The 144,179-nt window shown below is 36.8% G+C and overlaps 4 protein-coding genes and 2 long non-coding RNA genes across 13 annotated transcripts; 3 read left to right on the top strand and 3 right to left on the bottom strand.

Annotated features, from left to right (window-relative positions):
• Positions 1–8,548: 8,548 nt before the first annotated feature.
• aldh1l1 (aldehyde dehydrogenase 1 family, member L1) lies at positions 8,549–31,717 on the top strand. 5 transcript variants are annotated; one of them, XM_088636755.1, is made up of 24 exons: positions 8,549–8,646; positions 9,275–9,296; positions 11,590–11,739; positions 12,702–12,936; positions 13,078–13,243; positions 14,077–14,178; positions 15,146–15,235; positions 16,091–16,228; positions 17,742–17,867; positions 18,451–18,542; positions 18,696–18,843; positions 19,432–19,551; positions 20,130–20,257; positions 20,797–20,947; positions 21,832–21,902; positions 22,912–23,017; positions 24,589–24,676; positions 25,490–25,583; positions 26,223–26,322; positions 27,020–27,118; positions 27,365–27,530; positions 28,101–28,206; positions 28,910–29,109; positions 30,361–31,717. In XM_088636755.1, the coding sequence occupies exons 3-24, from the start codon at positions 11,613–11,615 to the stop codon at positions 30,414–30,416; spliced, it is 2,709 nt and encodes a 902-aa protein (XP_088492881.1). In that variant the 5' UTR covers positions 8,549–8,646; positions 9,275–9,296; positions 11,590–11,612; the 3' UTR covers positions 30,417–31,717. The 5 variants fall into 5 exon arrangements, with proteins under 5 accessions (XP_088492881.1, XP_088492880.1, XP_088492883.1 ...); XM_088636754.1 differs by lacking the exon at positions 8,549–8,646 and having other exon boundaries at positions 9,160–9,296; XM_088636757.1 differs by lacking the exon at positions 8,549–8,646 and having other exon boundaries at positions 9,266–9,285.
• LOC148662060 (uncharacterized) lies at positions 13,408–35,121 on the bottom strand. The gene is made up of 4 exons (XR_015939660.1): positions 34,840–35,121; positions 21,917–21,968; positions 15,097–15,277; positions 13,408–14,144 (listed from the first exon to the last, which is right to left on the bottom strand). It is a non-coding gene; the product is annotated as an uncharacterized LOC148662060 (long non-coding RNA).
• A 26-nt stretch (positions 35,122–35,147) lies between these two features.
• slc41a3 (solute carrier family 41 member 3) lies at positions 35,148–57,284 on the top strand. 2 transcript variants are annotated; one of them, XM_088636759.1, is made up of 10 exons: positions 35,148–35,453; positions 44,232–44,339; positions 45,410–45,481; positions 46,617–46,761; positions 47,504–47,650; positions 50,028–50,172; positions 50,618–50,697; positions 52,292–52,426; positions 52,636–52,784; positions 55,651–57,284. In XM_088636759.1, the coding sequence occupies exons 1-10, from the start codon at positions 35,148–35,150 to the stop codon at positions 55,834–55,836; spliced, it is 1,473 nt and encodes a 490-aa protein (XP_088492885.1). In that variant the 3' UTR covers positions 55,837–57,284. The 2 variants fall into 2 exon arrangements, with proteins under 2 accessions (XP_088492885.1, XP_088492886.1); XM_088636760.1 differs by lacking the exon at positions 35,148–35,453 and adding an exon at positions 39,260–40,012.
• Positions 57,285–57,648: 364 nt separating this feature from the next.
• On the top strand, positions 57,649–68,594 carry LOC148662062 (uncharacterized). Of its 2 annotated transcripts, none has more exons than XR_015939662.1 (3): positions 57,649–59,609; positions 60,185–66,125; positions 66,266–68,594. It is a non-coding gene; the product is annotated as an uncharacterized LOC148662062 (long non-coding RNA). The 2 variants fall into 2 exon arrangements; XR_015939661.1 differs by having other exon boundaries at positions 60,185–60,302; positions 65,963–68,594.
• On the bottom strand, positions 61,628–103,712 carry chst13 (carbohydrate (chondroitin 4) sulfotransferase 13). Its single transcript, XM_088636761.1, has 3 exons — positions 103,193–103,712; positions 72,692–72,774; positions 61,628–65,899 (listed from the first exon to the last, which is right to left on the bottom strand). Exons 1-3 carry the CDS (start codon positions 103,290–103,292, stop codon positions 65,054–65,056), a joined length of 1,029 nt encoding a protein of 342 aa, XP_088492887.1. The 5' UTR covers positions 103,293–103,712; the 3' UTR covers positions 61,628–65,053.
• Positions 103,713–126,045: 22,333 nt separating this feature from the next.
• On the bottom strand, positions 126,046–143,737 carry txnrd3 (thioredoxin reductase 3). Of its 2 annotated transcripts, none has more exons than XM_088636762.1 (16): positions 143,411–143,737; positions 141,626–141,686; positions 139,846–139,955; positions 137,433–137,537; positions 135,748–135,820; positions 135,336–135,455; positions 134,367–134,509; positions 134,010–134,125; positions 132,411–132,636; positions 132,104–132,196; positions 131,728–131,804; positions 130,124–130,280; positions 129,534–129,641; positions 128,533–128,628; positions 127,617–127,751; positions 126,046–127,158 (listed from the first exon to the last, which is right to left on the bottom strand). In XM_088636762.1, the coding sequence occupies exons 1-16, from the start codon at positions 143,525–143,527 to the stop codon at positions 127,090–127,092; spliced, it is 1,806 nt and encodes a 601-aa protein (XP_088492888.1). In that variant the 5' UTR covers positions 143,528–143,737; the 3' UTR covers positions 126,046–127,089. The 2 variants fall into 2 exon arrangements, with proteins under 2 accessions (XP_088492888.1, XP_088492889.1); XM_088636763.1 differs by lacking the exon at positions 143,411–143,737 and adding an exon at positions 142,101–142,154.
• Between the last annotated feature and the right edge of the window lie 442 nt (positions 143,738–144,179).

Consider the following 144,179-nt stretch of genomic DNA (forward strand, 5'->3'; position numbering starts at 1 on the left):
ATATACAGTACTTATGACAGTGCTGAGAATTCTTGTTCATTTTTTGTGTTCTGTCATTCACAATTCTGCACTACATCTGCAGTAGAGAACGTGTATTCACATAGCCTTAGTGTACATTGATAGCATGACATCAGCACGCAAATTGGAAACAAGCAGTCCTCTGAGATGTTCCCAGGTGGTAAAACGCATACTTATTAGGACTGTTTATCAAAAATCTACATTAGCTTTTTTCTATTATATAGAGTGGGGTGCTTACTGTCAACTCTTCTTTAAAGACTGTCTTAAAGATCTATTAAATTTTGATCATGTACTGTAGTTATTGCTTTAGCTCATTCTTTGCTTCAAAGAAGAGAAGAGAGGAGAATGATAATAGTAATTTAGCAGCCTTCCTTAAAATATAGAACATTATCTTTTAGTCTGATGGATTGCTCAGATGTTGTTTTTCAGCCTCTTTTACAAATGCCTTTAAAATGTAAAATATTTAATGACAGCTGGACTATTTTATGTTATCTTCTTTAGGCAAAAAAAAGATTTTTATATCAGACCCTATTTTTTTTATTGTAAATCTCTGCATCTCTTTAATTAGTTTACAGTTAATCCACAATTATTATATTGTGAAAACAATATGAATAATAAATTGTATGTGTTCCAATACAATAACGTGTTCCGAACACTGTATTATGCATGTGTTTGGTTATATATCTATATATTAATGAAAAATGTGGATGCACAGATTCTTATGAATTACTTAAAATGTCCATATTTATCTCTGTTCCATTTACAGGGATGCTTATAACATACAGTTTAAAAAGGACAAGGATAGAGAAGGAAAAAGACAAAAAGTAAACTCAGCCAGAACTCTACAAAAAAAGTATTTTTTTAAATAAAGTGTGAAGCATTCACCTCCATACATCCTTTTTAACCTACTGGAAAGGGTTAAATCTACAGTACCAATCCACAGCTGCAAACCCAGCACAAAACCAGGCAGAAGAGATAACAGTGCAACACAGTTTTACATTATATCCACAAGCAATTGAGACAAAGAAAATAATCACAAAATATACGATGTATGGTGATCTAAACTGATCTTCATCAGGCTATAATGTGCAATGGTGACCACTTAATAAATAAATGCGTATTTTTAGAATTGTGTTGGAGATCAGTTACTGTACCATTGTTGCTCATTTTGGCTTTACTGGACTTCATATTCTTCTGAAATACTTTGGAGAAAAGTGCAACTACCTTTAACCTGGGAACAGGCAATGTGTAATCAAAAAGATGTCACAGGTTTTTCCAAGGAGAAGCATATTAAATATAGATACTCAATTTCCATCACACGAGCCAAAGAAAAAAAAGTCTTAGAATACTTCCAGATAAAACCCAGTGACCCTGGCAGCAATTTCACCAGTGTTGGGTTTCCTCACATTCAAGTTCCTGGTTACAGCTGAAAAAGGAGAAGGGAGGGGCTAGTTGGAGCTCCGCCCTGTGGCCTGAGCTGTGATTGACAGCCCGGTTGACTGGACTGTAAGCAATGCTGTCCAACAGCAGCAGTTTGTCTTTGAAACCAGGGATAGTGACAGCTTTGGCAACATCCACTTTTTTTTTTCCACTAGACCTAGAGATATTCCAACCCAGTGGAGACAGCTGCCACTTGACCGAAGTACATTATATTTCAAAACAGCAAGTGATCTACTGACATTTGTGTCGTGATATGGAATGATATGTTTGGGAGGTTCTTGTTCAGATGTGACAGTTCCACGTGACAGTCATTGGGGAAATATAAAAAAGATCACAAACAAAAGGCAGCCACTGAGTCTATCTAGATCATTTGGTTGCTGGTTGGTCCTTTCAGAATCTTTCTTAAAGTTGTTTGGGTATGGGTTTTGACAACAGGGATGGGTTTCTTGTTCCACATTCACTCGATCCACTGGGTCTCATAGTTTTCTTCCCAGTTCATATATTAATTGCATACTTCAACTACCTAATTCAATATTATGGCATGCTGTAAGTTTTAGTCAGTTCCCAATTTAAGGGTTCAGTTTAAATGTGCACAAACCCTGTCCCTGAGACTCTAATGCTAAGTAAACGACTGAGGTTTTCCTGGAATAATGAAAACAATCTTTTTGCAAATATGTTCCAAGACTCTGTGGTTCTCACTTAAACAGCGTTATTACAGTATATCCTAAACACTACATGAAATGATGCCTATTTGTACTTTTTACTCACAAAAGAGATTTTAAAATATAGGATTTTTAAGTGTAACATTCTGAAGAATTCTATATTTTGTCTTCACAGATGCTGAAGTACTTTATATTTTTTGACTTCGTCAAATAATCCTATCTTAATGTGCCCTGAAACATTTTTATTGATCAATTCCTTTTCAATATATTTTTTCAGTTGAATTTGCATCACATAATAAAATATTGCCGAGTATATACTGTACAAAAAACATACCATAAGTATACATTTGTCTGGGTACAGATCCTTCTTTAATAAGGTGTAAATGGGGTGATGAAAAAGATTACAGTATCTGGTGTATCTCAGCCAATATGTATAAGATTGAATGGTCCAGTGCATGTTAGTTTGATTGCATCAATTTAAATGAATAACCTCACCCTTCTAAAAAGACATAACTGGTCCTAATTTCGACAGTAAGAATAAGAAATCATGCAAATTATCTGAGGAAAGCTCCATACTGTAAATCTCAAAAAATTTTGTTATAGGGCATAGAAAAATAAATATTAAAAAAACGACCTTTCCTTAAGGCTTATTGTTGCTGTTATACAGTATGTGCTAAATTATTAACCATGCTCTTCTACACTGGGCAGTACTTTAGATGTCTAATATTAAGATATTAAGAGGCTATGAAATAAATAGGAATATTTTATATAGGTAATCTATCTTATCAGAAAATCATCTGTATGGGAGAAATTTTAAAATACTGTCTTTGACCATTATTCCATCATTAACTTTGCAAATTGTGCAAGACTTCCAACAATGTGCATTCTACACCCTCACCCATGTTTTACTGTCCCAAGGTGCTCTTATTCAGTACATCTTTTAATTTATGATTGTATGAATACGTTACCACAATGGACAGGTCCTGGTCAGGGTGTAGTTCTAACTCAGGTCTGTTCTTCTGCAATAGTCTCCAGGTTGCTGGAGCTCTTTATTAGTATTAAACATCATTTACAGTATATAATGGATATATGGATGATTGTGCTTTACTAGTGTTTAAAAAACGTAGGGAAGACTTTTGTGATCTTGCTGCAGTTATTATAATGGTCTATGAAATGTAACTTTTAGTGATGTTTGTCGTCTGTCATTCTGCAGATCATCTTGTACCGGCAGCTATCACAGCAGAGGACCCAGATAACAAAAGCACAAATGAATAAAACAAATATTGTGAACAAAAGAGGTGAGCTCCAGTCCAAGAGTGTCATCCAGCTGTGTCTCAGAGGAACACAGTGTTTCAGCTTTGACATTATCTTACATACAAATCTTTGTACGTTTTAAAGGCACTTGATTTTAATTGGTACTTGTCTCTGTTGGATCTGTTGAATTCCTGTAATTGAAGTAGTGCCTATGGTTGAATTTGTTCATGCTTTTCAGGTATTTCAGTACATCAGTATTATAATACTTGAAACTCTTTTGTTCAAGACATAAAAATCATCTGCACTGTGATTGCAATTCATGGATATGTGTTTTGAACAAGGCTCTGTGTTTACTGTGAAGTGCGATTTTAAAACTCTTTGCTTCAAAGAGGAAAAAATACTTGTGAAAGTATTGTAAAAATAAAACTGTTTAGTCTAGATATGCATACATAAAGTGATTTAGGATTCGCTTTTAAGTCTATTTCGACATACTCTAGATGATAGGGGTCCATTCTGCACAAGAATTGTTTTGTTTTTTTTACAGTTTTACAGTTTTAAAATTAAGAAAAAAAGTTATCAAAAGTTTTTATCAGTATTGAGTACTTTTTAGTACTGTGGTACAGCCGTGTGGTAGCAGTCGGTATAACAGTTGGTACTGTATATGCTGTAAATAGGGAGGCTTTACAGCTCCAGGATAATGATGGCTAATTACGGAGTTCTAGTTTTTTATCACAGCATAATGAATTCTTATTGAATAGTGGGAGTGTTATACAGTATAATAAGGTTAAAGTGGAGGTTAATTTCACACTGAAAAGTAAATAGCAAGACAAAAAACACAATGCCTGTGTAACCTTAATTGGTGGACGAATGTTATATACTATAATTTGTATAATTATAGTTATCTACAAAGTTTCAGTATACAGTATATTTATTATTAGTTTGATGGAAACATACAGTTGAAATGCTGTACATTTTTATGCAGTATTCTGTATAATTTTGGTAAGATTTTAGCTATCTGTTAATAACTGTACTGTAAACATTCTATAACATTAATATTATTATTAATATTATTATCCCTGTTTCAGGAGTAAAAATCAGTGACCAATTTATCAAGTAAAAGATAATAGGCTGTTGTTAAATTAATAATTTAATCAATATTAAATTTTTAATATCAATGTGTGAATAGTTACATTGTACATAGACATTAAACACTATACAGAACAAATGTATTAACCATTTATGACTATTTTATTCAAATCAAAAAATGTTTTTGAATAAGACATATTTGCACTTTCCTTCTCAGATGTAGTATACTAAGTAAATTGAACAAACTGTCCTTCACTTTCAGAATTTCGTTTCTTAAAATTTTAGAACTCCTAATACATTTTGTAAGGTAAATAATCCCATTGTAATAAAAATTAATGGTAGTAGTATGATTAGTGGCCTCATTAACTGAGATGTAGATAGTTATTTTTGTTCAAAGGAATTTAACTCTCAACTAGTTGAACTAAAACAGTGCAGTATCTGAATCTGTTCTTGGGAGACTTGATGTCATCATTATTGCATAAGATATATTACTGGCGCCCCCTATCTCATTCAGCACTGAGAACGTTATGTTTTAATTGATTGGCCATCTCGGCATACTGAACAAATGCTTTATCAATTTAAATTAATTTACACTCATAATAATTTTTATTGATGAACATCTTTCTTATCTTAATAATGTATTGAGGTTATCAGTGCCATCTTACAATTTAAGGTGGAGTAATTTATCAAAGTGTACCTTACAAAATCAACTACGGATTTTGGGTGCAAGTCATTTTTGTTATTTAATTTAATATTTTAAACTAGTTTGTTTAAATGTTGTTGTTATTACTTCTAGAATCATTACTATGCAATTAATTAGAACCACAAATGTTAATCTCACTCCTTCCAATTTTACCAGTCTGGGGTATTGTTAATGGACTCTTCAAAGTATTTACTTTACTCTGTATAAAGTCTAAATACAGTACTGTAGATCATAAGCATTATGTCATTTGAAAGAGGGCAGGGGAGTGTTCATGGGGCATAAAGATTGTTTATCATCAGCATACTGCATTCTCAGCTGAAATTACAGTAGATAACTGTGACTTTCTCCCACTGGTCAAGGATGCATAATTAATTAGTGGTTTCAAATGCAATCATTTTTTAAAGAAAACACCCATATCAAATACAAACCGAGTTCAGTCATTTAGTGAATTATGGTGATACAAATAATCAGTGCTAATGTAGAATATATATTTTTTATATTTCCTTGTTTTCTCTTAAGAAGGAAAATGTTTTATGCAGGGGCCATGTCAATTTCTGCTATTAACTGCTCTTCTCTAGAGATTGTCCTTTAACTGGGTAAACAGCACAGTTAGACTATAGCAATATGAGATCAAATGGCCTCACAGTAAATCATTAATTGAACTTAAAACTCACTCTGTTCTATGTGAGACCGGCAGGAACAGGTTCTTGCCTGAATTATTCAAGTTAAAAACTAATAGTTTATGCCCTGCAAAAGGCTAGATCAAACATTGTTTTTTATATGATTTTAAAATTAAATATACATCTCATAATCTAATAGTATGAAAACAAAAGGCTCATGAATTCTAATGTACACCAAAGATTTTGAATAAAAGGAATGTTCCTCAAGAGGAATATACCTCAATGAGTACGGTCCATGAAAAAAAAAAACTTATAGCACAGATGTGAAAGCATTGACATCTTAAATGATCAATTGGTAAAGACATGGAACAATTTTGTTTTAATTAATTTGGTCATTAATTGGCTCGATTAAGTCAAGAACGGTCAGCTGTGGTCTTTGAGAGCGAAAGGATGTTGGTTTTTCAACTTATGTTTTAGCTGCTTAATTTAACACATCACCTGCTTAAGCGGTCAAAACGAAATTGTTCCAGGTGTTAAGAAACTGATGGTTTACACTGCATACAATGCTGACTCTTTGGAACTAGGATTCAGTGCTCCTGTTTTAAACTATTTTGTAAAGAAATTAAGGATCCGGCTACTATTTTTTGCAAGCATTTACAGTACTTTTATTTTTTTTGTGAGTTTATAAAATCTCCGGTGCCCTTGGATGTTGGGCATCGCCCTTAAAACACTCTATAAAACACTGATACAAATCATTTAATGGACCTGTATTATATATCTGTCTTTCTGCTATATTACTTTATAGCTAACTGTAAAAGAATAAAACAATTCAATGTTAGTATGACTTTGCAAATGGCAGCTCTGTCCTCCGAAAACCCCATCACAATTGATATTTTTTTATTCCAGACAGATTCAATACCATAGGCACACCTACACAAGACTCTGAACCACTCTTTTGATTGGTCTGATAATCACTGAAGATACCGGTTAAAGTTTGTTTCTTTTGGCTAGGGACACAATAGTGAAAGTCCAATCAATGAAAGATAATGCAATCTTGAGTTATTTTATGCTTGGATATGAAAGCTTTTTTTAAAACTTGTTATATCTTCTGTAGTCTTATAAAAACTAACGATAAAGCCTATAGTAATAATAAATTGTTGTATCAGTTTTATAATTAAATTATTTTTAGATTTTCTTAATGTTCTTTACATACAGAACTTATCTTACAGTATTTGGTGTTTCTTCATTGTTGAATATAATGCTCCATGTGTTGTTTCTATAGGCGTATCTGCTTTTGTGCACACTGACATGACAATCAGCAATTCCCCAGATACTGTACATCCAAAATATAGAAACCAAGTTCCAAAAGGAAATATAGTATATTTGTCATGTATGGATAAGGTTTGGAGCAATATGTGATACATGCTTCCATCCTCTAATAGTATTGTAACATTTAGAGTTAAGAAATCTTTTCAGAATCGATTTTCACTTGAACAATTGTTTATAGTGCCATTTAACATTGGACCCACAAGCATATATTTAGTTTAAAAAAAACTGAAAATTATAGAAAAGATGAGACAACAAAAATAATATAAAACTGAATTTTAATAGTGGGGAAGACATTTTCTTCCTGTGTTGCATGCATTAAACCATATTTCCAAGACCTTCCTTTTTTATAACAACAGTATTTCATCCTCCCCAGGTCATTAATTTAACAGGCATGTAACCTTGTACTGGAGTTTACAGCTTCAGACGAACTCTGTGAATGTCACAGCATAAAAATGAAAGAAAGGAAGGTAAAATAGAGAGTGGGAAAATATCTACCTCAAATAAGTGCTTTTCATTTGCCTTTTCCAGAGCTAATTCTTCCAAATAGCAGCAAAACTGTTTCCTCACAAAACTAAGGAACAGTATATAAGATCACCCTCTATTTGCAATAAATGTTAAAAATTGCCTTTTTCAAAAACCTTTTTCAAACCAAATTAAACAGCAACTGTACGTATTTGTGAGACATAACTTCTAATTTACAGATTTTTTTTTCACATGGCAGAAACAATTTGTGTATGTAGAGTAGCTTGTGGGGGATACCGTAGCACAATCTATATTTTTGGCAAAATAATTCATCTCATGGTGGAAATCCCACAATATGTTGTGATGACTTTTGCTATTAAATTGCAGTTTAAGGAGACCCACTAATGAAAAGATAATATATGTTCTTACTGGGTCTCTCATACTTCAAAGTCTGTTTTAATGTACATTTATGTTCTATATATTTTTTTGTACATTAACTGAGGTGTTAAGGGATATTCTTTATATCATCAGCCCTTGTTTGGCTACTACAGTATAATTCCATATGCTGTAAAGAGGCAGAAGCTTTATACTAAATAAACACAAATGACCTGAAAGAGCAGAGCAAAATATCTCTGGAAAGTTCAAGCTTTACAGACTTGATTTCTTTCCTTAACGGAAGCCTGTACTTGTTCAATCCAATCATTTTCTCTTGACCTTTCTCACTTTTTACAATGCTATTTAAAATGCATTTGAAAATTGTCTGTCACAGAGCCTGCTCTCCCTGTAAAAAGATTCCTGAAAGGATTACTACAGTCTAGAGTTTTTTCGCGTTCACTGACCTTTTTGGAGACACTCCAAAGGCTAAGCTAAGTGCAATGACTGTGCATTTTAGTTTGATATAAATGCTCACATTTAGCTCCCAAATGACCTAAGTACCTTACAAATATTCGTGGTTTATGCTAGGGGTTGGAATCTAGAAAATTATTAAATCTTCTTATCACTGAGGTTTTTGGGATATTTGCCGAGCAGTAAATTTCCAATGCTTTTTCAGTACATCTGTACAGTGACAAAGGTAAAACCTAACAATACACACTTTTAAAGAACAAGCACCAAGATTCTTTTTACTGTTAACCTTCTGTTTTCTGCATTTCTGCATTTCTGCATCTTTTACATTTCGGCAAAAGACTTTAAAATGACCTACTTACCTCTTCCTTTATAATTAGACACCCAAACTTCAATGTCAGAATTTATTACAGATGACTAATTCTATTTTTGTCCAGCAGTCTAGGGGAAGTTATAAATAGAATCACTTCATATCACTGAACAACTACTTACTGTGTATGGCTCTGGTATAGGGTGTAATGTATTTGTGCAGATTACTTTTTATTTTTGTGCCTTTTCAAAAAAGCTCTTAGATTTTATTAAACAAAATCATCTTCTGCCTAGAAAAAAAAATACCAGTTCACATATTACACTATTTACCTGACTTTAAAGATACAGTTTTCTGTATGCTTAGTCCCTTAGAATAGTGTTTCTGAACAATGTAAAATGACTGTATCTGGGAAATATTTGTCTGCACTATTCCATTAGAAAGAAAGTTAATGTCTAATCTGACTTAACTGCAAAGTCACGCCACTATTGAAAGCACAGGAAGGCCTCTCAGGAATGTACCCTTATTTTCTCTCTTCTGGTCTTTCCAGGTAAACCAGAGGTAGGAGTCTGGTAAGACCCACTTCTTTTGCTCAACTATTGAACAGCGTTCAACGGTGTCTGTGTCTAATTGGTGTAACAGCACTAACAGAAAAGACCATTCTAGTGTTTTCTCAGTCTTCTGTGCCAAGTACTATGGAAACAGTAGAATTAACAGGTCACAAGGAGATTAATGACTAGGGTAAGGGTTGTCTCTCAACCCAGTTAACACAGTAACGTACGGTTTTTATGTGGTGTTTTATTGAATTTTGTTAACCAAGGAATACACAGGGGATTCCAGCGTTTTAGTAACATGTTGATCACATTAACTGTTACCAGGTGCACAGTGGCAACACTTAATATCGTGGGGGGAAATTATTTATCCAGAAGCTGTATACAACCAGATTACACATTTGGGAGGATATTAAAAAAGGCAGATGAATTATCTCAAATGTTTTAATTCACTCCCCACCTTTTTAACTGTAATACCCTTCTGGTATATGTCTGGGTGCACTGAACCTTTGCAAAAGACTTTTAAGTGTTATAGATGCTATCGGGAAAAACGTGCGCAATTTTGTTTTCCCAAAAGGATCTATAACAGTTAAAAGTCTTGCAGTCTAGTGTCTAACGCTGCAGAATGCAAACGAAGAACGACCAGCGTTACTATGAGAACAGGCAGTGCTGTAACGTATGTCCAGTATCCTGTTTTGTCGATTTTATACAAATATTTAATTATATGGATTTTTTAGTTCCAACGGGAATGTGTGATGATGAGGTAACAATGATATTAGAACTCTTTAGAATAGTCTGCTGGACTGCATCTTTAAAAAAAGTGACTTTTACTGTATCAAATTGTATGCCCCGCCTTCCCTTATCAACTGTCCTCTGTCGGGGACTGTTTGAAGGCTCTTGAGCAGCTGCTGAGTGACTGACTTACAGGATTTACTCGATTTTTTTCACTTTTCACTCACTTCCTGTATCCCGAGTAAAAGAGACAAGCTACCTTACTTTCTTCACCTGGTTCAGGTGAGTGTCTTTTACAACGATTAGATTAATTTTACTTAAATTGAATTTTACTTACCCTTTAAGTCTCCACAATTGAAAAACGCCGGTCATCTTTTTAAATTGTGATAGCATAATTTCTAAATATTTGTTGACATGGCATTGATCAAACACCTTGTTTAGCTGAATATGCAACTGCACATTTTAGACTTGTTAAAACGTTTTTTATACTGATTTGACAATGAAATCACGTTCTCGCACAATGCTTTTTCAGAAAACTTTTCAGTTTTTGCCGTTGTTTGCATTGTACAATAGAAAGCGTCTTAACACCGCATTCATCCCGATTTAAATGTAATCGTTTCATGGTTGTGTTTTTATTTTATTTGTGCAGTGTTTTAATCCTGCACCTTAATGCTCGACTTAAAAACACATGAGAAAGTTGATTGAGCTACATAGCGGAGGTGCTTCAGAATGATATTACTCGCATTTCATGGTAATTTAGAAGTCAGTCCACAACACTGCTGCAGTATTGCATTGGATAAACTTCGGCACAATGCGAAACTCACAGAATAATATGCGCTTCAGCAGGACAGCTTCGTGCGTTAAGGAGGATTTTGATTGGTCGAGCCTCCAAAGGCTCGCCTCTGAATTGCGATATAATTGGTCCAGCCACTTGTTTTACAATTGCCTCCCCTAAATTAGCACTAGCATTTAGCAGCCATCAAAGCATGAAAAAAGATGGGTAAAAAATAATTTCTGATTCTGATACCAGTTCTACGAAATTGCTGAACGCGTAGTTCCTTTTAAGCAGTGCAGACTTATCAAGGTCTGTTGGTGTTCCCCCTGTGCCAACTTTTTCCTCACCAAAAGCAAACGCTGAATGTACGGTTTTATTTGCATGTACGTAGTCGCTGAGGGTTTGCTTACTGTTTATCTGTGAGGTTATCGATAAAAGATAAAAGGATTAATCTGTGTGTTTCAAGATTTCTTCTTTGCGTGGACATTTTATTCAGGTGGGTGGGTCCCTTTACGTGTGCTCTTTCCGAGTAAGGAGAAAAAAGCCGATGTAGTTCGGCAACCTGCTATTCCAAAGATTTAAGGGAAAAGGCTCCGGGTTCTGGATTGGTTCTGGCAGATATTCTGATTGTATGTGACCAATTGCTGTTACACACTGAAATCTTTTTTTAGACATTTTGCAATAGTCACATGAACATTGTGAAGAACAAAGTGCGAGGTTTTGGGAGAGCAATCCACATGTTGCGTGAGCTCATTATGTAAGCTGTACCCTAAGGAAATATTAACAAGTGTTTATGCTTTCTCCTAGTGTCTAGTCAAACTTAAAGAGACATGAAGATTGCTGTGATTGGACAGAGCTTGTTTGGGCAGGAGGTTTATAAGGAACTGGTGAAGGAAGGACACCAGATTGTTGGTGTCTTCACAATCCCTGACAAAGATGGAAAAGCTGACCCCTTAGGTAAAAAACAATGGTCTGAACGTGTCCTGTATTTCTGAAAGGCCAGCACAATCATTTTGTATTGTGCACTTAAGAAGTAATGAATTTTCTATCCAATCTACAGAAGATGTCTAGCTGTGACAGTGAGCTGCTTTGTATTTACCATTGCAGTGCAACTATGGAAAACATTTTCTTTCCAATACAATGTTTGGTTCCCAGGGAAGATATTTAGCACTTTGCCTTCTTTTCAGAATAGAGTGAACTACACCAAGTTATTTTCCACTGGCTTTGTAATGAATAGCTGTAATATTTTCTCTGTATTAATTGAAAGAACACATTAAGAGTTAAATTCTGTACATGGCCTTCCATTCATGATAAGCAGGAACTTGAATGCTTTTTGCAGCAGAAATCCAGTGTTAGTTAGAAGTTAAAATAAACAAAAGTTCGTTCAGGTTTTAGAACCCATAAGTAGGCAAACCAAATTAACACTTCTGTGCATATATATCGTTAAATCCGTCAAAAAAGTTATTGATTAGCTAAGCATTATCAGTCTGTTCTTATTTAATCTAAGCGGTGAATATCTTTCAAACAACAGGGTCACTGTTGTATATCAGTTTATAGTAGCTTTGTATTCAGGGACTAATAGGGATGGAAAAAATATACTGTTACAGCAATTTGAGCTTGCAAAGGTACAGTATGACACTTTTTAGATTTCACCAGTAGCAAGCTCCTGCATGCAGACAAATATGCAGATGCAGGATATTCTGTGTATTACAATAGTTTATATAGTTTATATCTGTACAGTACTGTATTGTATTGTAATATGTATGTACAGTATATTTTCAGAATTACTTTATACTGTTTAAGAATCTCCACCATTAAACCTGGATCAAGCTGTTGTGCTGTGGAAGTCTTTATTTCCCTCCCTGTGGGTACCGTGTGACTGTGCAGCATTTCGATGTTTTTGTGTCCTTGTTCTGTAGCTACAGAGGCGGAGAAGGACGGCGTGCCAGTGTTTAAATTCCCCCGATGGAGGCTGAAAGGGAAGGCCATCTCTGAGGTGGTAGATCAGTACAAGGCTGTGGGAGCGGAGCTTAATGTGATGCCTTTCTGCTCGCAGTTCATCCCCATGGAAGTAATTGACTTCCCCAAGCACGGCTCCATAATTTACCACCCTTCCCTGCTGCCTCGACACAGGGGCGCCTCGGCCATCAACTGGTAAAGATCCGTGCTGTCTTTTTCATTTCCAGCCCGTGTTGTCGTCTAGCGCCGTTTATCCGTGTCTATTCTGCAGGACAGTGGCTGGGTGTTGTTGTAATTGAGCTGAGTGACCTTTGATTTCTTTTCATGCTCTTGCAGGACCCTGATCCATGGGGATAAGAAAGGCGGTTTCACACTTTTCTGGGCGGACGATGGGCTGGACACAGGCCCCATCCTCCTGCAGAGAGAGTGTAATGTGGAGCCCAATGACACAGTGAACACCATCTACAACAGGTTCCTCTTCCCAGAGGGGGTTAAAGGCACAGTGAGTCGCATTCAGGAAGATAGATTCATTTCAGGAAATCTGCAGATAAAGTCACCTAGCAGGGTGTGCTTTGAACACACCTGCTGACAAATGTAGACTCAAGATATTGTTCCTCATGTGAATTAGAAGGATGAACCACTTCAGGAAATATACCAGGCAACAACTGCTTACTGTAGTTTTTATTTGACGTCTGTAATATGGTATACAGTAAGTGAGAACACATTTTGTAATCTGGCTATTTAAAAAGCATAGTGGGTATAAGCCCTTGCCAGAACTAACAAATCAAAGGGTTGAACCATTATGGTGCAACACCTACAGTATTTCCTGCATATAAGAAAGTGTTCAGAGCCACAAAGAACATTATGAGTAACAATCCACTCCAGTAATTATAAGAACTCGAAATGTTTTGAGAATGATGTGTACATAAAGATTCTGTTTGCACTATTCCATAGTAGCTAGAACTAACATTACAAACATAGTCTCGAGGTATCAAGCCAAGAAATATATTTCAATATACTGTTTCCAGTCAATTTGTTTTGATAAATGCTGTGCAGTGCATCTAAAACAGACTTTAAAATTGTGTCTCTGTATACAGTATTTTTCATGTCACTTCAAATAAGTAGAGTTCACTGCAGGTAGATGTCAGATATCACTGAAATTAAATGTAGAGCATACTGTGTAATGGGTGCTATGGTACTGTAGCTTGTGAGGTATTGTCTGTTAATCTAGACGGATGTTGAAGTTATATCAACATGTCTGGTAAGAGGTCCCAGTCTGTGTCCTGGTCTTCCAGCAGTCTGCTCAGTTGCATCAAACATGGTATTTGTTTGCAGGTGGAGGCTGTGAGACTCATTGAACAGGGGCAAGCTCCAAGGATTACACAGCCAGAGGATGGAGCCACCTATGAGGGAATCCAAAAGAAAGAGAATGCAAAGGTCTGGTCAAATCTGGTTTCAGGAGCACCTTTATAAATCATGATGCGATTGCTCAAGATATGGGTAGACAGAAACAGCAGAGCTCATATTGAATTCATACAAAAAGATCTGTGATACAGGGTTAGTCAAAATGCTGTCGACGACTTTGATATTTATACTTTCATTGGGAACCTTTTTTGTCACAGTAACCCATGTAATTAATTTGTAATAAACTGTCAAAGTTTCTAACAGTTACCTTCAATCTTTCCCAATCTGTGGAGGAGAAAACAAAAGCTTAGTAAAATAATTGGCATTCATACTTGTCAACAACATTTTGACTAACCCTGTACTATTTTACCCTTCCCCACTACATATGATGAAACACATTATAATGATGCGGTATGTGTTTAATTAGTTGAATAATGTAATTATTGGAAAACCGTCTCTCATATAGAAAGCTTTATTTATATATCACGATATTGTGTAGGGATCTGACTCAGTCCATTCTAGTGTACAACCCACTGCTCAGTTATAAGTATTTGATTACAGTAATCAAATGATTAAAGAGCTTGTTGTGCCAAGTTCCACGAATACAATTTGATTGGGAGGATAAATTATAACTTAGATGGGCACTAAATGACGAGACAGAGAAATATAAGGTACTGTTGTTGGCAAACATCTTCAGAGTGAGAAAAGGGGTGTTTCTTGGGTACGCCTATATTTATCTTTATCAAAGAGTACACATAGTTTTGACATAATAAGAGATGTTAAGTGTAAGTTTTGTTTTATTTTGAGTAATATATTTCACCACTGTTGTGTACAAGTGAGGAATTATTAACAGCAGAGGTTTACTGGCATGCATGTGTAATTGTAAAATAAGAACCAGAACAGACACGTATGTTCAGTACATTATTAAGTGCATATATTGCTTTGCTGTGCCTGTAATCACCAGAGGTTGATGTGTGTCCCTGTCACCTGGTTTCTGCAGATCAATTGGGACCAGCCTGCTGAAGTTCTTCACAACTGGATTCGAGGGAACGACAAAATGCCAGGAGCCTGGGCAGAGGTGGATGGCCAGGTGTGTAGTGATGCGTAACAGCCCAGCATGCATACCTGTATACTGTAGTTACAGGTTCTGTATTAGAATGTTTGCTATGAGGAGACTGTAGAAGATTATTATTCTGCTCAAGCTGGGGGGGGGTGGCATCTAGTTTACCTTCAATTCTTTGACAGAGAATTTAGGCATTCTCAAGAAATGTAAGATATCCTTGATTACTTATTGCTCTTGTCTGTTGGAATAAATAAAAGTAATGTGGTTTGAACATGGAAGTGTGTTACTAAACTAATCTCATCAGAACTGAAGAGCTAAGCAGTTCTGCACCTGGTTAGTGCTGGGGTGGGCTTCTGCTGTAGCAGTGGCCCACTTCTTCAGCTGATCACCGGTGTAACTGAGCTACTAGGTACTGAGTGCACTGCAGTTGTGAAGTGCTTTGGGATCTTGAGGATGACAAGGACTAGGCAAATGTAATTACTTGTTATGATGGACATGAGGTGCTTGATGTGAACAACTGTGAATAGTCTTTACTGCTAGATTAAAGAGATTCAAAAAGATTTTCATTGTTATTATTTTATTCATGGTTATACTATAGTGTATGTGAATTTGCACGTTTTTATCTTCTGCACTGCTTATGCAATATGCAAAATACTGTTTTAGACACTTAGAAATATTACAAAGATCATGAACGTTAGCTATTATATTGAGCCACTTTAATGGAAAAAAAATATCAAGGCCTTATACAAGCACTTTATAATGACTCAGTACAGTATATGGTATAGGTACTGTAAATACAGTATGTCTTAGTTTGGTCCCAAATGTCTCAGACGAAAATCAAACATATTTGGTATCTAAGCAAGTTGTTTTTGTTTCCTGTAGAAAGTGACTTTCTATGGTTCTTCAATGATGGACACCACTACCGTACCTGATGGTCAGTCTCTTGAGATACCAGGAGCCAGCAAACCAGGACTGGTTACTAAAAATGGGCTGGTCTTGTTTGGTAATGACGGCAAGATGGTAATATTCTCTGGATTTTCTTTGCTTTGTGTTTTGTTTTCTTTGCACTGAATTTAAATTCATCTGTAAAGGCAGGTCTTCAAAAAAAGGAGTTTGTGTGTATTTAATTTCTCAGTAGAAAGTTTTTAGGAAAATAGTAGTTCTCCAGCCATGCCGATCTTCTTAATCTGTCTGTTTTAAACATTTCATGTTGTGTTCTTTTGACAGATTTAAACTGGCACTTTACTACAGGCAATTTTAAAAACCAAGCCATTCCTAGGCACCTTTTCATTGGTTGCCAAGGAATGATCTCCTGTTTTTCCAATTACCTGTAGTAAATACTAAAGTTTTAAAATGTAGAGCTCACTAAACTATGATGAAGCCTAGTGTTTTGTATCACTTCACTTTTGTGATAATTAATTCTACAAAAGGCATAACTGAGCTTATGTACAGCTACAAAGAAATAATTTGATGAGTTGAACGTATCCCTTTGTAACATCCGTTTGTTTCAATTCAGATTAAATAGAATCAATGCAAGTCACTTTCTGCAAGTCAGTTGAATCTAGCGATGAAAGGCCATGCAGGCACAAATTTAAAAGGAAGTTGCGAGAATTTTGGAATCTCTGAAACAAGCAGTCAATATTTCAATGTCATTTACCCTGAAAATCATATCATGTTTACATTTGTGAAAAATGTGCTTTGTTCCCCACATATTGTGGTTGAATGCTGGCAGGTCAGGTTCTGAATATCCTGACTCTCTGACTCTCTAAGGATGAGGCAATTGCAACCAGATGGATGGATTATAATTTAATACTGATGGGATTAACAACTATTGATGATCTTCAGTTTCTTACTGCAACATGACACTTGGGCTTTACATAACTCAAAATGTGAAGCCAATTGATTTACAGTGCCTAATGGATTACACAAGGCCTTTGGTCTTTTCTCTTATGTGAGACATGGACATTCCTTTTTATGCCCGTTTGCATAGTCAGCCGTCTTAATCATCCATGTCTTATAAAGGGAAGGGGGCTCATACATTTTACTGATAAAATTCCTGATTCACATGCTAGTTCCACTGCAGTTCAACACATTAACTAGCACATATTTATTTTCACTGCATCCCAAATTCACGTCCTTCATCTTGAAACTATCACTTTTAGCTCAAAAATATCAACGATGGACTGTTTTTAAATTAATAGAAGTAGCCTGTTACAAATTACCTGCTCCCATGTGTATGCCACGTTAGTGATAATATGAGTGTCATTGCCAGAACTACCTCTAATTATCTGGACAAATGTTAGTATATTTAATAAATGAACCATACACTAACTGTCCATTTACACTGTACTTGTATCAAGATATTGCACAGTAGTTTCTGTTATAATTGTAATACCTGAAATGATAAGAAAAGAAGTCCAACACTGTCAGTTGTAATCCTAATGGTTTAATTCACATTCATGTGATGGATTTTAAGTTGATATTGGCATTATGATCCCTGGGAGGGTGACTTTCTGTGTGCTTTTCTTGGTAGCTGTTGGTGAAGAACCTGCAGTTTGACGATGGAAAGATGATTGCTGCGTCTCAGTATTTCCACTCTGGCGACAGTGCCTCTGTGGAGCTGACAGAGCAAGAGAAGCGCTTTGCTGAAGAGTTACGGGTGAGGCTGACAACACATCACAGTTGTTCTGCGAACATTTTTGTGAAAGACAGGCAAAAATAAACACTAGCATCGAGCTTGTATATTTATTATCTTTCTACAGTTTTTAGCTTGTCATTTTCAGATTGTTTAAAGTCTGCCACAAGAGGTCCTGTTACCTTCACTTATTTCCAAATGTAGTTACTTGTTTTCTGATTGACCACATATTTATTTAATGGAATTAACATATATTACCCTGGCATTATATAAATACATTCATCCAATACCATGACTTTTATGCCGTAAAAAGTATGTACAGCCTTCTGGAAAACAGTTTATAATTAGGTGATGGTCTATCCTATCTTGATATGACTAGTGATAAAATTGTAACTATATTGGTATAATTGCTAAAAGTAAAAACATGATAAGGTTCCTCAACAGTTAAAGAGCTGGTTCAGTGTATTAATTTGACAAATTAGACTGAAAACCTTAATTACCTCTGAGCATGTCAACAGTCTGCCAAATTCAGAAGGCTTTGCCAGGAACTGAACACAGTTGTATTTGAGTTGGAATAAACTGCATTTTCACTTTTTCTTCCCAATAGGCCATCTGGAAAGGTATTCTGACAAACGTAGATGTAATAGAACACTCAACTGACTTCTTCAAGTCTGGTGCAGCGTCCATGGATGTTGTAAGGTAAAAGCCATGGTAGTTGTGTAAAAGCATTCATGGTGTGCTTGTGGATCTCCTCCCACAAATGTATTGGCCAGGTCACAGAGGCTTTATTCTTAGTACCACTTTGCCCTGATTATCATCAAGCGGTGCTGTTTCCTCATGGCTCCTCTACAGGCTAGTTGAGGAGGTGAAACTGAAGGGAGCTGGGCTGCAGATCCAGAACGAGGATGTCTACATGGCCACCACCTTCCAGGAGTTCGTTCAGATGCTTGTGCGGAAGCTGCGAGGAGAGGGCGCAGAGGAGGAGCTGCAAGTCGATTACGTGCGTGTCACGTGACACCGAGATGATTAATATTAGCCATGGCCAGTGAAAGCTCCTGTTTTTTATTGCCTTTTTTCTTTGCAACATAGCCAGTTTCCTATTATCTAATACAAAGTGATCCGTGAAAAGGAGTTTTTTTCTGCCCTGGTGCTGTACTAAGTTGTGTTTTTGTTTCTAGCGGAGTTCCCATGTTGGTTAATGAGGCTATCTGAATAGTTTTCAGCTCCTAAAAAGTGGGTAATTTCCCTAAAACAAGCAAGGTAGTTGGCTCTATTTTAGGGCCATATATACTGTATATAACTTAACAAAGCTGTCTAAAAGTGTATTCAGAGTTATTACTTACTATACTGTATATACTGATATTGACATGCTGGTTGGTATCAGTGCAGCCCTAGTAATGTTAGCCTATCAGGGTTTTAGACTGTGTATAAAAAAAAACAAATAGCCCAATTATTCCAAATAAGTTTTTAAAATGAGGTTTGATTTTTCCCTGCAGTAATATTTGTGGCATAAAACATGATCTATATCTTATCTATATGGATATGCATCTACCTTATTATACCTTAAAGGTTTCTCCTTTTCTATTAGGTTGAGATGAATGTGAACAACATGACTGTCAAGATGCCTCACCAGCTTTTCATTAACGGCCAATTTGTTGATGCGGAGGGAGGGAAAACTTACCAGACCATTAACCCTACAGATGGAACAGTAAGGAAACACACTCAGATGTTTGTATTGCCTGAAAACCTCTTCACTGCATGGATGGATGGTAGTTGGCTCTATTTTAGGGGCATATGTATGGTACACTGTGCTTGATGACAGAAGGCTATACCTTTTCTAGTACAGAAATATGACCTATCTATTTTGCATCTGAAAATTTTGATTAAAAAAATGTGGTGCATTACACTAAATTTTGAAAAGTTAAGAAAAAATGACACCAAAGTATATGACTGGTTTTTCAGCCTACTGTATAACCTCTTCATTACGCTGGAAAACTAACTAGATCCTTAATTATTTAATTGGTAATCAGTGGGGTTAATATAGCAATTAAGGTGCTGGCCATACCAAAGTCCTGCAAAGGGGTATATTGGAAGTGCAGGAAGATTGAGCAGCCCTGGTCTAAGAGAACACTTGGTTGAGAGCGTTGATCCATATGAGCTTTGTTTTTTACTACTGATTGGATATTTTACTTAAGATATTATGTCTTCTCAGATATAAATAACTGGGGGTAGTTAAGAATTGTTTTGCAGCCTACCTCTGAGGTCCAAACCTCTTTTTGTCTCTAGGCCATTTGTAACGTATCCTTGGCCCAAGTCTCTGATGTTGACAAAGCTGTTGACGCAGCAAAAGAAGCCTTTGAGAATGGCGAGTGGGGAAAGATGAATGCCCGAGACCGAGGGAGGCTGATTTACAGGTAGGTATCCCTGAGAATATCCATGACAACTTGGCATAAGAGGAATTATTAGTTTCTCTCCCATGATTTTCTTTCTTAAATAACCTCAGTGTTATACGGACATTCTCCTGCAGTTTCTGTTTGCTGACAATTTCAGGAATATGTGGTTGTTTAAAAATACTCAGATATTTTACAGTAATATTAGTAGTTGTGTAAGCCTGTTTAGCTTTGCATAATTTCAAAATAATGAAAAATGATTTTAATGGATTAGTTATGCAAATACAATATTTGTAGAATATTTCATACACTTACCATATATTCATGACTGAATAGTAATCCATTAATGTATTTACTATTTGTTAAAAAATATGACCGTCTCTTCTTCTAAGCATGTTACACACCAATTCACCCTAGCGAATGGTAGTTCTCATAAAATAAGCAATTTAAGATGCATGGTGCCAGTTTTCATGTCTGGAACTCTGTACTGTAAGTGTCTTTACTTGTCTGAGGTTTGTCCATGCAGGCTGTTTGCATGAAAACTGTTCTGTCTCCTCTCCTAGACTGGCTGACCTCATGGAAGAGAACCAAGAGGAGCTGGCCACGATTGAAGCCATTGACTCAGGTGCTGTCTACACCCTCGCTCTGAAGACACACGTGGGAATGTCCATCCAGACCTTCCGCTACTTTGCAGGCTGGTGTGACAAGATACAGGTGAGACGATTGGGTCTTGATCCTTTAGAAGTCCCACCTCTTAGGATGGCTTTAACATTGCATCACAAACAAAGTTCTAAGTATCCTGGTTAAGCACTTGCAGTCCTTTTAACATGGTTTTCTAATTTTTTCATTGTTTTTTTTTTGTCCTAGTGCATGTCTTTGCTACAGTATGCATTTACTCCAATTCACTACACTGGAGTATAATAATGACATAAGCTCCTAAGCACAACACTTAATATTAAATGTTAATACTGATCACTCCATTTCCTTATTATTTCATTTTGTAGAACAAGGTATAATGACTTAAAAAAATAAAAATCTTGGAAGCCTAGAGGAGGCATATTCAGTGTTGCCTTGTATGTCAAGGATCATGTGTGACTTATGTAATACTTTAATGTTTCATGTTTTCATGTCATCTGCTACTCTTATGACCTCTGAGAGATATATTATTAAAACCCTTCTTCTTAGTTACTCTAAAGAAGTTACTCTTTTCCCCAGATGATGCATGGTGTTATGAGTATTACATCAGGTTTGTATAGTATTATTATTTTAGATTTGAACACTATGCAGCAACATGTTGAAATACATCTGGGACATTTCTGATGTATTGTCCGATAGATATTATACTTACAAATATTTATTATTTTAACCAAATGGAATTAACAATTAGTGTTAAGGTGGAAAGATAATATGAATGGATCATGAAATTAGGTGAATTTGTAAAATGTATTAAGAATAAAAGACTGTTAGAAATAGTAGATGTTTCTCAAGTCAGCTTTGAGTTTGAATTTCAAGTTCTGATGATACAAGACGCAAGATTAAATAATACAGGGAGTATACAGTTGCTCTTAATTTGCTAACACATTACTCTGAATTCTCAGGGCAGTACCATCCCCATCAACCAAGCTCGGCCTAATCGAAATCTGACTTTCACAAGGAGGGAGCCAATCGGGTGAGATGTTTTACCTTGAACAGAGTCCGGGCTTCCACCATCTGGATAGTGTCTTCTGAGATGTTTCTGCAAAACAATGTACAGTGGTGTGGTGTCATCGCCTTTTTCTGCTGCTTTGTGTCTGCAGCAGTCTGCATTACTTCACATGTAGAATAGAATAGAATCTTTATTGCCACATGACTGAGGCCAGTGGAAATTGTTGTTGGTACAGCTTTGCTACAGACGTTTGACATGTGACAAACACATACAGAATATAAATACAGGACCAGAATGCACAATATACAATACAGATTATTAAAATACAGGACGACGAGAGACAGTACACAATACAGAACATAATAATTCACTCTATAATCGAATATGAATATGCCGAGTTGATGCCCTGCAATTTAAACATAGACAAATCAGTGCAATTTAAATGTGATACAGGTCATAATGCATACGAATACAAAAGATCATGTTACAAAACTATTTTAGATATACAAAAATATGTATACAATACACATTATGATGAGTGTATATGAGAATAATGTATTTTTATTTATGTGTGCATACTGGAATGGGCCACAGTGCTCTGATCACATCTGAGTGACTTGTTGCTCTATAAATATACAACTTACATAGTTGTGCTTCTTGTGGCAGAAATAGAAATCTAAAGGTTAATTAATGATGGATCAAACTGCAGCTGGACACTACTCGAAAGTCAGCAAGAAAGAATAATTAAAATACAGAACTTGAACCTAGTGCTCTTGTGGAAAACAAAATAAATATTGAAAGCCCCAGAGCAGACCAAACGTAAAGAGCTATTGACCTCATTTAATTAAACTCATTATGGATGTTCCCCACAGTGTTCATCTGTAATTGATACTGAGCCTTTTATGGAGCACATTTCTCACTGGAAAAAGCTCAGTACTGTGCATCACGTTCTAGTGAGCATGCAGTTACGCAAACTGCCAGTTCTTTTGCATGTGATTTCAGTCAGGTTCTGAAGTCTGCTTTTCCTTGGCAGGGTGTGTGGAATTGTTATTCCATGGAACTACCCCCTCATGATGCTGGCCTGGAAGGCAGCTGCCTGTTTAGCTGCCGGCAACACGGTTGTATTGAAACCAGCCCAGGTCAGTGTAAAGTGCATGATGAACAATCCGTCATGAGGGCATACGAAAGCAAATTGAAGAACTGAGTCTGAAACCATCAAGACCATTGAAAAACGGTCTTGGAAATCTGTCATCTTCATTAAAGTGTCTTCTTAAATGATATTGTAATTCATCTGAAATATGCTGGAAAAAGGTTTCTCTTACCACAAAATATGAGTTGTATAACAAATAGGGTCTACCCTGGGTCAAGATTAAAGTGTCTACTAAACTTTTAATGAAAAGAAGCTGACGAATTTCTTTGCGACGGTCAAGTGAAGCGAGTTTCAATGTCTTGATTGACAGAACTGGAAAATTTTGAAAACGCAGTAGTCTGCAGTGAGACCAAATCATTATAGATAAAACAGAAATAAAAGAAATATTTTTTTTTAGTTTCCTCGCAGCAGGCTAAAGGGTGTGGTGTTTTATTTAACTCTCTATCAGTAAACATTCCCAATAGTCACTGATACTGCTTTAGCTAAGTAATTCCTGTTTTTATTCTGGTCTTTTAAATATGTAGATTTTAGTCACTATGTCTATATTTATATAGTAAATAGTATATAGTATATATTTATTAATTGTTTAGATCATAGTATTTAAATATTCATTTTACATCCACAATCTCATAGCAGTATGATACCCTATGGTTTTACATCCACTACAGTATAGTACTGTATGTGTGAAATATTTTTCATAATCAAAATTAAAATTAAATTGCTTGCTGATTACTTGTTGCTGAAATGTGCATTAAGACAGAATATAGATTTTCTTCATGTGGATGTAAACCTGAATGAGGCGCATTGCGTTTACAACAAGCAATTTATAAACATACCAAGAAGGATCACTCTGATCAGGACTTGATCTGCATTCCTCAGAATAGCAAGCCCTTGTCTTAACTTCTGTGCTAAACTGCAGCTGGTGTGCATTGTGCTACTTTACGGTCTATGAGCATTTCATTGTCCATTAACACCATAAGGACAATAAAAGTTTAAAAAAAAACGAATATCAAAATGTGTTTCCACAATACCCATAAGTGAATTTTTTTCTGCCAAAATGTCTTTAGTTCGATTTCGTATTATTATTCCCTATCATTTGGTATTAAATTAGTATTACACCCTTTTTTTACAACAAAAACAGCAAGTGTTCTGTTTACATATTCTTAGAAAAGTATAAAATATGATCACTTTTTATGAAGTATATTACATTTATATAATTAGAACAAACACATCAAAACTTTTCCAAGCAATAAAAAATATCTACAGGTGCAGATTTTAAATATCCACATTTTGCAAATATAACAAAAAAAGTTGAATAAGAATTTCTTTCAAGCCATATCAATGTCAGTATCAGTAGTATACCTGTTTAATTGTCCCCAGTGGTTGTATTTTGTGAGGTGTATTAGCTAGGTTTTGTAGATTTTGTTCATTTTTGTGATAAGGTCATGTCTTCCTTTAAAATGTGATTTTTACGTCCAGTTTCTTTGTCATTAAAGTTTGCCCTTTGTGCAATTTTTTCTCATGCAGTTATTTCCTAAATTGGGCTGTTTCTCTTTCCAGGTCACCCCACTTACTGCTATCAAGTTTGCAGAGCTAACCGCAAGGGCAGGATTTCCTAGGGGAGTGATCAACATTCTCCCTGGAGCAGGTATACTGTTTTCCAGGTTCAGAACACCTACTGTATGTCTTTTTCATATGGAACTCCATCTATCTCTTGATTTTGCTACCTACAGTACATGCAAAATCCTGTACTTGCCTGTATTAAATGTCATCTGCCAAGTGTTTTCGCAGTATACTTTTTTTTAGGATCTTTATACCACATCACAATCAGGAGCATTATGAGTTTATTCAAGCCTCCACCAGTTATTATTTTATTAATAATTTGCTATTATTAGTAGTAACGTGGAGTTTTCACATTGATCACATAATCACTCAGCCCTTGATCACAACAACTCAAACAAACGAGATAAAAATATGAGCAGCCAGTACCAATTTTTGTAGTAGCTGATCCATCTCATTTCCCAGTCAAATGTAATTTGCACATCCTTGTCATTAACAAAAATGTATTTCTTTCTGTATATCAATAAACCTAAGGGGCTAGGTTTTGTACTTCAACAACACAGATGTATCAGGATTAACTGTTAACATGGAACAAAATAGCTAAAATTGCAATAGGATAATTTCTTACTGCTGCTACAGAATATAATTTATTGTGGAATCCCTGTATTGGCTACTTATGTTTAGGAGATTCTAGATTTATTTTAATATATTGTACTCATTTGCTTATAAGTGAGAGGTTTTTGGTTATAGAAGGTATATAAAAACTATCAAAAAACAATCAGAAACAAAAAAGCAGAATGAATAGAGAGGAATAATAGAAAATGCTATGAGTTTTGTACAGCAGCGTATGGTTTTTTGTTTTTCCTGACTGTGAAACTGTTGGCTTGGTTTGGATTTTCAGGTTCCCTGGTAGGACAGAGGCTTTCAGACCATCCAGATGTTCGCAAAATAGGGTTTACAGGCTCCACTCCAATAGGAAAACAAATTATGAAAAGGTAAGACTCTAGTCATGTTGTGTTCAGCTGTTTTGTACTACATACAGTATATGGGAACTCCTGATTTCGGAATCCTTTGGGAGATACTGGATTGGGGCCTACAGACGTCTGGCTTTATGACTTAACATTTGTTTTTTTACCATGAAAGGTAGATACAGTAATACAGTAAGAATTAGTAGCAAGTGATCTACCCCTGAAGGGAATAGAATTAACAATATGGGAAATTATGAAAGGGTTGTTTTACATGTAATTGTTGATTACTGTCAAAAAGTCTGTTGTACAGTGAAATTTGTCCACACATACAGCTCCATAGAATGAATTGTGGCTTTTATGAAGACACATTTAAAATGACAAGGGAAGTAATGGAGGTCATGGTTTAATTTAGGGTGAATGTTGGAACTGCAAAACACATATGAAAATACACTCAGAAATGCTTGAGCTGGATTTGCACAGAAAAAAAAATGTATAATGTATCAATACTCGCTACTCAAAATGTAGTTTAAATTTAGCCCATGAAACCACTAAACATTCACAGAGGAGATGTTGAAATCCTCTGCCCCCTGCCCTTTTCTGATTTTTTCCGACAGTAATAAAAAGGTGTGGGCATTTTGTGAAATTAAAAGCGTCTCGTCTTTCCAGCTGTGCAGTGAGCAATGTAAAGAAGGTGTCTCTGGAGCTGGGAGGGAAATCCCCACTCATTATATTCAGTGACTGTGACATGGACAAGGCTGTGCGCATGGTACAGTATGCTTAAGAACTGTCAGACCTTAAATTCAGGTATTACTGAGCAGGTCTACCACCAGGCGGCGGAAAAGAAATACTATAGTAACTTATTAAAGTAGCTTATTAAAATACAATAATGAAAATATTTTTCAAGTACAGTATTTATACAGTAACGGTACTCATGTATTCATTCACCTGACACCTTAACCTGATACAACTTAAAAAACTGAATCACATAATGGAACATTAAAATCTCAGGTGTAGAAGATTATACTATAAAGCATGTAAATGTATAGAAGCGATATGCTACAGATTTTACTTTATTGATTCGCCTATTGCATTTACTATTTTTACTGTACTTTGATACAAAGTACAGTATATTATAGCTCAGTCTACAGGTATGTAAGAAATAATGTACTGAAGTGATTGTATTTTGCTACAGTTTTTCATGTGAGCTGCTGGACAATAGGCAATGTAAAAATGATGCCGTTTGCTATTATTATTTTTCTGTAGTAACAGGTTCAATTAGTAAAACGGTATAGGTGGTAATGATTAGTAAAACTGTTCCTCGTCACACAATTACCATGTACGGTACACCATACTTTTCAAGTTCATCATTTAAATTCATTGGCAAAGCCTAGGCTACAGGGATTTGGTTAAACACACCAAGAAATAATCAGAGGTTAACTTTCTGATATTCTGTTTTCCTAAAGGGGATGAGCTCTGTGTTCTTCAACAAAGGAGAAAACTGTATTGCTGCTGGCAGGCTTTTTGTGGAAGAATCAATTCATGATGCGTTTGTGAGGAGAGTGGTAAGTCTTTCATTTTATCAGTTATCTATTATTTCAAACCCCATGTGAAGCTTCACAGTGTTGTAGAAATATCATATCATATACAACCACTAAAAAAAACAGGATATTATAATGCACTTGGTTAAATTGTAAAAGCCATTGAAAGTGTAAGATAACAAGTAAAATTATTTCTAGTTGTATGGCACTGTAACGAGTACAGTATGTCAGCAAGACCCGGCGTAATCTGATTGCTGGGTTTTTCTCCAGGTGGAGGAGGTGAAGAAAATGAAAATTGGGGACCCCTTGGACAGGTCAACTGACCACGGCCCCCAAAATCACAAGGCCCATCTTGAGAAGCTGATCCAGTACAGCCAGACTGGGGTGAAGGAAGGAGCCCATCTGGTATATGGAGGCAAGCAGGTAGATCGCCCAGGTAAGCAGTTACCTGTGACTCGGCTTTGGAGAAAGCCCCTCTTTTCATATAGTCTTCATTCTTCTTTTGCTGTTCATTGTGAAATAATATACATAAAGTAAAAACAGCAGAATTTAACGTGATATTCAGTACTTATAAGAGTCAACTGTACTCATGTCTATTTTCTGTTTTTATTCATGTTGTGGTTCACACCTCCTCCAAATCTGTAGTAGATCTGATCCTGTAATGCAGTTTTCTGATTTGTGTGAACAGAAAAGCTGTGGCAGAGTTAACTAAAAAACACTACAAGGAAGCACCTAGTCGAGTTAGTATTTTGATCCCTGTTGAAATATCTGTTTAGATAACACAGACTAAGACACCGTCCAGTACACATCTGTGATTGAAGCTCATACACTTCTTTTCATGAAAAGTGTCTTGAAATGTTAGAAATGTTAACAACATGCATGTGTATTTATATACTTAAATTGAATTAATTTAAGTATAGTTTCAATTCAAATTAGAATTATTGTGAGTTATTGCATGGCCCTACTCTTGAGGACATCTGCTCCACACTTTCTTTGCGTATTTTAGGGTTTTTCTTCGAGCCCACAATATTTACCAATGTGGAGGACCACATGTACATTGCCAAGGAGGAGTCCTTTGGGCCCATCATGATAATCTCCAGATTCGAAGATGGGTAAGTGAACACAAGCACAACTGCTTGGAGATTTATCAGGTTTCCAAATACAATTACAGAACTGAGAAGCATGACTGCTACTGTCGTCTTCTGATGTGTTTCTCTAAATTTGGAGTTCTTTAATTGATTTTTCTGTTTATGCACCCACCAATTTGGAATCTAGAACTTTTAACGAGCTTGTCTCACTGCTACAATCCCTGCACTAGCACAGGAAAGAGCACATGATCACACTCTACAAAACACGCACAGATGCCATCTGCTTCTGTTCAAACTGCCAGCTTCTATGATGCGGCTCACAATGATAACATTGAAAGCTCAATAGTACCGATTCAACCCCCATGGTGCTCACTCCCAGTTGCACACTGTAGCTTGAGAGGGTACTCACATCTGGCCGTTGATAAAGTGAAATTGTATTTTCCTGCTTGTCCCACTCTGCAGCATGGCTTACTTCAGCCTGACTTAGAGTGATGCAGTACCACAGACACAAGCCTGAAAGTCCTAATAATGAAGTAACATATTTTGCAAACTTTAAGATTTTTTAACTTTAATTATCCAACTTTAAAACAAACAATGTGTTTAAATAAACTGAGATATTTTTACAGACAATTATAATCTGCATATGCTGTTTACAATAATGTTTTCTTTTTATTGTTTGTCAATTTAGCTTTGTTTAATCCTCTACGTTCCTTTGTTTCACTTTTAGAGATATTGATGGCGTTCTAAAACGGGCCAATGATACAGAGTTTGGCCTGGCCTCTGGAGTGTTTACCAAGGACATCAACAAAGCGCTGTACGTCAGTGAGAAGCTGCAGGCAGGCACAGTGTTTATCAACACCTACAACAAGACAGATGTGGCATCTCCCTTTGGAGGCTTCAAGCAATCTGGCTTTGGAAAAGATCTGGGTGAGTTGTCTAGTCCCAGGCCAGAGAAACTTAAAATTAATCTTTTACAAGTCAGTTTCACTTTACGTTATCATGTTGCATATTGTTAATGTTGGGTAACATAGAGAATATCTGGTCCAGTGTAAGTGTAAAAGTAGAAGTGTAATGAGAGTAGTTCTGCATCTCCAGAGTTTCCATCACAATTGCTTGCAAGCACAGACTATACACAGCACCACTCCCTAGACAGTGGTGAGAGAATTCTACTCTGTCTAGGTTCCTAAGGGATGGCGTCAGGTGGACAGGCCCAATCGAGCCTTATCAATGCAGCACCAGTTCAAAAGCAAATACTAGTTTCAAAATAAGATAGCTCAGTACCACAGTTTATATTAGTGTGCACTACATAAATAACCTGACAGCAGGTTTTTTCATTTCACATTGTTGTACCTATTGTAACTATTTTACATAATGTACAAGAGGGTATTTGAATCTGGTGTACAGTATGTCACTCCCATCTGCTTGACACTTTTGACTCCATATCAAAGGTGACTCCATATCACTTGGGTGTGAACATACACATTAACCTTACTAAACTGCCTGTGACTGCTGTATGAATTCAGTATACTCAAAGAATGACCACTGACAGATTTGTATTAAGCTGCATTGACGTACAGTCTGGTGCTGCCACCAAGCAGAGAGAGTTTAAAAAACTCTGCTTGAATTTTGCAGGAACAGTAGAAGGTGCGCTTCTCACTCCTGTAGAGATAGCAGGCCCAGCCCATTTCATTTGGGCCCATAGCAGAAACTGAATTTCATCAAAGTCATACCCCACTTAATGTTTTACTATTACTATTATCAGCACTTTCTTATTATTTTCATATTCATGTGAAAACATATATAAAGGTGATCAAATAAAAATGTTCCTCTGCTTCAATCCTCAAAGGGTCACAGTCCAGCAGGTTTTGTACAGTAGGTACTTTGTTATTATTCCTTTAGATCTCTGAAAGAAAATTAAATCTAATGTGAAGCCCAGGTGGAATAAAAACAAGATCACATTTTGATCCTCAGTAACCAGGGCTGAGGAACAGTGTAAGAGTTTACCTTCAGACTTGAATTGGGATAATATGCATGGGCTTGTCCCCATCCCACTTGTATTAAATACACCAGGAACACCAGCACTTTGAAAGTTTGTGTGAGAGGTCCTTCAGGATATTTTACATTATGAAACTGGTGGGTTTGCATAGCTAATATTGTTTTTATCATTTTGTCTTGTAGGTGAAGAAGCACTTAATGAATACCTGAAGACGAAAGCTGTGACTATAGAATACTAACGGACAAGGACACATACTGTCAATTCTCCAGAGCCAGCGCTACATAATCTAAACACAAGAGAAACTAACAAAATATTGTTTTTCTTTGTTTTACATTTTTTTCCCCAAAATACATTTGAAGCACATTTGTCTGGCACAGATCCCAAAACTCCTCCTGTCCTTCAGTGTAATTCTTTATAAGTTTATTTTGGGTTGTATCATTTACAAAAATCAGAACTTAAAGGTAACAAATGTGACAGGACGATTTGGTCATTCTAGTACAGTATGTTCGGATGCTAGTAGATAATTTGAAGATTTCATCAGACAAGATGACTATCTCAGTTTAGACTCCCACAACACTTTTTGAGAAAAAAAAAACCCACCTTTGTTCTCAAGTTTAAATGAATGTACTTCCCCTTTAGAGAGAGGATCATTTTTTTTCTGGTTTATGCTTCTTTGTTGAATCCACCAAATGTCCATTGGGTAGACTTTGAGGATTTTGAATACTTGAATCACATTCTCTGCTAGTCTTCTCTGCTCAAGATTATAAAGACCCAGTTCTTTTAACCTGTCAGAGTAGTGGACTCTTCAAGTTTAGAAATATACTGTATCTGCTTACTCTTCTCTGGACACACACACCCTCTGCTGTCCGGCCGATTCCACAACAACTATAAATACAATGACCAAAAATAGTGCACACTATTCTATATGAGGTCTTATTAATACATTGTACATATTTATAACATAACAGCACTTGATTTAATTTCTACACTTTTGAACTATATATTCTAATATTCTGCTTGCCTTATATTCCTTCCATTTTTCTGTGATTCCAATGCTATCATAATGCATCATCATCTCATGTAGATTTTGTCCTAAAATGATTGGAGCTTGTGTCATTTGGAATTAAAATACTGTTTAATTACCGAAAGATTTGATTAGAAACAGAGAGATACTGTAAGTTAAATATATAACCTATGTTTAGAATGGACAATATACTGAATGATTAAAATAAGTTTCTAATTGTGTTCAATGGAGCACTGTATAATAGTGTGAATTTGACAAAAATGGTTCACAGTTATCTGAAAGGACCTTGTTTTTGGAACTATTGCTCATAATGGATGATGTAGAAGTATTCTGTACTAAAATGCATTTAGTTTAGAAAAGTGATCAGAAATCATAATAACTACAATCCCATAAATGCCATATGCAGTCTTATACATAATTTAAAAGCCTGTCAGAATATGTCATTGAAGTCATACTGTAATTAAATACTGTAATACTATAATTAAAACCCCATTAAAATTACAGTTCACACTGTTTTCTTTGGTAATGAAGGATGCACTTTTAATTGTTTGGATGAATGCAAAATCATAAAGACAGCTTATATATTGGAGAGTGTCGGGGTATCAGATGAGTGCAATTTAAATATTTACGTCTAATTGACTTCATTGTGTGTTGATTGATCATTTACTTAAAAGATGGAGATGCACCTTACTCACATGATTTCAACTGCAAGATCATTTGTTTCAATTATAATGAAATCATTAAAACTCATCCTGGTTTGTAATGTCAGAGTGGATTTTTCAGGAAAACAAAGGCGAAACAGGTGGGTCAGTCAGTCAGTCAGGCAGGCAGTCCACTCCCAGCATAATGCTGCCTCCGCTTACCACCTTCTCTAAGATACTGGTAGATGACGGCAGGCAGGCCATGTGCCCTAATATACTAGCTGAGATGAAATTGAAACCTGTTTGTCTTAAAGTGACATTAACTGGTGCCCCCCTCCACATACACACACCACTCCACTATCGGTTACTTGGAGTATCTTTGCAATCCTGACTTTCACTGACTGCTGGGAGCCCTGAAGTCAGCTGGCACAAGGTACGGTACTTCTTTAGACTTTTATTTATTGGGTTTTGCGAGAATTTACCCTGCGCATACATTTCATCCGCACAATTTGTGTTCAGAGTACTGCACGCAAACTCTGCTTCAATAATATCACCTACAGCGCTGCGAAGTGAAAAGGCTGAAATGGGCACTTGTCTGACTAATAGTATTTTTAGATTTCCTTTCATTTTAAACCACTTTTTCAAATTCTAAAATAATTCCCCATTTCATATATTTTTTTAAAACATCGTGTTAATTGTTTTATTTTCCAGAACCAAGCCTTGTGCAGTTCATGCTGTATTCACCAGTTCGAGAAAGCCTATGCTGCTTAGCTGAACGTGATTCCATACTGTCAAGAATACCATAGTAGTATATAGATACTGTATACTGTATATGCCTCCCTTTAGAAGATATATGAGACGGGTCCTCCGTTATTACCGATATTAAAAATACACGCACTGGCAGCGGCACATTTCCAAGAAAAACAGCTGTACATCTTACTGTACGTTCAACAAGTTGGAACTGTGTAAATGAGTATGACCTGGTGTTAGCAAGGTGACAAGTAAATGCTCAGTATACGAAACTGCATTTAAAAATTGTCCTGTAAATTAAATTGCCTTATTCTCTTTGTGTTATGTTTGGAACCTGTAGGCGAAAGTAGTACTCGGGCAATAGTCGGTGCATACTGCTGTTTAGAAACGTATCTACAGTACTTCACTTCAACTGTGAATGTCACAATTAACAGTTTAGTTCATTCGCGTGAATTGTACCATGATGAGTATAACAGAAAATCCATTTCTAGAACCTACTTGCGCATACGCTATGGTAACGGTGTCACAGATGCGGAACATTTAGTTAAAATAAAGTCTGTGAAAAAAAATCACAATTTCTCTCCTAAGCATTTCAGTGAATTTACGGGTGTGAATTACATGGACATGGGCATACAGTATAACTGACGATTTATCATTCCTGGGCCATATTTGCGCATATGCACTGACTACTCTAAACAATTTTACAATCTAGTCCAGTCCTCTGAGGAAAAGAATGGGATTTAGCAGTAAGAATTATGCAATAATAAGCACAGGTGATCCAAATCCGTACTGTATATCAATTCTGGACAACAGTAGACCTGTACTATTACTAATAGCATTAGTACTACTATTGCACAAGTAGTCCTGTAAAATAAGTTGAGGATGCGGCATTGCGAATATCGAAACGAAGCTCGGAAAATTCATCTTCGTGCAATTTATCCAGACGTTTCATAGTTGCCACGTGTTTTAACACATTTTTTACACGGTATAGCTTTTCACCATTCCCTTCTTAATAACTGTACCTCAGACCTTGAATGTGCATTCTCCGAGGGGGCAGGGCTTCAAAACCAGAGAGCACCGCTATCCAACCACGACCTCCAATCATTGCGGTTCTACCACGAATTGAATCAATGGGAGCGGAGCTTTGTCGAATCAGTACAGGAAGAGGGGACAGCGCCGTCTTGCAAACGTGTTGTAGTTCTTTGTTTACGTTGTAAATTCTGTATTTTACGCTCTATTTCGTATGTGTTCACAATCACAGAGGGTTGTAGATACTAGTTTTGTCTTTGTAGCACAGTATGTGGCGCTTATACAACTAAGTACAAGTAAAGGGAAGCTTGACTGTTCTGTCAGAGTGCAGAATGTCCGGTAGGAGACGGAAACAATGTAAATGACAGAAAAGGGGGTTGAAATCTGGATGCAATGTCTGAAAATTAAGGTATGGAGTTTTTTTTTATCTGTAGGCTGTGGTTGCATGTCATCTTTTTTTCCCTGAATGGTTTCTATCGTTATATTTTCTAGGTCCTGTTACTGTACAGTGGCTTAAGTTAACTATTTTGATGTGCAGTGCGCTCAGACACTTTACAAAACGACGACAGAGGCAATTGTTGTGTTTTATTATAATTATTTCCTGTTAAACAACAAAATTACCCTTTCTTCTGTTCCTTTATGAAACTCGAGAATCTGTGGTACGATTGTCTCCCATTGAGTTATGTCAGAGAATCATACATCACTGGGATATATACAGTATATATACAGTAGTTCAAGTACAGTAGGTACAGTAGCTGCATCAGCATGCGTAGGCTGCAAAGGAACAAGTAAAAGGTTTATTCCATGCTGAAAAGAGAAGAAAGGAAACACAACGTTTTTCGGGTGTCGAAGAAGGCTCCACAGCCGAAACATGTTTCCTTTCTTATCTTTTCAGCATGAAATAAACATATACAGTACTGTATATATACAATCTTCTTAAGTGTTATGTTAATACTGACAAATATTTGAAAGTTATATTTACAACTATGAACAGGAGCATGCTGTTAATAGCCATCTACTATCTATATTTCAAGGGTTTGTACAAAGCGTAAAGATTTAAACAAACAGCAAGCTTACTTACTGATGGGTACTAGGGAACAGGTCAATCCAGTGTCTTACCCAGGTCTGAGAGAACTATGAATAATGCAGTATCTACAGGCAGGGAGGCAGGATTTCTGAGAGGCAATCAGATATCATTACAAGTTCATCATACTTACTATGAAGCACGGTGGCATGATGATGGTTTCCCATGTTAACCCAGTGCAGTCTTGAAATTTTGGGTGGAGAAAGTGGCAGAGTACCAAGACATATTACTGACATAGAGAGTAGTTGTGGACTTGTTGAACAAGGCTTCAGGTTTAAGGAAAAGAACAGTTAAAGGCTCACATTGCCAAGGACAAAAGCCCTTTGTTCATTTTCCTTTAGCTAGGAAGAGAGATGTAATAGGAGTCATCTTCTAGAAAGTGATCCATTTGTTTCTCTTTACTGACGTAGGATTGACGCAGGAGTCCAGCAGGGGAACACCATGGCTGGGGTGGAGCCGCGGCAGAGGAAAAAAGAGGGCCGGTCGAAGAACGGCGAGCGCTCCAAGCACAAGTCCAAATCCAAGGGCAAGAACAAACACAATGACAGGCAGGCGGGCTCGTCCGAGGGGCAGGATGTGCTGGCGTCGCCACAACAGGTTCCCCAGAAGCGGCAGGTGGAGGAAAAAACGGCCATGGTGAAGATTGAAGACGAGTCCTCTCTGGCAATCTGTTTCCAGGTGGTCTTCCCGTATCTTTTGGCTGGGCTGGGCATGGTGATGGCAGGCATGGTTCTGGACAGTGTACAGGTGAGTGTCTGCTGTAGGTGGAGTTTTGTAAATCAGTATCTTCTTCTTCTTCTTCTTCTTCTTCTTAGTCAGAGTCTTCCCTCTCAGGGAATATTGCAGTTTCTGCTTTCGTAGTGTATAGTTATGCTGGTATTTTTTGGGGAAAAAAAGCTTTTGATGTCCCACTTTAGGCAAATGCAAATATCACAGTGAAAGAGAGACAGGATGAAAGATCAGGTCATCATGTTCTGGTTATTGTGATAAATTACCCTGACAAGATGTCACCACTAGGGAGCACACATCTCTTGCAAAGTTCAAGTTACAGACATTTACTGTACAATGCTGTGGTTTCAGAGTATAATTGCATTTAAAATGGTAACAGAAAAAAAATAATAAAACTCCTACGAAAGATATATTGTCAATTGGATTGACTATGCTAGATTTCCCATTGAGCTGCAGGTGTGGGCTCACCTTTCTTATTAATCTGCCTTGATTGGAGTATGCTGCCAACCTCAGCATAGTTGGTATAAAGTTCAGGTGAAGAAGGAGTCTGTGTTGTACTTCGATAACCCTGTGTGTAATCAATCATTGAAGGCATTTTGCATCACCCCCTTTTGGGTGCCTCTGGATTCAGTCCTTATTTGGGCATTTTAATTAAAGGCATCAATTTACTAGATATACAAAATTTCAACACTCTACAGTACTTGGCATTCACTATATTTACTGCAGAAATTGTTACCTGACTACAAAGTGATCCTTCCTGTTTTTAAACAACCTTCTGAAATGCCCCATGTAATCATACCCTAAATCTAAAAAGCAGAAACAGATGCTGTTAAAAAAACAGGTCATCAGCTTCTTTAAAATTGTCAAAAAAAATCAATTAACCAGATAATAATCAGAATATGCAGACAGAAGTCCTGCAGTTATAACTTTCTAAATATTTGGTGACTGTGTATCCAGCCTTCCCCCAAACCTTGTATTCATCCTGTATCTTTTACAAGAACATACGGGTAATTTATGTTTATCTAGGCCAGATGTCCTTGGTAAACCTCCAACATATTCCACTCGGGCACACACTTTGTAGTTTTATAATGGGCCTCAAATAGCTCACATAGGATTACAGGGAAAGTAAAATGACCTTGAATCTGAGGAGTGTGACTACTGCTGTATATCCATCTTCTTCCAAGTGTAGCGCAGTGTATTTAGGAATGCAGTGAGGAGTTTTGGAGGAGTTTGGATGGTATAAACTGAGCCAAGAGTGATTCAGCCTTCAGATCAGTCCTTCAAACATTTTTTTTAAATTATCATTTGGTATCTTACATGAAATGTGTTGTCCGCTCATACTTGATTGCTCAACACCTGTTAAAGATGTTTTCCCTTTTGTGGTGGGTCTACGGATCAGCTGGAGAATTCTAGAGGGGTGTTCAAGAAAGCTGGTGTACTGTGATTAAGAGCTGGTACAGATTTAAAACTTGCAACAAAACAGGGGAAAAGAAGTATGTATTCCAAAGTAACTGTTGCTGCATTAAAGGTTGTAATCATTTCTCCACTATGTTATTTCACGTATACTCTTGATAAGAAAGCAACAGTAATAATAAACGCACTTCCTGTTGATATTTTTACATTTCATTTAATTTAATTGAAAATGCAATTTTTCTTTTATAAAACCTTCCCAGAAAACACTGGGTTTTTTAAGTTACTCGCTTCAGCTTCTTTCTTCAGTTATTGCGTTGAATTGTACATAATATCAAAACTATCCTAAAAATAGATTTAATTAATTACTTTGGATGGCTACCAGTTGGCCTCTGAGACGAGTCTGTGTTCTTCCAGCCCTTTGAAATTAATGCTAATAGGTGTGCAAATCCCATTGAAAGACAAAATGAAAAATGGTAATTCTAATGGTGCCTACGATGGATGATTTACAAATTCTAGGAATATAAAGTCATGAACATGAAATGACACAACAGAAATATTTTCACATATGACATCTAAAAAATAGGCCTCAGATTAAGTTGCCAGTAAACAAAATATGTAAAAAGTTAGAAAATAACTATTGAATAATCATAGTATTTTCTCCATACTGATACTGTTGGTTTCAAATGGCTACCTAATGGTAAAATAGTAATATTTGAATGTCAATTTATGCAACATTGACATGCAGATATTATCTTATACAGTATGTCTCAATTTTTATTAAGGGTTTGCAAATATGAAAAAATTACCTTCCTGAACAAAATGTTGCAATCAAGATTATTGCCGTCTAGAAATTGTGGCTTGCAGTGTCAGTGAATAAGCACACATGTAGAAGTGCCAAAATGGCACATAATGAGACAATACAAAGCAGAGCAGAAATGACACTCAGTTTTCTACTGAAAGATGTGAATGTATAATTTAATGAACAGTAATTTAAACAAATATTTATTGAGCACACATGTGTCCAAGTCAGGCCTTGTTTGAGTGTTTGTGTGGTGGTGTTCAAGTCAACAAATGTTTTTACCTTGATGATAAGAACAGGGTTTTTTTCTCTAAGGTAGTGTGTACTTAAAGATATTCTGTAAAAATTCTATTTATTAAATATTTATTTTCTCGTCATTATTATTCCTAGTTGTAAAAGTATACTAGCAGCAACAGTGGTTGATAATAATAAAGTTGGGATAGATTCTTCAAGTATGAATTAATGATTGTGCCCTAGATGTTTTGTCTGCTTTTGTCTGCAAATCTTTTTCTCTGTTATCACTGCCATTTCTGGGCATGTACAGGAAACCAGTTTTTCCCTTAAAACTAGCTGTTGGCTGCCTGGCTTAAGTAAACTGAAGTTGCTAGCTACAATATAAAAGGATATTTGTCAAAAGGTGTTCCAATCCATTAATATTTGATAATAGCAGGTGTTGAATATTTTACTTTAGAAGTAGAGAGGTTTTCTGAGCCATCCATAACAGGAAAACATATTGAGTACTGTACGTTTTATATAGTTTTATGGCAGGCTTTCATAAGTATAGACTCTTACATAAAGTATGTTGTACTAATAAAGAATACAAGAAATATGTTTGACTATACACAGACTCAAAATATTAAAATCTGCAGATTTACACAGGTAACAGACTTCAAATGTTTATCGCCTGGTGTTGGTTTAAATTAAAGGGTGCAGCTCACTTAGCCTAAAATGCCTCTAGCTGTATTTAAAGAGTCTTACTTGTTTTGCTTTATGTATTAGTTTTTTTTCAGGTCTAGTTCTCAGGTCTGGTCAATAGAACATGAAAAAAGACGTTGAAGCTGAAACTGCTTACATCTCTCTCTGTACTTTATTCTTTTATATACCGCTGGAAAGCAAATATTTGCACACAGAAAATCAATGAATAACCTTTAACATGTCACTGTTAGACTAATGGATTCTGAGTGTGCATGACTTAAAGGCCTAGACTTGCCTCGTATGCAGGAGGGAGTGTCTGTAATTCTCGAGCTCTTCTTCTTTTGAAACAGGTGTCTTCTGGGCTGCTCAGATTGCCATCACGAACACCACACTGCAGCAGCAGCAGCAGCAGTGACTAATCAGGACTACTTTATAATCTGTCATGGGTGTGCTTAGTCACCTAATCAGCAGAGGTTCTCGGAAACCTGCTTAATCTTGAAAAGGGAGGACAAGCGATAAGCGTATTTGTTTTAGATAACGCGGGTGGCCTGTGTCACAGAATTCTTAACGGGGTCTGAGAAGGAGAAAGAGCAGAGGAACATGACAGGGCATACCACAGTGATGTCACGCGCTCAAAAAAGGAAAAAAAGCCGGGGCTTATTTCTAAAGAGCTGGCATGTGTTCCTGACAGGTACGTGTCTGACTGCGGGAGCCCAGAGCACAGCGATTCTCTAGTGTTTCTTCTCTCAAACCACAGCCGCTCCCCTGAGAAGATGCTCTTGCTTGCGATGTGCTGACCTTGCATAGAGGAGACTCTAAGCTTATTCATGAGAAGGTAGAAACTCAGAAACAGTGATGTTGCTCGATGTGCATTCCAGAGAAATCTTTCTGAGATTTCACTGACAAAACAATTTGGAAGCAGACTGACGTTTATTAAGGATCCGTAACAACTGGTATGCAAGTTCTTTAGAAGTGTCACTTCATGAAAGATGAGCTAATGCTAACTGCAAGAAAAAGAGGAATGTTCTTGATGCTGCTTTATTTGAAAAGAACTGGGAAAGCTCTGCAATTCTAAAAGAAATTCCCTGACAGTTTACGGATCTCAGACGAATTGTCTTATATTCTGACTGCTGTGCATGAAGAGACAATGGACACCAGGATTTGTATTTGATTAGAGAAACTAAAGGGATCAACAGGTGCAGGTCAAGGGTTCACTCTTTCCTTAAGAGAATGGGCTAACTTGCCACCAAGGATCATGGTGGTCACACAATTGGAACTGGAGCTCTGTTATGAGGGGAAGAAGCTGCGTGGGTTTACCTGCAAGCTCACCAAATCTGCCAATGGCTTCCTCCCTGAGGGCTCATGGAGTATTGCATCCCAAGTTCTTGTGCCATACCTAGTAGCAGGCCTAGGGATGGTTGCAGCAGGCTTAGTGATGGACATTGTGCAAGTAGGTACTTTCCCGTTTTCTGTTAAGAGTATGTTGTAAAACCCCATAGAAAACCTAACCGGTTTGCTTTTATCAAAATGTTGTTCCATAGTGGACAGGAAAGATTGTGTAAAGATAGTCCTAACTGTTACAGCACTACAGTATATGCAGATGTCACTATTCTGATAAAAAATAAGATCATATTTTATTGATAAAATGGGATATAGTTGGAGTTACACCTGAGGCTTTTCCAATTTTGCAAAAGGTAACATTATGAAAATGCTTTCTAGCTTAAAATGTGTTTGAAATGTCACCTTCATAGCTACAGGCTAAAAGTTTTCCCTCTTGTTGCATCTGCGAGAATTGATTGGAAATGCGACTTGAAAATGACTCATCGTGCTTCCTGTTGTAGTTTAATATGATTGCATTGAGTCTGACCTGTCCACAGAAGCTATTTGAACACACTTAATATACTTCCTCTCAACAAGCACAGTTTATCATTCCTTAGTCTTTTGATCTTTTAAGTGATCTTGCACTGTAATACAAAAATATACCTTTAAAAGTTTCATTGATGATGGAATGATGGCATTGACAATATTGTACTTACCTCTTGACTATAAAAGTTACAACATTTTGAAAAATGTTCTTCCGAGGATGTTATTAAGAACATAATACAAAAATAGGAGGCCATTTGATCTGTCTAGTATTTTTGGTTAATAGTAGCTTATTGATCTTGTCAAACAATTTCTTGAAAGTTTCCAGGCAATTGGGTTCAGCAATATTTTAACAACATGAAGCTTTTCCATACTTTCACAAGCCTCAAAAGTACCTCCTGTTCTCAGTTTTTAGTGCCTCTCCCCTCAGATTCTGCTTGTCCCTGTCCATCTGTTGTCATCTTTGTCACTATTGTTTGGGATTTTTGAAATCATATTCCCTCATAGTTTTTGCTGTGCTTTTAATGTCCAAGTGTAGAATATTCTTCAAAACCTGGAATGTTTCTCCTCTCATATTGTTGTTTATATTTACTTTAATTGGTCACTTTAGATGGTGTGTTGTCTATGTTTTTTTAAAGATACAACCACAATAGTGCACAGTGTTTCAGATAGGGTCTCACTGCACATTTTTAACATCCTTTCTTGACATAAATAGGTAGATGCCTTTAATATAAAAACAACTTAGCAGGGCATGCAAAGCATACTCATGGGTATAATATTTGATCATAAAAAACGATCTAAGCTCAGATTGACTTTAGATAAATCAATAGGTTGATTATTGTAGGTTTATGAATAAAACACTATGAGGAAAACGTGTTTGTTGTAACACATGCTGCAATCCTTCTGACACCATTATGTATGCTCACTGTGCTATGGTCATCTCTTGAAAAAAGTAATGCATCTTTTGGAAGGGATGAGAAAGCTTTCTGCGGTAAATGTCTTGGAGACTGACTACAATAAAAATTGACTGAGAGAAGACAAAGTCAAATGAAAGCTTGGAGGACAGTGAATGATACAGCCAGGGGAACTGTGGTACTGGGCTCGAACCCAGAAAGGCCATGATATAGCAGTCTCTAATCAGAAAGGCAGAGGAATGACAGCCAGGACATGCCAGCTTTTAAAAATAGCTCCCTATATTTAAAGACTTTTTATATGTATTATTGTTTTGTGACAGTTAAGATCAGCTATGGCAAGTTATATGTATGTCTGTATAATCTTGTATTCATTAACTGAGTGTCATCAAAGTTGTTGTAATACACATAAACGGATAATATATCGTATAATAAACAACATTAAAACAGAGACCATCGAGCATGTTTTGCTTGTTTGGTTGCTAATTGAGATCAGAGAATGTCATCCGGACATTTCTAGAAGAATTCAGATGAGTCATTTCCTACAATGTGCCTAAGATTTTGACAAAAGAGCAAAGGTTTTTTTCTTCTGTCCATTTTCTATGCCTAAGATTTCTATGACAGGATAAGGAGCATTTTTGTGTTGTGCTAAGTTACGTTACTGTTTTTCAAGGCACAGTGTACAGTACTGTATGCGTTTTTTACCGATTGTATTAAATATGTAAGAAAACTTTTGAAAAGGCTATTATAAATTGGGCAACTCTCCCATCACTAATACTTGATTAGTGAGAAATTAGTTCTCACTAGTCCCAGGAAATGCTTGTACCTTAAATATGAAACCTGATTGTAGAGCTGGGCGATAATTCGATAACAATAATTATCGCGATATAATTATCCTCGATATAATTTAAACAAAAATTCGATATATATGTTTATGCTTTGCGCATGATATGTGCATGCGCAAAAAATACTGTGCGAGGGCGGGTGCGTGGTACAGACCAGGCAGCTAACAGATTTGTTTAATGTTTCTGCTGTTTGGAAATTATTTGTTGTGTTTTTAAAATAAAGAGTTGTTTAATTTACCAATTAACTGTCTGGTTTCTTCAACTTTCACTCAGGAGAAAAAATCTGCCTTTAAACTTGAAAGAAATAATGATTTTACATTTATTGCGATAATTATCGATGTCGACTGATATTTTTATCGTGATAATGTTTTTGGCCATATCACCCAGCCCTACCTGATTGTGCTGTTGTGGGTAATTCATCAACGTGTTTTATTCTTTGTAGAACCTAATTAAGGCCAATTCCTCCGATGAGCTCAGGTAGTATGTATAGACTGCCATGATTGAAGCTTAGCAAATTTTGAATTTTGAAGGAATTTCATCCCTTGTACTTTAATGAATAGTTACAAACTTAACGTTCCACTAGTTCAGACTGTAAGTACAGCTGATTTAGATTTGTAAAGTACAGAATTGAGCTCAAATTAAATCAAAACTATGACTCCCAGATTTTGCATGTTTCAAATTCCACAAGATCACTTGATGGGAGTTTTGTGTGTGCACTAAAGACTTATGCATGTACTAAAGTACTAATTTTGGGATTTGCCGTTCCTGGCTGAGTCAGCACTTGGATTTAATTTAGGTCTAACTTTTACGTTGTGGGTGTTTTGTGGTTAAGCTACATTGCTCTGGAACACTGGGCCCGAGCCTGGTCAACTGTTTATATGTATTGAACCTTTTGCTGTATTTTTTACACATAGATTTTAAGTGAGAGGATGCTCACTTAGCAAAAATGTTTTTATGAGCTCAGCTAGCCAATTCTTGAAATAAACTAGTATATTAGTGAATGTTATGCTATGATACCTTAAGATAATTACCATGTCTTCAGTAAAGGCACTTTGCAAACTGAAGACGTGAAGAATTGTTTTGATAATTTGGTGAATCTCTAAGTTATTGTTAACAATATAATCACATGCAGTATGTGTAACAATACAAGATCAGCTGGAATTGATCTTGAGTTTCTATGTGCTAACTTACCTGTTGCAGTTTGCTCAAACTAATTTTGAATTAAATTATGGCAAACAGTTATTGGCATTGGTTTGAGTGATGTGCACTGTTTGTGAATGCATTTGAGTTAGTCAAAGGGTTTAGAATACTGATAGCAGTGAAGCATGTGAGATGAAAGATAAAACTGCAGGATTGAATATTCAGTGAGTTGTAGAAACTGGGTAGAATAAAGACCTGAAGGCATTTTATTTCCACTAACTCTTGCCTTCAGTAATAATCTTCACTTTCTATGACTCGACTTGGAATTACAGCACTTACAGTTCTAATATTCTGTAAACTCTTTTATATCCCTTATTCTTTTGAATTTACAGCCTTGTTAAAAATGAGGCCCCTTTGGTGTATTCAGATGCCTCAGCACTGCGAGGATATTATTTTTCGAGCACAGATGCATGTTAATTGAAAGTGGAGCTCTTCAGCACTATTTTAGCATCTGTCCTCGAGCCATATTTGAATTTTGAAAAACTGCAATTTGCGCAGTATTAAAACAACATTGATTGCAGTGTAATTTTCAACAGTCAAAGGTAGACAGAAAATGCAGGCAATAAAGGTCTATACAGCTTTCTGCTGACATGTAAAATCAGCTTAGATGATGAATTGTTTTATACAATGGACGCAAGACTGATGGTTGTATTCTTCAGGACAGCTGTTCTCCTGATAGGATGTAGAATTTACATGCAATACTTTTCAAGTGCAAGTGTGTGCATAATGCATTAAAATAGGCCCATGCTATATATTATTATGTTTATATGCAGAGCTCTACCATACGGTATGTGACAATTGTGAAATGGTTATTTTAACCACCTTTAATTTATTTTGCTTTTTTTTACAGCACTGGGAAGTGTTTAAAAAGATTACAGAAGTATTCATTTTAGTGCCAGCCTTGGTAGGACTCAAAGGAAACCTTGAAATGACCCTTGCATCCCGTTTGTCTACAGCTGTAAGTACAGTACAAACAGCATTCAAAACTATAAAATCTTCCGTGTCAAGCTCTTTTTTATATTTGTGGCTTGAATGAAATCTAGATATGGAGATATGTCTGTTTTGAGAACTGTATATTAAACATGGCATTGGTTCTGAGGAAATGTTAGCAGTTTTCAGTGTCCTGTTTTAGCACAGGCCAGAGTAGAAGCTCCACCATTGGTGTGTCTCTCAATTTTACTACATAACCTTTTCAGGCAGACATACAGTTAGGTCCTTCAACCTTTTACCTCAGCACACAGCATTTTACAAAATAGTACTGTATATTGTTTATATACTATATACTACTATACAGTATATATATGCTAATATACTGTACCATATGTATATATATTAGGATATGTGATAAAACCCCTAAACAATTAATAATTTGGAACTAATCAAAATCTTTGAACAATTCTTTAAAATAATCCAGTACTCAAGGTGAAGTTCTCATTGATTTAATACAAGGAGAGTCATTTGTCAGAAGTATTTGTTAATGTAGCATTTTTAAGAGGCACTTCCACCCATCCTTGGAAATCAAAGGAGGTTATAGAATTAATTTTCTTGCAAGGCAAAGTAATTTGAAAGGAAAGAAGTAGATTTCCCAGAAAAATAATGGAAGGCTCTAATGGTATTTTTGTTAACACAATGACTGAGCTGTAGAGTACAGAGACCTGCTATATACTGTACAGTAAGAGCACAGTTAGTAACAGCTTTTAATATTTTCGGTATATTGTTTATACATATTCATTATTAAACAATGGCAAAATACAGTATACAAAATACGGATCTTTTCATGGATATTTCTTTAGTAATAGTAGAAATGTAATTATTATTATACAGCGTTTTCCACTAAGATATTTTGTGTTTCTTTATATTGGATTAGACTAAGATTGTGGACACAGAATTCCAGCTAGGAAAGAAGTGGATATCATATGGTAGTGAAGAGTAAGCAGAGAACAAGACAGTTTTGTACAAATCAGCATGTTTTGACATACTGTACCAGCTTGAACTTCAGTTGACGGTGCCTGTGTCTTTGTTCACCAGGCTAATACTGGACAGATGGATGACACCCGCCAGCAGTGGAGAATGGTGACCTCTAACCTGGCTTTGATTCAGGTAACCATACAGATCATATAAAACAGTCTCTCCATTTCTTCAGTATCTCCCGCCCAGTATCCCAAATCCGCTTAACTGCTTATTCCAGAGAAAAGGTGACTTTGCAAGGGAAGCTACAGAGATTTCATGTTAGTCAAGTTTGCTTGGGAAATGTAGAATTCCCACCAGATTTGGTAGGAAACAGAGAGACTTACTGAATGGTGTGATAGTCGTGTTGCTCTGAGCAATTTTGGAGGAGAATCTTTCATTAACTATTCACAGTCTGTAGTAATCTGACTGTTGTTCCAATTTAAATAACAGTGATAGTAATTTAGCAGATGCTTCCATTAATTAACAATTTTAGCAAAGGGTTAAACTGTCAACTACTGCTGGTGGGAGGTGCAGTAAAAGCTCAGTATTACAGTACATCTCACTGAAAGAGCAAGCCACAAGAGGGGAAGGAACTTCCTCAAGGGTTTCTGACAATCTGGAACACGAGCTTGAAGCCAACTAGTATTAAATCCTATCATTAAAATGTATTTTAATTCAAAAAATGGTCCTCCTCTTATCTATAGTGGATGTCCCTGCAGTCGTTAATTGAACACACTGTAACTGTTACTCCTATGGAGAGTGACCACATGGCTTAGAATGCATCTTTTCACTCTCTTGTGGTGCTTCTCATTGAAGTCTCAGTGTTGTAGGTAAATAGTTGAATTTGTGTCATGATTCCGCCATAAGATTGTAAGAACGAGTCCTGAAACGTACACACAAGAATGAAAATAAGAGGCTGAGCAGAAAATACTGTATGCTACTTCAAGAAGCTGCCCAAGTACAGCTGGTTCAGTGGCATCATTCAAGAAGAAGCTTGATAAGGTCCTTTGATTAATTAATCTTACTTAACATGGTAAGGCTCTTGCACAAATATGGCGTGATGAAGCAGAATACACAGTAGGTTTGACAGTACTCCAGTTATCGCTTGTGTACAGATTTACTCAGTGTAAGAACAGTTGAAATGTCCATCAGCTGGTTTTGGTTTATACAGTACTTGTTATAAAAGGTGTTATGGTGAGCCAAAAGGCCTCATCTATGTGATGTTTGCTACAGCTGTGGAAATGAAGGCTTCAGATTTGGTGTCTTCTTTTCCCTCTCTTCACAGGTCCAGGCCACTGTGGTGGGGCTACTGGCAGCTGTGGCAGCTGTGATCCTGGGGTCAATATCCAAAGGACACATTGAACTGGACAAGGCTGCAGTGCTCTGTGCCAGCAGTGTCACTACTGCTTTTATTGCTGCACTTTCCCTAGGTAAAATGATGACTACAAAATGAATATGTGGTGTGAATTCCATTATCCTTTGACACACGTTAATCAAGAATTCTTCACCTTTTATTGGACATTTATTATGTCCAATCATTTCAAGATTGGACATAATAAAATAGAAAACTGTAGCCCAGCCTTCCTTCAGAAAGACAATTTTGATCCATTTCAGCTTTTGTGAGATGAAGGCTCTCAAATATGGTGTGATGAAGCAGAATGTGCGGCAATTTTGACAGTACGGTGGTTTTGAGCAGATTTACTCGGTATAAGAACAGAGTTGAAAAATCCATCAGCTGGTTTTGGTTTATAGCTGAATCAGTCTGTGGGAATCGTATGGGTTTCCATGCTGCATTCTGTCCTACCATGAAAATGTTTGATGTCCTTCTCCATATGTTTGTGTTATTGATCAAATAGCTAGCATGAAAATGTTTTAAATATTGATGCCTGGTAGTGTTCTAGTTTACTTGTGCATGTGTGTTTCGGAATTCAGGAACATCTGGAATGGCATTTGTCGACCACAGCAGAGTTGATGGAAAGTGTTTTACTGTGGTTTTGAAGTAGGAATGTGCTTGATTGTAGTTCTTTAGACAGATGCATTATGTGTATTTGTACATGCTTTCATATAGCCTTAGACTTAAATCCCTTCCCCCTCTCCTCCCCCAGCATAGCATTCTCAAGCCTCTTGCATGGCGTGGACAGTTGACACTTACTGTCTCAATTATGTTCTCAGGTCTGGTCATGATCGGCGTAATTATTGGGTCAAGAAAAGTTGGAATAAACCCTGACAACGTGGCTACTCCCATTGCAGCCAGCCTGGGAGACCTGATAACCCTCTCACTTCTGGCAGGGGTTAGCAGCATACTCTACCAATACAGAGGTATTGTTCAAATACATGAAAGTGAAACATGGGAAACTATCCTTTTAGTAGCGCTGCATCAGTCACTATTTCCTCCTTCATGTCTTCTTATGCTGTATTTATTTATGACCCCCAAGTATTCACAACAAGCTCTTTCAAAATTTACAAGACTCAAGACCGTTTATCTGTAAGGCTACCATAACTTTGATTTAGAGTCATTCATTCCCTGAATGTATCTCGTGAACTATGGTTCTCTCTTTAATTGCATTTTAGTTCACATGTAAACCCCTGCAGAGCTGTAATCAGACTAAAGTATTAATTCCAAAACCAGTTCCCGAAATCCCAGGCGGAAAACGGTGACTTGAACAGAAATAATAAAACAACAATTCAGCTTGGGTATTAATTAACAGATACCTGACCTTATTTGGAGCCACACTATTCTGCTAACATGCTTCATGTGCAGTAAAGGTTCCTGATCCAATCAGGGCTTTTCACTGGAGGGATGGGGCAGATTTCCACACCTCCTTACAGAGGCAGCTGTGGCTGTCTGCACTTAGCTGGATTCTGTCTCTGTCACATACCATTCCTGGAATCCAGTTGGACAGCATGTTCTGTGTTTCCCAAAATTAAGTTAAGAGCAATCGATACATTAAAATGTAACGTAATATTTTTTGGCATAACTTTCCTCTTAATACCTACTTGAGTCCTGATACTTATTATAAATCATGGTTAAAGGCAAATTTGTGCCATCACACTGGCAATAATTAAAAAGTTCACCCATGGCTGAAGACAATCATGCCATTACATACTGTATCATGCCCTAGTCATTTTTGAAGAATTAACTTACACCGATGAAAGTGACTGAAGACTGATAAGCTTTAAATGCACTTTATATCTGTTGGAGAATTTGAAAAACAATATTTAATGATATGTAGGTTTTAAAATTGATGCTCTGACTTTTTTTACTGCCAGATGTTAGCTGCACTGAACTTTTATGGAATGTATTTGACATGAGAGTAGGGATAAAAAAAGACATCCAGCACTGGAAGATGATAGAACTGAATTTATAAGATGGGCTCCAATATAATACTTCACTCCTACAGTTGTGTGAAAGAATGGCCAGAGTTCAAGTTGTGGAGGTTACTAATGAAGAAGACAACTTTGGAAAAAGTTTGCAATAAATCACCAACACAGCAAACTAAAAACTAAAACTCTAGGTAATTGCAAATCAGTAAATCTTTAAAAATATTTAACATTTATGAAGTTTGTAACACTTTGTGAAATTAAAAAGTTGAGCAAATGTTTATTATGCTGCTTTGTCTAATGCAGTATTATTGTGTATTTATTACCTTTTGCTTTAAAAAGAACTTTGTCATCCTGCTGATTGCACTATTTTGCCAGCAGATGTCAGCAAAGGGCAATAACAAATTGTGTTGAGTGTATGACAAATTTACATCACTCCGATGTTTGTTTAGCTTCTAGACTACTAATTCTATTAAGAAACTGCCTCTTAAAATTCCCATTTTATTAAAAATATGCAGTGTAACAAATAAAGCATAAATGTTTTAAATACACTTCTAACACACTTGTTCTACAGCCGTGGTTATAAAACACAAGAAAGGTTACAAATTCAGCTAATTGATACAAGAATCTCACTCCAGTTGTTTCTTGAAAGACACCTGGGTATGAGCTTTAACAGCATGGCTGAGTATATTGTTCCGTACTCCCACAGTTAATCAATTAATCTTTAATTAATCCTTAGGCAAAGATCAGGGGACTGTAACTGATATTTACAGACAGGTGAAGTAGGTGGTTTAGATTCAGATTCTATCTAGGGCTGACTTTTTCAGAAACTGTTTTGTTTGTTTGAACAGAAAATTAAAAAAAAGTTACAAAAATCACATGGAATGGATATCAGGGATTTAACAGTGAACATTTCAAGACGTCATCTCTTGTACAGGCTAGCTAACCATCATTCTTTAGATATTCTCTGACATTTTACAGACATAATATTTACTCAGCCATCATTTGTATTTCCCAGATGTATAGCCTCATTAACAGTGGAAGGAAGGAATTAGGATTCAATTAAACTTAACAGATGAGCACAGTTAATTCTGTTAGATTATTCTCATTAATCTGCCCTGTGATATAAACAACTGGGGCCATATGAATAGACATTCTTAAATCCTTTAGCACAACAATAATGTTTTATTTTATCTAATTTTCTTATTTATAAATGTTAGAAAAAGCACAGGGAATATTGTACATGGTTTTAACATGGTATTTCTTGATAAAAAGCAACTGTAAAAACCTGGTTACATATGTAAATGACGTTACAGTGGGAAGTATCATTGTGCTCCCAAAAAGCAACCTGCGTTTAAACGATTATTTTCTGCAGATCAGTGGTACCTGTCTCTACTCGTGTGTGCCCTCTTCATTGCCTTGATACCACTGTGGGTGATTGTAGCCCGTCGTAGCCCACAGATCAAGGAGGTCCTGATATCGGGCTGGCAGCCAGTCATCATTGCCATGTCTATCAGCAGGTACAATACCCATTCCAGTGTACTGAACTGAATAGTGTAGAAGAGTTTCATAGGTCTTTGAAAGCCAGAATTCCCCAATTATTGAAGGTCCACAAGTTCAACAGGTTTTTTGAATCATGTGTTTTAGACCTGGGCTATAAAATCAAATTGGGTTAAAAAATGGATAATTCAAATCTGTGGTGAGAATGTCAGGTAAAGGTTTTGACAACCTTGAGGATTGTAGGTGAGATACTCCAATACTGTATAAATCCTACTAGTAAAATAAATTATACTTCAGCAATAAGTATAATCATGTGGACCTCAAAAATACATTTTTGATAGTCCAGCAGCACAGTATGTGCTACTATTTTATGTTGATAAGGATCAAGGTTCAAATTTTATTTTCCTCAGGATTTTCTGCATTTGTAAAGTTGGCCTGTTAAGTAATAAAGCCTTTTGCTTGCAGTATTGGTGGCCTGATTTTGGACAAGACAGTAACCGACCCAAATTTTGAAGGCATGGCTGTTTTTACTCCGGTAATCAATGGTAAGTGACACTGTATAAGCTTGAAACATTTATATTAATTTACATTGTGAAATGATCCCAGGGTAAATTGGTTTTGTTATCCCTTCAATATAAGATGCATTCCGTTACTGAATCTTATCATATCGATTAAAAGATCAGAGCAGCATTTTATTAACAAACAATATGGTACAAAACCTGTTCGTAAGCACCCAAGCTTGAGTGAGAGTTCACTTTTGGAAGAAAGACATTGGACTCATTAAAGTTAATGCATTTCCGTGATAAAGTATGCTGTCTGGTTTGTATTTCCTCTTTATTTATTTGTGTCATTCCATGGCTTGTTTGTGTATGTTTCCCTGCTGCCTCTCTCCTTTCTGATTTTGATGTACACCCCAGAGCGAAAGATATTCTGGCATAGGTATCAAAGTGGATGCTTCAGGCTCTGGAAGCCTGGATATTAAATACATGCCACTGCATTTATGAGTTGAAAGAGAAAGAAAATTTAAGCTGTTATGTTAGACCTGGGTTTATTTTTTTTAATACAGTTTTTATCACTTCACCACACCTGTGAGTTTCATACCATTCCAATATTTAAACCTCAAGAGATGCGGATGAAGCAAGTCTGACCTGAATTGCTGTTATTAGAGAAAGCTCATGTTCAAAACCCTGAGATAATTAAAAGACATAACCCTTACCACTGAAACACCTGCCACTAGTTTGTGCAGCTGATTGAAAGGAGAGTGCATCTTACCAAAAAACATTTTTACTTCCCTTCAAACCTTAATAACAGTTGTGAAAAATCAAAACACAAATGGCTTGAGGGACACAGTAAAACAACTATTATAAGATCATGGTGTGGTCTCTCTTACAAAGGCTGATTCATCCAGGCTTTCAACAAAGAACAGATGTATATTTTAAAGTACTTTGGAGGGATCATGTAACCCAGTGGCAGAAACAGCATTTTTGGGGTTATCATCATAATACTCAACATTAAAACTAAGTAAGCAGGCACAGGAAGAAATAGAGATGTCGAGTGACATTACATCTTTCCTTCACCTGCAAATGTTGAGGCCTGGAACTTTGTTTTGGGTAGTGGGCTTTTTCATCCATCCAGCTACAATGTTTATGAACATCCTTGAGGAGCTCTTTTGAGTTTAAACAAGATCCTTGGTCTGTGGGTACATATTACAGGGTGTAAGGAAAGAGGAGAAACATGCGGGCCATCTGTGCTTCCCTTTTTACGTCAGTCTGTTCTTACATCACGTTAAAGAGTAAGGCTCTTGAGATTCCATAACTAGGAGGTTCCCGGTTCAAGTCCAGCTTTACCACTAAGTACATATTTAATTGCGTAATGTGCTCAATATTTTCTTTTTACATATACTGTAAAACAGTTCCTTTTGTGTGTGAATTTAACAATTATTGAGTAGCACAAGGACACAGCCTTTCCTTTTTACATATCACTTTAAATAAAATCCTGAGCACTGTATATCCTTTTTGGATAAAATTATACCACTTCTAGTATTTGGAAATCACTAGGAGCAAACCTGCTAAAATGACTCCTTGCTATTAATTGCACTTGGTCCTATGTATTTTGACCGTGCTCTCCCCCTTCTTTCAGGTGTAGGTGGCAACCTGGTAGCTATCCAGGCCAGTCGGATCTCTACTTATCTCCATTTTTGGAGCATGCCAGGGGTGCTGCCCTACAAGATGAGGCAGCACTGGCCCAACCCCTGCATTACCTTCTTCTATTCAGGTCGGTGAAAGAGAGGAAGAAACATCTGAATCTTTTATTTGCAAAATGATTTTTCCAGCTTTTTCTCAGCTCACTGCTCACGTACTGTACCTGTGTAGCTGCCCGCTCACCTGTCCAGATTTTATTCCAGCCAGCAATTGTCGTGGTGTGTGTCCATTTTGATCGTGCAGGGCAGAGCAGGGTCACAATCGTGTTTTCTTCCATTGCAGGGGTGAATTCGAAGTCAGCCCGTGTGCTGTTTCTGTTGGTGATTCCTGGACACCTAGTGTTCCTGTACACAATCAGCCTGTTGCAAGGAGGACACATGGCTATCTCACTCACCTTCATTGGCTTCTACCTAACTGCTGCTCTTCTGCAGGTACACTGAAGATATTTTAGATCTCTCTTTGATTCTCGGTGTTTGCTGCTTGGTGTTTTAAATATATTAGCTTAAGAGCTCTGCAAGTTTCACTTCTAGCAAAGTTTTAAAAGTTTTTTTCCCTTATATTTTTCTCCTTTATCATCAGTACCTTTTACTGGCCTACATTATGTATGCACTTGGTTACACAGTCTGATCCTTCAGCTAACAGCCAAAGACAAGCTCATAAATACTGTAGATAATTATTTTTCAATACCTATACAATTTGGTTGGCTAGATATTTCCAGATTAATATGGTGTATTTACATTGTGTTCTGGTGTTTTCACCTGGATATTGTTAATAGTATTAATAGGTTAATAGTATAGTTCAGTTATAATTTGGAATGGAAACCCAAGTATAAGACGTGCGGTAGAAAATAATTCATAACAAAAAGCATATTTCCATCATACAGTATTACGTATTTTGCACATGGCCACACAATTTGGCATTTTCCAATGCTTGTAGTTTTAATTCATATTGGTTGATGTTAAAATAGGCAAGTGTTTTTTAATTCTTTGGTAATTATTGAAAGTAAATACCCAGTATGTTAAGATAGGCAAGTGTTTTTTTATATTCTTACTGTAGGTTGTTATTGTAAGTAAATTAATTCCCCAGCATCAGCTTTATTGAACTGTTATTTTCACTGTACTCAAGTTACATTTCATAAAATTGCCAGGTGCTTATTGTTCGGTATTTGAGTTTAAATTTAGTTGTGCAAGGATCTGTATACACTTTCAAAAAGATACAGTTTTAATTCATGTAAGAATAAGAAAAGTATGACCACAACATCTTTGTAATTGATATTGGCATTATCGAAAGCTGTGAGAGAAGGTGAATGGAAACTTAGGTGTTCTGCTTTAACACAGCAGGCTAGTCCAGAAAAACTAAGAAACCAAATCTGTGTAGGACAGCCCACGCCAGCCCAGAACTGTCACATCCATCTGCTTCATTTGCATAATTGTTTTCAGATTGCTGCAGCTACAGCATGAGAAATTCCAGTAAGAAATAACATGTGCATCATTAAATGAAAATGTACATGTACAGTACATGCTCGCAGGCTGTTCAGTCCACTTAGCGACAGCTACAATATGATATTCCCACCTTCAACTGGCCAGAGAACATCCACAGGTGTGGCAGAGAGAGTGGTGCAAGATCATATCCATAGATTAATGCCATTTTCTGCCCAGGCAGATCTGACAAAAGACAAAGAATATTATGGTGCCACAGTGAGCTTTAATCTGTTGTGCTGGTCAAGATAACCAAAGAGCTAGCGGAAAGTGGATGATGTCTGGAGGACACTTCCTCTGTATAAGGGCAGATATTATTGGTCAAAGATACGTTGCCAAAGTCCTTGAGCCAAAAATGTGTCCAATCTGGCAAGCCACTTTTCCAAAAGGACAATGCAAGACCATCGTTGTAGGATTACAGTGGAAAAACATCATAAAAAAAAACATTGAGGTCTTGTCATGACCAGCTTTTTCTCCGGACTTAAATTTACTGTAATAGATTATGTGGTACCAAATTGCCATTGTTGTCGAAAATCAACAACTCTCACCAGCTGGGAAAAGCTGCACAGGAAATGTGTCAGAAGTTTTCACAGCGGTCTGTCCAGGACTGATCAGGTTTATGCATCGGTGTTAGTGCTAAAAGAGGTCACACTTCCTTTGGGGTTTTGGCAGTGTGTCACGTTTTTTAGCTGGGAGCTTATCATGATTCTTTAATCTGCATTTTTGTTCACATTATCTATCATTTTGTTTGGTATCTACATTTTAAATGTTTGATTAAATCCATAAGGCCTACGTGGTTCACTTCATTTGTGCAACAGTATGTTTGTGGCTGTTTTTTGTGACTACAGATAGTAAAAATACCTTCATGTTTTATATTAGTCTTGTGAGTTCAGTGATGTAATGTACATGTATATGACTGTTTTATCTTGTTCATTTTCACTCTTAGTTCATTCACACCAAAGCTCATTTTTAGCCAAGAGAAAAACAATTATGTTTATGTAAAGTGTAAAACAGGTCTTGCTCAAAGTTAAAAATGCAATATTAGATTTATTTCTGAAATTATTTGATAGATTCAGTAGAAACTCTAGCAAATAACATAAGGCTATTAAGTCTGGTTGTTTCATATTAACCAGTGGTTTTTGGAATGAAAAAATAAAGGGTAATTTTTGGAAAGGCAAGAAAAAGTTTCCAGTGATGATTCCATTATAATCCAAAAGTCTTATTGTATCATAATTCCTGCATATTGTGCAGTTTTAATAACCAATACATTGTAATTCAGATTTCTGTTAGCATTGCAAATGAAACATAAATTAAAACAATATGCTATAGAATTAAAGAGGCCATCTAGTGGCTTTTCTGGTTAAGTTAAATCAGATTGTTTTGTATTTCTTGGACTTAATGTGTGTTCAAGAAATTTAGATTGCTATGTTTCAATTCCAATAAAGTGCTTTGCAATAAACATGGAATTAATATTACTTCACTTATTGAGGTGGCAGTGAATGTATTATTTAAAAAACCTAACAACCAGATGAGAAAATTGGAACAACTTATTTCATTATCTGCATTTTTTCAGGATTATTATTTATTCTCATAGTTTACAAAACCCACAGTGGTACCAATAACTTTTTTAAGGCTTTTGTGTGTCTACCTACAGTAGACAGTATTACAGTATGCAGTTACAAAGTGAGTGCAATAAAATATACTGAAATCAGGCAGTTTTCCAACAATAAGGCATTACATTCTCAAGTAAATTTCTGCATTCTCTCAACTTGCCTTGTAAGGATTTGTAACCCAAACATTGAATTATGTTTTAATTCAGGTGGGCATTCTGCTGTATGTAGCTGACATCATTGTGAGACTGATGTGGCGCAGAGGTCTGGACCCTGATAACTTCTCCATCCCGTACCTCACTGCGCTGGGAGACCTCCTGGGCACGGGCTTCTTGGCTCTTTGTTTCCGCATGATCATGCTTGTCGAAGGTGCCAGCCTGGAGACGGGCCACTAAGAATGCCTTTTCACACCGCATTCGATGATACTGGTATCCTTGAAAGCTAACATTGAAGCAAGACATGCACGATGATGCTTGATCATCTCCGGGTATCAAGATGATTCCAGATACTACTTCTTCCAGTGAACAGTTCTGAGGACATGGCGTGACTGCACGTCATGATTGCACGAGGCAGATCGGCATACTATCACCTTGTCTTTCTGTCCCACTTCATCTATTGTTTGTTCTGAGATCAGGTTTTCTTTTCTGTTTTTGAGTACTTTGACAGGACAGATCATTTTGATGCAATTGCTACATTAAAAAAAAAATCTAAACTGAAACAGAAGACCACAAGAAAAGACCGACTGAAATTGAAAAACTTCAATCCTTTAGAATCCTTTCCTGTCATGTGCTTTGCTTTTTCACCCTTCCTCACAGTTACAGTATGGGCATATGAGCTTGGAACACCTGTTACTGTCCTGTGATCTTAAAAGGACAATATTTTGAACTTTTAGACCCAGGGACTACAGACAAACCTCCTTGCAATAATTTATTTGTGTTTGTTTTTTTGTTTTCTTTGAGCCATGTACTGTATGTTAGCTTTTACCTCTTGCATAGAAGCTGACAAAGGAACCAATATGTTTATCTTTAACAGAGGTGGTTTACAGTTGGTGCTGTACAGCATGTCTATTTCAAGAGATGTTTTGTCAAAAGCTTTGCAGCATGTTTTCTTACACAAAGGTTTGGTTAATTTTCTTCACCACCTTTCACATTATATTCCCCAAGCCTGTCTAAATCCCAAACATATACTGCCAAAAAAAGACTAATGTAGAGATAAAACTATTCTCTCTCTAATATATTTTCAATAGTCTAAATACAGCGTTTGAAGTTCTGTAGTTCAATAGATGTTGTTCCAGTAGTTTGATATATTTACATTCAGGTCTACATACAGTAGTTACCATCTGTTCATAGTTATCCTGATAGAAGATCCTGATAGATGTGCAATGAGTTTATTATGTTTTAAATACCAGTAGAAGAGTGTATTACAAGTTAATAGCATTGTTTAGGTAAAATAGGAAAATGTATCTTTTACTTTAGGTTAAATCAGATTGAAACCAGCAATTTGGTCAAATGAAGTGCCTGTTTATTTTAGTTTTTAGAACATTTGCCAAACCTTTTTGTTACTTATGTTATTTACACTAAACACTTTGCAAAAGGAAATACTTTTTAAGATCTGTGTTTGACACTGGGATTAAACGTACACTTATAAAACAAAAGGTAAATGAAGAATGCCTGAGCTGTTCAATGTTGTTGTTTTGTTTCTCATGAACAGCTTCAGGAGTAATAATGTGAGGCTGTTTCTTTAGTCTGGTTCAACTGTACATCTGTCAGTTACAGTATTTCTTATGTATCACTTTGGAGTTGCAAGACTCTGTTCAACTAACAAAGATAAACGTTCTTGAGAATGTGTTGTCAGGTCAAATGCTTCTTTCCAATCTTAGGAACCACAATATGAATATTTAAACTATGGGTCCCATAAAAACATACATTTAAATAAGCATTTTACCTAAACAGCTGTAGGAACACCTGGGGATGTGTAGCATTGCAAAGGGAACCACTGAACGCCCTAGACCCCAACTTGCCAGCACGTGGGCTGTTTGGAGAGCCTCCCTGGTCTGCCCTGGGCAAAAGTCCATAAACGACAGAGCCGATCAGAGACCACCACTCACACCACACTCCAGGCAGAGACCCTGATGCTCAGTAATGGATGGAATTGAAAGATGAAGCAGGTAAGACCCTTGAGAAGGTAGGAAACTGCATGTAGTCATATTTTTTCAACCATATAAAAATCACCAGTAACGCCTTTCTTTAACCAGCTCGTGGCTTACCTTTTAATTTTATGCAACAGTTATAAAGGTTATTTTACAAAGGGCAGATATAGCAAAATATTTATAGATATTTCTGGGTATAAATTTAAGACTTATATAGCACCTTACTACTAATTATTGTTGTATGTTGCATTGGGGATGCTCGAACAGTAATTAAAAATAAGCTAATGCCTTCTTCTTTGATACTGATATCCAGCACCTGCTTTTCTTTCTTGATATCCAATTATTTTGGACATGCAGTGTTTGTTATACACATCTTTCTCTCTTCTACTGTCCTAGTACAGTATGTCTGCTCACCTCCAACCCCAATGAAAATTTAATTTATGTGCCATTTGAAGGAAGACCATTAACTATCCGTGTCAATGTGCAATGGTGTCAGCACCTAATCATTTATTTTATTATCTTTATTGCTTTATGTTTCGATGTAAAACACTCCCGTGAGTGTACAGAAGCAGACCAAGGGGGAAAGCAGTACCGTATTTACCCGAATATATGCTTAACTTTTTCTACAAATTTCAGGGTGGTACAATTGGCGTGTGGCTTATATTCAATTAAAGTAAACAAATTCTGAACTTGATCTGGTTGTTGACATTTTAACCACAGGAATGCTGAATGTGTTGCGATAAAGAAATTGTATTTTCATTTTTAGTTATCCAAAATGAACAAGAAATCACGGTATACTTTTGCATTCGAGAAGGAGGTGATCCTGTGTACTTACTGTAACAGCATGGGAATCATCAGGCTGGACGGCAAGCTTGGAGTGGATTCACAGTCACACCAGATTTGATAAACGTTTAAAGCTCTCGAGTCAGCTACACAGCTAAACATGCCAGATTCTAGAATTTAAAGCGTCCCATGGCTGGATAATGAATTTCATAAGGAGGAATCGGTTTTATCACGGTGGTGTTGTTCTAATCGTTTTGCTTTAGTCTAGGTGACATTGCATATCAATTTAATCTCATATATCCGAAAAAATCCTCGTATGCGGAACGCAGTTTACTGTTTTACTGTATTGTTTACTTTTAAACTCCACTCTTCCTTTATTTATTTAAAACGAAGATAGCTTTTTGTCATTTCAACCATTTCTTTTCAGAAAGGTACTGTAACTTGTGCTTTGTAAAGTTCTTTTTTACTTTTTTATTCAGGTGTGACTTATAATCGGTTAAATACGGGACCATACATTGTACCCTAGGACGCGGCTGTGTAGGCATTTAAACTCTGACATGTTGTGAGACTAGGAGCCCACTGCCATTTTGGGCCAGATAGATTATCCAAATGGAATTCCAGGACTGTATGCAGAGTTTTGATTTTTGAAAAGTCTGTTTGAAAGTTGTAAGAACTCTACAACAAGTATGCTTCTTTAGACAAAAGTATCCCCCGTACGACAAATCATTTGCCATCATAACTTTGTTTTTAGCTCTCATTAGAGAATAGATATCCATCTCCACCCCATATTCACTCAGGGGATAGCAGTGTTTGTAGTCTTTATTTCCTGTGCGGTACATGTTGTTTATATACAGTAACTTGTGACTCATCAAACGACACGTGTGAGACCATAACTGTTTTTAACAAATAACCTGGGAATTTTCAGGAAGTCCGAGCAAGAATTAAATTTGGTTTTAGTTTTGTATACTCAAATGTTAATAAATGTTTTACTTTTTTTTAGCACTTAAAAGCATAGCAAAGTTTCAAATTATTCATTACGGGTTGTTTTGTGTTATTTTATCCCACAAAACCAGCAGAGGGGACCCCCATATTGTGCACGCTATTGACTATAGTTACGATGGAACTGGAGGGGAGTTCCTTTGGAAAGAAACTCGAGTTATTTTGCCGTGGGGAACTTGAGAACAAAAGAAACATTACAAACAAAAAGCAGCCCATTCCATCCCTTTTGTTCATCTGGTTTGTATGACCTTATTTATATAAAATGTCATTCAGCAGTATCCTAATGGGATCCCTGGGTGTCAGCTCCAATGGCACAGCTGATGAGTGTGGTCAGGACATACTGTATGTGATGTTGTGTAAAGGAGTGCCTTGGGGTTCTCCTTTGATTTCTTTGACCCGAAATTTAATTAGGAGGAAAAATATTAGAATTAATTGCAAAGGTGCCACAGGCACAGAAAATATTAATACCATCTGTGTTTAGAGCAGCAGGGTATATTAACTTTCATTTAACAGTATTGGGAAAATACAACTGTGAGTTACAAAGAGTAATAAATACACACAGAATGTACGTATAAGACAGGGCACTTGTAAGAAAAAACTAAATAGTAATTTACTTTTAAAAATTGGTAAACCTATCGTGTTTTTTGCCATATCTTTATAAAGTGGTATCATTTCTTCCCATTTTAAACTCTCATACATTCATGCTAACATGAACACACCTCTGCAGTAATAATCCATTATTATAACTCGGCAAACCTGCAAAACAAGGAGCTAACACAATGGAATCATTCCCATGCTTTCCTCTCTTCCAGCATCTCTGTGAGTCTGGCCAGCCAATGTCCAAACTACTGGGAAACCCTCTCCACACAGGCATCCTCGCTGCCATTGCTGAATAATGAGTACATTTTGGATATCACAAGAGCATACTGAGTAAGTTGTTGATAACATTAGAGAATGACACACAGACCTCGCATCCATCAAATGAATGTGTCTTGCAAGATTATTTTCTCAAGCCTGCTTGTCTGGTGCCTTAACGTGCTACCAAACACACACTTTTCATAGCCCCTCCACAAAGCTGTGGACCAGCACTTGAAACAACACAAATAAGGACAAATGGCAAAAAAGTTGTTTTGTTTTTTTTAAATGTACTCGGAAATCAACAGCTTGCTGCAGGCTGCCACTTCGGTTTTAGCTTGAACTTATGTCTGTGCCTAAATGCAACTTGGTCCTCTTTAGTTAAATCAACCATGTAAAATATGGAAAGAAACGTTATGTACGGTATAAACGTTTTTAACGTTATACCACTTTGCCTGACCTCATGCTTCAAGACAAAGTAGTATTGTATATATGCTGAAGTAGTTCAGGTGATTAGCTGCATCAGCATGCGTTGTCTGCAAAGGAACAAGTAAAAGGTTTATTCCATGCTGAAAAGAGATGAGAGAAAACACAATGTTTCAGCTGTGAAGCACTTCCTGAGTGGCCTTTCTGCCCCTCCCCTCTCCTCCCCTCTCCCAGCTTTTGTTCTTCTGTGCTATTTAATCTTTGCTGTCTTTCTCACACCTGAAGAAGGCTTCACAGCCGAAACGTTGTGTTTGCTCTCTTCTCTTTTCAGCATGGAACAAACCTACAGTATTACTTGTTCCTTTGTATATACTGTACTGTATATTGCTTAATTGGTTTCAAATAACTAATTCACAGCCTTTTGTCTTGGATTATTTCTTGTGCAAAAACTTTGCAGTCACTATAATCATTATAAGACTTAATGTCACTTTGTCCTTTACACAGTGATTCACATTATATTGGATTTAGAGCCATGTTTTTTTATGTATTTGAGAACAACGTTTTACATTACCATAGGAAAGTTTGCTTGTATAGGATATTGTATCCAAATATATTTAGGACACCTGAGAGTGCACTCATGGAACATTTAACTCTTACTAAATCATTGGTATTTTTTCCAGTTTAACTATTGTTATTGATGTCTTAGTGGATTGTTACTGTATCATTACTACACAAAACCACAATTCTTGGAGCTTAATTTACTGTAACCGTATTCCAGATTTGATCTTTTTCTTCTATAACAGAAATGGTTTATTACCATTCTTATTGTACACAATGTGTTCAAGTAATAGATTGTCATTGGTATTACAATGCTTCTTACTTTAAAGTTATATCTCATAATGTTCCATTTTGTACACATCATTGACTGACAGCTTTAAAAATGCACAAAAAAAGACAAAACAACAGACGTATCATTAGAATTCCAAAATGTTTTTTCAATTTATTTTTTCCCAATAAAAATATAGGGGCATTGGGACAGCTTTACATGCTGTCCAAACACTTGACAGTCTATCAATGCCTCTGCTGAAGCAGCAATTAATTGCAAATAAGCATGTTTAGTAATTACGCAATTCAAATTCTTTGTATCTACAGACCAACTATTTCAGGACAGCGGACATGTAAAATGATTTCAGAGCTGCAGGGCAGAAATCAATCACATACCTGCTCCTGCAGAGCAGCCTGTTGCATTTTTTTCTATTTCACATTTGTTTTAGGCTGTATTATTATCTCGTGCTTTGGAATGCAGAGTCATTTACTACTGCATACTAATGTATTCTGGGACTCGATTCTCTGATATGCAAGTTTGGCTGTTCTCATCTGATCAGTGGATACTGCAAAGCTGTCAAACACTCCTTCCAGACAATTTGTAGCTTTCGCCTTCAACAAAATTGCAAATGTAAAGCATTCAATCATGTGTAGGAATGGCAAACACCCTTTTTGAGAAAGAAAGCATTTTGGCTATATAACTTTAAGGGAAATCTATCTGCAGGATAAGATATTGACTTTTGCCCCATGGTTTATTAAAAACAAATACAGAATTTAAGCTTTATACAAAAAAAAAGATATTTGCATTTTGAATAGAAAATTTTAAATTATTACAAAGTTTAACACAAAATGTCCATTCCAATGCTTCTCCAAAGTGGTCAGCAATTTTGATTGGAATTTAAAACAGCTATTCACATTCACAGTTTCTTATTTAAAAAATTATCTTTCTTGTGCACCGCCCCACTTAGAATAGTGTGCAAATGCTCACTAGATGTGTATCCAGTTAAAAAAAAAGACTGATCATTTAACTTGTGAATGTAAGGTGAGGAGAAGTGACATTTTAAAAGTACTGTTTACCTAATGGTGCTTCACTGATTTGTGGAAGTGAAATATGACAAAAAAAAACACAAAAAGGCTTTTATATTTATAACCAGACAGCATCATAAAATGATATTTTTTCCCCTTTGATTTTTGCCTGACAACAGAACTGCAACAGTTAATGCCAAACCAACTTTCATCTCATTAACATTTTCTGCTTTTATGCAAGTTTACATTAAAATGTCTCCGCAACGGGTACATAAGGTCTGTGTAATTAAAAGATACCATGTTACAGTGCAGCTATTCCACAGCACTCTGTTACAGACTTGCTTACTTAGCAGTGAAAAATGGATCTGACCTGAAAGACCTAGCTGCCACCACTTCCTAAACACAGCTGCAGATATAAGCTCTGTTTCTTCCTTCCTTTTGTGCTTTGCCTTTGTTCACACACACATGAGCAAAACCTAAAGCTCTTGGAAAGGTGAATATAGACAAGAGTAAACGTATTAAGGCTAAAGCAGAGTAAAAGTAGAATAAAAAAGGTAACTGCCAACCCTGGATTATTTCTTACACTGTTTTCCTACAGGCACTACACTGAAAATACAGTTTATATTTAGTGACTTCACTAGAAGCCTTTGAGGTCTAGTCAAACTGCTACAGGCAAAGTGCAGCAATATATATTTGATACATTTAGGGTGACACCTTTTGCAGCCATTGTGGTGAGCACAAACCGCCATATTGAAACCTCCATAAGTTAACGGATTGGTTTAAGATGACTTTGACAGTTTGTAAATTCCTCACACAGTCTGACTGAGAGCTGCGGAGCTTCTCCATTCAAAATAAAGCTGTTGATGATTTAGTTTTTATTTTTTTGTATTAATCCAAAAAACGATATATATACAGTATGTGTGTGTATTTCAAAAAGAAGACAAACAGATATTTTAGTTCTTAGGAAAAAGGCATTAGGAGTACTTTCAATAAGGCATAGAAGGCATGGTGATACCCAGAGCTGAACACTCTGGCAGCAAGTTTAAATTTGACCCTCTGCTGTATTTTTCTGTGGGTAACTTTCTCCAGAAATGGAGCTTCATAAGTGACCATCTTAAATGAGACTAAATTAATCTGACTTCAGATAGAAACTCCATAAGCCTAAAGGTTCATGTCACTGCAATGCCTGTTCCAGTGATTTCAAATCTGCTTGCTCTTCGTTAAGTTCTTTTTCCAACATACTGTAAATTAGCAACATACCTGTACTGTCATTGCAAACAAGAATTGAAGCTAGCAACAAATAAGCAACAGAAGAACAAAATTCTTAGAAATCTCTAATATTGTTATTTTCACAAAACTCTCTCTGCATAGTGTCAGAATATAATTTGACTTGCCGCACGAGTATTTAAAAAATGTCTGACACAAAAAAGTGTACATAATTATACAAACTGTACAACACTGGAACCTCAATATTGTCAATCAGGAGCATTTAGATATGTTGCATATTTCCATGTTTTTTAGTTCATGATTATGATTATGATGATTAGTGATTGCACTGGTAAGTTTTAAGTAGTTACTCATTTTCAAATATTTTTTCTTCCAAATGCATGTTTTTTTATTAGGCTGTATTAATACATACTTAACACTTTAATGTTTACTAATAGTGTAGTAAACCTAATATCATGGTGCAAATAATGTAAATACATGCTGCTGAACATTAGATTAAAATAATTATCGCTTGTTGAGCAGAACTTTCTGATTTTTATGGAAAGTGACAAAGGCCCTAATGCTCAGGTCATATTCATAGCTGAGACCACACAAATTCCAAGATGTAGTTTTAGAGGATTTGTTATTTAAGACATAAGAGTGTGGTGGCTTTGATATGCAATGCATACCTACCTGACCTACTGTAGTACTTACAGAGTACCTACTAGATCAACTAGCAATAAATAAAGTTGATGCAAAAAACCAAAACATCAGAAAATAGTACATAAATACAGCCTTTAAGGCCCTCTGCCAAAAAAAATTAAATTGTGAAAAGAATTTATAAAACAGCTCAGGTAACATGTTTTCTAACAACCTAGAGTGCATTCAATTCAGATTCAAGCAACGTGTCTAAGTGGAAATACCAAATACCTGCTTTTGATGTTCTTTACATATCTTCCTATTGTGTTGTGTAGCACATACAGTATGTGATCACAGTAGCCCAGACTATAAAGTTATCTGAGCCAAATAACCTCTAGAATTAAATAAATGTTCTTTAATACCAAATGTGATTTGCTCGAAAATGCCTGAAGCATTTCAGATGTATCTGACATGTACGCGTATTCACAGATGCATGCTTAAATATTTAAGAGCATGGAGAGAAAAACTGATGTTGTTCAAGACAAGATTAATTTCTCCCCTTAAATTCCCCCTGGGCTATTAACTTAAAAGTAGTTTCAAAGCAAGGATCCAATCACATTTTATCAGCATACACACAGGCTCAGAAAAAGCTGAAAAAGCTGTACAAACTGAAATTTTAAATACAGAAGAATGAGAGAGTAAATTCATCTAAACTTCAAGTAGTAAGGTATGGAATAATTGAACAGCAGGAAGTCCATTTTGTATAAGTTGTAGAGTTTCTTCTGGTAGAAGGGACTGATTTTGCGGAAGAACTGGGCAGTCATGTCGTCTGTAGTCCTGGTGCTCTTGGAAGAGGCTGGGAACTGGACTACTCCCTCAGCTCCTGCCAGCTCCAGGAGATAGCGGGCATCCTGGTCCAGGGTCTCGTACTTCCCCACCACATCGTAGTGGACGATGCAGGGGTGGCAGAGGGAGTGCACGCGTTCCCAGTGCTCGTTGAAGGGCTCCTCGCGTTGGGTGTGGGGATCCACCAGGTAGTACACAAACTCCTCGAAGGAGACATCATCACCCTTCTCTAGGGCCTCCTCACTGGGGTCAGCCCTGTGCCTCTTGATGATCTTGGTGCCGTAGCGTTTGTGGAAGGCTGTGTTGTACTTGCGCGTAAACTTGTTGCGGTACGCCGAAACGAGGCGCTCGAAGGGCTCCCGGACGAAGACGAACTTCAGGTAGTTCCGCAGGCGGTGGTTGATCTCGGAAGTGCTGTACTCGGAGAGGGTGCGCAGGTTACCTGGAATGTGGGCCTCGTTAGCCGGGATCTTCAGTGGGTCTTGGTATTTGCCATCCCCTGTCAGCACCATCAGGACCCGCTTCCAGTTGGTGCAGGCCACCTTAGGTACATAGCAGTACAGCAGCCCGTGGCGGTCATCCACAATGAGGTGCTTGAGGTCATCGGGGATCAGGACCCGCCTCTTCTTGGTGTACGCCTGGCAAGCCCTGCCCAGCAGCTCTCTCCGGCCCTGGTGTATCGCCTGGACAGCCGACAACTCAAACTAGGAAAGAAAGACACAAGCCAACACATTAACAATAAAAATCTAAATGGTTCTCTTCGGCAGGCTTAGTCCAATTATAAGGCGAGGAAAGCACTTCAGAGAGGCATTTTCCATCAGGCAGCAGACGACTTGGGCCAAACAACACTCCATAAAAAGAGAGAAAAAAGTTTTTAATGAGTTCTTTACAGGAGTTGAAGGAAATAGGATCTGAACTCCTAAAATAAGGGTAAGGGTCCTGGTAAGATCTGATAAATTGACATTTTTTTGTTGTTGATGACCAATGTGGACATGGCACAAATTCCAATAATGTGTTTTAAAAGTGTTTTACAAGACAATTATCTTGTTGCTCATTTTCTGTCTTCATAGGTCTATACAAACCTGCCTAAAATGGAAATAGAAGAAAACCAAACGCACAGAGGAACTGTGTTCCCCATCTGTAGAATACATTACTAACTTCCATGTGCACATTTTTTTCCATAGGTAGAATAACCTAAACATTTATTTCAGAAACCATTTCAAGTTTTTACATACTGTATGAAAGAATGGCTAATTTGCAGGGTATATCTTAACATTCTGAAATCTAAGCCTCCCAACAACGTATCTCACGCTGCTCCATCACACCATAGAGCGTCTTAGTCTGAAACTTGATAACACCTTCTCCAAAACATGTGGCAGTTTCTGCTAGGGCAGCACAAATGTCTTCCTTGTTCTGCATGAAAATAAAATTTTCAAGACTAGTGATAAGAAAAAAAAAAACATTATTGCCCAATGCCAATATAAAACATAAGGAAAATATTAAACGAGAGGAAAAACAGCCAGCTGGCCACAGTCCCAGAAGAAAGGAGGGTAAGTAGATATTGCCTGCTATATCAGATGCAGCAAAATGTGTTCCCAGTTTTAATGAAAAGCATGACTCTGCAAAGTGCTCTTTGCTTTCAGTGCATGGAGTCTTCCCTATCCAGATTCTGGACTCTTCCTGCCACCTTCCTAGGAGAATCTGCTACTTATTTGGATTTTTTGACTACCCTGGCGTAGGGTTAGGATAATCTAGGAATTTCAACTGCTGCACATGAGACATGCTTGCAGCAGAATTGAACTGAAAACTCTGCTGATCTATTTCTTATATACTGTACTAGTAAACACAAAAGAGTCAAGGACTTTCAAACAAAGAGGTCCAGTATACCCTTCATACCTTTCCAGCACTTGTCAATGAGTTACAGAGTGACATTACATTTCCTAGGTGAATGAAAACATGAGGCAGCATAACTGAAAAACAATTTATTTTTAACAAGTAAATTACCCACTATTCAGAAAGTAATCTTCTGGAACAAGGCTGTTGAAGTGACTTGTCTTTTGAAAATTGCACTGATATCTCCTCTCATATCAGACAGTAATGTGTGCTTCCTCTAATTTGATAATTAAACATGTATTTAATGTTTACACATTTTAAAAGCCCCACACAAGGGTCAAAGCAATAGTGTAAATCTATAACATCATTATCTGATCTTTTCAACAATGATCAACATTCTACAAGAGAAGGTTCCAAGTTCATACCCTGATCCATTGCATATATAATATGCCTTGTATATAATCTCCAACACCATAGGTAAAATATAGTAAGTTAAATAGCAGTACAGTCCTAGTGAAGATAGTGGTGGATGTCACACATATCTCTAAACAAACAGGTCTATACAGAGCAGAAGAAGATGTATTAGCCTAACCATGGAAACAGCACAAAACACTAAGATCGACTTCTATTTTTTCAAACAGAACTAACACACCAGTATTTCATGTAAATAACCATGCCATCAACTCCATTCAAATATATGGATGTGTAAATAAGGCTGCCAAACAAAACATACTGGGGAATTCTTTGAGAGACCTTTAAAAGGGTTGAAACATTGCTAACACTGTGATCTGTTACTTTTGTTGCTAAGGACTTAAAAAGTTGCAAGAAGACCTTTGAAAAACAAAAATCATAGTAATCCACAAAAAGATAATTACACGCAAATGGAATAATGTAATAAAATAACAATGCTACAGTATATCAATATCCTACTTGTGGTCCCTTTAAGACACCCATGCCTGAGAAGAATGCAGTCGTCTAAAGTCATTATGGACAAGGTCATCTGTATGTTACATTCTTAAGGTATATTTTTCCAGAAGGCAGCTGGCCTGTCTGTCTGAATGTTACTCCATAGACTTCCTCCTGTTATTTTAAAACCCTTGGAGGCAGAGTCTGAGCACCTTAAATAACACATCCTGACAGATAGCCAGTGTCTGACACTGACTGACAGAGTTGTGCTTTGTGAGTGGATGGTGAGTACATGTGGTGAGAAAATTAGAGCCTGAATTCAAGCAGAACACCCTCTCAATTTATGCCATTGTTCTTACTTAGCATGAAGGATGTGAGCCTTTGCAGAAAAAAAAAGAGGTACAGTATATGTATTTATAAAGTGTGAGTGTCTGTTTCCAGATTTGGAGTGGCCATTTAAAAAGCAAAGTATTGCGGAACTTTTATCTACTGTACAAATACAAGAACTGAAAATGCATTTGAAAATATGTTTGTTTCTTTGTTCAAGTAAGTTATGTATTTTTACAAGTGTAATACTAAGTTTTGTAAGATCACTTTTCAGTCTGATTTACCTTCAGTAGCAGATATATGTTAAATACAAGTTCACTTGTATTAACAAAACGCTTCTTGCATTTTTGTCCAGCTCCAATGCAGTTAATGAACCAAAATCAGCTCACAAGTGGACTAATTTATACCAGCTTCTCTCAGGACTTCAGGTGCTGCCTCGTAAATGGCCCTTAGAGGTTGCGCTACCTGGGCTTGATATATCAAAATTGAGATCCCGGTTTAGTTACCAGACAAGCAAGATGTACTGAATGACTTCCTCTCATTTGCAAACTTTGGTCACATGTCCAATAAGGATTATTCTGTACATCTACATTTTTAACCATGTACTCTCAAAAACTGGTAAACACTGCCATCACACTCGTGTTTGTGGTTGTTCTCTCTTGTCATCCATAATGTTCTTTGGGTTTGGAGAAGAAACAGGAAATGGCTAACACTTGTTTTAAGATGCGTGGGGTTATGCCAGTAATTTGTCAGTACTTCCCCTTTTCACCAACTTCTGGGTTTGAGAAGCAAATTCCAATCACCATTCCAATCACCAGTTCCATTGAGGAAAAAGTTATATAAAATTCACGTACCGCAGAGCATAGCTGGAATGTACACAAGAAATACAGCCCTCGGTTTTACAGCCTGGCTTGTATGAGGATCTCCTTGAACCACATTTATTTTATCCTCAGACATTATTTTATGTGTGTACAGTACAGTATGTAACTCTTGCCTTGTACCTAGTCTTGGCCCCTGACACAGCACTAAGAGGGCAATGGGGTCCTTTTTTTCTGAAACTGGCACGCATTAAAATAATCCTTAAAACTATGTTGCAATGTTATACGGCCTGTACTGTATAGTGACATCACAGAAAGCCCAAAGAAGTACATTCAAAGCATTTACCATACGTAAAAATCCTGTAAAACAGGTGCATGGATTCCAGCTGTAACTAAAACAAGCTCTTAAGGGTAATTTGTTCAAATTCAATGAAGCTGCACGCTTGATGTTATAGATGACTCTGCATGATAAATGTATCCCGATTCCATAACGCTCACTTTTACACATGGTTGCAATCCTTGCTTATACTGTGTATTCCCGTCACTGAAATCATAGGTTTAACCAAATCTATAAAACTTTAGAAGACAAGGCCCAGACATTACCACTTCAAATCTGGATCATGTCACCCGTCTGCTATGCCTGGGATTTCTTAAGTAGTGTCACTCGATTGACAGAGTGCTGCCAGGGTAAGGCAGGTGTCAGTTAGCTTTCTGCAACTTGCCAGGAGCCTGTGGATTTGCAGTAACATCAATGAGGCACATGTTGCTCCTCCAGTTGGCACCCACTCTTGTCAGGGCCCTGTGAAGCCTCCAGTAATTGAAAAGATTAATTGTTCTACCTGGCAGTCATATACTGTAAAAGGAGGATAACTATAGGTCTTCAATGTCCCCCTAGCTGGACAGCCACATCTCAAAATAATTGAGGATTTTTAATTTGGGTTTATTTTTGAAGATAAACAAATGCAGACGCCATAACCAAAAGAAATGAAGCACAATAGCTTCCAATGTGCAAATTGGATGGATTTCTAGAGTGGTGGGTGTATGGAATTCTGTCCAACTGTATTTTAGATACTGGTTCTCTGTGTTTTCCAGGAAACAGATTTACAGGTTTCTAGAATGGATAAGCTATAAACCATACAAAAGCAGTCAAAATGCTTCCTCTCATTATGTTTTTTTTATTCTTGTATTTTCATAAAGCTCTAATACATGAGCCCATTGAAATCGCAACAGTCAATTCGCTACACTTTCTTGTGCCAATACAAATGATTAAATAAATCAGCGCTATTCTGCTGTTATTTGATAAGACTCGTTATTGCAACCATCTCATGCTGTACTCAAGAATTGTATTTTTAATTCCTGGAGGACCTAGTGTTTTGTGGCTTTTGGTTCAACCTGGAATTTTGACACTCCTAAAGTAAAAAAAAAAAACATGTTACAGTAAATACAGTATAAGAGTTTTGTTTAAATTAATTTTAGTGGTGTATTTATGAATTTAAATTTCTCAAGTGACTAATGACTATGATTCCTAAATATCTGCAGTGTTTTTAATCAAACAGAACAGCATTTTTCTGAAAAATAAAACTGCTCAAGAAACATGCACCATAAAGCTGTCAGAAAAAGGCTTTTGCAAAGCAACACACCTTCCCAGAATTTAAGAATTAGCTCTCAATGTAAACCATGTGTTTCTTGCATATTGTACATGCCCTACTAGGATAGCTTTGAAACAGTTCTGAAGGAGTGCTGTAGCTTGTTTTGAGGTAGTTTTCATCAGTGTGATCAAACCAAATAAAACATGAAAAATGAAAAAGTGTGAAGAGACCCAGGGAACACTGCCTGTCTATGTGTTACACTGGCTACTGAGCTGGTGTCAAAAGATGTAAAAAAGTAACTGAAAATTGAATGCACAGAAAATGTTAAACCTATACCAGACTTCTTCTGAGTTCCTTTAACTCTGACAGTCCAATCTACTGTACAGGGGCAGGATTATTTTTTGCAGAGTATTGAAATCACATTGGGACAACTCTATGATTGTGTGGGAATTTCATCTTCATCAACCATTGAACTGCAGCACCTGCAGTCTCCATACTGGGGTAATGGTTTGGAAATTTTGTGTCCTGATGAGTGCCATCTACTTTTCCACCGACATTATATCCAGCGGAAATATGTTTTTTTCTTAGAAGCCTTGCTTAGCTTCAGAGATCTAATAAGATCACCTGCAAGGTGGTAATGTTGCTGTCCTATCACTTGCCTACTGTATGTTGCAAAATGTTGTGCTCTGTGTCACAGTTTTGCATAGCTCAGTGAAATCATTGTGCACTGGCAGCCCCTCACTGTCAGAACAGAAGACATTTCACTGACAAGTCTGAGTAGCAACAAGCTTCTCTGTAAATCCGGATTTGCATACCAAATGCATTTGACTATAGGCCTTTCAAATGTGTACCCTAGAACACAAAATTAAAAAGATGGACTATAAAAGCACATTAAAACTGAAAGTTAAAGTGCTATATTAATATTTAAGCCTTTTTTTTGCTGGGTAATCATTTTACCTTTAAACATAGAAATAATTCAAGTTATCCTATTATTTTTATTGGTCTGTTCCAGATGAATACATTTTGCTGAAATGACTTAAGTACTGTGTTTTTGTTTGAATTCAATAAACCGCTGACTGAACTTCGGAGGAATTTTTCAGCCATCTCGTAGCACAACTGGCATTCGTCATTAAAAGCAAGATAATACTCCCTCTCACTGAAAAAATCTAAATACTTGGGTGTATAAAGATAGCATTATCTTTGTTGACTTTAGTAAATCCTTTAGGAGTCCCAAAATGGACAACAGATTAGCAAAACAAAATTTTCACATTTGGTCATCCCAATAATCCATTTAAATTCTCTGACATATCGATATGATGTTTTTTTTTTTACTTTGACTTGACTGTACGCAGAATTGCAAAATTGATTGAAAGTTTAAGCTTTAAGGTACTTAAAGTAGAGTTTTGCTGTCTTCTTGTTACCATAATCAAACCCTCATTTTAGCTTCAGAATTTGTTGCCCACTTAACAAGGAGGAAAAAAAAATCCGGCAGAGATTCGGAAGCAAAATGTATCCAAGGCTAAAACATTTGAGAGGAGTTAGTTAAAAATATATGTTCCCTTTTTTCCCTGTCTTATGTGTGTCTATACCTGCTCCAATAGTAATGGATTTCCAAAAGAGCACCAATATGTAATGCATACTGTATATACCAACAACCTAAAATTATTAATCATACTGTACTGTACATCCAAAGAAATACAAACTTTGTCTCCATCATATGAACCAAAAGGGGGATATTTGAGACCACAATAGTATTCATAACCAGATTAACCTTGCCTCAGTTTTCCCCCGGGGAATTCACTTCATGAAGAAGGGGTATTTTAAAAATGACAAATTTCAATTTACAATATCTCTTACGAAGTCTGGTTTAGGATACTTAAAAAGTATGATGTAAACAAGTGATGAATGAGGGCATGTATTTCACCACTCTGCAGTTTAAAGAACCAATCCCGATTATACAAACGTAAACTGTTTCAGCATGTACTGTATAACAAATTAATTTGTTTAGATTTTGTCTGCCCACCTGGTCACTATCGTACAGGGTCTGCAGTGGACTTCTTCCAGATTTCCCTGGCCAGCTGTTCCCCAAAATAGTCTGTTCAGCAGCTGGAAGAACAAAATCATGGTTTGTTAGTGGGAGCACTCCATTTTCTTACTAAAACACAGTAGCTTGCTGCTCACAATTACACCAATGATATCTTTTCACATAGTTTTAAATGTTTACACCATCTTTTTTAAGTTAACATTTTATATTATTATGATTACAGTTGCTTTTTGGGGATTGTTACTTATTTGGTTAAAAGATATCCACATATAGATTTAGCATTTATAAAAAGCTTTAGCATGACAAATGTACGAGAAAACCAAAGGCATGTTTGCAAAAAAGTATTTTAAAAAAAGCAGTTTAATACAATTATAAAAGAGGCCCAGACACGCTGCTAGTGTAAGTGCCTCCAAAACACAAAATAAAAATTGAAGTCATGAAAAAAATTCTTATTATTTATTACCACCTGATTATGTTATGTGTGTCAAAACCACAGCAAACACATATAGATAGAGTTGATACAGAGCAGTAATATAAAAAAACATAATAAAGCTTATGAATGAGAAGAATAGGCCACCGGCCCTATGCTGGAGCTTGTTTGGTTGACAGTAATTGATCTCATTCAGTTGGTTTCCCGAATTAAACCAAAGCATCAGTTTTCACAACATGGCTTGATAGTTTCCTCCAGACTTTAATAACCTTTAGTTAAAGAACTGTCTCCTCTGGAGCAAGGTAGAGTGTGAGCTGCAGAAGGATTGGTTCAGAGCCTGAAAAGTGGTCATTTGGTCAGCTGAATGAACTTCTGTAGGTAGCTCATTCCACCACTGAGGATCAAGGATTAAAAATGAACTGGCCCTGGAAGTAGGAGAAAAGAGATAGCACAGAGAGAAAATCTGGCAAAAGAGGAGAGGAAATAGGGCGTTTCAGGTGAGATAAGAGACTGAGTGCTTGAAACAGCAGTAAGGGTGAGCAAGTGACTTGCCATACAAATACAATTCAACAGGGAGATAATAGAGGGACTGGAGCACTACACTAGCATGAGAAAAAACAAGGTGAGCCACAGAGTTCTGGAAGGGTTGGAGTAGGTGGATTGTATTTGCAAGGAAGCAAGTCAAGAAAGCTGCATTAGTCTAGGTGGGTCTAGGGCCTGAATTATAAACTGTATAGAACTGCCGGTAACAAAAGGGTGTATTCTAGAAAAGTTGCTTCAGACAAATAGGAGCCAGAGAAGAAATGTTTTGGGAATAAAAAAGGAAAAAGGAGGGAGACAGGGTGGTGGAGTCCAAGAGGAATAGAGATAGGGAGTTCTATGCCTGGGGAAGAAGAGGAAGGGAGGAGGAGAAAGGCAGACATAAAAAGACTGAGTTTACGTTGATAGACGTGCGTCCAGAAATGCAGAAATAAGAGAGGAGACATTGAGCATCACAGGGAGGAAAAAAAGTTCAAGTGTTCTGCATTGTCAGCAATGAGAGAAGAGAGAAACCAGGCAGCAGGTATAGAAAGAATAACAAACATACAGTATTTGACCTGCTCTCCTAAACCCAGGCAATTCAAAGCTGACTCAAACTTATTTTAGCTATCTTATAAGCATACCTGTAAGAGAGTTAGTATATATTGCAAATGCTAGATGGCTTTCTAAAGTCCACATGATTGCAAAGATACATTTCCCCTTAATCGAAAACATAGCCCTGTTCTTGAGCATTAAATTTGAAGGGCCTGATTGTAGAATTACAAGTCATAATGTGCTTCTACATAATTCACTGTCAGAAAAAGAACACAACAGATCTGATCTGGCACATGAAGAAGAGGTATGCTAGTCAGATCTCCGTACTGGTCTGAAACGGTGGTAGAGGCAGTGATAAACCTATGGTCAACAGTAAAAAATACACAAAGAAGTCTGGAAGCATCTAAGCACATCCTAAAATTCTTGACATACAGTAAATTAAGGTCATCCGAAGAATCTCTTCGTCTGGACTCTCCCTTATTCCTCCTTTTGCTTTCTCCCTGTGAGACCACCTCACCTAACCTGGGGCCCATTCTGCAAGAATGCAATAATTGGTTTTGCAAATGTGCCAACATTTGCCAACAGTGAAAAAAGAGATCACTTTACAGAAAAGAAAGGGGGCAATCAAACCGCATGCCCCAGCCAGACGGTCTTAATGAATCTGTGCTACAGGTTCCTGCCTTGCCCGAGCCTTCAGTGTTAAATGCATTGCAAAACAGCGCACAACAGTATATCACTGCAAATACCTGATCATGGTAGCACTACCTTTAGTCTGCTGTATATTAGTACTGCGGCCTAATAAATAGACAATAATAATGCACTTTATTACCACCTGATTATGTTATGTGCTTACAAATCTCCTAAGGGGGAAAAAGTATGAGCCTAGTACATAAAAAAGGAATGTGTTGGCCTATTATAAAAGAAATATCCCTCATACAATAAGATAAAAAAGGCAGACGCTCTCCTGAGAATGTCAAATAAAATATGAAGGGTGTGGTCTGTGCTGTTAGGAAAAGCAAGTTATTTCACAGATGAACCCTTTAATTAGAAAGTGAACATCTTTCTGTAACTTAGTATTGAAGGATTTTGAATATATATAGTTTATATATGCAGTTTCTAATAAAATGCCTGTAAAGGCCAGCATGTAATTTTCTCAGGACGTTGGTGTTTTATAGCCATATGCCTAATCTGGCTTGTTGTGTAGGCGGTAGACCTACAGAGTACAGTGTAGATTTAGCATTTGTGAAAAATACAAAAAGTGGCTGGATCCATATCTTTAGGGAGAAACTACTGAAGGGTTATATGCATATCTTGTATGTAACGTTGGGTGTCCAGCATTTCTGCATTTTTCTTATTCTTTAAAGACAGCTTGAAGGAAACACATTGAAGCTTGTGACTAAGCTGAGGTAAAAAAAAAAATAGAACACTTAATATCCTATTAAACTTTCATTCAAAAGTGCATAGCCTAAAACTGAACTCAATAGGTAATGTTTTGATAACTGAAGTCACATTTTTTTAAATGAGTTATCATTCCACAGACTACTCCTACAAGTAAGACACAGGAAATGATTTCATCACATTTAATAATGATCTGAAACTTTTGAGGGGGAGAACAGACTACTGAAAATTACACAATAATACTGAATTTACTTCTTACCCTTCAAAATGTTTGTGAAAACAACTTTAAGAAAATCTAACATTCTGCATATGCAAATCGGCGTGAAGTCAATAACATGCAGACTACAACACTACTAATAAGGTTTTGTTGGAAGATAATTTAATTTGAAACTCTTTTTACCTTTATTCTGAGTGGAGATAAGCAACAGTATAATACTTTCTTCACAAACAGTTTGCCAAAGGTAGGACCTTTTATTCTTATGTAAGTTACATACAGAAGTCTTACATGGCAGGTTTATATATCTCAGAATGACCAGACATTACTAAGTTTTAGCGATTCACAACAACTTTTACTTTTGCAAATGTAAAGGTCAATTACACTCTGAAATGTTAAAAGAAAGAACACAATGTTTTGGCAGTGAATACTTCTTCAGGTGACACCCAGAAGAAGGCTTGACAATCTTTTGTGTTTCTTTTTTTCTACTTTTCAGGTTTTACTGAACCTTTACTTGTACCTCTGCAGCCAACATACACTGATGCTACTCTCCACTTAACCATTTACTTTTTCCCATAGTCTCCACAGACAGACATTGAAACTGAAATTCTACACTGAAATTGTATAATTTGGCGGGTCTGTAGGTTTTATGGGTAGCTCACTACTGTAATAATGAAATTAAATTCACAAGTTATTCTTTGTTTCCCACATTATTATCAGATACGCTGCAATTCTGCAATTTCCCTCACAGGATCAATGAAGTATCTATCTATTCTAACATTAATGACCATTTGAATTTACAGTAGGTCTGTACCTTTTTTATTTTGAAACGGGAACATTGACCAGTGTAAAATAAGATATTCCTGCTGCAGTTCTATTACTATTCCCCCAGACTAAGCACAGAAATTCCCACACGCACACAATCCACAGATGCACATAAAAATGTTGCTCCAGCCCTGTTAAAATATTTATACAGGAAGTTCTTGCTGGGATTAAAGACCATCTCATTACAGATCCTTTCACAAATTGCAAGACACTGCACACACAAACCAACATGAGAAGAATTTATTAAAGGCTACTGGTGACATTATTTCAAAGACTTGACTGAGCTCGCAGCAAAGACTCAAGCTGTTCTGCACCTAAGTTGGCACACATTTCACTTTAATCGCTTAAAGCTTATGCTAAAAGTCACTATAAGGCACACTATTAAGTTGAGAAAATAAATATCCATATTAGAGATTTTAAAGAATTCACATTATAAAGTTCAGTAGAAATTTGGCACAGTAAAATCCATATAAAAGAAAAGAAAAACCGCAGTAAGCAAGCGATTTTTCCATGTAGATTTACCATGGTGGACATTCCAAAGCGGAAATCTATAAACTTTTATTGATGTTCATTTTATTACTGACTTTTTCTGTGAAAATCAAAAGACAGCTAAGCGAGCATACAAACACCTGCAGGTTGTCACCACCCAAGGCACGGTCAACCTATCCACAGCAACATTAAAAACTATTATAGAAATAGGCAACAGGGTACAAATCTGTTTATAAATCAAGATATGCTAAATATTTGAATTACTCTATTCATTCATCAACTGTAAGGAAGAAACAGTGAGAAACAGTTTATTTTATTTATTTAGCACTAATAATTAGCACGTTAATAACATGTTCATTACATTGATACTGTATATGACAAAGAAACTGAGGGGCCTAGGGGTGTTTAGAATATAAAGGTATTTTAGGTTTCTGTTAAAAATGTCTTAAGTTAAGTGTTTTTACCCAGATAGTGTAGATGTATTTTGATGTGATTTCCCCTTTTTTAACACTAGCCCTCTTTAAAAAAAAAAAGAGAATTAGGTTTTTCTTATCTTCTGCAATCGTAGATAAAGCTTCCTTTTTTGCAATTATGTCAAAAGTTTAAACATGCACATGACTGAGGTCTGGTGCATGACTCTGTAATATTTCCTTCTGATAAACATCCCTCTTTCACATATAACTGTATTAACATGCTATTGTAACTATGCATTGCTCAACAGGTCCGTTTGTAGAAATAAGAAACCTCCGTTTAAAATAGTGAAAGAAAAAAAACCGCCTTAACTTCATGGCTTCATATACAGTCAACTCTCAGCTGTTGTATTATATTTCAGAGACAATTAACCTTTCGAGCAGCTACTGTATATGGTACGCATTCTGTGAAACTAGTGTGTACTTCAGTGTGAAAGACTCAAGGTCTTCCTTATATGAGTAAAAAATGAACACACATTTAATACAGGAATCAGGGACAATGGAGGCAACTGTAAATCTGGATGGAATCCCTACATTTATCAGGAGTTACATTCTGTTCTGTAATATATCGATAAGCGGCAGAAATGCAACAAATCTATTGCTTTAAAACTGGACAACATACACTAGGCCAGTATATTTTTGGTCAGGTATCCAGGACTGTATCTACAACTCCACTTAAGGAATTTTAATTACCCTTAGTTTGTTTTCTGAACAACAACAAGCAGGTTTTCTGCATTTTGTCCGTTGTTTCTTTATTTAGTATCCCACTGTCAATAAATTAACAGAACTGATTGCTCCATCCTCAACATAGCAATTGGTTTCTCCCACATACAGTAGCTGTCTAAACAACCCTTCATGTGCAGAGACAGGTGGGATTTAGATGGTCACAGACTCCACTAAGAAACATTCTTTGTTTTGGATGCACTCCTGTGCTTGTGTTCCAGACACCTGGGCATTGAAACAATACCCCCAAAGAAAACAGAGCTCTAATACTAGCCACATAAAATGCTGAAAAGCATAGGAAAAAATCCAATAATGCCTTTACAAACTGAAGGTGAAGATGTAAAAAAAAAAACCAGAAGTTACAAGGAATCACAAGGACCTAGTTGCATAAAGCTTTGTAAGTATCCCAAATATATTATTAAATAAGAATTTCTGTTCCCTTCCTTAGAATAGTGTTCAGCTACTTAGTGTAACACCCACTAAACTCAAGAGACACGTAAAAAGGAACAACAAAAATTCAGCTGAAAGCAGTTTCTGTAAATGTCCATAGGTCTGTAAAATTTTGTGCTTCAAGATTGATTTTAATATGAATGGACTGAGGGTGAAGCACTGCAGTGACTTCCCGCTGCTATTAGATCAGTGATTTACAGTTATGTGCAAAAGTGTAGGCACCCCTGGTCAAATCCTACTGTACGTTTCCCTGAATCTCTCAGAAAAAAAGAAGCTGACAACGTCTGTGGAACACATACTTAAACATGACATCTTTCTGTTTCTGTTTCAAATTTTAATGTACAATTATTATTATTTACAGTCTTGTATTTAAAATACAAATTTTATTGTGGTATTTAAAATATTAAAACATAGAATATGGCACGTGATAAAGTTTGGGCTCCCTGTCAGTCAGTATTTAGTAACACCTCCATTGGGAGAAATCACAGCTTCCAAATGTTTCCTGTAGCCAGCTTTAATTTTTTCTATACTTGCCTTTGGATTTTTTTCCCATTCTTCCTTGCAGAACTCTTCCAAGTCTGGGGACTGTGAAGGCTATTCCAAAACTTTAATCTTTCATTCCTGTAAGTACTTAATGGTTGATTTTGAGTTATGTTTGGGACTGTCATTTTGCTGAAATATCCAATCTCTTTACAACATCAATTCCTTCACTGACTCTGGGAAATTTGCTCTAGGATTTGTTGATATTTAGTTTAATCCATTTTGCACTCTACCAACACAATATTTCATGTGCCACTGGCTGCCACACAACTGCAAAGCATAAGAGTTTGACAAGGTGTTCTTTTCTTCAAATATTTCACCCGTTTTTCTCCAAATGTATCTTCTGTAGTTGTGGCCAAAAAGTTCCATTTAAGCACTTTGTTCCAAAAAGTTTCCAGGTTAAAAAAGTTTTGTTTTGCATACTTTAGATGGTAACTTTTGTGATGAGGCTGTAGGAGAGTTTCCTTCTCACATTTTTTTCATGTAGATCATTGTAGTGTAAGCAATGCTTTACTACGGACCTGTGAACACCTATTCCAGTGTTACATAAACTTTTATACAGGTCATTTGTAGTGATCTGTGGATCCTGCTTTGCAGATCTTCAAGCAATTCTATCTAGATTTTCAGGGTTTTCCACATCTTGCCTTGACTTCAACAGTTCCCTTTAACTTCCATTTCTTAATGATGTTTAATTGCAAGATGGAAATGTTTAAAGACCTTTTTTTTAAAGTCCTCAGACAGTTGCTTAGAGGAGCCCATGGCTGTTGAAAGTAGATCAACAATCACAACCTGGTCAGATTATTTGTTCAACCACGGAAATGTTTAAATGTCTAAATTTTGTCAAAAAGAACCTAAATCTGAATCTAAAATTAAAGAGCATTCTCCTTTAAAATCTATATACATAAAGTCAGTGCAAAACATAGCACTGAACAAACAGAAGTGAGTTACCTGCTGCATTAGTAATAAAACTGAGAGTATTTATAAGAATGAGACCAGACTGCTTAATTCATCAGAGATTACTCCAATTGAAAACAGAAATGTCTGTATGAGACCCAGACATGACTTTGTCATCACAAACGGTTTGTATGTGGGGAGGTATTTGGTGAACATTTCCACTTAGAGGAAAATCTGATTCTTTCACACTGTGTTGAAAACAAATAACAGACAAAGGCTCTGAGGTGTTTCTTTTAGGATTTTCATTTGAATACTGCTTGAAAACTGTTCGTCGTCTTCTTGCCCTAGTAATATTATAGAAATGTTTTCTTTAAAAGCATAAAAATATTAATGAAATAATTATCTTTCACTTTGAAATGTGTGATCCTGTAAATACTGAATAAATCTAAGTATCAATATGGAGGTCCTAAAAGTAAAAGCCAAGTGTCTCAAAAAGCCCTGAGTGACAGACCTAAGAAAGAGAGGTTATAACCACTTCATCCAATTCAGGGTCACTGGAGGAGCTGGAGCCTACAGGGGATGTATCAATGTGGTGAAAAGGAGTCTCAAAGTAATAGTAATAGTATTAACCTGTTTAGTAGAATACAGAGAACCCTAAAAAATGAGCTACTGTAGTTTTGTTTTTTAAAATGACCTCAATGTTGTTCAATACTGCAGGTTTACCAACAATGAAGCAACAGAGAAGCAAAAGAGGTGTGTGGTTCCAACTGGCAAACAGCTTAATCTTCCACAAACCTCTACAGTACAGCTCCATTAAAATCCACATCCTGGTTAAATAACTAACAGCAAACCATCTCTAACAGACCCCTGCTTCTTTTTTAAAAACCTCTGAATTTTTATTTCAAGTCCATCTTTCTTTTTTAACGGGGAAAAATCTTTTTCTACACTGTTCCTTTCAATAAAAGTCTTTATTGTAGAGTCAACGTAGCTCCACTGCATTTTAAGGACGTTTTGTCTAATCTGGTATAAAAGCAAACAAATGGATCTTATATTAAACGCCCTCTCCATTTCAGACGATATGACGGGTTTAAGACTTTTTTTTCCATTAACTACAGCTAGGCAAAATAATACCCTGTATTCTCAGGTCAATTAAAAGCCAGCGGTCTTAAAATAATCTCCCAAGACCCTTAATGCGTTTATTGTATCTTACCCTGCAAGACAACTATGCTGGTGAAAGATTTATGTCAAACAATTTCAACCTTCTTAAACTGCACTGGCATTCAGCAGTGGGTTTCTTTATATGAATGACTGAACAACAGCCATTCCAGAGATTTGCACTTTCAAGTAATTACTGAAATTGACTTAGTTACCCTTTTGCATCACATTTTGTTGGAGAGTCATTTTGCACGATCAGATTACACATCAAGATACAGTAGGAAGGCTTTAAAAGGATGTAGCTCACAGACATTTTTGCAAATGGCAGCAACATACTGCCATGTTATAGCTAGGGCAGACCTGCATTTTATCAGGACTTGAGCTTTTACGATAAAAGCAAAAAAAAAACTGTTATTGTAAGTAAGACGTTTTGACCTCAGACGTAAATTTAAAACCTTTAAAAGCAGAGCCACTTTCTTTAAAAAAATTAATCTGGCCCCGTCATGTCTGGGGAAATATTACGTTGGTGGAAAACAAGAGTTAAATTAATCTAATTAAGTAATTTTTTTAATCACCTAATTAAGACCTTTGAAAGGATGCACTTTGGGATGCATTAAAAGAGAACTTTTCCAGCTACAGTTTCATTAACCTTATAATAATAATTAGGGCCATTATTAATTAAAAATGGGAACTTCTATTAATTTTTAGAACATCAGGGTACATTTGATATATATAACTAGTTTTCCAATGAAACAAGTTGGTGATTTGCTTGCTAACTAATTGGTGAATTGTTTACTAACGAGTTAGAATTTTGTAAAACTAAACAGAGGCACTCTAATAGTAGGAATGATAATACACAATCAAAATTATACTTCAAAAGAACTTTTTTCTTTTCTTTTCAAATGGACCTTCTTTGCCACTGAAAGACAAACAAGGAAAATTCATTCATAAATGACAACTTTGTCAACTTTGATTATAATGGTATTCATTGAAGAGCACTAGTCCCCTATTAGGCAAAATGGAAGCCAAGATGAATGAAAATATGTAACGCAGAATAGCAATAATTTACGATAAAGATATGGTGACAGGAAAGTGTACATAATGCAAAATTCCCTCTTTAACACTTTTGCCCTCAATGGAACATCTGTCTCCAAGGTGATTTTAAGGTTCATAAGTAGCCACAACCTCATGAATTATTAACATCATCTTCAAATGTTGCTTTGCAGAGACCTTTTGAGATGGTCTTACTGCATTCTTTCTCTCCTCTCAGTAAGCAACACAAACAGTTCTGTGAACTAGGACAGCCTTTTTTTTCACAACGTAAGCACATCGCAACAGTTTCCATCTCTGAATCAGGTTTTCATCTCAAACGCTCTCAGTCACCTTGTGACATGCTTTTTCCAGCCTGATGGCCTGTGTACTCGCATGGCAAAACGCCTGCAATACACACAGCAAAACAACAGGTCTTTCATAGTGGCACTAAGCAAAAACCCAGAGCTAGAACCTGCTCTGAAAAACAACTCACATGTACAATACAATTTTGGCGTTAGCTGGTCGACAAGTTACACTCTATATAATGATTGACTTTTCATATGGAAACATATGACTCACTGGACAGGTTTACAAGCTGCAGATGAACATAAATCAACACTAGGCACTAGGTATTTAATTTGTAAGCTTATTTTGAATGCATCTGCATAGGCTTTGAAAAACTGTAAAAGAAATTAACTTTAAAAAAGACACACTAAAAAATGATCATGTTTAGAAAGCCCTAACTCAAAATTAATGTACAGTATACATATTTGTAATGATGCAGTTTAGGTGTTGATATGCCGCTCAGTGTTTTAAAGCAGGGCTATGTAAGCTGCAGCCCTGCCTGTCACCTACGTGGCAGAAGATTGTTAACTCCTCCATTACTGAATTAGTCATCAGCTGGACCAATGCAATAGTTAAGTTGCTAGCTGTGTTGAAGTACAGCAATGGAATGGAGGGGGCTGAAGTTGAGTAGGCCTGCCCAGTTTTACCCAATTGCTGCCATCAAAAATCCTCCGTACTAATTACTAGCAATTAAGTGCTAGTGCTAGCAATTTTACCACAGCCAAAATGAAAACAGATTCTTACATGTTTAGAGGTTATTCCACTCAGCCCTCACTTGTTCAGCTCAAAAACAGGCACAAGGTGCTTTCAGCAACCGATTAGCAAACTTAAACAGCCCCTTATCGTTTTCAAGGAAACACAATCCAAAACATCAGGAGCAAGGAAAGGGTGATTGTACATTGAAAAGCAGAAAGAAGAAAGGCAACGTTTTGGCTGTTGAGCCAGCCTTCTTCAGGTGTGGAGGCTCACCAGCCCAAACTTTGTGTTTCTTTTTGCTGCTTTTCAACCTGGAATTGACCCTTACTTGTTCCTTTGCAGCCAATGCATGTTGACGGAACTTCCCACACAAATGTCTTCGGTTGAAATTATCAGTGAATTGTCTTTTGTGTACGTCAGACAGAGACAAAAATGGAAATCAGAAGACCTTAAGCATCACCTCCTGAAAATACCACTTAGCACACATTCAAAGTCGATTCATCACTACTCAGTAGCAGGGACTCAAGGGACTGTCTTGAGTCAGCAGATGTCACATCTGAACCTTGTCCAAGGACAAACCTGGCAGAGAGCTGTCACCCTGATGAATCCTGAAAGCTTGCACTCCAAAAACAAAGGCATCACTGTATGCGCTTCATTTCCTGTGGCCAACTCCTGCCAGGAGTTCTTTTAGCAGCCCTGCATTGTACTTTTAAGGGAAATGGGGCTTTCCTTGACTGGTGTTAACTTGACATTTAGTAGGGTAAACATGGTAAATGTTTTGTCCAATATTTTCAACAGCAGGGTGACACTACCAAAATTAAGTTCTGTACGATTTTATCACTTTTATTTCAGTATAGGTTACTGGGCATTCCTCTTACTGATCCTCCCCCCAAAAAAACAGAATACAGATTTAAAACTCCTGGTTACACTGTAAGCAACAGTTGCATTTGCTGGCAAGAAGTGAAAGGTACCACTGTAATTTTTAATATAAACTTGATTTTTGCATTTCAAAACTCAAGTTCATAATCATAATCACATAATTACCATTATAGTCCGAAGGGCATTTCATTGGGGACCCCTTTATTTCCTTCTGCATTTTGCATTTGACTTTTTTTTGGGGATGTGACCTTAAATTATTCTGGTGAAGTTAACACATGTTTCAAAATTCAAGGCACACACACAAAAAGGAACAGCTAAAAACTGAATAAGCAATTAACAACTGCTGAAACAGAAGTTTCATAATGGATGCCTTCTGGAAGAAGACAAAGATGTGATAAAAATATTTTACTTCAAGGAAATGCTAGTGTCACAACACCATCAGAGCTGGCCTTCTTGCCTTAATCAGTCACCAAAAACGCTGTTCTTGTGAAACAGAAAGCATTCTGGTGGTAAGAGGAAGTGGTTAGCTATCTTATCTTATGGTGCCTCATCTGTTGAAATGTCTCAAACATATCTCATACAGTTAAACGCTATTTTAACGAATATTTTATGCATATAGATTCAAACACTTTGGTCCCAAAATGTTAGGTTTACTTTCCTTTCTTCAGTGAGGAATCACAAAAGCAAAACGTAAACTGAATAAACAGGCATTTTTTCCACATGTGCAAAAACAAGTTCTCATATGCTAATTATTTTGTCTGATGCTCTTGAAGAACTGTTATCACACAGCTATCGACTGTTATCATTAACATCTAATGACATGTTTATTTGATTGGGTGTTATCAATTTTTGCTGTTGTCTTCTACACATGGAATAGATCAGCTAGATAGGCTAATCACCCTCTGCTTCAGAGAGCTTCACTGATAGAGGTTTATAACCAATAATGCTGATATCTGTGATTCCCAAAACAAATGGACTGCTGTCAACTTTGGGTATTTCGTTTCAAGACCTTAACTAGTTGTATAAATACGAAACATTTCTGTTTGAAGATGACAGTTTCTCGCCTTCAGTGACAAGAAAAGCCTATTATTCACTTTTTGAGGAGTTTTCATGTCATAATAAAGGCTTTTTGTAAGGAATGCTTTCCCTCACCATATTGTGTTTTTGTTTGACCTCAGGAAGGATCTTTCTTTGGTCTCTTTTCTTTGACCAGCTGGACACAATTTGTTTCAGACATTGCAGCATGTCATCATGAGTTATTTATCGACAGTTCTTCAGGTTACAGACATCTTGTGCCCATGTGTCAGTTGAGAAACCATTTTTATTTAGTTGAGCTGAAGCTTTTCTTTATGCAATGTTGTCGCATGTTGAACTACCACAAGAGCATTCAGTAAGGCTCAGCTCAGCAGAGGATGCTTTAATGGATAATCCCATAAAAAGGCATTCGGCACAGACATCACTTGCACCATTACTTCTTTACAGTATCTCCATACCTGGCTGTTCTCTAACATAGCTGTTGTCACTTGTCATCCTGTCCTGCCATTGAATTGTCATAATCTTTGTAAGACCACAGTGTAGGGTAATGACTAGGGCTCTAGACTTCCAGTTAGAAGATTATGAGATCAAGTCTCTACACTAGACACTGCTGTTGTACCCTGTGTGACCTTGTGTTTAAAATTACTCCAGCCCACCTTGCAATGGGTACGAAAATTGCTGGGACTTACTCTGCAATGGACTAGTTTCCCATCAGCTACGAGTCTCACAGCCTCAGTCCACTTAATCCTACAGAGTATAAACCAGAATGAGCTCCAGCCTGATGAACCATTAGGATGCATTTGAGAATTTTTGTTGCATCTTTTCTTGAGTATGTACTTAGTTGAGCATAAAACTGGTCTGAATCTCTTTCATGATAAATGTTTTGTAGATAACATGCCACAACCATTAGACACTATGTACAGTATACCCTTCATACAACACGTGCTTATTTATACTAACCAACTGGAAGCACAAAGACCTTTCCATCAGTACAGATTTTGTTTTTGTGGTATTTGGCCCAGTTTGCATGCTTTTGCATGCTATTTTATAAGCCTCCATAACATTTTCCAGGCAGTATCACATTATTATTTTCTATTGCTTTAACCCTTATTTGATTTAAATAGTGCAAACAAAAATGTCTTGCATTTGTATACAGAATACCAGTAAACAACTTGAATCTTAGAATGTAAACATTCTTTTCCTATAAAATATTATTTCAAGATTTTAAGCCAGCTACACCAACACAGTGAAGAGAACGTCATATTAACCTATACAATATTGACTTCATTATTAATTTAGTACTTACCTTGTAATTACCTACTCATACCTAAAATAATTTAATAAGGGCTTTATTTGCTTTAACTGCTGCCTAAAATATTTTTAATCTAAAATCTACTAGTAGTAAAGTAAAATTCATTTAGACATTACTATACAGCATATATAAAAAAAATTAATTACACCCTTCTAAAACTGTGTTTTTCACTACTCTATGTTGTTTTTACACTTAAATATAACTCTCTCATGATATTGCGGATACTGCATAAACTCATATGATTTTACATATGTAATGTTATAGGAACATCTGACAGTTTGTTATTAAATTCAGTATTACCATAAACTTGTTGATAAGCAAATATACCATAAAGCAAGGCGTTGTGCAAATATAATGCTTTGTTAAACTTCAAAGATTACCATTAAAATAAAACTGAAAAGACCTACAATTAAGCGTTTTTGTCTAGAAAATCTAGAATGAGTACTTCAAAGAACAGCTCTGTAGGTGTTTCCTGTGAGATAAAAGACATTTTAAAAACAAAAACATTAAATTCCGGCAGTGTTTGGCCGATGAAAGGTGCTTGAGTGTGGTTTCAGTAAAATACAAGGTGTACATCAAATGAATACCCTGGAGTAAAACTAATAAAAGTCTTTTTTTCATGCACTGTACACAGACCCTGCATTGTATTACCAACTCTGGCTGCATTATTTTTTGGTAAGAAATATAAGAAAGATTACACATACTGTAGGAGGAAAGCATTAGAGTCATCCAGATAATTTGGTTGCTAGAAGTGATTCACAAATTTCCTTCTGCGAATTCTGGAATGAAGTAGGGGTATTAGCTTCAGCACTGCTGGGTAGTTCATTCCAGATTCCCATAAACCCTACGTAAGGTAATAGTGCCTGTTCTGAATCTTAAATGGAGTGCCTAATATTTTCAAAACAACTGCTTCAACAACACCAAAAAAACTAAGCAGAAGAATTTCTAGTACAGAAAATGGGAAGCACATCTTTGGTTGGAATGTTGTGGGCATTTGTAAGAAACCACCAAACCGTTTTCCCCCCCTTTTTAACCCAATTCAGTTCATACCTTTAAAATTTAACTTCTTGACAACATTCAAATCAATTGCCCCCAAATAAACTAAAAATATGAGCCAAATGACCATCTCATTTATAAAACATTTGATTTCATATGCTTTATGGCCCTTAAAGCACTGACTAACAAACTTTAAAAAATCTGTAATATATCAGCTGTAATATATACTCTCCTGACCATTAATAAAGCAGACAATGGCTGATAATTCATTATATATCACCGCATCCAGTAACCTTAGAACAAATGAATGCTGAGTAATGAAGTTTCAGCAACTGGCAACTATGGCATATTGTATCTCTGATGTTATAAAAAGCAGTTGTAGAGGTATTAAAAACATCTATGAATTTTTATTTCAAGTAAAAAAGGCAAGAGTGTTATCTGACATAAACACATGTTTCAACGGGCCACTACACTGTTTATATGTTGGATGGAATTAGCTGTTTTATTGTTTTAGGAGCCACACAACACATATACTGTACCCCACATACATACCAACACAGTATACTGTATGTAAACTGTATCTAGCTCCTCTCACTCCATTCTAAAAATAAAGCAAGCACGCAAAGATACCCGCTAAAATTTCGTTTAAAACGTAAAAGTATACAATTCCATTGCTGTACCACACAAATACCGCCAGAAAGTACTCAGTAAAGGACTGATCAAATCCTGAAGTGCCACAGTATTCTTTGCACAAGACTGCCTCTGCACAAGACAGAATGTGACCTGACATTACAGCTTTGGGCCCTACATTACTAGCAGATGAATAAATGGCAGCCAGTTAGGATCCAGCAGGAGGATCTCATAATATGCACTGCCATGCAGAAAAAGCTATTTGCATTTCAAATTCAGATAAAATACTGCCTTACACATGCAAACACACTGCACTAATGAGGCATCTCCTGTTGATGGAAATTTCCACAGAATGCCCCACTGAAAAAAAAAACATTATGGAAGAGACTATACGTATAGCTTATGACCTATCCTAAAAGTTTACTATCTGTAAATGTTTCTGAGGGCTGCACATGCAATTCAGTTAGACCCTCCCCAGTAGGTGTTTTTAACAGGAGCTCCACATTGTTTTGCTCACGAGTGTTGAGCTTTCACTTGCTTTATTTTTTTGAATTATTTATTCAAATGGTAAAAAATGAACCCTTAAATTTGAGTCTGATTTTAAAAGACATTTAAACTAAGAAGAGATGCCACCTTCAAGGAGTGTGGGGCTCTTCTACTGTACTAACCGGTATTGGAGTGTACACCAGACCAGACAATCCCAAAAAAAAATATGACACGAGGGACACAATGAAAAGCAGTAAAAGCAGAAAAGGCGAACTGGGTTTCTGACCTAGACACCACGGGATGAAAGTGCAGGCAGGCCAGCTATACACAATCCAGTGATGACATGTACAGTAAGTACACAGAGACAGTGGTTCACAGACCGTTAAAACCTCAGCACCATGTGACCCCCATCAAAGAGCCTGGGTGTAACGTTGTCATCGAGAACTTTTCAGCTCGCAGGAGGAACAGGCGGTGGAGAGATCAATTTCTACGTTTTTTAGAGCTTCTTCTTAACTTTTAAATTTGGCTAACTGGTGCTTTTAATTGATTGAGGGAACTGCCCAGTGATACCTGTTATGACATAAATAAAATATAAATTCTTTTCACAAATAATAATGTCACAGGACTACTAATGCAGGCAAGATACAATTGGAAACGCAACAAATGGAATGCTTAAAATAACGGAAAAGTACTACAAGAGACAAAACTGGAAAAGAATTCCTTCTTTTGTTAAACATTTTGAGTTCTTTGCTGAGTTCTGTATGTGGTGGACATGGCAACACTTCTATAAATGGTGGTGGTCAAACTGTTTTCTCTGAAAACGGATGGGGGAGCCAAGGCGAGCAGATTTGGGTTACCTCCTCTGTAAGCAGAAGTAAACAAGTCTGTTGCACACAGGGACAGCTTGACCCTAATGTGGAGACATCTGAGCTGTGATGTTACATGTAACACTCCAGGGAACCAAACACAGTGCCTTGGAATACACTGAAATACACTGAAATTGAGGCAAACAGCTTTTAAAAGCCAAGAAATAAAATAATAATAATAATTACAAGCTGTTACAAGCTAGTATCAAGAGTGTGCAGTTCTTTAAAACGAGAGAAATCCATCAAATCTGAAAGAACATGAAGCTAAAATATAAAACTAAAGTGTCGTGGCAGTGCGGATGCACACTATGAACATGCAGGCGTTGTGCGTGTGTGTCTACACGCATCTCTGTGTGTCTGCGAAAGAAGGGAGTGTGGATTCCAACGCTGGCCAGACCAGCATCTACGTCGTAAATGTGTCTCATGCTGCCAGAAGTTATTGTGGTTCCAAAATAAAGAAATCTAACGTTTAAGGAGAATGTGTGTGCCATTCCAAGTAACTCACTAGAGAGCCTTATACTATATTTTGTGTTCATATTCTTAACGGTACTGTAATAAAAAAAATCAAGATACCAGAACATAAAAACATACTAAAGAGTACAGACAAGATGAGGTCATTCGGCCCTTTCTGCTGTTTTTGGGTGCTAGTAGCCTATCAACGAGATCCAAAGATCTTATTGAGACATTTCTTGAAGGAACAGTGAATCAGCTTTAACAACTTGAGGAATTTGTTCGGGGCCGCTTTGTGTAAGGAAGCAGCTCCTTATTTCAGTCCAAAACAAACTCCTCCTTCTTGCACAGTGAACTCATGTAGTGCTTTCTTGGCCTGGTCATCAAACTACATCATGACCTGTATTTTTTTTTTATGGAAAACTGATCAGCCCTTAATTAAAAATACCCTATAAATGACAATGACTATCTTCTACTAACTATGCTTTTAGAAACCAAGCATCCTTTGCTTAGTTCCCAACTGCATTAGTGTTCCAATTCAATACTGCACCTAGATTACAAGTCACAGGAAAGGAAACTGACCAGACCGTACAAAACCGTTAGCCAGTCTAGGGATGACTATTAAGATGACCAGCGCTCAGAAGAAGAAAAGTTCAACTGTATTTTCGCTGGCTCCCAAGTCAAATTCTTATTAGGAATATAATGCTGCTTTTGTGCTTCTTTTCCAGTGAAGGAATAAAAACGGCAAATTCACAGGATTTGAGCCCATCTTACAAAAACATGTTAAAGAATCACTTAGTATTAAACCGAGAGAAAGCTTCAATTAGCTAGCCAAACAAACTTTCCATTTGGAGCAGCCAGGATAGAAACGTTTTTCTGTCCTAAGGGAGGCTCCTGCAGCAGCTGAGAAGGGAATGGCTAGAAATCTCTGTCTTGTAAAAGTTGTGAAATCTGCGAATGGAAGACTGCATTTGCTCTCGTTTCCATTGTCTTACTTCACCCCTGAATTGCTCATTTTATAGAAAAACTGCAATTTGATACAGTCCTCTTGTAGCCAGCAGAAAACTTTTAATTTTATTGCATTAGCATTGTTCTTTTCAAAGTAAAACAAAACTTAGAAAATAATAATCATACTTGACATATCAGTTTCCATGAGTGTTTTTCCAACCTATAGATATTTATATCACTTTTAAATAAGTTGCTCATATTATCCAGCGAAGTCAAATAACTTATTATGATGAAACAATCCAGAAAGTACTACTAGACTGCAGGGTCACTCCCAGTAATGTAATCTACAGCAAGCACATTTCTTTTACCAACAAAATGTAGACAGGTCAGATAATAATGACAAAATGTGTCCCAGATCATTTTAAAAAGAACCTAAATGGTGAACTTTTAAGCAAATATAGAAGTTTACAAGATGGAGTAAAGTAGGCTTTCACAAAAGAATTTGTCTATCGACATCTAAAAGTACAACCGCAAACACCTAAAATACATTAGTTATCAAATCTCATGTCAGTAACTTTATCCTTTGCAACTGACAATCACAAACATCAGTACAGCATGTCTGCAAATTGTAGGTTATGTGAGGTAACCTAAAATTACTTAAAAACAACATACAATTTTTCAAGTCCAGCCCAGACATTCCGGTGACAGTTCACTGTAAATCCAAATACATCTTTTAAACTTGATAACGAGAAAATAACTGTACATAGTGTATATGAATTTCTACATAAATTTGACCTAAAATGTGATCAGATCTTCATCTAAGTCTTAAAAATAGATAAAGAGAACCCAATAAAACAAATAACACACAAAATGATGTACTTTGTCATTCTCTTCTTGATCAAAATGATCCAACATTAAATGTCTTTGTTGGAAAGATTATGTGAACGTGTGGTTTCAGTAACTGGTGTGACCCCCTTGAGCAGCAATGACTTCAACCAAATGTTTAAGGTAATAGTTGCACATCGGCTTGGAGGAATTTTGGCCCATTCCTCCTTACAGAACTGCTTCAGCCCAGTGATGTTGGGGGGCTTTCTTGCATGGACTCCCCACTTCAGGTCCTGCCACAAGATTTCTATTGTTAACTGACATCTCAGAAATGTTTCCCATGTGTGTGCCCAGTGATGTACTGTCATCCCAGCCAGGGTGAATTCTGCCTAGTCTCCACTATCATCCGCGTTAGACTCGCCACAGTTGTACTGAAATAAGAGGTTATTGAAAACAGATGGACAATAGTTGGAAAGTTTGATTTGGAGAGTGAAATATGAAGCCTTTCTTGAAAAACTGCAGTTGTCTTAGTGGCTACTTTGGGATAAAGTGAATGGAACAATGGAAAGTATAATATATTAATAGAAAAATATAATACACAACAAAGTGATCTAACGACTCCTTATTTTCCACTCTGTGAAAACTTGTGATACATCATCTATAGCATTGATATTAACTCCTGGTGTTGGAGGGCCACCCTGTCTTCTTGTTTTCATTCCATCCTGGACTCTTGACTAAATTACTTTACTTGAATCAGCTGATCAGTGGACTGCAGTCCTCCAGGACCAGGAGTTAATGTCACTGGTCTACAGAGTGGGTAGCTGACTCATGACACCAAAAAATGACTTATATGGCCTATTAAAAAACATCATGAACAAATTTAGCGCACTTTTCTGATCTGCATCACGTCTTTTCACAAAACGATTTAGGGTTTAATATGAAACACCTAACCATACTATGGAAATTGTTTCAAGGGAAGCCCTTTGGACACAGACTGATGATGTCAATGGACCAATAAGCTACCTGCAACCAAACGAGTGAGGCAGGCTGATGGTAACATCTTCTTACAAGGACTGTCTTCATAGGAAAGCAATGCACTTGCCATTAACGAAAAACAGGTATCCAGTAGGGAAAAAACAAGAATGTTACCTTTTGAGCTCTTTTATTCTGACTTTAAATTGATCCACAGCTTCACATTATACCAGGGCTACCAGCTGCCCTGCACAGAAAGTCTGTGGTTAAGAGTTATAACAAACCCCTTGCTTAGGCTGCATCGCCAGCTGACCTGCCTCCTGCAGCAAGAAATGTGCAGAGTCTTTCAACCATCACCTTCCCACACTGCCCTTTCCTCAGGCTTGATCCGTGGTGCCAGCCTGGGAGTCTACACAGCTGGAAAAGCTGTCCAGTCCATTCTCCTTTTCACAAGGGGATACTGCTCCCTTCTGATGTTGTTTTATCCCACTCTAGATGTGCTGCAGATGTTAAAAAATTTGGATGATCAATGGAACTTTGAGGTGAAGAGTGAAAGAAACTGGGATAAAAGAAGAAAAAAAGCATATTTACTTTCCAAGTTACTATTGCCTAATTCACAAGCCACTTTTTAATTAGCAATGCTCTGGGTGTGCACTTAATTATAAACACATGACAGAACTTGCTTTCATCATTCAAAACTTAGACTGACACAATAACAAAATATTCGAATTATCAACTCTACATGATGACAAACAGGCAGTAAGAAACTCCTAGTTTATCAAGAAATGAAAGCATGACTGTACATTTGGAAGGGATAAAAACTTTCCGCTTAAGGGTGACTCAGAATACGGAAACTTTCTTAATAAATAAAATTGTTCTAAAGAGATATCAGGGGAGAACAGAAATCACCCATCTTGGTACAGAGCTAGAGCTAATGTTTAAATCTGTTCGGGATTTTAAGAGCTTAAACAGGCTTTTTTGGAGAACAAAGTCAAACCAAGTAAACAATTCAAATAAAGCAATGAATGAACATAATGAACCAAAATGAAAAGGCACTGTTATCAGGTGCTGATTATTAAGGAACTATGGCATAGAGATGTTGACAGAAAGGTTTTGATTTCAGAGGATTAGGGTAGAGACTCAGGTGCACACCCATGGATTATGAGTGTAATGCACATACCAGCTTGTACAGTAGGTGTTAGTGTTACTGATCTAATATACAATTTCATCCCCCATGGATTTCTGTCTATAATATGTCTAATTATTGTATAATTCAGTCTATTTTGGTCTATAATACGACCTAAGTATATCCTGGTTTTCTAATAAATTCTAACTGACTTGACTGTGGAAAAAATAAATTTTCTAGCTAAAGAAACTAAAAAAAAAATGCAGAGTAGCATTAGCTAAAAAAGAATATATAAATGCTAATTTATTTTCAATCAGTTTTACTGCACTTTGTTTTTGTTTTTTTAGAAGCTCTCATTTGCTCCTGTCCCTGGCCCTTGCTCGGAGCAGAAAAGGCTTGATTCATGGGTCTCTGTCAGCGCCAGTGTGAAATTTGGCGTGGCCTGCTCACTCCTGCCCAGTCAGGCTTGCAGAACAGTGATGGGCTCACAGACCGTGCCAGCGCCAGACTGGCATTGATTAATGCGCCGTCTCCCAGTGTTCTTCCCATTAAACACACAATGCTCTGCTAATGCAACCTTTTAAAAAAAAATCATATAATCAAGAGCCAGCTGGCTTACGAGAGTTTGTGCAACTTTTCATTGCAGGAGAAAAAAAGGGCCTGTTTTATTATTTTGCCTGATATAACTGTACCATGGTGTTATCATGTGAGAAATTACAAATCATTTATTAGAACAGACAATCTGACACAGGGAAAGTTAAGCTCATAAAAATCAAAGGCTTAAAAAGGCTGTGCGGGATGGAATACAGAATGGACTCTTTGTTACAGTCTGTCTAGCACAATAACACTTTTGCTACAGTATTATTACAGTGGAAAGGTTGCTATGATTATACAGTAATCCCTAAGAGGAAGGGTTTTGATTGTACAATAAAAAAGAACGTATGATGTATTTCCAGTAATCAAGGAAAGAAGGTACCACATCATAGAGCACCATGTTCTGCACATTTAAAATTTCATTTTTGGAAAAAAAAAAATACATTGGAAGTTTATTATAAATTGTTGAGTGACAAAGTACAACAATTTCCTGTTAATTATAAGTATTTCAACATTTCAAATGAGATTCATCACATTAAGTTCCCAAATACATTATTGTCAGTCATAAATGATATTAGAAATGATGTGCCATGTTAAATTTATACACATTTTGGAGTGAAATCTAGAGCTAGGACTTGGATAGCGCTCAGCGCACAAGGGGGTTGGTTAAGCAGGTTAGTCTCTAATCCTTGGTGGTCCTTTGATCAAAAAATCACCAACTCAAAGCAAATTGCCTCTTGTTTGAAAGGCAGCAAATAGACATTTGTTGAGAATGTTAAGGTTTTCAACCACAACACAAGGTTCTTATAGGCCCATGCTGATCACATTAAGTTAAAACACACTGACAAGCACCACATCACCTGACACATGAGTAGCGGCCACCCCTGGAATTAAAGACCAGCAATTCAATAGGCTTTAGATTGTACAGCATTGCTTCTACTGGCAATTTTGGAAGAACAATCCCCCTTGACACTTAATTTTTTTAATTCAATTTAATAAATTTGATAGAATTTTGGAATTAAAATAAGAAAACCATTCATACAGCTTGCAAAGACCAGAGGCTGCCACTTCTGTTTTCAATTGAACAATCTAACTTGCTAAACAGGACCACAGTCTTTAACAGTTTAACAGTGAAGGGAAACTTATCTGCTGGATTGCTGGACTGTGCCTCTCTAGGATATGGATCAGGCACCATTTTATAAATTCTCATGTAGCAACCTTTAATCATCCTGTCAAGTGCATGATAATGTGTTTTACTCAAGTGCATGATAATGTGTTTTTTGTCTCAAATTTGTGCTTCATGTTGTTCCTTCTTGAAAAACATGCAAGATTGCGCTTAAAAATACACCCTTGGAAGTCCCATTCCTGCTTTGAAAGTTTTCTGAAAAAGTAATTACTGTGCACATACTGTAATGCAAAGCACTGTAATTGTCTGTTCTTGTACATATGTATGCTAAAAAGGTAGTGCCTGGAGGTGCAATAGAAAAACAGCTGCTATTATTAAAATGTAAGACATTCTTTGGTAAGAATGAAAGTGGTATTTTAGGTGGGATAAATAATGAGATAACTAAATTATTTTCATGCAGTTCAAATCCAGCAGTAATGTTAGAATATGGTGTTTTGAAAGGGCAAAATGGGGACTACAGAAGTGCATAAAACCTTAAGTGTTAGGCACTCTAACTTGGTTAGTTACGGTGACACAGTGGTTAACATCACTGCCTCACAGCACTGGGGTCCTGGGTTCAATTCTGGACCTGGTGGAGCTAACTGTGTGGAGTTTGTAGTTCTCTCTGTGTCTGACTGTCCAGTGATGAGCTGGTGTCCCGTTCAGGGTGTACCCAGCCTTGCACCGGTTATTTGCCAGTACAGAATCCGACTCCCCTCTGGCCCCGAATGAGAGGAAGCGGTTAGAAACTAAACGGATGGGTTAGTCAAAAGACCTTCACGTGGCAAAGAGGAGGCCAAAAGAAGAACGAAAAGTCAAAAATAATAAATGGAAATGAAAGCAGAACCTTTCATGGAAAGTCAAAGCAGAAGCGCAGATGAGCAATCCAGACCACTGTTCCCTTATGAGTTTCTGCTGCAAACAAGGCGACAGAAAAACCGAAACTCAAATCATTTTTAAATGCAAAGGCGCAACCACACCTCCACTTCTCTAGTGTCGGAATCTCATTGCATTTCTAGAGCTCTTTCATCAGTATTTAGAAGACCTGTAGAAAGCATAATATTGGTCCAGTTAAGATAATAATTAGTTCAATAAGGACATCAAGCGTGGAGATAGAGAGAAAGCACAACACAAGAGTTGTGTGTCAGCTATCTAGGTTAACTTTGTTGTTATTTTTGATGTACTGTATATTGCTAAAGTCCACCTACAGTATGTCTTTCACATGAGGTATATCCACACATTGTATTGTTTACCATTTTTCTTCATTATTGATACTTCTGTATTCCAATTACATCATAATCACATGCTTATGCAATACGAGGTCCGATTTCTGTGCAATTTGTTCTTAATACTATTAATTTAGTATTAGTATATTACTATTTATATAAATAGTATTTAGGCATAAGCACCTAATTACCTGGTCCTGTCATAATTTGTTTTTTGTTTTTTCACTCTACTCTCTCTTGCGGATCTTGTTAGGATCCTCTCCTCTTCCATTTTTCTGTCTAAACACTTGGTCACATTTAAACATTAAAAATGTTTATGATGTTTATCCTTGCCCCCGGCTTTGGCTCTTTTAAATCAGATGTAATCCATCATGTCTGGATAACCAGTTTCAATCAATGAATTTCCTGAAGCAAAGATATAGAGTTGCTCTATAGAAAATTGATTAATGCTTTAATATCCATATACTGTACGCCTATTGTCATACAGAAAATGCTTATGCAGCATATAATTATGTTTGATTGTTTGTACAAGAGCAATTCTTCCAGTCTACATGTAAGGACACTACAAAATACAATTGTAACACTTTAATGAAAACCAATTTTATATTAGTCTTCTCACAATGTACAGTCTTGAAGACTGGTACATTTAGGATGATTGGGAAACTAAGAAAAGAAACAATTGTATTAATTTCTGCATTGTCTTAGGCAGAGATGTGCAAAATGACATGGAACAAGTTTAGACTTGGCCCAGGATTTCTAGTAAGCTAGATCGACCCAGATACATTATTTCCTGATTAATCAAGTTATCAAGCACTGTGCACTGGTCAGTCAGTTTTATCAGCAATGCCTAACATTACCAGATTGCTGAAAAAGCTGTAAAATGCCAGCTCTAACCCAATGAGACCCACAGGCATCTTCTAGCATGTCCAGGCAAAGAAGGTATGAAAACACCCTACCCTCGATGTCAGCTTGATGTGAACATGTCACATCTCAGATTTAAACCACTTTTCATATGGAAGCCCTACACAAGAGACTCAGAAGCAAATCTGCTTCACGGTGGATACAAGCAACCTTTTAAATCCTTTCATGGAAGCAAAAAAATTATTGGAATTTTTTCTTTCAGCACTGCAGTTTACACCATAATCACAATTCACATACTGCAGTGTACACTAAAACTGCAGTATGTGAATTGTGATTATGGTTTGACAGTTCCAGACCACTTTTGGAACCCCAATAAACAACATTTTTAATGTGCTGACAGAATGGGTATTTAAAAATAAATAAACAAAAATGTTTATTTCTAACCATCACAGTCTCTTCTAAAAACTACAGATCGAGGATTGAAATTTACTCTGATTAGCTGTCTAACATGACTTTCTGATTGTAACCTAAAGTGTAACCAAAACTGTCTACTTTACCTATGATGAGATGTAATTAAATGCCTTAAGTATTCATGAAAACAATGTTGGAAAACAAAGGGGCTAAGATTAATATTATTTCTTCCTCAAGGGTACAGCTGAATTCCATTATGAGCAGTTAGAGCAAAACAGCACTCAGCAAGCACAATGCATGCATATTATGTGTGAACACTCAACTAGGAAAAGCTCTGATGTCATCATATCCTCCCTGTCAATGTTGTTGAGATTTAGGCTGATGTAACCCTCACAGGGGAGTTGTATACAATTGGATTTAAATACTTAATGAGATCATGTGGTCTCTATTGAACTTGCATGCCTCCTACCTTTGTTTAACAAAGATCCCCACATTGTTCGGACATATTGAGGTTAGCCCCAAGCATTGACAGTCAGTTGAGGGTTCCCAAGACCTAAAACAGCAGCCAGGCCTTTGTTAAAGAATATCAATATTAAAACAATGAAAGCAACTCTTAAAGCCTCCTGCCCTTACCAGAAACATATCTTCCATTCCCTGCCAAAAGTCTTCCTTTGCAGGAACCAGCCTGTAATAAACTTAATTTATACTTTAATACCAGATAAAAATCCCAATCCTAACTGCATTGAAGAATTAAATTTCTTAATTATAGAAATCTGATCGCTACAGCCATGTCCAAACTGACAATGGAAAACTTGTCCCATTGATGGAACTTGAGTAAAAGATACAGCAGGCACAGGTCACAGAACCTGTGAGCTATGTTAATCCATTATTGATTAATGGAGAGGCTACAGTATACTGGCAATTATATTATAAAGAAAATCATTCAAATCCCAGCCTTTTAATGCGTGCTCCTAAAGATGAGATAAAGGTAACATGTACAGCCCTATTTGGTGCACATGTTTCCATTGGGATTAAATGCGTTGTTCCATATCTAGTTCAACATCAAGTACAAATCATTAAAACCATCTTAATGAAGGAAATGTGATGCTCCCTGTAGCTGAATTACCACATTCTGAAGCAGCAATGATCAAGCCGAACCAAAGCTGGGCTGTATGCTTTCTAAGGAATAGCCAAAAAATATTAACTCTGATAGCACATAATAAACAAAACCTCTCACGGTAATTTAATTGTTAAATATTTACTTCAGATTTCAATGCTACCATTGTGTCTGTGGTGTAGGGTCAGATTCTTTAGGGTCCCCTGTGATACAGGGATGAAAGACCTGCAGGGTTTTTTTAATGCTTAAACAGTTAAGTTCATATGAACACTGTGATATAACAACATATTTTACATTTACAGAAATCCCTTAAGAGCTTTGTAACAAAGCACAAATGCCATTTACTTACTGAGCTACCAAACCCCTATTTTTTATACCATGAAATGACAACAAAGGAACGTCCTTCTGTTTTGTGCACTTGTGTGAACAGAGTAGAATTGAAAGTGTCTCATGTGTGGCTACAAGAGAAGATGACAATGTGGCTCTTGGTTGATCACAGTGATATTATTATCTAAAAATGTAAGACATAAAACAGCTTAACCTTACTTTACAAAAATAGTATCAATTACAAAAACTGATACATTTGTAATTAAATATCTCCAACAGGATTTTCCCTGGACAGAAACATAGTTCTTGAACAATAATGACCAGTTGACTGGGTCTAGTTTAATTAAAAACATAATACAGTATGGATTTTAGCAGAAGAAATAGGGACCCACACTAGCCTTAATGAGAAGCAGTCCATTAGGATTTAAATTTAGAAATAATGTTTTTCCTCATGACAGGAGTAAAAATGTTTGGTAATTGGACTTTACATGAAGCAGAGAAAGCCTGTAGAATTTGTGATTGACTGGGGATCACACACTTTTTATAATACAAATAATGACATCAGATGATTCAGGTTTCACATTTTTTACATGCTTTTGTTACAGTTTTAGTGACTGTGGATACTAAAAAGAAACATCTGCCATGTTAGTAGGAAGTAAGGACTAAGGACTTGCTTTAGATTGTAAGACCCAATAAAAGCACATTACAGATTAAAATACTTCATCACAAGATAAGGCAATTTAGTACTTTCGCTCACTAAAAGCAAAAAGGTTGTATTTCTTCCTCTCAACTATAATAGTAACTGGTCTGCAGTAAGAATATCCCAATAGTCTATACTATTTACAGGCTGATGATAACATAGTGTTTCTCTTACTTTTCTCTTCCAAACAAATGCATCTAACTTATAACATCTAACATCTAACTAATTAATTGCTGAAGTCACTTTTATTGGTTTAAACATTTTTTTTAAAGGTGTGTCCCCAAACACAGATATAAATTAGTATTATTCTAAGGCAAAGTGCTAAATGTAATGGTTCCATCACTTAGTGAAGACCATTCACACAGTTAGACCAAGGCAGGGCCCGATCAGCACCAGGATGGGGGATTTCTAAGCAAAAACAAATTACTGTCGCAGGACCAGTATACCAACAGCATTCCCCCATCTGGACCAGAATTTCTAAAACCAGTGCAATGTACAGTGACAGCAGACACTGCGCTGCAGGGCGTGCTGGGACGTACAGTGATTAATCCAAGCCCTCTCCTATCAGGGGATCCTGATCACAGGGAGGTATTAATACCATCCATTCAACCATCCATTTTCTCACTGCTTCATCCAATGCAGGGCTGTGAGGTAGCCGGAGTCTATCCCGGCAAGCAATGGGTGCAAGGCAGGGTACACCCTGAACAGAATTCCAGTCCATCGCAGGGAACACACAGATACAAACGCAGACGCGCACACACTCACACCAGGGCCAATTTTCCCAAAGCCAATTAACCTACAGAACCAGTACATCTTTGGACACTGTGTAGAAACCGGAGACCCCAGAGTTAACCCTCGCTAACATGGCATTCAAAGTCGTTGTTGATAGCACCCCAGGAAATGGACCCAGAGCTACTGTATGAGGCAGCAATGCCTCCCCCTGTACAGAGCTCTGTTTTCTAAATACCTTAGAAACCACAAAATGCACTCATCCATGTGGACCAAATGGTAAATACTCATGTCCCAGTAAACTAATAAAAAGGCTTTAAAAAAAAAATCTCACTAATTAAACTGTTAAATTAAGAAATCAATTATCCTAAATATGAAGGTTATTTGCACAAAAAACCTGGATGAATATGCTTTAGAAAGTTCTTTTTTTCTTCTTTATGGAAATAATTATTTATCTTATTTGGAAAGTATGTTCTAAACCTAAAGTCCAGTCTTGGTTCCTAGAAGAATAATTGGAAATTATGCCATCTGAAAAGCTTTAGCTGTTCTGCTAAAAGACTGCTAATGTGCAGTATTTCAGTCCAACTTAAAAAGGGTGTTGTAGAACATTGTTTGTGACCCATAAACCAAGGCAAAGATGATAGTTTCTACCTCTAATTAATCAATTGAGAATGGTGCTTTGTTCCCAAAGCATACAAGCATGTTCATGTAATTTTTAAGTAATCTGTTCACGTACAATTAGAAGAGTACAGGTATGTCTTTTAATCACTGTTGTGTTTGTTGTGTTAATCAAATTCAGCCACAACAAAAAAAGTTTACACAGAGAGTTATTCACAGTGGTTTGAGAATGAGACGAGTGCCGAATATTTCCTCATTTGGATACTGGACTCTGTCCCAGAACTCGAAGACGACTGTGAAAAGACTGAGTACTCAAAAGCCAACAGCCTTACTGTGATGTCCAGAAGTTCACAAGTGACACACGGGGTGTTTTCCCAGCAGTGAACGTATACAGTACTAAAGCATAAAGACAAAATGACTTTATTCACTTGTTTAGCTCTCAGGGAATCAATTATGGTGAGGCGGGCCACTGCTGAATGCCAGTAATGTATGACTGAGGAACAAGAAAGGAGCGATTAGTTCTGTACCGAATGACCAGAGCAATTAAGAACTTGGATAAGCATTCATTAAAATTGTCTCTACATTATTTAGTACACGGACACTCTAATTAAATGTTAAGCACGGATTTTCCCGAAGACCATGTGTGTGCGCATGACATTAATTCAACGCCTGTCAAATGTATTTTATATACAGTAGCGTTCCTCGTAAATCCCAGATGTGTTCATTAATCTTACATATTTTTATCAATCCGATATTTATCATATCCGCATTTATATGTTAAGAATACACCCAGGAAGAAAGCAAAGGCTGTTTCAAAACATATCTGTTCTTACCAGCAATACTGTTCCTTAATGCATTAAAAGGTGAACAGTATTAAAATGTAATTTGCGGAACAAGATTACACCAAGCGTTCTCCTTCAGAACAGACGTTTGCTTCTGAGACTTCCAACGGTAAAAATAGTACATTAATTCGGGACACAGCCATCAAATATACGACCCTAGCATTCAGACATTTTAATAAAATCAGAAATTGAAAAGAGAGAGAAACTCAGGTGATGTCCTACACAACCCCCAGTGTGAGTTGGATGGCCGACGGATCCGCTGGCACTGTACTAGCGAGAAGCGTTTTCCGCTAAGCAAGCCAGTCACAAGTGACAGATCCGAAGTTCAAGAGAATTTCTGCACTGAGTTTTTAAATTAAATGGAAATAACCATATTGTAATACATAGACCTACATATAGTTATTATATATCAGAACTAGTCTAGACTGGTGGAGGACTATAATGTCCAAAAAAAGAGGTGGTCAAAATAGGTTGGTCTCTTTATATATACTGTAATGGGATATCTCTACAATAAACGTTTGTTTAAAATTCTGATGTTAGAACATTTCAGTAGCTAATAAAACGGAATTCTAGAACTACCTACTAAATATAGCTACATACAGTACATACTTTTAAAGGTAAGATTCTTACCTTGGTTTACGTTACCGGTGTTCTGGAAGTAGAATATCACAAGGACAAAAGACCCCAAACACGTAGCCAAAACCATCCGGCAGATCTTCGGTTTTCTCATCCTGAGCTTCCTTTGGGCTGCAGATCTTAGTTCCTGACGGGTAGCTCATGCGAAATGTTTGGGTGTGCTTTATTACTCCTGCGGAGATGACAAGTTTGAGGGGACCTCTCTGCCTGCAGGTCATCTTCTTAAAAACTCCATGATCCGGACCACAACGAGTCCCCTACCCCCGGCCGGCCGCACTCGTAAAAAAAAAAAAGATCAACTTTGTACAAGACAAAACCACCATCCGATATTCACATGTATGGTTCCCACGGTCTTTTAAACGAGGCTTTAATTACAGCATACAGTATATTCCTCTGCCTTTGCACAAAGACGCTAAAGTTAGAGCACCTTTTCCCGTTAACTCTAAACTTCCCCGAACATGGCAGTGCTACAGAAGCTCCCATCACCCTACAGTGAGCTCTGAAGTTGCCACCCCCTTTCAATGAGTTACTAACTAGTAGTCAATGAACGTACGTGGTTACTCAAGGTGGCTGCTCGATAGTACTGCAAGCAATCCCGAACAGTACATTTCACCAGTGCAATGCAAACTTGTTTTATGTGACAGTACATTTATGCAATCTTAATTTTTATGCACAAAACGCTTCATCTTTAAATATCACTTGCGATGCCTTATTTCATATAAAGCACAAAACGTTGGCAGTCCAATTAGATTGTAAAACGAATTGAAATGGTATTTATGCTCTTCTTGTTGCAAAAAACTGCACAAAGAAAGATTTACTCTGTCTCTTGATTTTTAAATGACCGAAAAGAGCTCTTTATACGACATCAACTTTAACGTGTTGATTGAATTTGCTAAAATAACGATGTCTACATACATCGTTGAATTACGTCTACAAATGTGTTTTTTTTTTATTTTCCGAGTTGAAGATCCCCCTAGTGGATAAAACGTGTAAATAAAGATATATTTTCATCTAGAACCTGTTGTCGTGCGCTTGCATATGATGTATAGTATAGGGCCTTATTAGATTAGTCCTTTTAATGTCACACTTCTAAAAATTACTCTAGATTTCTCCGACTATGTCCCTTTTGTATTTACGCACAATTATTATAAAAAAAAACATTAGAACTGAAGACAGTGCCAATTCAATCGCTGCTTTTCATATAACGTAGGAAGACTAGAATCTTACAAGCATTCAAATAGAAGACGCTCCACTCTGAAAAGTGTTCACTTGAGCAGCAGTAATATTGGTGTTCAAAAAGAAAATTATACACTGTATCCGATACTTGCATTGGAAAAAGACAGATATCTAAAACTAAACTATATCACACCACTAAAGGCATTGAATGTCCCAACAGATGTAGATGCTAAATAAGCATCTTCTTGGAGTCTTTCCCAGATGTTTGCAAACAAAATTCTACACTGATTCCGCAGGAAAAGGTGAAACATACTGTGAATATACTGTATAATACTCGACTCCACCTCCAAAGCAGTCAATGGCCATTGCATTTGTATTAGAATTGTATTCGTATGACTGAAAGTAAAGATATTTGAACACCTTAGATCTATTTATGCTGTCTTGGGAATTCTCAGCGCCAATATAAATACTGTATACGCAGATATTATGGAGGCAGTCGTGGTGTTCTTCGGCCTGCGGCTACTTTTAATGCAACACGTTGAATTAATTTAATTAAAACGAATTAATATTTGCAGTTTCTAATGTGCTCCGTTTTATTTTTAATTTAGGGTTTTCATAGCGCCTCTCAATCATAACAAAAGGCTAACATCTAACACTGTCCTTCACCTTCAGTCTGACAAACATGACAAGATTTGTACAATTACTGGGCATTTCTATTTAACACCCAGCGTGGACGGAAGTCTCCGTCGTCCACATCACCGAACTCTGAATAATGATGGACACTTGGAGTGGCAGGGGCTACCATTGGAGTATTGGAGTGGAGTATTCTTTCCAAAGGGAATGATCTCTGATGTGGACATTGAAGGGTGTTATTCCTGCTGTTTCCGGAGTTGTTTTTCAGAGTTTCGATTAAACACAGTGTAAAATATATTTTGTCTGATTTTGATTGCTTATTTTTTTTACACAATGTCTTCGCTCATTTAAAATGAATTTTGGCCACATTGTTATAAAGAGGATACTGATGACTGGAGAGAGCTCAGAGAAAAGTGACTGGAATAATTCCCAGTCTTAAAGGAAGATAGGTAATACAGGCAGATTAAAGGAAATTCATCTTTTTAGTCTTGAACAAAGGAGTCTATGAGGGTTTTTGGTTCCATGATACAGGATGCTCTGAAGTATTAGTAATCAGCCCAAGGGAATATAATGTAAGAAGAACAAATGGAAAGCCAGAGAAACTGCACAGAGAAAGGGAAAAAAATGAACATTTAAACAAACTACCAGCCATGTTGTTAACTTATTAGCAAACTATCTTGTTCTTACCTAATTCAATGACCTTGGGTTTTATCTGCTGTAAAAAGGGTTGATTAAATCCAAATGCTGTCCTTGTATTCAAAATAATCTCATCAGTTTCCTAGTGTATATTTTATTTAGATTTTAATAGTGTTGTGAAAAATGATAGCAGACTGTACACTTTAACATAGCAAACATTTAAAATATCTAAAGTCTTTAAATATTGAAGCTGTTACCATAAAGCATTTATGTCACATTCAGTCTATTACCCATTTTTGAAAAAGTCGTATTGCAGGTATCTTGTATGCTGTTTCCTTTCTAGGATAAAAAGGTGGTAAGAATTTTGCTTTGCAGTAAAAATTTTACTAATATAGCCCAAGACATTTTAATGATTTGTAAAATGGCACCCACATTGTTACACTAGCTTTCCATACCACAGTGGTTAATGAAAGTATCCCCTTCTACAGAACACTAATCAGAAATGGCATGAAGCCTTCAATGTCTGCAAGCTTAGATGTAACCCAGTAAGGATTTTTTTTTATTTTTCACAATGGGGTGCCTTTTTTGATTTTTTGAAAGTAGCATAATTGGGTTTCAGAAAAGGAACATAACAGCTCCAGACTTCAAAGGCAGCCCCCTGCCAGATGTGAGAAGCTTCTTTTGAACTCATTCCAAGACTTTACCTGTAAATTGCTCTGATTATCCATCAAAATTCCAGACAACTTTAAATGCATCACGACTCTCTCAATTAGGACATAAAAGGTCTGGTTGCGCATTGTAAATTGCAACCTGATTTAAAAATAACTGGCAATATTTGATAAGTTCTTCTTCTGGGCAAATGATAGTAATATCTGTTAAATTATATGAACAATACATTATTTGTAAACTCAGTGGTTTATGCATTCAATTCTTAGGTATTTAGTACAATCCAGTATACTGTAGATGTGAAATCCATCTCCTTTGCGAACATTTAAGAGCAAATGATCCTTACTATTTTGGTTAAGTCATAAGAAAACCTTTGAAAATTGCTGACATCAGATGTGTTTTATATCCACAGAATGACAACGGATATTCAATGTGTCATGTGTGTATCTTCCTTGTCTTTATTATCCACTTTCCAGAAAACATAAGCATCCATAGTTGTTTTTAGTTCCTAATAACAAAACTGACAATTCCCCCATTGCACTAAACCCACATTACAGTTCTTCAGAAACTGACTATGAGTTAAAACATTGGGATAATGCTCCACCAGTTTTCGATATCATGCTGAATCACCAATTAAAACAACAAATCTACTCTTCAGTAGTCCACAAATGTTAAGGTTAAGGTTCTCAGCTAGTGAGTCTGAGTTCTCTAAAGTGTATCAGTATACAAAATATGTATATGTTTCAAAGCATTCTTTTAGAGAAAGTCGGTGCACAATCAAAGTGACCAACATTTTCTCATTTGAACATGTACAGGTATTCATAAAAGAGCACAGTACTTAGAATGTATCACATACTCTCAGTATTTCACACCTCCTTCAAATGAGTGAAAGAAAAATGTGAGCAATTTAATTTTAGAAAAAGGAAACTATCTCAGTTAAAGGCATTGTGTCTATCCATCTTGACGGTCTATCAGTCTTGTCAGTTGATCAATTTAGGTGGTAAACAGTCAATTAAACTGTCTTTATTTTCAGCTGGAAGCAATCAGAAATGTAATTTATAAGGTCCTCTGAATTACTGTATTCTAGTTCACTCTAGGTTTGGACAAGAAAACAGTTTAACTCAGAATAAATAAAGGTTTATTCCATGCTGAAAAGAGAAGAGAAGAAACACGTTTTGGCTGCAGAGCCTTCTTCTGGTGTCCTACACCTACGCATGCTGACGCAGCTACAGTACCTACTTGAATTAACTCAGAATAATGTGGTGTAGTAAATTCATATGTGAGGAGGGAATCATACTTCTAAAATTATAAGTAAAAGGTTTATTCCATGCTGAAAAGAGAAGAAAGGAAACACAATGTTTCAGCTGTGGAGCCTTGACACACCTGAAGAAGGCTCCACAGCCAAAATGCTGTGTTTCCTTTCTTCTCTATTCAGCATGGAATAAACCTTTTACTTGTTCCTTTGCAGCCTACAGTACGCATCCTGACGCAGCTACCTACTTGAACTACTTCTAAAGTTATTTATTAAACCAGAGGTTAAAAGTTAAATTACTTTTGAAACTATTTTGAAGAGTTTTGTCATAATCAATTCTCATTTGTTTAATCTGATCATCTTTGATTGTTCTTGAATTCATCATCATGCTAAACCCGAATGAAAAAATGTTGGATACATGTAATTCAACCAAGAAGCAGAACATAACAAAAGCAATACGAACAATTCAGGAAACCCTTGTTCATTTGTTACAAGTGTGTACAGTTCTTCCCGAAACTCCTCTGTTATTGCACTTTACAAAATACAGTACAGTATAATCTCATCTTGTGTCCTTATATCTACTGTCTCATTGATAAGTAAAAAGAAATGCGTTGGACTGACTCCATTAGTATTTTTCACATTTTTTAATACCTGAATCTAATTCTTTCACATTGGCCAACAAATAAACATAAACGTTGTGTTTATTTAAGTCTTTTTGGCTAAGAGTACTTTTAGATGCACAGACACTTCTATTTTATTTAAAGCTTTACCTTATTGTATTGTACTTCATATGACAAAAACCACCCTTTTTTGTAAAGTTTCTATCATGATCAACACAATTTAATTTACACGAACAGATTAAAAAACAAAAACAAATTAAGAAATAAAGGAGACATTTCATAAGCAAGACCTATAAATTGTTGACAGAACATGTTCCATCCTGCGGCTAAGCTCTTCACCTTCTGAGCACTATTTATAAAAAGTTCAGCTGAGGTCTTTATGGAAGGCAGCTTGCCCATGTTTCTTGCCAACCTAAATCACTCTCTGAATGAATTCCCTGTGAGGCAGAAAGAAATCTCTGCTACTATAAACAATTATAATAAGAAGATATGTTCTCTGGATTGTATGTCATCAACTGAATGTAAGTAAATTGCAGTTGCCTTTTAAGAGAGGGAGTGAATCGACTTAGTCAACTAAGTGCGAGACTATTTAAATGAACAGAGTAGTTTAAATTCTGCAGAAACATACCGTAAGAATACAATTAATACCTCACAGTGAACTACATCAAAGTAGCAAAAATTGCCACAAATTACAAAACAATGCTACAAATTTTAACCAATCCACTGCAAGAAAAGCCAAATGCATGCAAACTGATTTTGACATCTGAATACCTTTCTTATCCGTTTACCATCACATTCTGTTTGGGTGGATGCACACCACTGTACAGTACGTCTCCTGTCCTCAGCAACGACCAAGGCCATCTCAACTGCAATTCTTTAACATACTGTAAACACTATGTAATTCACATATTGCATATCACTATATATATATATCACTATATACTATATATATATGCTACTATATTTGACATGTAGTAAAATGAACAACATACATTGAATACCAGTGCAAGACATCCAAAGAATGTCCATGATGTTCTGCAGCCTTGCTGGGCCTTATTAATCCTGAATCAATTTTCTCAGCTTCCTTGGATCCCGCTGGGAGTCCCTTCAACCTTATGTGCAAACCTAAGCCCAGGAAAGTGAGATCATTAAAATGCAGCATTTTTTTTTCAGAAATAAATCTATTATAGTAGTTCAGTTTTCTCAATTTAATGTTATCTGCAATAATATTTCCCCTATTTATTAAGTGACCACTACACATGACATTTTTTCCTCCTGAATAGTTCTGCACCAATATGTACTGTAGTTACTCCTCATTACACCACACCTTCTAAAAACCCATTTCTCCATTATCCTAATTTGTAAAACACATCCAAATGTTGGTTGTATGTATCAGGATAACTATAATTAAAGGGATATTAATATGATCAAAGTACTACATCTGAGCAGTTTATTTTGTACAGGACGATACTGGTATAGCTCACCTTGCACAGAATGGCTTTGAAAAAGTGTACATGTACTGTACGTACAACTGTACTTTTCTACCATGTTGGAGGACTGTCCAATGAGCTAATGTAATACAACAAAGAGAAAAGATAAGCCCACCTTTTGCTGGGGATGGGTTTACTGGACTGTGGTCTCTTGAGCATTGAACAAACATCAAAGAGATCCTCAAGTCTCTTTGTCTGCTGGCTTCATAGATATTGGCTGCATACAGTATACTGTATGTGGGTCTCTGTTGCAGCCTGAAGCACATATTGGCACTAAAACTGCTGAGCCTGGTTCCAGATGCAAAAAATTCAATTCCGTCTTAGACTTTTTTCAACCAATAAAGATTACACATTGAATACACAAAACTATTACTACAGTGAAATAAAGGCCAAGTGATTCTGAAGCAAATGTGAATATTTTTGTGATTTTGTAATGTTACAGCTGAACTTTTATAATACAATTATAGTTACAGACCTAATGTTTTGAATTGACAAAGTTTTTGTGTACAGTATGCAGACTTTAAATATCCATGATCTGTAAAAAACAAGTTTTAAATGTATACTTCACTGCTAATTAGGATATTAAAATAATAGGTTTTAAATTGAAATGGGATAATAAGGTCTAAAACCATATACTGTATATAATAGAAGCTAGATTATAGGACAATATACAATGAAGCAACATAAGCAATAACTATAATGCATATCTAAAATCCTGTGCTCTATTATGAGAACTTTGAAGAACTGAAAGAACCACAGTATACAGTACATACTATAAAATGTTATTAAAATAAAAGGTTGGAAATTAATAAAAGAAATGGAATAGAGACAGCAAAAACAAACTGATGTAGACATCTCAAATACAATTGTAATATTTTGTCAATATCAAAGCCTTTATTCTGTGTCCAATATAATCAGGCTATCCATTCAAAAATGTTAAGGGACATGCTTGAATAATTTCTACATTCCAAAGTTTACGGCTAATTGCAGCAGCAGTGCTCCCTTCCTTTGGATCAGTATAGCTAAATCGCCAAATGAAGCCTACACAGAAAGCACTTTAAATGAAGTGTGGTACTGGTGTGTATTATATACTGTAGGGTTCTAAGCAACGTGACAAGAAAGAGACATATGAAATAAGTAAAAATGAAATGAATTGGCAGACGTGTGAAGAGTTTTGTATGAAAAACTATTTTGAAGGTTAACTTTCAATTTTAAGTTTCCAGGTATCCTTTAAGATGATTAAGAACCTGCTGTATTTTTAAACCGATTGCCTGATTTTCCTTCATTTTAAACATACTGGACAGTTTGTGCTCCAGTTCATTCCAATCAGTGGTGAAGGGAAATCTTCCAACAATCTAGGTAATCCGTAGTACCATTCAGCACATTTCACAGGATAATTGCTTTGGTGCCTAAACGAGTCAGTTTATCCAGCACTGTAAATCTGGGTGAACAACTTTATATTTTTATCTGACTTCAATTCCACCCAAACCAGAACTACAGTATGGGATTAACTAAATCAGTGAAAGACCTTTACAAGCTCTTTAAGAAGATGCTGGGTTAAGACCTACAAAGATTACTTGACTGTGGTTCTTTAGAAGTGTAGCTAAGCACTAATGGTATAGGCTAACATTGAGGAGGGTGTATCCAGCAATCCTCTTAAAGAAGTATTTGTTGTGAAAAAGGAATAAAACACTACTAAATACTATCATTGGTAACCAGATCAGATGACCATGTATTTGTCAGTGGTGTCACTGATCCTATAGCCTGGAGCTGCCCTGTTGTGTCTTTTGTGGATTTACAATACTGGAGCTAATTATATCTACTGCAAGAACTAGAACAATCTCGGCCAATGGGATTAATATTCAAACACACAAGGATTGGTTAAAGCAGCATGTCTTGAATTTATGTCTGTACTTACTGTAGCTCGTACTTCGAAGGCCTGTCAGTTTTGTTGTTTACAGTACTTCTTAATCAATATAATCTAATCCTTGAGCATTTTCATAGATTTGCAAAAGCTGCTGCATATAGTAAATAACATTTTTCTTACTGTATATTAATAAAATGATAGTTATAATCATAATGAGTCGATATGGTTGTATTACTAGTTGTAGTACTACAAAGAGTCATTGTGTCTGTTTTCTTTTCAGCATAGAATAAACCTTTACTTGTTCCTTCGCAGCCTATGCATGCTGACACAGCTACCTACTTTGAACTTTGTTTCTTTAGACGTCTTTTTTGTACTCATCTCATTTGTATAGCAGAAAAAAGCACAACATCGTTTGCTAATATATCTGACTAAGAGAAAAAAGTCTGGTTGAGCTGGTCATGCACATACTGTATACAGTACAATTAAAAAAAAAATATCCTGGAAATCATATTGTAATTCAAAGCAAGCATTTTGAAATAATAAAAATCAAAATCAAGTATAGTTGATCAGAAATTAAGTGATAATGTAAAGTACAGTCCTGAACATCAAACCAGTTACTACAAAGTGGCACAAGAACACTTTGCACATATGTCCCCTGCTTGGAAAAAAACCTCAAAAGAGAAAGTAAGATTAAATGTGGTAGATCTTGAGGAAAAAGTTTCACTAAGAGTAATATCTGTTGCAAAACTAAAATGAATGCTGGTGTGTAATCTTTGTATCATGAAAAAGAAATGTAAAATACTGTAAGCATGACGTCTGAACACAAAATCTGTAACAATCATTTTACCACTTATTAAAATCTTGTAAAAATCAGACTGAGCACAGATAAATGAGAAAGTCAGTGGTTGAAGAGTATTAAAGATACAGATAAGTGGTTACTGTTTTATTAATAACTGGCTATTCCTTATGTGCTACGCTACAAGGGGTTGCTGTGAAACTACTGTTGCACTTTTGTGATCATCTCCTATAGGCAATAAAGCTAGAAATCCCTATAAATTAAAGTGCTCTATAAATGCAAAATATAATTTTTAATAACAAAAGTTATTTAAGTGGAAAACAGTCCAGGGAGTACTAAACAGTATATAGAAATTGTGTTTAAATGCAACACAAAGAGCAGACCTTTAGTAAATCAACAAAGCACTGGCATTCATAGACTAAACCAAACTTGCTTTTAGAAGTGCTGGTGAAAAGGTTATATAAATGTGTACTGTGTACAGATGTGTATAGATGTGTGATGTTCATCTGATGGAGCAGTAAGGGTTAAAGTTCTAATACTTTCTGTGCAATAATTCACTAGGGTATAGTTATAAAAACATTGCAAAATAGAATAAAGATTGTCTACAGACTATTTTTAGATCCACTGACCCCAAAAGATTCCCTTGAGTATTATCTTATTCATCTTTAGCCTGCTGAATGAAATAATGTTTTATGCATGAGACATTTGGCACACCGCTAGTCTAAAATACCATAGTGTACTTCTTTTTATGATAAATATGAGAATAATTTTAAAAACATTTTTAAGAAATCAAAAGTAAAAGTGACTATGTAATAATAAAGTGCAAGTCATTATTCTGTTTTGTTTTTCTCAACTGTTATTGTCATAATCAAAATGTTTTTTTAAAAGAAAGTAATAATTAATTAAGATATAAGCAATTAAGCTCCTTATCAGTTACATAATAGTTGAAGTCTCATTCAGATCCAAAAGCTTACCTTAATTTCTTGGCTAAGATTGGGGTGTTTCTTACTTCTGCATCTCACTGTTGTGCTTTCCAGCTTTCCTGAGGTCTTCTTAGAAACACGGGAGGTCTGTAATTGAACACTTAAGATGAAATTGTATATAAATGTCAAATGTGACCATTCTAACTGCAACTATACCATATTTTTGTTAAATGTAACCAACTAGTTTACTTTTGGGTCCAGTTTAAATAGTTTAGTGTTTTACAAGTAAAAATTAATTATTGAGTATTATTTATCCGATATGAATCCCACAGTTTATGACCATTTCCTTCATGTTGTGAAAACTGGTCACAAACAGCAGTTAAACAGGCTGTTAAGATTAATTTTCACAAAGGTCTAATGGGACAAAACCCATTACCCCTTCTTCATCGCAATTGCTGTATTCGACTGTTTAATCATCCCTTAGTCCTTAAAGATGAAAGTTTGGCTCATGTAATGTCATTATCTACATTTCTTTGAGAACAGGGTTATATTTTATTGTTTGATGACATCAACATCTTGTGTACAAATGGTTTGTGGGGCCAGGTTTATTTTGATATTTACTGCAGTCTCAGCAAGTGCCATCTTATTGTCCAGGCACAGTTCCCATTGCTCTGTGCATTATGAACTGATTCATCACTGTACTGTGAATGGTAATTTCCCTCTGTAAAATGAGACATGAAACACAAGTGTACATGACCATGAAATCTTATACCAGCATCGCATAGGAATATAAAAAACAAGTCAAGCCAAGTGTGGAAAACATGTCAGAATAAATACTGTTTGATAGAATTATATTGTATGCTCGGCTCAAGCTACACAGTGTGTTTTACCACAGGGTCCAACAGAGCATTAGAACAATAACAAACATTAACAACAAGAGATATAGTAAGACGTTGTTGTAGATTGAAGAACTACATCTGAAAAAGAAGAAATGATTCTGTACATTGTTTTTTCTAATCAGTTTCCTGAAGCAGCCGCATTCCTCAATGTTTGAGGTGGATTATTATTAGATATAAAAAAATTCATAATGAGTGGTGCTTAATGGGGAATGGTCCAATTTCGATCACTTCCTCCCCCATTTTAACCCCAAACAAGGACACAGCAAAGGTAACGATTGATCAGTGGAGTCAAGGCATCAAAGACTACTGAGGTCAAGTTCTGACACGCACATTAAAATGTCTTTAAATCAAGTACTTAAATTAAGTGTGACTAAGTGTTTTTTTTTTTTAGTTTTAATATATCTTAACGTTTGTGATGAACTTGAGTATTGCCTTTCTAGGGCTCCTGTTTCTGAGGAGCTGATTGAACACTTCATGATTTCCTTATCTTTCTGTGAAGTGAAAACAATTGCTTTAAAGAGCTTGATAACACAAATGGAATGTTGTGCCCTGATGGCAGTTTTTGTCCTTAACTTATTTTCATAATTTAACTCAATGTTAACGGGAACCTATTTTTTCATGTTCTGTGTTTTCAGTGTTCATTTTACAATGATATACTGTACCTTCCTTTAAAAGGTAATTAGCAGTAAGTACATCTTTAGTAAATCTACAGTACTTACAGAACCCACAAGCATGTAGGAACAATTTAGAGACAACTATTAACCTGCAAGTCAGCAGCACTAGCCATCAATCTATCTTAAATGCACAACCGTGTACTGTACGTATACTGTACAGTATACAAGGCTACTTGAGGGAAATGATTAGGCAAAATGCTCAGTGGGTGTCTCATTGACTCACAGCAGTTTGCAAGTGTTTTGTGATAAACATATTTTCAGTGTTTTAAACTGGGAAAGAGAACCAGACAAATAGCAGTTTAAAAGGGTATCAAATGACATAAATGAAACCATGAAACGCTGATTTGTACAGTAATGTAGGTTTTACCAGCAGATGGTGCCAACAATTCATAACTTGCCTTGCTTTAGTGCACTTTGGCACTGCATAAATACTATTAAACATTTAATAAGCCTAAGAATTAACTGTCCTTCTAAACAGCAAAAAATAAAATATTCATTAAAAAGCTTAGAAAACCCTTACTAACAATGTCAGCTTTTGTTTTACTTCAGCCATTATGTTTATTTATGCTACAATGCACTTCATAACAATTCAGCTGTGCAACAGATATGCTTGAAAAGGCCACTTGGCTATCAGTTTGTATTCTAATGAATGCTTATGTCAGGAAATGGACTTTCAAGTCAAGGGTGTCAGATATCATGCAAATGTAAGGACCAGCCACTATCACTAGCTACTTTTACATACTGTATGTTTTTCTGATATCTATTTTTATGATGGAATGTTATCATATACAATTTGTACCTACAGTACAGGTATAGAATGCTTTTTGTCAAGTGTTGAAAATGTTTTTTTTTTGTACCTGTCACAATGTGACAGTGATTGCATTTTTTGACGTAGACATAGCTGAGGAGACTGAATTTTAAAATGAAATCCACAGATGAGAGAAAAAAGTAAGAATATGTTTTGCTGTAGCTGTTTTACTGTAGCTATGATCACCTTCAGTCTGAAACGTGTAACATTTGTAACACATTTCACATTTATTGTATACCTGTACCTTATTAGTTAAAAACATGGTACCTGATATTTGGAAGGTGATTTCTCAGTTGATGAATCATCCAGCCCTACAACATAAAGAAAATCTTTTCACACCACTTCTTTTGACTTTTGCACTAATTTCTGCAAATATAATGAAATATTTACAAAATGTATTGCAAAAATAAATTCACAAATTCACTTTTAGAGCTTTTTGCTCCTCCCCCCCCCCCCCAAGATTTATTAATTACATTTCTTCTTTTGTAGAAATGTTTGCAGAAAAGTTTTCAAAACCTCCAGAATTTTTTTTAATTACAAGCATAGAGCCAAGATGGTCATATTTGGACACATTTTCTGGACAGAAATAATCTTCTCCTATTCACAAGCAAATTCATCAGTAATGTAAGAACACTGCATAGGATTAAAAATCATTCAAAAATAACGAATTTAGCTACATTCGATTAGCTAAAACTATAAATTGATACATTCACTTGGCTCAGTTACAGGTGTCATTGACAATACTTATTTACCAAACTTTTCAGCTACCCGTAGATACAAACAATTCTACTAGATGGAATTATATGAGGGGTTGTGAACTAAGGCAGGACATTACTGATCCAAAAGCAGTGACACAACTAAAATGAAATGGACTTGGAGGCAATCTGACATTCACAATTAGTTTATATTCTGAGGGACTCCATTCAACCAGTAATTTGTACTTGGAAGCTTTTTGAGTCCCACTCTAGAAACATCTACTTTGGATGCTTTCAAATGAGAAGCGATGGCAATTGTTGATATAGCCTGTGTGACCACATGTAGATTTATTCAGGATGCCTGAATGTACAGTACATTTTAAGAATGTAAGCTGATGGAAAACTCTGCAAAGAGCTGTCTATATTGTTAGACAAAGTGTAGAAAATGAAATTTAATCTTTCAGACATTTGTATAGTGTTATTCTGGATAATCTATAAGTCCGTTTATGTATTGTGTTAACTAATGTCATAGCCAGAATGGTGGTTTTTGGCAGTTTGACCTGTTTTTTTCTACGAAAATTCTTCATACACTGAATTAATTACTAAGTATGGCTAATATGCTAGAGCCTTTGAAAATCTATCTTGATGCCTCATGTTATACAGTAGATGCACTAAATATAGAGGATAATGGTCATCTCCGTTCTGACAAGAAAACAAAATGATCAGTGGTGCCAATGCAGGGATACCTGCCTCTGGACTGAGGTCCAGGGTTCCTATATTCTTACAGTACATTCCCGTTTCCTCTAGATACATTCTGTCAGCAGGAAGTCAACTGCAGCAACAGCCCCAGATTTATAGCCCAGGAACAATGAGCCCAGCTGAAATTAAATTATAACATTAAGGTAAACATTCAGCATATCTTTCCATCTGTTATTTCACTAAGCAGTTAGTATAGTGTGGGACTTTTCTGTATACTTCTACAAGACAAATGAAACGCACATATATCCTCTATCTTTTTAACACTTCAAAATCCCCCACAGTTAAATGACTGCTGGAAAACTGATGCAGCTCTCATTGATATTAACACACAAGACTACCAACATCTGACATGACAGAAGAATCACTGTTGATCCTGTCCAGCTGAACACTCCACCCTTGCACTCTTTCCAGGAGGAAACAGCTATTTATAAAACAAAGAGCTAAACCATAGATCTCTGGACCACCTGAATTCTAAGCTGAACCTTGAAGTCACCGCTTACATTTTTGATTTTTGACTCCTGGAACTGTATATTACTACCTGGGTATCCATTCTGCCAGCATATGGCTGAATCACACCTGCCTTCTGCAAACCTTGTGTTTCTACCAAGGATTTTAGCACTGCATTATCAGTAACACCATGTGAAAAGTAACAATACAGGATATAAGTTAAAAAATGAAGTATCTAAGTCATGAGTAATAATAATAATAATAATAATAATAATAATAATAATAATAATAATAATAAAAAACTTTATTTTATATAGTGCCTTTAAAGGTGGCTTCTCAAAGCACTTACAATTTAATTATAATTCAATTTTATTGATGATAGATTGGCCAGATGGCTTTTACCAAATATCACAATAGGCATTTATCATAACAATAACTCTGCCAATAGATAAGTGAAGACTGTAAATGGAGTAATATTGATTGTTTTTCATTTAACTACATTTTCCACAGTTTAACACTAATTAAATCTGGCATAGAGATATTCATTATGAGTGATTCAGTCTCATGTAATGCAACATTAACAACTAGAAGTGCAGACTAATTTAACACTCAAGATGGTATTATGGAACATTGGTTCATAATTAGGATAATTAATATCTCGGAAGCAGATGAAGTTGTACATCTTTTTCTAAGAAATCTCTAATTTATACTTACCTTCTTCCTTTATAGTTTTTGCATGTTATTATATCCAGTGTTAGTTTCTTGTAGGACCTATACAAATGTAAGACAACAATAGGCTTTTATGATAACACACTAAGTCATAATAAAATTAATTATTCTTATATCAAAAATGCCTTTTTGGGTCCTTAAATCCACATAGGAAATAATGAGGGTTAAAATATTCAAATTCTTGGAATATACAGTATAGCCCAGTAGTTTTACTTTAGTTAATGCATACTTGCAGCTTAGTGTAAGTTTTAAACCTCAAAAATAATATATCACAAATCAGGAAATTTAGCTTGTGGCTGTTATCGGTCTGCATGAACTGTAAGATTCACAAATACAAAATTTTAATGACAGTAAATGGGGAAAAAAAGATCAGTCTTTATCGCAATCACCAAGCATCCTAGTGAAGGCAGTCACACCATTAGATATAGCAACCTGATATGAAAGCGTAAGCACTGGCAGATTCCAAATTTGTATCAGCTTGCTTGTTAATTCCTGGCACATGTTCAGTAACTGATTGTGATCAACAGCATGCTTCAATAGAACCACCTGTTTGAGAATAAGAGACAAAAGAAGCTTATGAAGGGTAGTGCTCTGCTCAAGAGAGCTTTTCCACAGACAAAACATTTACAAATGAGTGTGAATGCTTTTGATTATGTCATTGAAATGAGCCTTTTAACAATATAATATGAGCTAAGCAAAGTGAAATTTGACCTCTAAAAGTAACCGACACTATTCAATGAATTCTGCATTTAATAACACACCCATAAAAAATATATTATTAAAAACAATGCTAATAAATAAAATCCAGTTCTCTTGCACTTTGTTTCTGAACAGTTATTCTACTATAACAATACTGTAGCTTTTCCAGGCAATAAAGCAATGTTCACACAGATAAATAGATGAAGTGTTATTTTTTAACTGCTCTTCTTTCCTAAAGCATAGAAAGTTACCAATGTGTTCAATGGGAAAGAACTTGACAGGGTCAAAGCAATTGAAACCCTAAAATGTACTATATTTAAAAAATGTACTGATATAGACAATCCTGTATGTACTGTACTTCATTAAATTATATTTTATTTTCCAGACCTTTTTAAGTACAATACGCAGTTGTATCTAAACAATCCTTTTAATTCAAGATTCTTGACCTTCTTTATTTGCTACATTTGTTCATGTTTTATTCTTATTGTTATTCCTATAGGATGAGATGAATTAGTCACCTAGTTTCAAAGTCTACCAAGGCAAGGACATCTAGGAGCAGGGGGAGGTGGAAGATGATAGAACTGTACTCTTGTGGGTATTCTTTAGATGCAGAAGCAGGCTGCCATTCATATCATGGCACAAAAGGCCTGGATCAGAAAAGCAGAACAACCTCTGCATAGGGACATCTAGCTCCATTGTTGCATACTGGCTTCCATCAACCAGTTGATGCTCAGCTCTGCAAAGGCGACAGTTAATCAATATCATAAAGCAGGGATGGTGTCTTTCGTGTCTCAAAACCATAATTAACATTGTAGTCTCTGAGTACTTAATGGAACTCAATAACAGCTGTTTCTGTTTACTTTACCCCTCGATTAGGCTTAAAAAGAAGCAGATTTAATTTTGATATATTCCTTGAATGATTCTGACTACTATACCATCAACTGTATCATCTTTTTTATGACCCCAAACTGACATTTCCAAAACTATAGGCTCTCTCGTCACTGTGTAAAAAAAAGAAGAAAATATGTTATTTTCTGTAGGGTTTAGAAATTCAATTTCTGACTTATAATGCTATATTTTCAGTATAAATGTACCAGTTTAAACTTCTGCCGTATCTTTTAAATTATTCCTTTTTGGATATTTTATCTTCCTTCATTTTTTAAACATCTGGCACTCAATAATTTACACTTCCCAAAACTTCAAACAGTAAATTCCATGAGGTATTTTTGTGACATGGAAAACATGTGTTTAAGATGCAGATGTTTCATGAACAATATAAAATTTCGATATAACGGTTTCAATGTTCCAAAATACCAAAAATGAGTTTGAAAATTCTACTACGAGATAAATCAGACTTTCACAATTGATTAGTATCTGAGGTGACTGGCTACAGGATACAGTACATAAATCTGGGAAGCATTTTTCTCTTGAATAGGAAGGGTCAGCAGGCTTGTATCTGCCATGAGGTGGGAGCTGAACTGGTTTTTAAAATACCTACAGTAGTGCTGACAATGCAATATCTCCAGAAGGAGTCATAGATAACTTAAACAAACAATCTGCCAAGTTCTCACAAACAACTCTCTCGAATCTATAGGTGAACAGCTGGATAACCTTGTATCAATTTAAATAAATTGTTTTATTAGGTTTAAATGTCATTTTTCCTCTAATCTATGAGATGTACTTTATGCAGAGATTTGAAATACATTAGAATGTTATTACATTATAATATATACAAACTAAATAAAATATTTTAGATAAAGAATATAAAGTAAATCTTGTAAACCAACATTTGTTTAACTTACTGTACACGAATTGCTGAAAGAATGGATGCTCCCACTGGAACAGCCCCAAGAATCCAATATTTCAAACATTTGAGTTCTGCTCTTGTACTGTAACTAGTTGAAAACAATTTAAAAAAAATATTTAGCATGCTCTATTTTTGCAGATGCCCGAGAATAGCAATAATTTTATGACTCGTGTTGTAACAAACATATTAAAGTTCAGTCTTGAGCACTACAGATAGATTAAATTATCCCGCTCACCATTGAATTTCACAGGGCGTTAAATGCGTAGACTGCAGCTGACAATGTAATGATTAAGTCTTGATTCCAGCTGAGCTCATAACTACCTAATTCAATGTTTTGTGGTCAATCTCAAAATTTTAACATTTTCTTTTTGCCATTTATGGATAGATGTTCTAGATAGAACATCAACTTCTAACCAATGCTCCAGATTGGTGCAGTAATAGGAAGCTACTGTATGTGCTGTTGCTGGTGGCATTCTACAAATTCAATGTTAAAGTCCTGACTGCTTGGTCTTAAAGATCACATGGCAGAAATTTTTATAATAATAGGGGTGTTGACCAGTGTGCTGACTTAATTACACTTTAAGCTTACAGAATTATGTACTACGTAAATTCCCTTTTAATTTAACTAGAAATTACATCTGCATTGTTGTCTATTGGCACATAAAGGCAGCATAGTGTCATCTAGGTAGGTGCTATAGGTGGTCGAAGAAGTGGATGCCTTCCAAATTGTAAGCAGCAATGAATACTTTTGGACTAAAAGCACTACATAAAGGAATGTTTAATTATTATTTTAAAAAAAATTCTGACTTCCACCTTTCAGGACCACATTTGTGCATTTATTTTGTAAGCTTGATGGTTTATTCCAAAATTACACAACTCCTGTGCTCCTGTCATCATTTCCTAAAAAAAGTGGTGAAAGCTGTTCAGGCAATAATTAGATCAAACTCATTGTTAAGAACTCGGGAGGAAAGAAAACCTGCAGACACAGGTGGCGTTCTGAAACAAGAGTTTTCACCAGGTCTTTGTTTAATAAACAGTGGCACTGTGGCTAAGGATCTGCACCTGTGGCTGGAAGGTTGCTGGTTCAAATCCCATGGCTGACAGAGGAATCTTACCCTGTTGGGCCCCTGAGCAAGGCCCTTAACCCCAACTGCTCCAGGGGTGCTGTATAAATGGCCGACCCTGCGCTCTGACCCCAAGCTTCTCTCTCCCCATTTGTGTGCCTTTGTGTCTCATGGAGAGCAAGCTGGTGTATGTGAAAACACAAATTCCTAATGCAAGAAATTGTATATGGCCAATAAAGTGATCTTATCTTATAAAGTATAATATGACAATTGTCTTCCCAAAGCATCTCAAAGAAGGAAGGAACCTATGAGAAATTAATACTTTGACGCTGTTGACTACTGAAATTGAATTTTTCATGACCAAAAAGCCAGAACATGAGTTTAACATCATGTGTAGGATTGTACCTCCTAGAGCACAATATCCCCTATCACCATCCTGGTGCATTGGTATGGAAATTCTGGTCCAGAGGGGACAGTGCCACCTAGCGGATTCCCAATATCACCTATAGCAGTAATCTTCCTTGGGTGGAAGAGTTTCCTTGGAAGGTCAGTATCTCTTTACTAACCAAGCCCAGCCTTGCTTAGCTTCTAAGATCTAAACATATCAGGCTATAAGGTGGTGACACAGCTTTCAATTAATTCCAGCAGTTATATCTTCATGCTGTTTCACTAATTAAGCCAAAAAGTATTCCTCCGTTTGCTTAGTCATTTTAGTATTCTATTGCGTTTTTAACCTGAACTCTTGGTTGTTGCTGTACAACATTGTGCAGGAAACACAAAATGCATAATTTCCTGATGAAAGGACCACTTGAGAAATGAAAACGATTCATCCAGCCTACCTCCTATTATGTCTGTGCACTGCTTTGGTTGGGTGAAGGTTTTCACTACCCGAGGACCAAATTTGGGTGAATGAAATGATTTAATCATTTTCTCTTGTGATCTGGGAATATGCTGCTCCTGTTCATTTATAGCAGAATTGTGGTCTCCCATCTCTATTGTTTCATGCTGACTAAATTAAAATATTAAACGCACATCAAAAGGCAGCAAAACCAGACACCCAAGATCATTAATATTTCACACAGATCTAATATTAGCACAATGTGAATGCCTCTTGATAGCAAAATAATGTGATACAGTACATTTGTTTCTAAAAAATACAGTTTGATACACCTCTTATGGCTTGGGGAAAGAAATTAGTATAATATTTTCTTGAACCAGTCCTTCCCCACGCAGACAAATGTAAACATTATTACCACTTAACTGTGGCAAACTGTATTCTGGATTCTTAACATAATATTCTCAAACACAAATTAAAGACTAAAATCTAAAATCTGCACAACCACACAAAATATTTGTTTATATAAATTATATGTTTATTACTACGTAAATGTCATAATTGAATTCTGGGATTGAAGAAAAATAACAAACCAATTCATATCAATTCAAACATATTCATATCTCGCAGCCGGCAGAGGAATCCTACTCCGTTGGGCTCCTGAGCAAGGCCCTTAACCCCAACTGCTCCAGGGGCACTGTACAATGGCAGACCCTGCGCTCTGACCCCAGGCTCTCTCCCTATCTGTGTGTCTGTGTGTAAGCTGGGGTATGCGAAAAGATAATTCCTAATGCAAGAAATTGTAAAGGGTTAATAAAGTAATATTATTATTATTATTATTTCTACTGATCTTCAAATAAAACTTATCACTCTTTTCAAAACATACACATAATAATGGAATAATTTTGGTTGATTGATCAGTGCACTGAGGTCACTCCGATTGTTGCATAAACACTATATCAGATCATTAGTGAGAGCTGACAGGATACAACTGACGAGGTGATTTTACCTGTTGAATATCAAGTCTGTTCAAGGTTTGATTAAGTCACAACAGCTGGGCTCACTGGCAGTGGGGTCAAACTCGGTTTAGCAATGAATAAGGATTGTGTAGACCACCCTGATGGATAGCAGTGAGTGTGGCACAGATGTATAAAACAATCTAAGTTCCATGTCAGACCAAGCAATGGGGGAGGTCTAGGCGTGTCTAATCACTACAGAACTCGGCTTGTAGTTAGACCTCATTTGCTGCCCTTCCTTATGTACAACATTATTCTGATATCTGATGCTGCTTGGGTAACGAACACTTTTCTTGGAAGAATATGACAGTTATGCCAAGAATGACCTTCATACTTTGTACTCAGATCCAATTAATGCATGTATGATAATCTGTGGGACACAGGATTCAAAGATCTTTGAATATGCTTAACCAGGCTCTACAAGAGGTATTGACCAGAATTCCACAAGACCGTTTCAGGAAACCCATGTAAAGAAGGCATTATGAATGAGTGTTTTGCTTGTAACTTTGGCCACAGATACTACCTCCCTTTGACTTTCATTGTTGACCCACTGTTGATCACCTTTTTTTTAATGACAAATTTTAAAAAGCATAGTTTACCAATGCTGTGTCTCTTCGACAAAAGGTCTTTGTACTATAAAAGTATTTTCCCCAACATCTACAGTGTATGTGAGAGTTTCTGGGTTATGAATGATTAGTGATAGTGTTTTGTGCAGCCTTAAACCTGAGTATGACCGAAACGATTGGCATTTCAGGATTTTGTTTAAAACGTTAAACGTTTTTCCTCACAGTACTTGAGAAACTTAACATCTAAAAAAACTATATACAAACTATAGAACTGTCAAGAAAAAGCAATTATATTTTTAGAAAAAAAACGTACACTGATTTTTTTTCTTGTTATAGTGAAGGATAAGAGGAAAAAAAGAAATCGACTCATATTAAGTTGCACTTTTTCCAAATTAATACAATTTTTACCGTGATAACGTCTAGATCAATACTGCAAGAAGAGCAAACATGAGCAAACTCTCTGTATTGCATGGTTAATACAACGGAAGGCCAACCATTTTGATTAAAGTATTAACTAAATCTATTTTAATTTTTCAACAGGTCAGGTTAATATTAACTTATTTCATGACTTAACTGTACCTGATACCGGCTAAAGGTAGATCAGGAAAACCCGAAAGGGAAACGTACAGTACTGGTTGCTAAGCAACACCTACATTTAATAATAATTGCTTACACTTGACATCGCCCTTTTCTGGACACTCCACTCAAAGCGCTTTACAGGTAATGGAGACTCCCTTTCACCACCACCAATTTACTTTTCCTGGAAGGAAAAGTAGGCATAGCATTAAGATAATACGGAAATCGGTTTGATTTTGCACAACTCGCATGTATTGTACAGTCCACGTAAAACGTGTGCCCCATACAGATGATTTCAGCCTTCTGAAAAGACGGTACTGAAGAAGGTTAAGATTCTTAATGCTCGAAAAGTGCATAAAACAGCCACTACTTTAAATAATCCTTATTGAGGTATGCACGACTCAACAAAAATGAACTAATGTTAAGGTGTAAATAAAAGCACAACCAGTCTTGTTTAGAGGTATTGGCAATGTCAAAGCTGACGTACAGTATGCAGCCGCATGAAAACGAGTTAAAAAAAGGTGAAATCAAGAACAAATAAAAACACCACGCAATCATCAATGGCGCGTTTCTAAATCTGCAGTACAAACGTTTCACTTTTAAAACTTTCCAGCACTTATTTTAAAAGATAGCTCCTTTGGTCTAAGTAAGTCGTCGTAGGAGTAAGCCTTTGCCTTTAAGAAAGTTTTATTAATATGCCATCTGAACTACCGAGTACTGCATTACAGTACATAACAGCGGTTATTAGGTTAAAATCTATTATATTAGGTTTTCCTATCAAACTATAATCTCTTTAAAACAGGCCACTTAACTGTCAGAGCTCAATCCAGCTCTGAAAATACTGGATAAACTGGATTTCAGATATTCAATAGGCTGAATTCATAAATCTATTAAAATCTATTAAAAAACAGGAAATACACAAGGAAGATATATTTTTGTTAAGAACAAGAGATTTCATCCCAAACTATCACCTACCCTTAGGCAAAAGTGCATTTAGGACTGGAACACAGGAAAATGTTCAAAACAAAAAAACAAAACCTTCAATATTGTTGAAAAAGATTACAAGGCACAACTTGAGGATAACTCCTGGATAAATACATATCACAATGGGCTGGATGCCTTCCTTTAGTTTGTAACATTCTTTATCGTGAATTAAATGATTCAAGTAGTATCACATCTTCTGTACCTCGGCAAGGACCCAAAACCCAATTCAGTTTTCACTTTTACATATTGTAACTTTATTTAGAACAGGATACATGTCATCTGAACATCATAGCAAGATCAGGTTGATAATAACAGGCATTCACGTTGTGAATGAATACTTAATTGTTCCATGACAGAGGGCTTAAAACATTCATAACATTTACTGTAATTGACCAAAATACAGAAAAAGACAAAACAGGCAGCTTTTAAATGAACATTAGGTAGAGCTCTATGAAGTCTCTATAGCACTTGCACATTTAAAAATCTACCAACATACCCTTAGCTATTTTGGCTTCTTTTCTGATGTACCCCCTTGATAAAGGCTTTGGTAGATATGGGGATATTTTTTCTTTAAAGAACAAAAACCAATGTGGAAAAAATAAGTGCCAAGAGATTCATAATTCGGTGAATAAAAGCATTAAAACACATTAAATAGTGCTTCCATTTAGCCCAACGATGCCCACCGAACGCGTTCTTTAAATAAACTAGGCTGTGACTGCAGTCAAGCTATTTTCACACACAAACTAGAGAAACCTTTTCCTCAAGCACACAAAACAGTGAGCAGTTTTGTAAATGTGGTACTTTTGAAATGTATTCTGGAATGTAAAAATACTACCACATCTACCAAAGACTACAAGTTTATCTTCATATAAGGATCCTAAGCTTCATGACAGTCAGGAACGATATGTGCACTGATGGTCCTTCTGGAAAGAAGTGTAGATATCTGAATGGACGAAGAGAATCCTGAAGACCGCTTAGAAGACATCAGTCTTGGCCCACCTCAGAGCGGTTCCTGGCCAAGACGTCAAAAAAGCACTAAAGTACATTTCTAAGCATGTCCAGGCTTAAGGCTTATAAAGATAACCCTGCTGATTAACAGACTTGTCCTGCAAAACATCTCTAATCTGTGACTGACACTAAGTGTGTCTCTATGAAGTGATGACTTTTTGCTGTTGCTTAAAATTACCTGAGAGTATTCAAGTGCAGTTTAAGCCAGTCACAGGACATTACAAAGAGATGTTATTTAACAAGACAGCCGTTAGTATCAGCAGGGTTTAACCTCAGCAGCCTTTCTGAGTTATATCAGCTCCTGACCGCTTGGTAATTTCCATCGTGGTAAATATCTGCAATAGAAAACGGGGAAAATCCATTTGATTATCTTTTAACAAAGACCTATTAAAATGCACTGAAAGGAAAGAAAAGCTTAGTATTGCTTAATGTTGCCATCATGGAGGCAGTGCTAGAAGTGGGGGTTATTCATTTATGACATGTTTTTTCAAAATTATTCTTATGCTCAGATTGAAAATGCTTTAATATTGATTTAATTTTCTGCAGAAATGCCCCCAAATGATCCAATCTGAAGGGCAAAAGTCACTTTGTAGCAGGTCTGCTACAAAACAAAACAAGGAAATAAAAGTTCTTACATTTTATGAAGTTTTGATAATAGCTACAGATTAACTGTTCCAGCAAAATTTGACCAAATTCTAAGTAAGAGGGGAGATTAATACTTTTAGCATGGCACTGTGCTTTAGGAACAACACCTTACATGCAAAACACACAGGACTGAAGAAAAACCCATTACCTCAGCACAGGTTGGATGGATGCCAATGGTGTTATCAAGCAGTTCTTTGGTAAGTCCACACTTAATTGCAGCACCAAAGCCTTGTGTCACCTCTCCAGCATTGGGGCCCAGGTAATGGAATCCTACCACACGCTCCTGAGGAGAGAGAGGCATGAAGAACATCAAGCCCAGGGTAGGTCATTCAGTCCTTACAGTGCATAGCGGGCTTAGGATTGACACTTCCAAAGACATTTTGATTAGCAGCCCCCATTTTGGTATAGAGGAAAAAATACATTTACAGTATGCCCAGTAATTCTACTATGACAGTCATACAAAACTGAAAACAATCTGTAAAGATAAATCAAGATATTTAAATTCCAAGTATTTCTATCAGGCAAAACACACTCAACCCTTCCTAGAAGCAGCTTTTGATACAAACGAGGAAGTTAGAAGACAACTTCCTTATGCATGTCATTGCTGTAATGTTAAAACATGAGGATATTAAGACCTCAGGGACACTTGGACAAAAGGAAATTTGTAACTGAAGAAACAATACCCTCCTCAAAGCAGCTCTCATGGTCTATTCGCTTGCATCTTTGATACACGTTTCTAGCACTCCCTAAATTCACGTTTGTTGTATTTTGGAATAGTTCTTGAGGTAGAAAAGCCCCTACCATGATTTCATAATTTAGCACGTTTTGCATTTTTGTATACAGTTAGTAATGAATTAAATCTGTAAACTGTAAATGTCCACCAAAAAACAGAGCAGGGAGGTCTGTCTGAATCGTGTTAAAAGGTTTGAAAATATTGTATTTATCATCCAAGTCAAAATTAAATATACTGAACTGATAGCTGCCATTGACGATAGATCCTATGGAATTAAAACGGTATTTCCTCTTTAAGAGCATACATGGTTATTGCTAGAAGCTGCACTCACATTGTCCAGTTTATTGCAGATAATCTTGGAGTAGCATTTGTTGTTGTCCCTCCCCGGGACTGTGCATTCTAGTGGCCAAAACAAGCTGTGGTAAACCTACAGAGACCAAAGAAAAAAAAAAACCCACAAAACATTAACTGAGGCACATTAGCGATATTCTGTTCCATTATGTATTCTACTGAAGTAAACGAGTAACAGAAGTGATGAGGAACTGCAAGTTTAATGAAATTAGGCGTTGAAATTAGGTAATAATTGTTCATAACCGAGAATGCTATGCCCGCATGATTTCAACATTTTGAGCAAGAAAGAAAAAGCTACAAGACGGCACTTAGTGGAGAGAAGATTGATGAATGTAATTAGCACACTTTAAAATAAAAACAAATGCAGTTCACAAACAGACCAGATACAGAAGATGCTCGCTCAGAGTTGACGCTTATCTCTACAATGCAGATATCGATGGCCCAGACTTCAAGTTGCCAGGAACTCAAGTCTCTATCTGCACTTTCAAAATTTGAACAGTATATAAAGTGAGCGTTTTGTTTTATAGTAGAAAAAAAAGGAATAAAACTGCAGACGGCAAAAGGAGGACAAGGACAGTGCTGCTTATTAATTCTTTCGGCATGAAACAGTTTTCTGGCGTGGTGCACTAAAAACATTATGCCAAGTCATTCTACAGAGGAAGTTATATAAAGGGAAAATCTGTTCCGACAAATCAAGATAAGGTAGATCTTTTCTTAGAAAAAGGCACATTCATCCCTCAGTACAAAGCAAACAAGCCCCAGTATGACTGGACTAAAACAAAATCTACGCTGGTTGAAAACGTTTGGCAGCACGAACTGCTAGAGATTCAAACTTTGTTTAATGATGAATGAATGAAATTGATACTTTGCTCCTCTGTCATTGGCTTTCTTTGTTCTGTTTCCGAAACAATACAACAAAGGAAATCTGAAAGTCGCATCTGCTAGATCTCGATCATGCGCACAAGGAACTCTAAAACTAACCTCAATGTTTTCTTCCCCATACAGTTCGATGGCCTTCTCCTCTGACAGGCCACAGCAGCCATATTCCAAAGGCGTAAAGACTGTGGTCGGAACATTGATATAATCACACTTAAAAAAAAAAGAAGAGAGAATCAACTTAAAATACTCTTCCAGCCTTGGTTAACATTTTGTAGAAAATGCCCAAATGGCATTAAAAAGTGGATGCTCATGACAAAATAAAAGCTTAGACTTTCATATTCTACATTCATATTTAATTAACACTGAATAAAGAGATGACACGTAAAAAAAAATCAGCATAAATACTGTCAGGATTTTAGGTTTTAAAGCATGCTGGTAGCTTTACAAATTAAAGACTGGTGATCACACCTTAGTAAGCCAGGTCTTTCAAGATTATGAAGTGTGTGTTATGTACAGGCAAACATCCTATACACGTATCGGCAGATCACTAATGGTTAGCCATTGCAGCAAGTGCCAACACTGACTTCAGAGCTTTCAAGGGAGAAAAAGTTGAGGAAGACAAGTGCTGGGGCAGCTCACAAATCTTTCACACACTGGGTAAGGGTATAGCCAGTGGTTAAAAAGTGTCTTACTTTCATTGAGGAGCCCCCATAAAGCCTTCTTGCCAAAAGTTTTCCAGCCTGAATGGCGACTGGAGTCAGTTCCCACTTGCCCTCAAGAATATCCCCAATGGCATAAACGTAGGGCACGTTGGATTGTTCGTTGTCGTTTACTGGAATTTTGCCATTCCTGGAATAACAAATTACGGGATATATTAATTCCACCACATTTCCTCACAAATGTTCATCCTTGTATGCGGATATGTTTTTCACAAGGAAGAACGCCACATGATGAGAAAAACACATTTAGGAATGTTAATTGAGAAGTTAGGAATAGGAAGCTTTGGTATAACCCTCTTGGTTAACGGCAGACCACCAGGCCCGCGGACGAGAGAATAGTTAACCCAGAAGTGGCTGCAATAGTGGAAATGAGGTGGAAGAAGGATGCAAAAAGCTGAAGCAAGAGAGAGGCCAACAAGGATATATAAAGCATAGGACTTCCGGATGTTATACCATGGAGAACAATGAGTTAGAGTAACAGGCATGAAGACGTCATTGGTTATAGTCATCCCTCACAAACTCCAGCAAAAAAAAACCTTATTTCCTTCCAGAGTGTTGTTTGGCATGTCATGAAAGGGACAGGAGTTGACCAAGTGAATTACAAAAGATAAATCCACATGTCAAAATACAGAATTGGATCAATTAGTGAGAAATATTTGGAACATGCGATGAAAAAAGAACTATTTTCGGGAGACGGCATTCCAAAACCTTGCGCTTTGCAGAGCATTTGTTAAACAACATAACCAGGCTTGCCTCATTTCAGAAGTGAAACACCCTCCCTACAAGGATCAGATGGGTAATAGCACATGACTTTTTAGTGGTTCAACACAGTGGGGGGAAGCAAAAAGGTCTCAAGTTCCAGTCCATCTCATCATGAGTACAGATCAGTAAGTTGCTGTGGCCATTTTGTATTATTGATCATGTATCTTTTTCCAAACCGCTGTGCAATTAGACTGATCGCATCTATGCTAGAGATCAAGTTCTATGATACATTTGTTTGAACTGATGAAACTCAGAAAAAATGACCAATACTAATTTAATGATTTGGATTTTATCCCAAAGTAGGAAAAAAAAAAATACTAATGCATATATAAATCTTTTAAATATTTTCTAACACATCCACACTAGTAAACTAAGAAAGAGCATACTGTGTTTACCTCGTCACAGTAACTATTTTTGATCTAAATAAAATGCATATGATTCTTGCAAGTAAAATAACCATGCACCATGGAATTTGACCTTAACAACATTACAATCCTGCAGTAATCTGCAGCATGTCAGAAAAATCAAAGTGTAAAAGATCATGTGGTCACTCTATTACTGCTTCAGCAAACCCACCTCCACTTAACATCCAGACAACATCAGCTGAGTTGTATTAAAGAGGCTTCAGGGGCAGCAGTCTCCTCACGCACGGGCGCTTGGGCAATTACTCAGTCTCCCCTGCTGCAGGAGCTCCTGCCCCTGCAGACTGCAGATTCTGCTGAATCACCGTGACCTCTTGGAAGCTAACTGCTTTAAAGGGACAGTGTCCCTTTCCTCTTCTAAAGGGGATGAATTAAAAAAAAACAACAACTCACTTTTCATTGACTTGAACTCCAACTTTATCCAGACCGATTTTGTTGGTGCAGGCATCGCGGCCAACAGCTATCAAGACCTGCAAAAAAGGACACCGTTTAAAGCCTCTACTGAAAGTGTTAAGCACTTGAGATGTTAAACATTACCCACAAAAACCTAAAAGTACTTTGAGTCTATATAGTCTTACTGGTTATTATTTTTGAGAGGAAACCCAACATCAGCCAATGTCCTTCATTATTTCTATATGCCTGCAACATTACTTTTACCGACATTACTCTACCGTTCTAAAAGATGGAAAATACTATTATAATTTAACCATGTCTGACTTGGGCTGATTCAGGCTTAAAATATTGACCAAAGAGAAAAAAAAATCCTTACAGTGTTGTATTCTCCTTCAATAACTTCTTCACTTTCTGTAGACTTTGCAGTCACCTTCAGTCTGCCTGGAGTGCCTTTCTCCAGTTCTTCCACCTTTTGCGTAAAGGCAAGAGAAAAAGTTTCAACATTAGCTAAAAATAAAACATGCCAAACATCTGATATAGAAGACAGAGGGGGAAAAAAAAAAACTCTGTGCCAAGCAAAATCTTTCATTTCCTGCTCAGCCTGTGCTTTGGGTCATCCTACAGTCTCACAAGCCAGCTCTCCACACGAATGAACCTCTACTTGGAAGCATCCAATGGCCTACCTTAATGGGGACAAACTTCCTGATGAACTTGACCCCGTGCTCCTCCATGTAGGCTCCTGCTCTGTTCGCCATGTCCTGGTCGAAACCCCGGAGTAAGATGGAGCGCACCATCACGGTCACATCCAGCCCAATTCCTGCCAGGAAACCGGCACATTCCAGGGCAACGTAGGAAGCACCAACCACCAGCGTCTTCCCGGGGCAGTGGGGCAGGTAGAACAGATCATCACTGCAAACACAAACAAGACACCTCAAACAGAGCTCTCGCGCAGCTCGGCTTTCCAAAGTGTGCTTTTGCTCTTACAGCCCACATATGCGGCTCATTTGTCTTCGTGGCACTTCTGCATTTAGCAACACCAAGCTGGAGGACTTACAAGTGCAAAAGCACATCTCCTGTACCAACAGCTTCCCTACAAAACATCACTCATCTTCTTGTATTGGGATTTGCGATCTGCAGCTCTGATATGCAGTTTGTTTCCAATCCAAAGACCACCTCCGCTTTGAAAAAAAAAAGATTAAATCATTGGTTTTTTTGACGTTCTGCATTTTAAGCCAGCTAACACCTTGCAAGTTATGCCGATAAGAAAATTCTTTGAAAGATTAAATAGAATAAAACAAAAAACCCACAGCTCTTATAGTTGTGTGATACACTGTTGTTATTCCTTCTGGCTAATTCCATTATAAAAGTTACAATTCCCTGCTGGGGTTTGTATCACATAAACACTAATGAAAAGAAATTTTGCAATGCCAGCATCTCTTTACATGCTTCCATAGATGGAAGAATATCCATCTTTATGAATCTCTCAGAACTGTACTCCTGGCAATACAATTAAGGACATTTAAATAAATGGATGGCCAGGTGTATTATAGCATTAAATATTTTGTTTCAAGGTGACCTGAAAACCTTTAACTAGGTTCCCTTCTGAAGCTACCGCTGTAAAGAGATCTGATTCAATGAACTGAAACATCTCTTTTCCAAGCAAATCAAAAGGTGATATCTGCCAGAATCAAAAGAATCCATTCATAAAGCTCTCATCACGATAATGAAAAAACAAATAATGCATGGGATACCACAACATGAATATTCACACTCTACTCATATTCCTTGTACAATAGGCCCAGCGGGGCTGCTTGGCACAACTAGCAGAACATGGCAAACTTTTTTTTTTTTTAAATCGCTTTAATACAATCTTGGAGATTAATAAGAAAAGGCATTGTATGCAATATCTGACAGCTTTGAGCAATACAATTCATTTTCTCTTTTACAAGTGCAAACTTGCTTCCCTCAAATTCCTTTAGCCAGCAAATTTAACCAGCTGCAGATGAACAACCGATCATGAGAATTGGCAAGAGTACTGAAGAGAATGTTAATCTCAGGTTATAACAGCTGCCCATCGATATGCATGCATTGACAACGGCAAACCGATCGGACTAAAATCGGTGACATTCCCATACTTAATCAAGAAATCATCACGTACTACCAAAAAACCAAACATGGTTTGTCCAAACTGCTTATTTGGATTCAGGAGCTTCTATCAGAGCTGAGGCCGAGAACGCAAACTCCCATCCGGACGTGCAGCCATCCAGACATAACCAGCTCACCTGGTAATGCAATATTCTCGGTCTCCTGGGATGCCCAGATACCGAGGTCGCTCTCCTGTTGCTATCACAAAGTTTGCTGCTGTATGGAACGTCTCTTTGCCACGCTTGTTTGTAGCCTGTGGGAAAGGGAGCATTGATAAGTTCAATTTAATAATAGACATTTTAAAAAAACACATTTTGTGGAGAAGCAATAACTAGTGGTGTGGATGGATTTTTCCCCAGAAAATCCATCATTGAACATAATGCTGATTATTGTAATTTGAATATTCCTTTCTCTGTGCTGTTAAATGAGGTTTTCACCTCAGCTCTCAAGTACTCTGTAATTAAAGAAAAATATTGCCATATTGACTTCATTACCTTTATTTTATGTGGTTCCACAAACTCAGCATATGAATTGACATAAGTGACATTCTTGTCTCTTAGATCAACTCTGTAGCCCCAGTTCAAAGAACCAATGTAACTGGAAATGGCTGTCTTCATTGTGTCCCAGTTGTGCTGGACTGAAAAAAAAAAAGAAAAACATTTTGAAGCAGATTTTTTTCTCCCATATGCTTCCATACTCTTACAAGTCCTACTAAGGGTCATGACAAGGTTGCTTCAGGAGCTCATGACTTCCCGGAATGTGTGAAGACTGCCGAACCAGGAAAAATCTGACAGAGCCCTACATGAAATTGTGTTTAAAGTGGTACAACACACTACGAGGCATCTGTGTCTCCTATACTGCTGGAGGGAGGAATGACAACCTAGAAATACAGATCGGATTCCCTTATGCTGAGCGACTGAGGCCTCCCAGAGAGCACTGAAGGGTAATGGAAGAGAATGACAAGGGTTAATAAATGTGTTTGTACCAGAGGGAAAAGGGCTGATGGCTTAGAGTAACAGCATTTTCAGTTAAATTAGACCAAATCAAAATCTAAAAATAATATCTTTAATCCAGTGTCACACCAAAACCAATATTTTAGACTCAATGACATTTAAAACACTTTGCAGATGACTGTTTAAAATTGTCTACAATACACATGAATAATAAAAACTGGGTATATAAGCAAGTCTGGAAAACAGTCTTCAGAAACAAAATTCTACAGCCATAGTGATAGAGCTCACATCACTACTTTGGGAAGGCATTTTTTTTATTCTAAAAAAAACTATTTTAAGCTGCTTCTAGGTGAGTGACCACATATCTTCTGCTACAGGATGCATATTGCTCTTATTTATGGTTAGCCGATTTAAAAATATCTAGGTGTACTGTGACATCCTTTCCTTCCAGACTTGAGAGGCTTCAACTCGCTTTGTCCATCGAGTTTGTGGTCCCAAAAAGTCACCCACCTTTCTCCTCGTACTCCCAGCCAAAACTGCGCGAGTCCTTAAGTGCTGTTCCAAGAAGGGCTGCCTGATGCATCAGTTTCTTAGGAATGCAGCCAACATTCACACATGTACCTCCCAGCCCTGGGGGAAGGAGCAAACCTCCAATAAACAAAAAAACCTACAAGCGAAGCTACAGTATGAACAAGTGACAAGGCTCCAATTAGCAAAGTCTTGTAAGGGCACTTTAGACAACTGCATAGAAAGAAAAATAAATCTGAAACCCGGGCGTTAAAAATACCACCCTTGTAATAATGGACCTAGGTACACTGTTTGAACGCCAAAGGATGCATGACAGACATTGTTTAACATACAAGATAAAGATGACCGAACATTCAAATAAAGTGAAAGCAAACTGAAACAAGGCTATTCTTACCCCAGGTTGTCCCTTTTGGTGTTGGAACAACATAGTCCAGGACCATCACCTTTTTGCCTAATGTAGCTGCTTCCTGTCAAAAACAAAAAATTGCATCGCTTATTGTTACATCCCAGTGTGTGGTCTATGTGTGTTTGTTGTTATGTTCCACGCTGACTTTGATTGTTCTCCCTTCCCCATTGGCCCACCATTACTCTATTGTTTCTGTATGACATCATCTTCAATTAGCTTCTCGACCAATCACAAGTCATCTTATCCACTATAAAACATGGAGGTTTTCAGAAGGAAGGGGCCTTCCGCTTGACTTCGGTCCCGCTCGGCTTTGGTTTTCGCTTCGGCCTTGTTGGTTTGTCGTTTTTCTTTGTGTGTGCGCGCATTTTCGTATAGCTTCGGCTTTGTTGGTTTCTGTTCGTCTTTGTCCTTCCGTTTGTTTGCGTTTATCCTTGTTTCACCATTACCTTGCCCAAAGGTAATGGTGCATCAACCTCTATGTTCTTTTATACCTTGATCCTTGTCTACTCTCATTTGTATTCGTACTTCACTTATGTATTTGTGTGAACTTTTGTGTACAGAGTTAGTTCAGGTTGTTGGGTACATTTTGCACACACGTAGTTGATTCTTGTATTAGTCACTAGTTTAGTACGGGTGCCATTTGTCTTGTATGGTTTTGGGTAGTCAGTAGAGGTTAGCTAGGGTGTTGAAGACACCAAAGACCATGTGTTTCGGGTTTTCTTTTGCAGTCAGGTTAGCTTTCCCTCACTTTTCTAGCCAGCTCTATTTTGTTTATTTTCTTTGGTTTGGCACCACCTTAGTTCCCTTACCCCCTGTGTTATTGTGTCCAATTACAAACCAGTCACTTATTCAACTTAAAATCATCACTTTTGCACTGACCCTTGTTATCATGCTTCCTAGTCCCTAACCGTCAAAATTATCCTAAATGTTACACCCCTTTACCCCTAGACACTTCGGGTCATAACACTTATCCATCCATTATTTTCCATCAGCTTCTTCCAATTCAGTGTTGCAGTGGAGTCAGAGCTGATAGGCAACAGGCACTCGGCAGGGTACGTCTGTCCATCATGGGGCACACACTCACACCAGGGCCAATTAATCCACCAGTCTTTGGCATGTGGGAGGAAACCCACGTGAACATTGGGGAGAACAAAAACTCCATACAGGTAGCACCCCAGCTGCAGAGGCAGCAACGCAGTATTTGTTAAATTACATGATCTTTATTGAAGTCAACTTCCAAAACAATAACAAGTATGCAAGACAGACAGTGCAGAGTTGCAACTTGTGACACAACCCAAGATTGGTAAATATACCACGTTGAGAACAATAAGGCACAGCAAGGAGAACAAACGATGTAAAGGACAAGAGCAAAACTCAAGCTTCAAATCTGAACAGATAAAGCAAGCAGCAGGTCTTAAAGAAATAGCTAAAACATCAGAGCTTCATTTTCTTTTCAGTATTCTAAACATTCTTCATCAGTATAGCTAACGTCTTGGTTTTGCCAGTCTTATTAGGAAATAATCACCGAGCATCTGGGAAAGAGCCAAGAATCTTTGGAAGGTTTGAGAAGGCGGGAAGGACTTCCATTTTCTTTTAAAAGAAAGAAACACTGCATTTACTATAGGGGTCCGACACAGGTGGAGAAGTGTTGCTGGTAAAGGACCATTCCTCACCTTTGAGCACGCCAGGCCTCCCGACCCCCCTCCGATGACAATGAGGTCATAGTCATACACCTCCGTGCTGTCCAAGAGTTTCTGGAGCATTCCGTTTTTATGAGCCTAGAAGACATCCTAGTGGTTAATATCGGGGTAAAACAGCTTTACATCTAAAGAAAATGTCAGCATATAGTTAATCAGTCTCTGAAAGTTATTTGTTCAGTGAAGACAAAGCTGTCCATATATGCCCTTTGAAAGCTGCAGGATATTCAGCTTGTTTTGCCAAAGGTCTAGCACAGGGCTATGAAAATATGCTTTGCACTTCCAGTCAGAGCAAAATGCAGAACATTTATCATCATTTAAATACATCCATTAATAAAATTATTCTTAACCATCAAAAGCTAAAGTCTATATGGAAATCAAGACCTAGACATTGTAATAACAGCTGTTAAAATCTGGGATTGCCAACCCTGCTTCTACAGTATCCCAATCCAGTTAACACTTAAACATACCACAGTTATGAAGGACAATACAAAGAATTTGGGGCAAACTATGGTATTTTTTCCTTTCTGTGCAAATGCACGCATTAGCGAATATCAGATTTCAGTGGAAGATTTCCCTTTACTTCCTGTTGTTGCAAATGTAAGCAAGAGGTTTATCTAACTATAGACTCAACTGTGCCCATGTACACAGTGCACAAATTAGGCTTTTGTGCACTCATTTCAAAGAAATGAAGTAAATCCATACTACACCAAGACCATAAAAATATGGAAGGTATGAAGAATCACCGCCTACTGTTTCTTGTGCTAAATTCAGTTCCACTTAAGTCTCCTTGTCCTTTCTGGGGATTTTCACCATTTAGCCTGAAGCAGTCCATTTGATTGATAACCATTGAGTATTTTGGGTTCATGTGGTCTAAGTTCTTATCTGGCTGAGGGGGGGGGTGGAATATCATTTGTCAAGTAATTTCTTTTCACAAGCACAACACAATTAGGCACTTCTGTAGAACCCCTGAACCCAGGTTATTTCCAGCCCCACTGCTGGAACACTGCTGTTATGGGATTATCAAGGACTGCAAGTGCACTAATCAGACCTCTCTATCGGGGTGGTATCATTTATCAAACATATGGCACCCATTGTTTCTGAAAGGATAAGCTTAACCATCCTGGCTTCTGCAACTATCAAAAACAAGTAATTTCAACTAAAGTCTTAAAAAGTACACTCCCAAAACCTTCAATAATAGAAGGAAATTAAAACAGTTGAACACACATTAAGGTTTAATGACATGCATTATGTAACCCAGTGGTCTGAGAAAGTATGTAAAAAAAAAAAGTATCTAAAGGCTAATGTTTTTATACTTGGGAGTGTGCAAAGATATTTAATTATACATATTCTAATCCATTAGAAGTGAATTTACAAAGCTATATTGCAAATTAATTTATGCAAACAGAAACTAATGCCTTTTAAGCACAAACTGAACTTCAGTCAAATACCTCATTCTATCTACTGCTATTAAATAGCTGACAACAGCATTTATGCCCTTATCTCAAAAAGGATGTTGGAGGAAGACTCAAAACCAAAATGATTCATCTATAGTAAACAATGTAAGTTTTAAAAAAGGCAAAGATCTGCTGCAATACGAGGGCTCTTAATGTTCGTAGATCACACATACATTTTAAAAAGATTTTAAAATCAAGTTATTTTAACTTGATTTAAAATGAAATGTAAGAGTAAGCAATGACTCCACACTTAACAGTAGTGTGCATGTTGAAGAAAGGAGATAACTAACAAATGTGCAAACCTATCCTGTCCAGGGTTCTTCAATACCAGAGTGGGCTCCACAAGCAAACTTCACAACATTTTTCATTTGTTGGAAAACAGTCAGGGAGTGTCTATGCACCCACATGCCATGTGATGCTGTAGCTGTGGTCTACACCGTTTCAATAGTCTTCAAACATGGACTGAAAACACCTTTGGCTCACAAGCCTAAATAGACATTGGAAAGTTTGCCTCCCAATGAAATTCCTGCCAAAGCCAAAATATGTTTTTAAAACAATCCTGTTCACGAAAGGCATAAAGGACTGGATCTGGCTATTGGGTTCAAGTGACCAAGGATATTTTTCTCTAATGTCCACCTACCATTAGATACTGAAGAGTTTTGTTGGTGCCCTCCACACTAATCTCTGCCTAAATTCCTATTAGCCTACCCTGAACAGTTTCGTAAGACCTAGGAACTTACTAACTCTTGTGCAACACAAGCACTTCTGATTCTGACAACTTGCTCAGTGTCCCAAAGTGAGTTTGTTTCATCCAACTGCCCACAGCAGAAATTCTATTAAGGAGGCAAGCTTTTAAAAAGTATCACCCGTGCAACTGGCTATTGGCCAAGACATTTTGTTTCTCGTTTTATTAAAAGACCTTCATTTATTACCCGTATTGTCTTGTCGCATCCACCCACGTGAGTTTTATTCACAAAGACATTTGGGACTGTATTCTGCCCAGTCATTTCCAACAGCACCTCCTGGAAGTTGCCACCCTCATCTGAGAAAAACAAACAAACAGAGTCATGCTTTACACAATGGGTATTTAATCCTGGTTCCAAAGCTGCAGTGAGTATGCAGAATTTCTAGGTTTCCTACAAAACACCAGCAACTGATTAACATGATCAAGTCTTTAAATCAATCCAGTGAAAAATTTAATTATGGCTGTCAAAAACTGGGTTGGAATGAGAACCTGTGGTCAGACCAATCCTCCAAAATCATGACTGGAGATGCCCTCTTATACTACTGTCTTGTAATAAATTCTGACAATACTTAAGCAGATAACCAATAAAAAGTAAAGTTAAACATGTCCTGGAGAACAAATAGGGTATTTTTACATGTTCATTCAGAAAGTTTTCAGCCATGTCTGAAAGATTCAGTTGGAAACAACATCAGAAACAGGGGAATTATTTTTTGCACTAGAAAAAGTAGAGAACCTATCAATTTGCATTTCATAGATCTTCAATAAAAATATTTAAGTATCAGTCACAAAGTATACCTGACAAATTAGAAGTAAAAATCCAAGTAAAAAAAAAAAGACAAGACTTTGCAATTCATGTCCATCACAGTGGGGAAAAAAAAAACAAAATTACAAGACTTTTAAAATATTTAACATTTTCTAGGAAAAACCAAACAGTAAGAGAAACATGAAGTACTACATACTCAAACTATTATCGTCATAAAAGGACTTAAGGAAAATGAGTTATATTTCTGAACGGCTGTAAATGGCGATGGAATGAAGCCAAGCAGCTTCCCGAGAATGATTCAGCAAATTTCTTGTTGCCTGAAGAAAGTCAACAGTACTCTCAAATGTAAAACATTAACACTTTACACTGCGGAGAACAATGTTCAAATGAAAGAGGAGGAAACATTCATTCATTTAGAGAAGCAGCAGAGCAACTGCTCAGGATATATTAATTTTGTATCTTTAAAACACCAAGTAATTTTTTGGATAACCCTTTAAATTCACCTGAATTTAGACCGGCTATTACTTGATGAACCTATTTTAGCACATCTTTCTGCAAAATAGAGAATTTTGCCCTGAAATAATGCCAAAGCTATCCCCCCCCCCCCCATTTTCCAAGCAAATGAAAATTAAAGCTCTTAATTTAATTAACCAATAAAGCAGAGGCTACAAACCAAAAAAAAACCAATACCTGCATATCCTGCCTATTAAGCAATTGTGGCAAACCAGAAAAGTTAATCACTTGTTCTGCTGCGCTCATTGTAGCCCTTATCACAATCCAGGAGTGGCCTTGACCACTGCCCCAAAGAAAGTGACTTCAGAGAAGAGGAGGTGAAACGCTCATGTTCCGATCCCAGTCACTCCTGCCTAATCATGTGTTGCACTTTAAAAGTAATTTCTGCATTATTCTTTTAAAGCAGGGGCTTTAGACTTGGATCCTGGAGTACTCCAGTTTGCTGGTTTTCATTCCAAAAGAGATCCCAGCCTCTTAAGTAACATGTAGGGTACTTGTTTACTTAATTAGATCCCTTTTAGTTTTTAAGTTCCTACAGGTCCTAATACAGTTAAGTATTCAGAAACCCACATCTATTAAACTGACCCCTCCCCTCAAAGTTATTTCCTAAATTAATGTTCTGTTAAATAACTAATAAAACACTCAAACCATACCATTTTAAAACACGAGACAGGCCTTCCGTAACACTTACCCATTAAATCCAGCTCCACTGCATTGAACGCTACGTTCAGGTCTTTAAAGAGACCCTTCACCTGTCAAGCAAAAGAAGCGAGTTGTTAAAAGAAACTGGTTCTTAGGGATGGCTCCACACGTATTCATACACTTGAAACTATGAAATCAGTTTTAATAAAAGACTGTATTTGCAAGAAAGACCTCGCATCTCTTTTCAACACAAGTTTTTAGGAATGGACACTTGTTGACCCACATCAAGACAATTGCAGTGATCCTACCAGTCTAAAGCATTAAAAACAGGCAAAAGGCTTATTATTTCCTCCCTTTGAATCTTGCCTTTACCACCCAGTGTAATTTAATTGCAGCACAACCAACAATGAAGGTGGACAAAAATACTGGATCAACTTATCTTTCCAGAACGGTCAGCTTTGGCGAGTCCTAACTTGAGGGAAGGGTTATGAAGACATACGAGACACCTAGGTACTTTAGGTCACCTCCTGTCTTTTCTTGGAACGGTAGCATTGAAAAGGCATTAAACCTTAATATTTTTTCGAAACGCTGTAAGAAAAATATTTATCTCCTTCCTCGGTGCAGTATCAAAAAAAAAACCGCACTTGCGCAAGAAAACTTTGAAAGTATTGTGTGTGAAACGCACGTTAAGCAAAACAGCTGGCGTAACAGCGTTTCAGAAACTATTGCAGAACACGTCTTTCACAACTGGAACAAGTCCATGGTTAAATTTCCATTTGGATTTTGAGATGCCCATTGCCAGACAATTTTCTTTAGTTGGGCAAAACAAGTTACACGTTGTTTGGTAATGGAACTCCGTATACTACAGCTTTTGTTGTACACCAAGCTTTATTGGAAAAGCACAATCACGAACGTTTTAAAACACACACGACACCCCTGACTCAATCGGATGAGACGACCTTCTTTGCACGTTGAAAGATTTACAGCAGTTCCTGTTTCGCAATGCAGTGTCACCGCAGTTTGATTAGGAACTCTGTACCATCAGTCTGGGGCAATAGCCTTATGCTAGCGTTGCTTGAAACACAACTGAACTACGTTCAATGTTTGGAGGAAACAATCTTGATATGCCCGATGCACCTCAGTAGGAAAGGTTTTCTCCTGAACAGTGAAAACGACGCCTCTTAAAGTGACTAAGCAGGATCTAAAAGTTAAGCTAAAAACTGCTGTTATTAAAGAGTAGGTGAATTTAAGGTTAGTGTGGAGGGATATGCCATCGTATTGTTTCTTTGCCAACATCTCAGCCGTGCATTGTAACAATACCGGCAGGTACAACATTTACAGAAGACTTCAGACGTCTACCGAGTGTGTCCATTCACGTCGTGACAGCTGCTGCCATCCGTGAATCACAGAGCAAAGTATGCGCTGACTCAGTCGTGTATTAAGTTTCACATCGCAACAGGGGATGCGTCTCACTACAACACAACCCTGTTGTAACCACCTCCCCAGTATCTACGAAAATGAATAACGTATTCTTTTCATCAGAAAATGCTGTACCATTTCAATACGTTCACACATCAAAAAAACAACAACTTGTACTTCCCTCAGGGTTAAGTTCAACTACGAACGTATTATTGCGAGCAGGAAAAACCAAATTAAACGAGTTTGCAATCGCAGTAACCCAGGCAGACTGACACACCCGCATATCTCCTTTAGTGGCAAAGGTGGTCACAGCTGAGCTACAAGAAACCCATTTCAGGATCCCCGAACTCCCTTATAAGGCAGTTCGTAACCCCAAACTGAACGTGAAGACAACTCGACAAAAGATCGCACATACCTTGACGCAATAAGGGCAATAGCTCTTGCTGAAGACCAGCACCTGGTTTGACTCGATTAACTTCAGGATCTGGGATTTGATCACATCCCGCCCCGAACCGTCACCCGTCGGAGGCATGGTGGAGCGAATCCTACCGGTCTGCTGCGAAAGGAACTGTGGTTTCACGCTGAAGTCGAGATGGATCGACAGACCTTAGGGGGCAAAACGAAAATAATCTTACTATAGGATCAGAAAGTTCGTCACCATCATAAACTGCGCTGCCCCAACCTCGCCATCTTCAGCCCCCGGCTGTAACCCCGCGAAATGCTTCTGCGCGATTCTTATTCTCGCCGTGATGGGCCTGAAGGGCGGTCAAACGAGTGCCTGCTTAGATGTACATAATGTCAGCAATTGAAAGTTATTATAAAAAAAACGAATTCGACCAATTTAAATTAATGAAAAAAATCTACGTTACAACGTAACACTTTAACTTATTTATTTGCGATTTACGTATTGCAAAGACCTTCAGGAGATCTATAAGGCCGCCTAATCCTCGCCAACATTTTTCACCGTCTTGTGTGGGAAGCGCCATCGTGTGGTACGGTCGTGAAATAAAATGACGGGTTTTTATTTATTGCAAATTAAAGTGTTTTGCGGTTAACAGAAATGTTTGAAATGTTTTTTTTTATTTCTTAGGTTGCTTTTATCAATACATTTTAGCATATTTTTGTTGTTTTACATAAAAAATAATTTTAAAAGCAGGACACAATAGTACAAACCGCTTAAAGAC

The sequence above is a fragment of the Lepisosteus platostomus genome, chromosome 6 (assembly GCF_059453375.1).
Source record: "Lepisosteus platostomus isolate fLepPlt1 chromosome 6, fLepPlt1.hap1, whole genome shotgun sequence".
NCBI classification, from domain to species: Eukaryota; Metazoa; Chordata; class Actinopteri; order Semionotiformes; family Lepisosteidae; genus Lepisosteus; species Lepisosteus platostomus.

Excerpts from the sequence above, each read along its gene's own strand:
- slc41a3 (XM_088636759.1), top strand. The coding sequence starts at position 35,148 with ATGGCTGGGGTGGAGCCGCGGCAGAGGAAAAAAGAGGGCCGGTCGAAG. Across the intron at positions 44,340-45,409 it reads CATCCCGTTTGTCTACAGCT|GCTAATACTGGACAGATGGA; the intron begins GTAAGTACAGTA and ends TTTGTTCACCAG. Across the intron at positions 52,785-55,650 it reads TAACTGCTGCTCTTCTGCAG|GTGGGCATTCTGCTGTATGT; the intron begins GTACACTGAAGA and ends GTTTTAATTCAG.
- chst13 (XM_088636761.1), bottom strand. The coding sequence starts at position 103,292 with ATGAGAAAACCGAAGATCTGCCGGATGGTTTTGGCTACGTGTTTGGGG. Across the intron at positions 72,775-103,192 it reads CACCGGTAACGTAAACCAAG|CTGCTGAACAGACTATTTTG; the intron begins GTAAGAATCTTA and ends TTGTTCTTCCAG. Across the intron at positions 65,900-72,691 it reads CCCTGTACGATAGTGACCAG|TTTGAGTTGTCGGCTGTCCA; the intron begins GTGGGCAGACAA and ends TTTCTTTCCTAG.
- aldh1l1 (XM_088636755.1), top strand. The coding sequence starts at position 11,613 with ATGAAGATTGCTGTGATTGGACAGAGCTTGTTTGGGCAGGAGGTTTAT. Across the intron at positions 16,229-17,741 it reads TTGGTAATGACGGCAAGATG|CTGTTGGTGAAGAACCTGCA; the intron begins GTAATATTCTCT and ends TTTTCTTGGTAG. Across the intron at positions 25,584-26,222 it reads GGAAAACAAATTATGAAAAG|CTGTGCAGTGAGCAATGTAA; the intron begins GTAAGACTCTAG and ends TCGTCTTTCCAG.